The 144,179-nt window shown below is 48.1% G+C and overlaps 1 protein-coding gene and 1 long non-coding RNA gene across 2 annotated transcripts; one reads left to right on the top strand and one right to left on the bottom strand.

The window, feature by feature from the left end:
- Positions 1 to 403: 403 nt before the first annotated feature.
- On the bottom strand, positions 404 to 69,282 carry hrh1 (histamine receptor H1). The gene is made up of 2 exons (XM_072472594.1): positions 69,160 to 69,282; positions 404 to 2,715 (listed from the first exon to the last, which is right to left on the bottom strand). The coding sequence occupies exon 2, from the start codon at positions 2,630 to 2,632 to the stop codon at positions 941 to 943; it is 1,692 nt and encodes a 563-aa protein (XP_072328695.1). The 5' UTR covers positions 2,633 to 2,715; positions 69,160 to 69,282; the 3' UTR covers positions 404 to 940.
- On the top strand, positions 68,821 to 94,353 carry LOC140388443 (uncharacterized). The gene is made up of 3 exons (XR_011934190.1): positions 68,821 to 68,867; positions 88,285 to 88,428; positions 94,247 to 94,353. It is a non-coding gene; the product is annotated as an uncharacterized lncRNA (long non-coding RNA).
- Positions 94,354 to 144,179: the final 49,826 nt, after the last annotated feature.

A 144,179-nucleotide genomic window follows, 5' to 3' on the forward strand; every position in this document is an offset into this window, starting at 1 on the left:
TCCTCCCCCCCCAGCCAACAAAACCACCATCTCCTGTACTATTTCAGTGTGTTCACTCACTGAGTTCACAAACAAAGAATTGAAAAGCTAGCTGGTATAAATTAAATATTGAAAGCGAATCATGAATGATGCGAGGTCTGCAGAAATATAGAAGAAGTTACAAGGCAGATTACAAAATGGATCTCGGAGACAGCTGGGCATATTTTTTTGGGGGAAAAAATCAATTGGGTTGCAGTGAGGTGGTGTGGGATTAATCAAACAGGCAGACTTATTGAAACAGATTTTTTCAAACCAATTTCTAAATGCTCCAAAGAAATTTCTCTATTGCTGCTGAAAAGAAAAATATTTGCTGGTTATTAAAAGCTGCACCATTTAATGAATAGCAAAATCATTTTTATAATAGCCCAGCTTCAGTTAAAAACAATAAAAGACATGTATTCGTCAGCACTTTTTGGGACATAATTACAAATCGCTGTTGCCATGTCAATTTCAGAAATGTCATAAAGTGCACACAATACAATGGTAAGGTATAAACGGAATCTGTGATTTAAAAAAACATTGTCTTGTAATTATCTTTCAATTCTTCACATTGATGTTGAAAAATCGCCACCAGCAATGTTTATACCTAATGGTTCCAGCTATCATGTGAATTGATTTTGTAGATTAACAAAATGGCACTGTGACATTCCCCATACATTTCGGTCTAACAGATACTTGCTTCATCTAACACTGATGAATTGTTGAAATAGTTACAAATATTTTTAATTTACATTTAATCAACTGATTTGCTAAAATCTTTAAGAATTGCTAGATAATTGGTAAGAAGTCATAAAGTAAATTGACATTCTTCAAATCGCTATGGTTTTTATGGTTTTGAAAATGAAACCAGTGAGAGGATTTTTTTCCCTCAGCAAACATTCAATAATCCACAAAGTATAATTTAAGTTTGAATGTGAAGAATGACCTTGAAAGTTTTCTTAAAGGTCTTGTTACAAAGAGGGTAGATGAATGGGTTAAGTGTTGAATTAATGTAACCCAGCCATATTGTGAACATATGTAAATTGTGATTGACACACGTATCACAGAAAGCCATTACGGTAAATGTCACAAAGTAGGGGATCCAGCACACCATGAACCCTGTCATAATGAAACCCAATTGCTTGACAGCTTTTCTCTCGTTTACTATGAGAAAACGTTGTACGTACTGCACAGACCGCGAGAAAAACTTGTGCCATGATTGCTTAAACTGATTGACACCCTCTGTTCCTGTAGTTTCGTCAGATTCAGGAGCCCAGCACGTTGCTTCTGGATGTGCTCGCGACATCGAGCCAAACTGACACAGCACCTGATTGAGTGTTTGAATATCAGATATGTCTGACAGTTTGCATTTGTCATCAGCTGAATCCTCTGCAGCCATTTTATGTTCTTTTATCGTCATGTATGTTTGTTGAGTGTTGCTACCTCTTTGTCTGTACCGAACACTAATTGGAAAACGCTTCAGTTTTGTTGTGGGGACAGGACTATCCAGGGTAATATTTTCCCTCGACTTCACAATATAATTTGATCTGTAGTCTGGTTCCATGTGCTGATTTTGTGACTTATTGCGAGACAATGACTTATGGTAAAAGTCAGTTGAAATTTGTTGCACTGATGCTGACATAGAAAAGGCACCGATGTCTTGGTTGTTTCCAGTTGCGATACTCTCATTATCTTCAAACGTATATGACGTTTTGATTTGTTTTAAATCAGAACAATTAAAGCCGCACCTTGAAAATCTGCATGTATTTTTGACTTCCGAATCCGGGAGGTCTAGATGAGCATTTTCACCTTGCTGGTTCAGACAGGTTTCATGTTTGCGCATTGATAATTTCACACTTTCATTGCAATTCTTTCTGTCTGTACCTGAGCATATATGTCTCCTGATATTGTCTCCTTGTCGGCAGTGCTCTCTTACAGCCATGTAAATTTCTGCATAATACCACAACATTAATATAGACGGGACATAAAAGTTGAGGACTGCAGTAAGAATTTTGAACCAGGTGACATAACGAAATTCAGTGTCACAGGTATTGTCTGCCACAGTCCTGATACCTCCATTAGCAAAGATGTGCCATCCTAAGATGGGAATGATCCAAGTCAGTGATAGAAACCAGGCTCCTGCAATCATTGCAATACCTCTGGTTTTGGTCCGATGCTTCAAATATCTCAACGGCTGACGAACTGAGTGGTAACGATCCACACAGAGGATAAAAAGACTAAAAATTGAAGCCGTGCTGGCCATATAATCCATAGAAAGCCAAAATTGGCAAATCACTCTTCCTAGTTTCCATTTGTTTTCCAATAGGTACATAATATTAAGGGGCATGACTGTCATGCCAACGATCAGATCTGCAACAGATAGACTAACTATGTACATGTTTGCAACAGTTTGCAGTTTTCTCTCGCTTTTCACTGCATACAGCACCAAAACATTCATGATGACAGTGAGTAAAGATAAAATGGCTAAGGCCAGGCCAAGTATAATTTTCTTGGCAGGCCGCTGCTGGAGGAGTTCTTCTTTTGTGTAGTTTTCTGTCGTAAACACTGTATAGTTTGTGACGTGTATAATTGATGTTGCAGTAATATTCATCATGGACAAGGCCGACTAGTTTACACAGCCTGAGCACGTAATTCTGTTAGAGTCGATACTCCTGATTGGCATATTAAAAAACGAGTCTGAAAAACAAAGGTCTGTGAGTCATTACTTGGCACACAACAGCAGTCAAACTTTAAGAGTAACCTAAGTATATACACTGGTCGGAAGTTTGTAGCTCCCATGCAACCCCCCCCCCCCCCAATTGCAGGTTTTCCTATGGTGGGACTAGTGAACTACTGAAATCTCCTTTCACACCACTGGGACCAGAAGATCCCGCCGGGTGAAGGGCTGGAAAATTCCAGCCACTCTCTTTAGAAGTATTAAAAATAAGCCTGCTTCAATTAAACTTGAGGATTCATAAAATGTGAATATTCCATTAAAAGTGATTGTGGGTGAAATGTTCTTGTCGGATGGCCTGCTTTATTTTACAAGAATGTTGTAGTTAAAGCTATAAACAATTTTTAAAAAAAAAATTTTAATACACATTTTATTGAGAAATATTTGGTATAGTAACAACAACAAAATAGACAATATACATGAAACCATAAACATAGCGCAAAAGCCATTTACCTTTTGTACAGGTCCCACCCTAATTACCCCCCTACTCTAACCTAAACTACTTCCCCCCCCGCCCCCCCGTCCGTCCGTCTGTCTGCTGACGATTAATTTTTGGCGAAGAAGTCGACGAACGGTTGCCACCTCTGGGTGAACCCTAACAGTGAACCTCTGAAGGCGAACAAACTTAATTTTCGCCATACAAAGAAAGCGAGCCATGTCCAATAGCTAGGTCTCCAACTTCGGGGGCTTTGAATCCCTCCATGCCAATAGTATCTGTCTCCGGGCTACCAGGGAAGCAAAGGCCAGAACATCTGCCTCTTTCTCCTCCTGGATTCCCGGATCTATCGACACCCCGAAAATCACCCCCTCTGGACCCAGCACCATCCTTGTTTTTAAAACCTTGGATATGACATCTACAAACCCCTGCCAAAATCCCCTAAGCTTTGGACATGTGGGCATGGTTCGCTGGTCCTCCCGCGCATTTTGTGCACCTGTCCTCCACCCCAAAGAATCTGCTCATCCGGGCCACTGTCAGGTGAGCCCGGTGCACAACCTTAAATTGTATCAGGCTGAGCCTGGCACATGTTGCGGACGCATTGACTCTACTCAACGCGTCTGCCCATAAACCATCCTCTATCTCACCTCCCAACTCCTCCTCCCACTTGCGCTTCAACTCCTCGGTCTGCGTCTCCACTGACCCCATAAGCTCCTTATAGATGTCCAAGACGCTCCCCTCCCCTACCCACCATCTAGAAATCACCATGTCCTGAATCCCCCTTAGCGGTAGGAGGGGGAAGGTTGACACCTGTTTACGAAGGAAGTCCCGCACCTGCAAGTATCTGAATTTGTTTCCACTCGCCAGCCCAAACCTTTCCCCCAACGCCCTCATACTCGGAAAGCACCCCTCTATGAACACATCCCCCATCCTCTCAATCCCTGCTCTCTGCCATAACCGGAACCCCCCATCCATACTCCCCGGGGCAAACCGGTGATTATCACAGATTGGGGCCCAGACCGATGCTCCCACTGCTACCACAGGCCACCTCCACTGGCCCCAAACTCTCAGGGCCGCCACCATCACGGGGCTGTTGGAGTACCGCGCCGGCGGGAGCGGCGCAGTTACCAATGCCCCTAGGCTGGTGCCTTTACAAGAAGCCGCCTCCATACGCACCCATGCCAACCCCTACGCCACCACCCACTTCCTGATCATGGTTATATTAGCCGCCCAGTAATAGTTGCTAAAATTTGGTAGCGCCAGCCCGACCTCGCCCTGACTCCGCTCAAGCATTACCTTCCTTACCCGTGGGGTCTTGTCCGCCCAGACGAAGCCCGTGATCACTCTGTTGACCCACTTAAAAATGAAACGCGGAATAAAAATGGGGAGACATTGAAATACAAATAGGAACCTCGGGAGGACCGTCATTTTCACCGTTTGCACCCTCCCGGCCAGAGACAACAGAAGCGCGTCCCATCTCCGAAAATAGTCCTTTGTGTGGTCCACTAGCCGGGCCAGATTCATTTTATGCAGCCGGTCGCATTCCCGCGCCACCTGGATGCCCAGGTACCTAAAACTACCCCCTACTGACCGAAACGGCAGCTCTCCCAGTCGCCCCTCCTGTCCCCTTGCTTGAACCACAAACATCTCACTCTTATCCATATTTAGCTTATACCCCGAAAACCGGCCGAATTCCCCGAATATCTTCATGATTTCTTCCATCCCCTCTACTGGGTGAAAACGTACAGAAGCAGATCATCCGCATAGAGCAAAACCCTGTGCTCCACGGCCCCCCCCCCCCCCCCCCCCCCCCCCCGCCCCCGACCAGTCCCCTCCAGCCCCTTGAAGCTCTCAGAGCAATTGCCAACGGTTCTGTAGCCAGCGCAAACAACAGTGAGGAGAGGGGGCATCCCTGTCTCGTCCCCCGGTGCAGTCTAAAATAGTCCGAAGTTGTCCTGTTCGTCCGTACACTTGTCACTGGAGCCTGATACAGCAACCTGACCCAGCCAATAAAGCCCCGCCCGGATCCGAACCGTCCCAGTACCTCCCACAGATAATCCCAATCTACCCGATCAAAAGCCTATTCTGCATCCATTGCGAACACTACCTCAACCTCCCTACCTTCCGGGGGCATCATGATCACATTTAACAACCTTCTTACATTGGCTACTGTAGCGCACAATGACTTACGAGAGAGACGAGTAGTGATGAAGTCGATGAGGCTTTATTAAGCGAGACTTGTCCCCAGCAGTTCAGCAACAGAATGGAGCTGCGGGGAGAAGCTCGGGTTCTTATACTCCGCCTTCAGGGTGGAGCCAGGAGTCAACAGCCAACCAGGACCCGGGATCTGTCAGCCAATAGCATCACGGCTTCACTGTCCCACATGACCCCTAATACATACCACCACATTCACCCCTTGTTAAAAATGAACCCGGCGGGGTGGTGGTTCGCATGGTGGTAGGGGTTTACAAGGCTGGTCCTGGGAGGAGAATTTTGGGCATGTTATTACAGTTTTAGCCCTACACTGGGCTATGTACAAGGTTTGTGAAACTATTTACAATATTGGTAAGAGAAATTTTTTTTTTGTTACAGTCCAACAACATTCTTGGTGTCACGCCGATGCCACGAGTCGAGCGGGCGGTCTGGTCTTCCTCGTCGATCGCCTCAGCCCCGGTGGTGGTGCAGGTGCTTGTTCTGGCGTTGTCGTCTCCGGGAGCGTTTCGGTGTTTGTTCCTGTTTTACTCCTGTGCGGGCACGGGAGGAGGACCGATCCTCCCGGGAAGGGGGCGGTCGCGGGGTGCGCCGGTGGCAGGGAGGGGATGATCGATGTCGGGGGGGGGTGTGTGTGTTGCCGGCGGGCGCCAGGTCTCGCAGAGAGACCGTGTCCTGTCGGCCGTCGGGGTACGCCACGTAGGCGTACTGCGGGTTCGCGTGGAGGAGGTGAACCCTCTCGACCAACGGGTCCGACTTGTGCGCCCGCACATGTTTCCGGAGCAAGATGGGTCCTGGGGCGGCCAGCCAGGTCGGCAGCGACGTTCCGGAGGAGGACTTCCTGGGGAAGACAAGGAGGCGCTCATGAGGTGTTTGGTTAGTGGTGGTACACAGCAGCGACCGGATGGAGTGGAGAGTGTCCGGGAGGACCTCGTGCCACCGGGAAACTGGGAGATCCCTGGACCGTAGGGCCAGTAGGACGGTCTTCCAGACTGTGCCGTTCTCCCTCTCTACTTGCCCGTTCCCCCGGGGGTTGTAGCTGGTCGTCCTGCTCGAGGCTATGCCCTTGCTGAGCAGGAACTGGCGCAGCTCGTCACTCATGAAGGAGGACCCCCTGTCGCTATGGATATATGATGGGCAACCGAACAGTGTGAATATGGTGCCAAGTGCTTTAATGACTGTGGCCGCTGTCATGTCGGGGCAGGGGATGGCGAAGGGGAAACGGGAGTACTCGTCCACCACGTTCAGGAAGTATGTGTTGCGGTCGGTGGAGGGGAGGGGCCCTTTGAAATCCAGACTGAGGCGTTCAAAGGGGCGGGAAGCCTTGATCAGGTGCGCTCTATCCGGCCTGAAAAAGTGCGGTTTGCACTCCGCGCAGATGTGGCAGTTCCTGGTGACTGTACGGTCCTCCTCCACAGAGTAGGGGAGGTTGCGGGACTTTATAAAATGGTAGAACCGAGTGACCCCTGGGTGGCAGAGGTCCTCGTGGAGGGCTTGGAGACGGTCTATTTGTGCGTTGGCACATGTGCCGCGGGATAGGGCATCGGACGGCTCGTTCAGCTTTCCGGGACGGTACAAGATCTCGTAGTTGAAGGTGGAGAGCTCGATCCTCCACCTTAAGATCTTGTCATTTTTTATTTTGCCCCGCTGTGCATTATCGAACATGAAGGCTACCGACCGTTGGTCGGTGAGGAGAGTGAATCTCCTGCCGGCCAGGTAATGCCTCCAATGTCGCACAGCTTCCACTATGGCTTGGGCTTCCTTTTCCACTGAGGAGTGGCGGATTTCTGAGGCGTGGAGAGTTCGGGAGAAAAAGGCCACGGGTCTGCCCGTTTGGTTAAGGGTGGCCGCCATAGCTACGTCGGAGGCGTCGCTCTCGACCTGGAAGGGGAGGGACTCGTCGATGGCGCGCATCGTGGCCTTTGCGATATCCGCTTTGATGCGGCTGAAGGCCTGGCGAGCCTCTGTCGACAGGGGGAAGGTAGTGGTCTGTATTAGCGGGCGGGCCTTGTCTGCATACTGGGGGACCCACTTGGCATAATATGAAAAGAACCCCAGGCAACGTTTCAGAGCTTTGGAGCAGTGGGGGAGGGGAAATTCCATAAGGGGGCGCATGCGTTCGGGGTCGGGGCCTATTATCCCATTGCGCACTACGTATCCCAGGATGGCCAACCGGTTTGTGCTAAAGACGCACTTTTCCTCGTTGTATGTGAGGTTCAAGGCATTAGCGGTCTGGAGGAATTTTTGGAGGTTGGCGTCGTGGTCCTGCTGATCGTGGCCGCAGATGGTTACGTTGTCGAGATACGGGAACGTGGCCTGCAACCCGTGCTGGTCAACCGTTCGGTCCATCTCCCGTTGGAAGACCGAGACCCCGTTCGTGACACCAAATGGGACCCTTAGGAAGTGGTATAGATGCCCGTCTGCCTCGAAGGCTGTGTACTTGCGGTCACCTGGGCGGATGGGGAGCTGGTGGTAAGCGGACTTGAGGTCCACGGTGGAGAAAACCTTATACTGGGCAATCCGATTTACCATGTCGGATATGCGGGGGAGAGGGTACGCATCTAGCTGTGTGTACCTGTTGATGGTCTGGCTATAGTCTATGACCATCCTTTGCTTCTCCCCGGTCTTTACTACTACCACCTGGGCTCTCCAGGGACTATTGCTGGCCTGGATTATGCCTTCCTTCAGCAACCGCTGGACTTCAGACCGAATAAATATCCGGTCCTGGGCGCTGTACCGTCTGCTCCTAGTGGCGACGGGTTTGCAATCCGGGGTGAGGTTTGCAAACAAGGACGGCGGTTCAACCTTGAGAGTTGCGAGGCCGCAGATAGTGAGTGGGGGTATTGGGCCGCCGAATTGAAATGTTAGGCTCCGCAGGTTACACTGGAAATCTAATCCCAGTAATGTGGGCGCGCAGAGTTGGGGAAGGACGTAGAGCCTGTAGTTTTTAAACTCCCTCCCTTGCACCGTTAGGTTCGCGATGCAGAACCCTTTGATCTCTACGGAGTGGGATCCTGCAGCTAGGGAAATCTTTTGCGTAATTGGATGGATGGTCAGAAAACAGCGTCTTACCGTGTCTGGGTGAATGAAACTTTTGGTGCTCCCGGAGTCGATCAGGCATGATGTCGCGTGTCCGTTGATCAGCACCGTTGTTGTCGTCGTCTGGAGCGTCCGGGGCCGTGATTGATCCAGCGTCACCGAAGCCAGTCGTGGTCGTAGTGTCTCGGCGTCTTCTTCGGACCCCGTGGAGCCGTCCTTTGTTGTCATCCAAGATGGCGGCGTCCATGAATCGCACGCGGCCGGGGGTGGACAAAATGGCCGCCCCCATGGATCGCACGTGGTCGGGGGTGGACAAAATGGCCGCCCCCATGACTCGCACGTGGCTGGGGGGTCACAAGTTGGCGGCGCCCATCCTCCCCTCGTGGTGCCCGGGACGCAAAATGGCGGCGCCCGCGGGTCGCACATGGGGTGCTGGGGGGGTTGGGGAGCGTTTGGGATGCCCTGGGCTCGTTCTTCTCCGGGGATTGCGACGACCCCCCCGGGACCGGCACACAGCCGCGTAATGGCCCTTCTTGCCGCAGCTTTTGCAAATAGGCTGCGCGGGCCGGGCAGCGCTGCCGGGGTGTTTCGCTTGCCCGCAGAAATAGCAGCGGGCCCCCCCGGGATGGTCTGGCGCTTTAACCGCGCAAGCCTGTGAGGGAGGGGGGGGTTTGTTGCGACGGGGGTCCACGGAGCCCAAGGGGCTGCCGCGCGGTCGGGGCCATAGGCGCGGGCGTTTTGCGAGGCCACATCTAGGGAAGCTGCGAGGGCCCGTGCCTCTGAGAGTCCTAGCGACTCTCTTTCTAAAAGTCTTTGGTGGATTTGGGGAGAGTTCATACCTGCCACAAACGCATCGCGAATTAGCATGTCCGTGTGTTCGATCGCGTTCACCGGCGGGCAGCTGCATCCCCGTCCCAAAATTAGCAACGCGGCGTAGAATTCTTCTAACGATTCTCCGGGACTTTGCCGTCTTGTTGCGAGTTGGTAGCGTGCGTAGACCTGGTTCACGGGGCGAACGTAGATGCTCTTCAGTGCTGCGAGCGCCGTCGGGAAATCCTCTGCGTCTTCTATGAGAGGGTAAATTTCCGGGCTTACCCTCGAATGCAGGACCTGCATTTTCTGGTCTTCTGTGATCCGGCCGGGGGCCTTTCGGAGGTAGCCTTCAAAACAAGCTTGCCAGTGTTTAAAAACTGCTGCCGAGTTCGCTGCGTGGGAGCTGATCCGCAGGCATTCCGGGGCGATCCGGAGCTCCATAATCCTTTAAGCTCGCTTAATAAATTGTAGCGCACAATGACTTACGAGAGAGACGAGTAGTGATGAAGTCGATGAGGCTTTATTAAGCGAGACTTGTCCCCAGCAGTTCAGCAACAGAATGAAGCGGCGGGGAGAAGCTCGGGTTCTTATACTCCGCCTTCAGGGCGGAGCCAGGAGTCAACAGCCAACCAGGACCCGGGATCTGTCAGCCAATAGCATCACGGCTTCACAGTCCCACATGACCCCTAATACATACCACCACAGCTACCAACTGCCTGCCCTTAACAAACCCCGTCTGGTCCTCCCCAATAACATCCGGAACACAATCGTCAATCCTGGAGGACAAGATTTTTGCCAGAAACTTGGCATCTACATTCAACAGGGAGATCAGCCTGTAAGACCCACACAGCTCCGGGTTCTTGTCCCGCTTAAGAATCAGCAAAATCATTGCCTGTGACATCGTCGGGGGCAACACCCGTCTTCCCCCTGCCTCATTGAACATCCTCAACACACTGACCCCAGTATCCCCGAGAACTTTTTATAAAATTCCACTGGGTACCCGTCCGGACCCGGGGCCTTACCCGCCTGCATGGCCTTCAAGCCCTCCACTATCTCCTCCAGCCCAAATGGGGCCCCCAGCCCTTCTACCCCCTCCACGTCCACCGTTGGAAAATTCAGCCCCTCCAAGAAGCGCCTCATTCCCTCCGGCCCCCTAGGGGGTTCCGACCTGTACAGCCTGCTGTAGAAATCCCTAAATGCCTTATTCACCCCTACCGAATCACCAACTAGGTTCCCCTCACCGTCCTTTACTTTCTCTATCTCCCGAGCTGCCTCCTTCTTCCTAAGCTGCTGTGCAAGAATTCTGCTGGCTTTCTCTCCATGTTCATAAATCGCCCCCTCGTCTTTCTCAACTGCTCCACCGCCCTCCCTGTGGTCAGCAAGCTAAACTCCACCTGCAACCTCCGCCGTTCCCTCAGAAGCCCTGCCTCTGGGGTCTCCGCATACCTCCTATCGATCTGTAATATCTTTACTAACCTGCAGGTCAACGCAGTGCGGTGCATGGTCTGAGATTGTGATCGCCGAATACCCCGTGTCCACTACCCCAGCCAGAAAGGCCCAGCTCAAAATAAAAAAATCAATCCGGGAGTACACTTTATGCACGTGTGAGTAGAAGGAGAACTCCTTCACCCTCGGCTGCCCAAACATCCATGGATCCACCCCCCCCATCAGCTCCATGAACCCTCTTAGTTCCTTTGCCCTGCCCGTTTTCGAGCTTGTCCGATCTAACCCAGGATCCATAACTGTATTGAAGTCCCCTCCCATGACCAACCTGTGCGAGTCCAGGTCCGGTATCTTCCCCAGCATCCTCTTTATAAACTCCGCATCATCCCAATTTGGTGCATACAGATTTACTAATACCACCTGCACCCCCTCCAGTTTCCCACTGACAATAATGTACCGACCTCTCACGTCCGAGACTATTCTACCCGCCTCAAACACCACCCGCTTATTGATCAGGATCGCGACCCCTCTAGTCTTTGAATCTAGTCCCGAGTGAAACACCTGGCTGACCCAGCTTTTCCTCAGTCTAACCTGGTCCGTTACCTTAAGGTGCGTCTCCTGCAACATTACCACGTCCGCCTTCAATCCCCTAAGATGCGCAAACACATGTGCCCTTTTGACCGGCCCATTTAACCCTCGGACATTCCAGGTGATCAGCCTAGTTGGGGGGCTCAATGCCTCCCCCCCTCCACCGATCAGTCATCCCCTTCTTTAGGCCCGCCTCCAGCCCGTGATCCGTGCCTCCACCGGTCCATCCCCAGGCAGCCCCTGCCCCCAACCTCCTCTCTGTCCCTCAGCCCAAGTCCCTCCCTTGTCAGCAGAACATTCACCCTCCCCCTAGCAACAACACCCTGTAAGGCAATCCCTTTCCTAAACCAAACAAATGTACACCCCCCACTGCGCTTCCGAGAGCTAGCTCACCCAGCTAGTTTGGTGGCCCCCATCCCCGGTGCCAGATAGTCTCCCACCTATTGTTGCCTCCCCACCCTCCCCCCAGCTCACACCTATTGTTCCCTCCCCCCCCCCCCCCGCTCATCCACCTATTGTTCCCCCCCACCCCCGCTCATACAAACAAATTCCAACATTAAACAATCCCCACACAATTGCCCAACAGAAAAACACCAAGATCAAAACAAGCACACCTCCATCCCCCACATCAGTGCAAACGAAAACCTTAACTCACTCAGCTCTACTGCTGGTTCCAAATCAATGCAAACGGCACCACATGCATCTTCCATAAAATGCAAAACGAGAAACTTTTACAAAAACAGAGAAACAATACAGAGAAAACAAAAACATGAATGTTGCAGTCAAGTTCAAAAGTTCTCAGTCCTTCGCCAGCCCTTTCTTTCTTGCAAAGTCCAAAGCGTCCTCCGGCGACCCGAAGTAAAAGTGTTAATCCTCATGCGTGAGCCAGAGACTGGCTGGGTATAACAGTCCAAACGTCACCTTTTTCTTGAAAAGGATAGCCCTGATCTGATTGAAGCCTGCCCTCCTCCTGGCCACCTCCACACTCAGGTCCTGGTAAACCCGCAGGATGCTATTGTCCCACTTACAGCTCCGTGTCTGCTTGGCCCACTGCAGAATACGCTCCTTATCCAAGAACCTGTGGAATCTCACCACCATAGCCCTCGGGGGGGTCTCCCATCCGCAGCTTCTTCGCGAGTGCTCTGTGAGCCCTATCCACCTCCAAGGGCCGGGAGAATGCCCCATCCCCCAACAGCTTCTCAAACATGCCTGCGACATATGCCCCAGTGTCCGTTCCTTCGGACCCCTCTGGGAGCCCGGCGATTCTTAGGCTCTGCCGGTGGGACCTATTCTCTAGGTCCTCCACCTTCTCCAGAAGCTTCTTCTGCTGGTCCCTCAGCATCCCCACCTCCAGTTCCACCGCAGTCTGATGCTCCTCCTGCTCAGCCAGCGCCTTCTCCACCTTCTGGATCGTCCGATCCTGGGCACCCAATATAAACGATTTATTAACATTAACTGTGGGTCAACTATATACAAAACAACAGATGAATATCAGTATGATCATGCACAAGCAACCTCTCTCTCCAGCTCCCTCCAGCCAGTCTGCCATCACCTGCCTCTAACATTCACTTATATACTAGTGAGACACCTAGTGGTCAGTCGGTGAATTACAGCACAACCATGATATTACTACATCCCCTTTCCTTTGAAGAAATAAATGAATACATTATCATCAGTATATTTACATGTGATATCATGAGCCTGTGAGTCTAACAGTATTAATTTTGTTTTTTGAATTTTTAAAACTGGTTTAATATATACATATATGCAAGAACAGTAAGTATAGTATGTACAAATAGTCTAAATCTACAAATTGAGTTGATCAGGTTTTCTTTTGACTCTGGTTGTTCTTCTCCACGGTAGACCTTGCTGCTCAGAACTTGCAGATTCTCATGCTCAGGAACTGCTGAACTGTCTGACATTGCAGCTGGCGTTGATTTTGGCGTAGATTTGTCATCCACAGGCTGTTGTGAAAGTCTCTGGTTTTCAAGAGTGCGCGGTGATTTCTTCTTAAAACCATCCCATCCTCTGTCTGTACGTTGTAGGAATGAGGTACTACTTCTTCAAGTACAATGGCTTTTCTCGACCAATTGCTTGAATCTTCTATTCTCACAATATCATCACTGCTCAGAAGTTCTAGACACGCCATCATATAACTGCTTTTATTTTGCTTCAATGTTTTACATTTCCTGCAGTACCACTGCATTCTCCTCCTCCTTTTCCAAGTATGGAAGTGTGGTACATAACCTTCGATTCATCAGTAACTCTGCTGGTGATCTACCACGTGACAATGGTAAAGCTTTGCAATGTGATTTTGCAAAATATGGATCACATTGGCTATCCACTGCTTTCTGTAATGATTGTTTTACAATATGCACACTTTTTTCATTAAGATCTTTGGGATCTAAGCCTATACGAGCATCACCATTTTATGTTTCACACATACCATGGAATTTACCCCATTGGTAGGTTCTTCTATCTTCTTGATAACTTGTGGTTTTGTATCTGATATGGGTGGTAGGGTAGAAATGTGATTGACATGCAGATCTACATCTTCAGCAATTTCACTACTAATAGTTTGTATCGTTGCTTTAGATAATACATCTTCTTTGAGTTGTTTTGTAGGTGAATGGTAGTGTACCAAAACCTGTGAACACCTCGCTGCATTTCATAGAATTTACAGTGCAGAAGGAGGCCATTCAGCCCATTGAGTCTGCACCGGCTCTTGGAAAGAGCGCCCTACCCAAGGTCAACACCTCCACCCGATCCCCATAACCCAATAAACCCCACCCAACACTAAGGGCAATTTTGGACACTAAGGGCAATTTACCATGGCCAATCCACCTAACCTGCACATCTTTAGACTGTGGGAGGAAACCGGAGCACCCGGAGGAAACCCACGCACACATGGGGAGGATGTGCAGACTCCACACAGAGACCCAAGTCGGAATCGAACCTGGGACCCTGGCGATGTGAAGCAATTGTGCTATTCACAATGCTACCGTGCTGCCCTCATTTGCCGATAATGTTCTCAGAATCATCAGAATGTTGATCCAATCCTTTGTGGATGCTATATACCAACTGCACTAGACCTATTTCTTCACAGGACTGATCACTTAATAATGAATCCAAGCCTTTGATACAATACAGAATAGGACGGAATGAACTGTGTTGTTTACCATCACACTCAGGTCGCAAGCACCATAACATTTAATGCTTGAACCATTATAATCTCTAAGAGATAGTTTGTGATTTCTTCTAATCGGCTGAATTTTTAGATTTTTAAAATCAGTTATGCTGATTCGATTGGCTTTGGCACCAGTGTATAACTTCATTTGGACCATTGTACCGTTCACTTCAAGTGGTAGCAGCCATTTGTCCTCATCACCCGCATTTATTTTAAGTGGAATATCAGTTTGCATTTCTTTAAGTACTGGAGAAGTTTTTGATGTCTCCCAAAAAATATTCTTCCCTGTTATTAATCCAACAAACAATGATGTTTCATCACCGGAGACTGTGTCTTCCACTGTGCTGACTGATCTGGGGTTGAGCTTAGAGTAACAATTCTGAGCAAAGTGATTTTTCCCTTTGTACCTGGAACAAAACTTGCCAAACGCTGGACACTGTCTTTATGTGTGCCTTTGAACACATCTTTTACACAGAAATACTTTGTCCTGATCTTTAACCTGTTTGTTGGTGTGCGCGAGGAGCTGCAGAAACTTTCCCGCCTTTCTAGGACGTTTCCCACCTTTTTGGAAAAAGGGCGACAACCGGAGTGATTTCCTCTAAAAAGACGCCGCCATTACTGAGAAACATTTTAGAATGTTGTGCTTGTGAGCCTGACCAAAGTTGACTATTTGTTCCAAAGACAGCTCTGATTCCCTCAGCAACCATTCCCTCAGCTTATTTTCATTCACACCAAATACAATCTGGTTCCGAATCGTGGAAGATTCCACCGCAGAAAAATTACAGGTTTTAGCTTTTAACTTTAAATCAGTGATGAAATGATCTATGGACTCTCCTGTCTTCTGTAAACGTGATCTAAACACATAGCGTTCATAAATGTCACTCTTTCGGCGGGGTGCAATGTGCATTTAATCTTCAAATTACTTCATTAAAATGTTTCCTATCTTCATCGTTTGCAAATTTAAACATATTGAACACAGCAATTGCATTGGGCCCTGCCGCTTCAGCGGCATCGCTACTTTGTGTGAATCTGATTGATCTTCGAAATTTACTGCAGTAAGAAACAGATTAAATTGTTGTTTAAACACATGCCAGTGGCAGTCCACATTATCATAAAATCTGAGACTCTTTGGTGGCTTCAAAGACTCCATGTTGCTAATTCCTGCAGTGTGCAGAATCTTCAAATCTCTGTGGACCTCGTGGCAGGCTTTCTCAGTGTTTAATACCATGCAGACCTGGTACCATGTCTTGTTCTTGTCGGATGGCCTCATTTATCTTACAAGAACACCTGTAGTAAAGCTATAAATAATGTATTAACATTAACTGTGGGTAAACTATACACAAAATAGATGAATAACAGTATGATCATGCACAAGCAACCTCTCTCTCTAGCCCCCTCCAGCCAGTCTGCCCTCACCTGGCTCTAACATTCACTTTTATATTAGTGAGACTCCTAGTGGTCAGTCGGTGAATTACAACACAACTATGATATCACTACAATGGGGGATGCAGGTCCAGCATTTATTGAGAAGATGATGGTGAGTTGCCTTCTTGAACTGCTGCAGTGCATGTGATGTAGGTACAGCCGCAGTGCTGTTAAGGAGGGAGTTGCAAGATTTTGTCCCAGTGAGAGTGAAGAAATTGTGATCCAATTCCAAGAGAAGATGGCATGGAGCATTTCCAAGCAGCCAGACAACTGTAAGTTTTAAGTAACAAGTTGTGATGACTGTTTTCCAATTCTCTTCCCACATCTAGTGGTGCACTAAGGTAGACCTTCATCTGTTTCCATAGCTAGTTATTCCTGGAACAGGTCACTAGTCTGTCGCTTATAGCATGAGAGGTACCACACCTCATCAAGCATGACTGACCACGAGTCTCTCTTGCTCTTGCCACCAGCGTATTGGAAAGGTTTGCAGGTTGACACTCAACCTGTTTGGCCACGTTAAGAACGCAGCTTCCTTGGCCGTCAGGTCCTGGGGTGGATTCGAACACGGAGCTTCTGGCTCAGAGGCAGGGTCTCTATCCACTGATGACTGTATGCATATAGCTACGTCACAGCTCAACTAACAGTTGAGGTAGAATGTCAGCTACAATCTTATTGAATGGCAAAGCAAGCTCGAAGTTCAGTGATCTAGAGTTGATCTTATTTCTCATCTTCTGCTTTTATATTAAATCAACTTGAAATTACTTTGCAGCAATGTCAACTTCGCTTATCTGGTTATATTAAGGGACTTGCATTAAAAGCCTTTAGGAGGAATAATGTCACATAATTGGTGCAGAAAATGCATGCAAAGTAATTCATATTGTTTTCTGTTATGATCATCAATTAATCGATCAAGATTTTTCTCCAGCAACAATTGCTTGAAGATATCTGTTTTCATGCTTAAAATATCGGAACGTTGTAGCATGCTCATTGTGCGTGTGCCCATCCTGGTTCTACACTCCATAAAATTCACCCGATGTCTGTGCCTATGTATTTACATTGTGTATTTATGTATGTCCTTTGTTTTTCATGTATGGAGCGATCTGTCTGGACTGTACGCAGAACAGTACTTTTTTTTTGATAAACAATTTTATTAAGACATTTTGGCATAGTAAACAACAATATGAAACAGTGTGCAAAGAACAGTCAATATAGCGCAAGAAAACCAGCTCCCCTTCTAAAAGGACCAGCCTAACTACCCTCCTAATCTACGTTACCCTAACCCCCCCCCTCCCGCCCCCTCACCCCCTGCTGACGATTAATTTTCCGTGACGAAGTCGATAAATGGTTGCCACCTCCAGGCGAACCCTGACAGTGACCCTCTCAAAGCAAACTTAACTTTCTCCAGACCGAGGAAGCTTGCCATATCTGATAGCCAGGCCTCCAACTTCGGGGGCTTTGAGTCCCTCCATGCCAACAGAATTCGTCGCCGGGCTACCAGAGAAGCAAAGGCCAAAACGTCAGCCTCTCTCTCCTCCTGGACTCCCGTGTCCTCTGAAACCCCCAAAATAGCCACCTCTGGACTCATCACCACCCTTGTTTTCAGTGCCCGGGATATAACGTCCGCGAATCCCTGCCAGTACCCACTGAGTTTTGAACATGCCAGAACATGTGGACATGGTTCGCCGGTCCTACCGAACATCTGGCGCACCTGTCTTCCAACCCAAAAAATGTACTCATCCGGGCCACTGCCATGTGTGCCCGGTGGACGATTTTGAATTGAATCAGGCTGAATCTAGTGCATGTTGCGGTCGCGTTTACCCTATTCAACGCCTCCGCCCATAAGCCCTCTTCCATCTCACCTCCAAGCTCCTCTTCCCACTTAAGCTTCAGCTCCTCGATCTGCGTCTCCTCTGCTCCCACAAGCTCTTTATATATATCTGAGACCCTCCCCTCCCCCACCCATCCACTGGAAACTACCCTGTCCTGGATCCCCCTAAATGGCAGGCGTGGGAAGGATGGAATCTGTCTGCGTAGAAAGTCCCGCACCTGCAAGTACCTGAACTCGATCCCTCTCGCCAGCCCAAATTTCTCCTCTAACGCCCTCATGCTCGAGAAGCTCCCTTCCAAGAACAAATCCCCCATCCTCTCAATCCCAGCCCTCCGCCATGCTCGGAATCCACCGTTCATATTCCCCGGGGCAAACCGGTGATTGTCGCAGATTGGGGACCAAAGCGATGCCCTCACTTCCCCCACATGCCTTCTCCATTGGCCCCAGATCCGCAAAGTCGACACCACTATAGGGCTGGTGGAGTACCGTGCCGGCGGGAGCGGCAGGGGCACCATAACCAGGGCTGCCAAGCTGGTGCCCCTGCACGAAGCGGCCTCCATTCACTCCCAAACTGACCCCGCATCCACCATCCACTTCCTTATCATAGCTATGTTGGCCGCCCAGTAGTAGTTACTAAAGTTTGGCAGCCCCAGCCCCCTCTCTCCTAGATTCCTCTCGACCATCAATCTCCTCACCTGCGGGAACGTTCCCACCCACACAAATCCCATAATCATTTTATTGACCTTCTTGTAAAAAGAATGAAATGAAAATAGGGAATGGAATGAAAATAGGGAGACACTGGAAGACGAACAGGAATTTCGGGAGGATTGTCATTTTAACCATCTGCACTCTCCCCGCTAGTGTCAGTGGGAGCGCATCCCACCTCCGGAACTCAGACCTCATTTGCTCCACCAACCGAGATAAGTTCAACTTGTGCGGACGGCCCCAGTCCCGCGCCACCTGTATCCCTAAGTATCTAAAACTGTCCCCTACTAGCCTGAACGGCAGCCCCCTCAACCGACCCACCTGGCCCCTCGTCTGGACTACAAACAACTCACTCTTTGCCATGTTCAGTTTGTACCCCGAGAACCTGCCGAATTCCTTCAGGATTCCCATGATTTCATCCATCCCAGCCACTGGATCTGTGATCCGTGATGTATAAGAGCAGGTCGTTGGCGTGCAATTAAACTCTGTGTTCCACCCCCCCAACCCCCGTACAAGCCCCTTCCAACCCCTAGAAGCTCTCGGGGCAATTGCCAGCGGCTCTATTGCTAGCGCAAACAGCAGTGGGGCGAGGGCACGCACATGCCTTGTCCTTCGGTACAGTCTAAAATAGTCAGATGTCATCCTATCGTCCTCACACTCGCCTCTGGAGCCTGGTACAGCAGTCTAACCCAGTCGATAAAGCCCTCCCCCGAACCCAAATCGTCCCAACACCTCCCATAAATAGTCCCACTCAACCCGGTCGAAAGCCTTCTCAGCATCCATTGCTACAAGTACCTCTACCTCCCTACTCTCCGGGGGCATCATGATCACATTCAGCAGCCTTCTTAGGTTGGCCACCAGCTGCCTGCCCCTGACGAACCCGGTTGCAGAACAATACTTTTCACTGTACCTTGGTAGACGTGACAATAAACCCAATCCAATCCAAAACATCAGAGCTATTTCACATTTGTGATTAAATTCCTACATGGTGTAACCCTTCTCCCTCTCTGTAACCTTTTCCAGCGTTTCCCCTCCCACCATTCTGTCTATCACTTTGTCTCCTGGCAGTGGCCTCTTGTGCTAACTGAACAAAAAGACAAATCTAATTCTCCTGGTTTGTGATGTACTTTGCTATTTCAGATCTTGGTCATCTTTTACCTAAATGTATCTCTTGCAAAATGAATTCAGTTAAAGCATTAAAAATAAATTCAAAACACTATTGCTTCACCTGAATGATGGACAGCTAATAAAAGGTCCTTTTAATGTTGTGGAGTAAGCTGGTTTAAAGTGAATATATATGAGAAAAGGCACATCAGCACCATGAAATATAAAACACATGAAACCTGCACGAGCGCAAATAAAATCTAGTCACAACTTTATACAAAATATACATTAATATACAAACTGTGCAGGATTAAAAGTAAGTGTACCTATTATTCCAGAAATGATGCAGCAGCCATTTTATCATGGTGTTTAACCTAAGCTATATCTTTTCCAGTACTTTTATGTCTTGACACAGTGTCCAAGAATTTTAATGGATTTTAATTTTAATGGCGACACTGTGGCACAATGCTTAGCACTGCTGCCTCACAGCGCCAGGACCGGGGTTCAATTCCAGCCTTGTGTGACTGTGTGGAGTTTGTACGTACTCCCCGTGTCTGTGTGGGTTTCCTCCAGGGGATCCAGTTTCCTCCCACAGACCAAAGATGCGTGGGTTAGGTGGATTGGTCATGATGAATTGCCCCTGTGTCCAAAGGCTAGGTGGGTTATGGGGTTACAGGGATGGGGTGGGGAAGTGGGCCTGGGTGGTGTATTCATTCAGATGGTCCGTGTAGACACGGGCCAAAGGGCCTCCTTCTGCCGTGTAGGGATTCTATGACGTGGACCTCCACACTGCCGGAGATTCCAGGATGTGGATATTCACACTGCAGGAGATTCCAGGATGTGGATATTCACACTGCAGGAGATTCCAGGATGTGGATATTCACACTGCCGGAGATTCCAGGATGTGGATATTCACAATGGAGGAGATTCCAGGATGTGGATATTCACAATGGAGGAGATTCCAGGATGTGGATATTCAGACAGCCGGAGTTTCCAGGATGTGGATATTCACAATGCAGGAGATTCCAGGATGTGGATATTCACACTGCAGGAGTTTCCAGGATGTGGATATTCACACTGCCGGGGATTCCAGGATGTGGATATTCACACTGCCGGAGATTCCAGGATGTGGATATTCACACTGCCGGAGATTCCAGGATGTGGATATTCACACTGCAGGAGATTCCAGGATGTGGATATTCAAACAGCAGGAGATTCCAGGATGTGGATATTCACACTGCAGGATTTTTCAGGATGTGGATATTCACACTGCCGGAGATTCCAGGATGTGGATATTCACACTGCCGGAGATTCCAGGATGTGGATATTCAGACAGCTGGAGATTCCAGGATGTGGATATTCACACTGCCGGAGATTCCAGGATGTGGATATTCACACGGCCGGAGATTCCAGGATGTGGATATTAACACAGCCGGAGATTCCAGGATGTGGATATTCACACAGCCGGAGATTCCAGGATGTGGATATTCACACAGCCGGAGATTCCAGGACGTGGATATTCACACAGCCGGAGATTCCAGGACGTGGATATTCACACTGCAGGAGATTCCAGGATGTGGATATTCACACTGCAGGATATTCCAGGATATGGATCTTCACAGTGCAGGAGATTCCAGGTTGTGTATATTCACAGTGCAGGAGATTCCAGGATGTGGATATTCACAGTGCAGGAGATTCCAGGATGTGGATATTCACACATTGCCGGAGATTCCAGGATGTGGATATTCACACAGCTGGAGATTCCAGGATGTGGATATTCACACAGCTGGAGATTCCAGGATGTGGATATTCACACAGCGGGAGATTCCAGGATGTGGTTATTCACAGTGCATGAGATTCCAGGATGTGGTTATTCACACAGCGGGAGATTCCAGGATGTAGTTATTCACACTGCAGGAGATTCCAGGATGTGGATATTCACACTGCAGGAGATTCCAGGATGTGGATATTCACACTGCCGGATATTCCAGGATGTGGATATTCACACTGCCGGAGATTCCAGGATGTGGATATTCACACAGCAGGAGATTCCAGGATGTGGATATTCACAATGGAGGAGATTCCAGGATGTGGATATTCAGACAGCCGGAGTTTCCAGGATGTGGATATTCACAATGCAGGAGATTCCAGGATGTGGATATTCACACTGCAGGAGTTTCCAGGATGTGGATATTCACACTGCCGGAGATTCCAGGATGTGGATATTCACACTGCCGGAGATTCCAGGATGTGGATATTCACACTGCCGGAGATTCCAGGATGTGGATATTCACACTGCAGGAGATTCCAGGATGTGGATATTCAAACAGCAGGAGATTCCAGGATGTGGATATTCACACTGCAGGATTTTTCAGGATGTGGATATTCACACTGCCGGAGATTCCAGGATGTGGATATTCACACTGCCGGAGATTCCAGGATGTGGATATTCACACTGCCGGAGATTCCAGGATGTGGATATTCAGACAGCTGGAGATTCCAGGATGTGGATATTAACACAGCCGGAGATTCCAGGATGTGGATATTCACACAGCCGGAGATTCCAGGATGTGGATATTCACACAGCCGGAGATTCCAGGACGTGGATATTCACACTGCAGGAGATTCCAGGATGTGGATATTCACACTGCAGGATATTCCAGGATATGGATCTTCACAGTGCAGGAGATTCCAGGTTGTGTATATTCACAGTGCAGGAGATTCCAGGATGTGGATATTCACAGTGCAGGAGATTTCAGGATGTGGATATTCACACATTGCCGGAGATTCCAGGATGTGGATATTCACACAGCTGGAGATTCCAGGATGTGGATATTCACACAGCGGGAGATTCCAGGATGTGGTTATTCACAGTGCATGAGATTCCAGGATGTGGTTATTCACACAGCGGGAGATTCCAGGATGTAGTTATTCACACTGCAGGAGATTCCAGGATGTGGATATTCACACTGCAGGAGATTCCAGGATGTGGATATTCACACTGCCGGATATTCCAGGATGTGGATATTCACACTGCCGGAGATTCCAGGATGTGGATATTCACACAGCAGGAGATTCCAGGATGTGGATATTCACACACTGCCAGAGATTCCAGGATGTGGATATTCACACTGCCGGAGATTCCAGGATGTGGATCTGCACAGTGCAGGAGATTCCAGGATGTGGATATTCACACTGCCGGAGATTCCAGGACGTGGATCTTCGCAGTGCAGGAGATTCCAGGACGTGGATATTCACACTGCCGGAGATTCCAGGATGTGGATCTGCACAGTGCAGGAGATTCCAGGATGTGGATATTCACACTGCAGGAGATTCCAGGACGTGGATCTTCACAGTGCAGGAGATTCCAGGATGTGGATATTCACAGTGCAGGAGATTCCAGGATGTGGATATTGACAATGCATGAGATTCCAGGATGTGGATATTCACACTGCCGGAGATTCCAGGATGTGGATAATCACACACTGCGGGAGATTCCAGGATGTGGATCTTCACAGTGCAGGATATTCCAGGATGTGGATATTCACACTGCAGGATATTCCAGGATGTGGATAGTCACACTGCCGGAGATTCCAGGATGTGGATCTGCACAGTGCAGGAGTTTCCAGGATGTGGATATTCTCACAGCAGGAGATTCCAGGATGAGGATATTCACACTGCCGGAGATTCCAGGATGTGGATATTCACACTGCAGGAGATTCCAGGATGTGGCTATTAACACTGCCGGAGATTCCAGGATGTGGATATTCACACTGCAGGAGATTCCAGGATGTGGATATTCACAATGCAGGAGATTCCAGCATGTGGATATTCACACACTGCCAGAGATTCCAGGATGTGGATATTCACACTGCAGGAGATTCCAGGATGTGGATATTCACACAGCTGGAGATTCCAGGATGTGGATATTCACACTGCAGGAGATTCCAGGATGTGGATATTCACACAGCCGGAGATTCCAGGATGTGGCTATTCACATTGCAGGAGATTCCAGGATGTGGATATTCACACAGCCGGAGATTCCAGGATGTGGATATTCACACTGCAGGATATTCCAGGATGTGGATATTCACACTGCAGGAGATTGCAGGATGTGGATATTCACACTGCAGGATATTCCAGGATGTGGATATTCTCACAGCAGAGTTTCCAGGATGTGCATATTCAAACTGCCGGAGATTTCAGGATGTGGATATTCACACTGCAGGAGATTTCAGGATGTGGATATTCACACAGCCGGAGATTCCAGGATGTGGATATTCACAGCCGGAGATTCCAGGATGTGGATATTCACAATGCAGGAGATTCCAGGATGTGGATATTCACACAGCCGGAGATTCCAGGATGTGGATATTCACACTGCAGGAGATCCAGGATGTGGATATTCACACAGCCGGAGATTCCAGGATGTGGCTATTCACACTGCAGGAGATTCCAGGATGTGGATATTCACACTGCAGGAGATTCCAGGATGTGGATATTCACAATGCAGGAGATTCCAGGATGTGGATATTCACACTGCCGGAGATTCCAGGATGTGGTTATTCACATTGCCGGAGATTCCAGGATGTGGATATTCACACTGCCGGAGATTCCAGGATGTGGATATTTACAATGCAGAAGATTCCAGGATGTGGATATTCACACTGCCGGAGATTCCATGGTGTGGATATTCACACTTCCGGAGATTCCAGGATGTGGATATTCACACTGCAGGATATTCCAGGATGTGGATATTCACACTGCAGGATATTCCAGGATGTGGATATTCACACAGCCGGAGATTCCAGGATGTGGATATTCTCACAGCAGGGTTTCCAGGATGTGGATATTCATACTGCCGGAGATGTCAGGATGTGGATATTCACACTGCCGGAGATTCCAGGATGTGGATATTAACACAGCCGGAGATTCCAAGATGTGGATATTCACACTGCCGGAGATTTCAGGATGTGAATATTCACACTGCAGGAGATTCCAGGATGTGGATATTCACACAGCCGGAGATTCCAGGATGTGGATATTCACACAGCCGGAGATTCCAGGACGTGGATATTCACACTGCCGGAGATTCCATGATGTGGATATTCACACTGCCGGAGATTCCATGATGTGGATATTCACACTGCCGGAGATTCCAGGATGTGGATATTCACACTGCAGGATATTCCAGGATGTGGATATTCTCACAGCAGAGTTTCCAGGATGTGGATATTCACACTGCCGGAGATTCCAGGATGTGGATCTGCACAGTGCAGGAGTTTCCAGGATGTGGATATTCTCACAGCAGGAGATTCCAGGATGAGGATATTCACACTGCCGGAGATTCCAGGATGTGGATATTCACACTGCAGGAGATTCCAGGATGTGGCTATTAACACTGCCGGAGATTCCAGGATGTGGATATTCACACTGCAGGAGATTCCAGGATGTGGATATTCACAATGCAGGAGATTCCAGCATGTGGATATTCACACACTGCCAGAGATTCCAGGATGTGGATATTCACACTGCAGGAGATTCCAGGATGTGGATATTCACACAGCTGGAGATTCCAGGATGTGGATATTCACACTGCAGGAGATTCCAGGATGTGGATATTCACACAGCCGGAGATTCCAGGATGTGGCTATTCACATTGCAGGAGATTCCAGGATGTGGATATTCACACAGTCGGAGATTCCAGGATGTGGATATTCACACTGCAGGATATTCCAGGATGTGGATATTCACACTGCAGGAGATTGCAGGATGTGGATATTCACACTGCAGGATATTCCAGGATGTGGATATTCTCACAGCAGAGTTTCCAGGATGTGCATATTCAAACTGCCGGAGATTTCAGGATGTGGATATTCACACTGCAGGAGATTTCAGGATGTGGATATTCACACAGCCGGAGATTCCAGGATGTGGATATTCACAGCCGGAGATTCCAGGATGTGGATATTCACAATGCAGGAGATTCCAGGATGTGGATATTCACACAGCCGGAGATTCCAGGATGTGGATATTCACACTGCAGGAGATCCAGGATGTGGATATTCACACAGCCGGAGATTCCAGGATGTGGCTATTCACACTGCAGGAGATTCCAGGATGTGGATATTCACACTGCAGGAGATTCCAGGATGTGGATATTCACAATGCAGGAGATTCCAGGATGTGGATATTCACACTGCCGGAGATTCCAGGATGTGGTTATTCACATTGCCGGAGATTCCAGGATGTGGATATTCACACTGCCGGAGATTCCAGGATGTGGATATTTACAATGCAGAAGATTCCAGGATGTGGATATTCACACTGCCGGAGATTCCATGGTGTGGATATTCACACTTCCGGAGATTCCAGGATGTGGATATTCACACTGCAGGATATTCCAGGATGTGGATATTCACACTGCAGGATATTCCAGGATGTGGATATTCACACAGCCGGAGATTCCAGGATGTGGATATTCTCACAGCAGGGTTTCCAGGATGTGGATATTCATACTGCCGGAGATGTCAGGATGTGGATATTCACACTGCCGGAGATTCCAGGATGTGGATATTGACACAGCCGGAGATTCCAAGATGTGGATATTCACACTGCCGGAGATTTCAGGATGTGGATATTCACACAGCCGGAGATTCCAGGATGTGGATATTCACACAGCCGGAGATTCCAGGACGTGGATATTCACACTGCCGGAGATTCCATGATGTGGATATTCACACTGCCGGAGATTCCATGATGTGGATATTCACACTGCCGGAGATTCCAGGATGTGGATATTCACACTGCAGGATATTCCAGGATGTGGATATTCTCACAGCAGAGTTTCCAGGATGTGGATATTCACACTGCCGGAGATTTCAGGATGTGGATATTCACACTGCAGGAGATTCCAGGATGTGGATATTCACCCAGCCGGAGATTCCAGGATGTGGATATTCACACAGCCGGAGATTCCAGGATGTGGATATTCACACTGCCGGAGATTTCAGGATGTGGATATTCACACTGCAGGAGATTCCAGGATGTGGATATTCACACAGCCGGAGATTCCAGGATGTGGATATTAACAATGCAGGAGATTCCAGGATGTGGATATTCACACAGCCGGAGATTCCAGGATGTGGATATTCACACTGCAGGATATTCCAGGATGTGGATATTCACACTGCAGGAGATTCCAGGATGTGGATATTCACACAGCCGGAGATTCCAGGATGTGGCTATTCACACTGCAGGAGATTCCAGGACGTGGATATTCACACAGCCGGAGATTCCAGGAAGTGGATATTCACACTGCAGGAGATTCCAGGATGTGGATATTCACACTGCCGGAGATTCCAGGATGTGAATATTCACACTGCCGGAGATTCCAGGATGTGGATATTCACACTGCAGGATATTCCAGGATGCGGATATTCACACTGCAGGATATTCCAGGATGCGGATATTCACACTGCAGGATATTCCAGGATGTGGATATTCACAGTGCAGGATATTCCAGGATGTGGATATTCTCACAGCAGAGTTTCCATGATGTGGATATTCACACAGCAGGATATTCCAGGATGTGGATATTCACACTGCCGGAGATTTCAGGATGTGGATATTCACACTGCAGGAGATTCCAGGATGTCGATATTCACACAGCCGGAGATTCCAGGATGTGGATATTCACAATGCAGGAGATTCCAGGATGTGGATATTCACACAGCCGGAGATTCCAGGATGTGGATATTCACACTGCAGGAGATTCCAGGATGTGGATATTCACACAGCCGGAGATTCCAGGATGTGGCTATTCGCACTGCAGGATATTCCAGGATGTGCATATTCACACAGCCGGAGATTCCAGGATGTGGATATTCACACTGCAGGAGATTCCAGGATGTGGATATTCACACTGCCGGAGGTTCCAGGATGTGGATATTCACACTGCAGGATATTCCAGGATGCGGATATTCACACTGCAGGATATTCCAGGATGTGGATATTCACACAGCCGGAGATTCCAGGATGTGGATATTCACACTGCAGGAGATTCCAGGATGTGGATATTCACACAGCCGGAGATTCCAGGATGTGGATATTCACACTGCAGGATATTCCAGGATGTGGATATTTACAATGCCGGAGATTTCAGGATGTGGATATTCACACTGCAGGAGATTCCAGGATGTGGATATTCACACTGCCGGAGATTCCATGATGTGGATATTCACACTGCCGGAGATTCCAGGATGTGGATATTCACACTGCAGGATATTCCAGGATGTGGATATTCACACTGCAGGATATTCCAGGATGTGGATATTCTCACAGCAGAGTTTCCAGGATGTGGATATTCATACTGCAGGAGATTCCAGGATGTGGATATTCACACAGCCGGAGATTCCAGGATGTGGATATTCACACTGCCGGAGATTCCAGGATGTGGATATTCACACAGCCGGAGATTCCAGGATGTGGATATTCACACAGCCGGAGATTCCAGGATGTGGATATTCACACAGCCGGAGATTCCAGGATGTGGATATTCACACAGCCGGAGATTCCAGGATGTGAATATTCACACTGCCGGAGATTTCAGGATTTGGATATTCACACTGCAGGAGATTCCAGGATGTGGATATTCACACAGCCGGAGATTCCAGGATGTGGATATTCACACTGCCGGAGATTTCAGGATTTGGATATTCACACTGCAGGAGATTCCAGGATGTGGATATTCACACAGCCGGAGATTCCAGGATGTGGATATTCACAATGCAGGAGATTCCAGGATGTGGATATTCACACAGCTGGAGATTCCAGGATGTGGATATTCAAACTGCAGGAGATTCCAGGATGTGGATATTCACACAGCCGGAGATTCCAGGATGTGGCTATTCGCACTGCAGGAGATTCCAGGATGTGGATATTCACACAGCCGGAGATTCCAGGATGTGGATATTCACACGCCGGAGATTCCAGGATGTGGATATTCACACTGCCGGAGATTCCAGGACGTGGATATTTACAATGCAGGAGATTCCAGGATGTGGATATTCACACTGCCGGAGATTCCATGATGTGAATATTCACACTGCCGGAGATTCCAGGATGTGGATATTCACACTGCAGGATATTCCAGGATGCGGATATTCACACTGCAGGATATTCCAGGATGTGGATATTCACACTGCAGGATATTCCAGGATGTGGATATTCTCACAGCAGAGTTTCCAGGATGTGGATATTCACACTGCCGGAGATTTCAGGATGTGGATATTCACACTGCAGGAGATTCCAGGATGTGGATATTGACACAGCCGGAGATTCCAGGATGTGGATATTCACACTGCCGGAGATTTCAGGATGTGGATATTCACACTGCTGGAGATTCCAGGATGTGGATATTCACACAGCCGGAGATTCCAGGATGTGGATATTCACAATGCAGGAGATTCCAGGATGTGGATATTCACACAGCCGGAGATTCCAGGATGTGGATATTCACACAGCCGGAGATTCCAGGATGTGGCTATTCACACTGCAGGAGATTCCAGGATGTGGATATTCACAATGCCGGAGATTCCAATATGTGGATATTCACACTGCCGGAGATTCCAGGATGTGGATATTTACAATGCAGGAGATTCCAGGATGTGGATATTCACACTGCCGGAGATTCCATGATGTGAATATTCACACTGCCGGAGATTCCAGGATGTGGATATTCACACTGCTGGATATTCCAGGATGCGGATATTCACACTGCAGGATATTCCAGGATGTGGATATTCACACTGCAAGATATTCCAGGATGTGGATATTCTCACAGCAGAGTTTCCAGGATGTGGATATTCACACTGCCGGAGATTTCAGGATGTGGATATTCACACTTCCGGAGATTCCAGGATGTGGATATTCACACTGCCGGAGATTCCAGGATGTGGTTATTCACACTGCAGGAGATTCCAGGATGTGGATATTCACACAGCCGGAGATTCCAGGATGTGGATATTCACACTGCAGGAGATTCCAGGAAAAGTTCAACCTATACTGGACTGCAAATAGTGTGTGGGTCTTTTTTGTTGTGTACGGTGCTTCAGGATTTGAATCACAACTAAATTAAACAAACCAATTAAAATCACGCTGAATTGTGACTGCAGTCGGATTCTAACCAATGCAACAACTCAGACCAGGTTTTGTGTTATAACCAGACTTTTATACAATAACAATATGAATACTTCGGAATCAAGAAAAAATGGGAAACAATTTAATGAAATATTGCACCAGTTATCCATTTAGAGTCTGAAAATTGCTCACAATCAGAACCATTTTTGGAAATCAGTGGAAGAGAGTTTCATTCACCATTCTGCAATGGTCAGTTTCAATAGGTTTATGATAGGGCCTTACGGTTTGAAGGGGCTGAATTACTTTCCATAGGAAAGCGGGAAACAAAGTTCTCAACCCTTTTGTTATTGGCCATCTGATGGCTGTGCATGTGTTTCATATTTCATGATGCTGACATGCACTTTTTTCATATATATTCACATTCAAACCCAGCTGTTACTCAGCTTTCAGAAAGACCTGCAAAAATAAGGCATGATTAATATGCGCGACAGGCTGCACAGGGCTTCGTGCACTCCATCCAGGAAATCGAGATTATTAGTGTACAATTCCTTGCAGAACCTAACACTGCCGCCCCCCCCCGCCCCCTCCAACCCCCACTGACTTTAAAAGCTGTGATGAGAGCTGTAGGACACAGCTGGGAAGCAGTCGGATTGGAAAAATTAAAGAACTTATTTTCTAATTAGACTGAACTCTGGACACAGCACAGACAGTCAACTTGAACACAACAGTATGTGGCTGTGCATTATCCAAAAGCCCTACTTCAAACACAAGCGTGTAATCTTGGCTAATGTTTTAATACAGTTTTAGAGGGGGGCGTCAGATCACTATGTTAAACATCTGCCTACTAAGGTGGATGCAAAATGTCTCAAAGCATTACTTGAAGAACAGCAAAGTGTCTCAGTGTCCTGCCAGCACTTCTCCCTCAACCAACACCACCAAACTGAATATTCCAGCCATTTCTTTCCGTTTTTGTTTGTGGCACCTTGATGTATACAAATTGTGGCAAGATAGGCGTGCTGGGAAGATAGCCCACGAGGATTGGTACTGGAGGAGCTGGGATCAAAGCTGGAAGGGCAGCACCTGAAATGAGATGAATGGAAGGCACAATTCTGACATGGGGTCATATTTTGGGGAACAGACGAGGAAGTGGAGTTGAGGTGGGAGATTAGCTACGGGCTATGATTTTACAGTTCCTCCCACCTGGTGGAATATTACAGTCCTGCCCAACAGAATGGAGATTAAAATGTCTTGCCACATCTGCTGGGGAGAGATGTATCATTGCAGGGCATTAATGTCCTGGCCATGACTTACTGAATGGCAGTGTAGGCTCGAGGAGCTGTATGGTTTACTGCTCCTATTTCTTATGCTCTTATGAATGGTATATTTGCCAATGAAACAAACGAAACCTTAAAAAAATAAATTAATTGGCTGGGTAGTGTTTTATGGTATTGTGAATAAAAGCACTATACAAGTGTAGGCTCTTTCTTTGTATTGTCATGAATTTGCCTAGCAACATCAGTAAAACAAATTTAACAAAACGTAATAGGATATGAGATGTCCAGCAACAGGTAGAAATCTGCCTAGAGATAGTATTCAAAAGACTCCAATGATATGCGTCTCTCCTAATAACAGCCTTAGATCACAGTTTAGATAAAAAACAGATGTGAATAGCTTGTGAGGAAGAACTGCTGGATGTTTAGGGAGATCAATGAGGTATACATATTTTAATATATAGTCAACGAAGATGATAGGCGTGGGCAGCCAAATAGAAAGCATAATCAATGAGGAACAAAGATATAATTGGCAGGATGATCAGAAGCAAAGCAGGCAGTTAACACCTATCAGCCTTAGAAGCAGATAAGCTTGTATTTCAGCGAGCAGCCTAGAGGCCAAGCCTCTAAATCTCAGAGCCAAGGCAGTGCAGAAAACCTTTGCAACAGCAGTTTTAAACATCTTCACTGGACCAGGAAAAGATGTTTCCCAGACTTGATTATCATCCCTGTATTGTGTGGTAACTATAAGCTGGTTATTTAATTTGGCTGTTGTTTGGTGAACAGGGAAGTCTTACGGTCTTGTGGTAGATACATTTTGGAATAAGGGGTATTGTTGCTCTCTTTGGTGTTGTCTCTTAATTTGGCTTTGTTTAATTACGTTTGCTCAAGAATCGCCAGGTATCTTTCGACACCGCCAGAAGGTTCAGAACCGAATACTGCTCACAGACTCGATACACCAGTTAGTAAGTTCAAAAGCAATGCTCATTTATTTACACACAGTCAAATCTACTCATGCATAAACTCTACAAACTAAACTATCACTATTACTAAAGCCTATACTTAGCTTTGGGTGCCCACTCAGTCAGAGGAACAATGGCTGTTGCTTGGTTCTGAGGCTGCTGGGTTGAGCCGTTTACAGGATAGCAACTAGGAGCGTCTATCTCGTAGCGTACGTTGACTTGGAACTTACTTGGTCTGGTGTAGCTGCTAGACTGGTCTTTCTTCTCGCTGAGAGCCAAGGCCAAAGAAGATTCTTTCTTGGGGAATACCTTTTATACCTAAAAGGGCTTTGCGCGCTTTTGGGCAGGCCTTGAACCTGGCCTCAATTAATTGGGCCTTTCCCAATCATTCTTATCGATCATCCTCCAATAGAGGGGTGGTCCCCTGATCGCTGGGCGTGTCCTAGGTGACTGTTGGTCTGCTTTGTTCGAGTCTCCTCTGGCGCCGGGGTGTCTGCCTTAACATTGTGTATCTAAATGTTTCCCTTTTGTCCCCGAAGATGGTTCATTAGTATGTAGATGGCTTCGCAGTTTCTGTCCTGTCTGAGAGCCAAGGCTCTAATCAACAGACAGACCTTGTACCTGCTTGTTTCTCAGTATTGTCCAATTTTCCCTGCATTCTTTGCAAGTGTAATTTTGTAATCGGGACGTGGCCATCCCAGATGGCTACAGTATGTCCCACAAAAACTGTGTTTAGTAATTCATACTTCGTAATTATTTGAGTACAGAGTAGTTCCTGTGTGTTTGTCCTTTCTTTACTTGAATAAATAGTTTTTAATAATTGTTACATGACGTCTGGGCTGTTTATTCTCGCTGGGGTTTCACTCGTCTCTTCAAACCAAAACAAAATAAAACTATACACCCCCCACGTTCCAAGTCGGGATACCCTCGCAGATAACATCAGCGTGGTTTGTGACACTGTGGACATTATAATCATCAGGAATGCTTGTGGTAGAAATGGTTTGGATCAACTTGGTCCCTCTCTGATCCAAAAAAGTAGGAATGTGGTGACAAATGGGATTTGGAGAAAATGCTTTAATGTGATATAACGCAGAAAACAGGGTTGCTAAGGTCACTCAGTCGTGCTTTTTACTGAAAGGCTGGAAACAAAAACAGGAAATGTCAGCTTGAAATAGATTGAGATGTTTTCATTAGGGAAGCTAAAGTAACCAAAACATTTAAATGTATGATTGAAATACCAAATATCTAAGCCTGAGTATGTGTCATGAAAACCACGTTGAAAAAGTGTTACTCCCACATTGTTGGTGAAGCTCATCACAGAATGACAGAATGATCTTAAGAGTTTAAAAGTTCAGGATTTAAGATGCAGCACCATATTGGATGCATATGTGCCTCTCACAGAAGGTTTTATACACTGACTAGATTGTGGCTGCATTATAAAATGGCACTAACACTTGGATTTGTTTTTGCTTTTACTACCAAAAGAAAAAACTGGATGGAAGAGAGAAGTGAGAATTGGGTGGGGAAGATTACACAACAGTTACAGAACTTGCATGATTTCCATTCTGATGCGCAATCAATTACTCTCGCGACAAGGTGAGTCATAACTAATAGGCTTTAATCGGCTAGAATTGTTCCCCAGCAGCTTAGATACAGAAAGTGAAGGCTGCTGGGATGGCATTGGTTCTTAGCTCCGCCTCACATCAGCCAATGGTAGACTCCTGGGTCTAGCCAATGGTCATCCACCTCTCAGGTACCGCAATACCTGGTATTACCACATTCACCCCCTGTTAAAAAAGAGCCCGACGGGGTGATGGCCAGCGTTAATGTCGCCTTTCGCATGGTAGGACCAGGTATGGAGGTGCCGTGATGTCGAGGGTAATAGCAAAGTGTTCATGGTGCAGCAATCAGTCGATCGGATGGCCTGGTCGTCCTTCTGGAGCGTCTGGTCTTCGGCGGTGATCCTGATGGGGGTCCCAGCGGTTGCGACTCTGGGAAAGTGGTGTCATCCTCCCAGGCAGCTTCGTCACCCCTAGGCGGCGCTGTTGGGGTGAAAAGAGGGCTGGGGGGGCGCCTGTAGGGGGCGTCGGGGCTTGTTCAGGCCTAGGCAGGGGCGGCGGGAGTACGGACCCTCCGGTCAGGTGCTGCGGGGAGGGTGGGGGCACTGGTACGAGTGCGCGTGGGGCTCCGGCGGGCGCCAGGTCCCGAAGGAAGACCGTGTCTTGGTGGACGTCAGGGAATGCTACATAGGCGTATTGGGGGTTGGCGTGCAGCAGGTGGACCCTCTTGACCAACGGGTCCGACTTGTGCGCCCTCACATGTCTCCGAAGCAGGATAGGTCCGGGTGTCGCTAGCCAGGTTGGGAGCGAGGTCCCGGAGGAGGACTTCCTGAGGAAAACAAGGAGACGTTCATGAGGTGTCTGATTTGTGGTTGTACAGAGCAGCGACCGGATGGAGTGAAGGGCCACCGGGAGGACTTCCTGCCAGTGGGAGACTGGGAGATTCCTGGACCGTAAGGCCAGCAGGACGGTCTTCCAGACCGTGCCGTTCTCCCTCTCAACCTGCCCTTTTCCCCGGGGGTTGGAACTGGTCGTCCTGCTCGTGGCGATGTCTTTGCTGAGCAGGAATTGACGCAGTTCGTCACTCATAAAGGAGGACCCCCTATCACTGTGAATGTATGCGGGGAAACCAAACAGTGTAAAGATACCCTGGAGGGCCTTGATGACGGTGGTTGTGGTCATGTCTGGGCAGGGGATGGCGAATGGGAACCGGGAGTACTCGTCAATCACGTTCAGGAAGTACGTGTTGTGGTCGGTGGAGGGGAGGGGGCCTTTGAAATCCATGCTGAGACGTTCAAAGGGACGGGAAGCCTTTATCAGGTGCGCCCTCTCTGGGCAGTAGAAGTGCGGTTTGCACTCCGCGCAGATTTGGCAGTTCCTGGTGACTGTCCTGACCGCCTCGATGGAGTAGGGCAGGTTGCGGGTCTTGATAAAATGGAAGAAACGAGTGACCCCCGGGTGGCAGAGGTCCTTGTGTAGGGATCGGAGGCGGTCCACTTGTGCGGTGGCACAAGTGCTGCGGTACAGGGCATCAGGAGGCTCGTTCAGCTTCGCTGGACGGTACAATATCTCGTAATTGTAGGTGGAGAGTTCTATCCTCCACCGCAAGATCTTGTCGTTCTTAATCTTGCCCCGCTGCGCATTATCGAACATGAAGGCGACCGACCGTTGGTCCGTGAGGAGAGTGAATCTCCTGCCGGCCAGGTAATGCCTCCAGTGTCGCACAGCTTCGACTATGGCCTGGGCCTCCTTTTCGACCGAGGAATGGCGAATTTTGGAAGCATGGAGGGTGCGGGAGAAGAAAGCCACGGGCCTGCCCGCTTGGTTGAGGGTGGCCGCCAGAGCTACGTCGGACGTATCGTTCATGACCTGGAAGGGGAGGGACTCGTCGATGGCGCGCATCGTGGCTTTTGCAATGTCTGCTTTGATGCGGCAGAAGGCCTGGCGGGCCTCCGTCGACAGGGGGAAGGTTGGACTGGATCAGGGGTCGAGCCTTGTCTGCGTAGTTGGGGACCCACTGTGCATAATAGCTGAAGAACCCGAGGCAGCGCTTTAGGGCCTTGGGGCAGTGAGGGAGGGGGAATTCCATGAGGGGGCGCATGCGTTCAGGGTCGGGGCTTATGACTCCACTTCACACTACGTAGCCTAGACTGTCGGTGCTAAACATGCATTTATCCTTGTTGTAAGTCAGATTAAGGATATTCGCGGTCTGGAGAAATTTTCGGAGGTTGGTGTCGTGGTCCTGCTGGTCAAGGCCGCAGATGGTGACGTTACCAAGATACGGGAACTTTGCGCGTAAGCCGTACCGGTCAACCATTCGGTCCATCTCACGTTGGAAGACCGAGACCCCGTTCGTGACACCGAAGGGAACCTTTAAAAACTGATAGAGCCGCCCGTCTGCTTCGAAGGCAATGTACTGGCGGTCACCATTACAGAGGGGTAGCTGGTGGTAGGCAGACTTGAGATCCACCGTGGAGAAAACCTTGTATTGCGCAATCCTGTTCACCAGGTCGGCTATACGGGGAAGTGGGTACGCATCCAGCTGCGTAAACCTGTTGATGGTCTGGCTGTAGTCAATGACCATCCTATGCTTCTCCCCGGTCTTTACCACCACTACTTGAGCTCTCCAGGGGCTGTTGCTAGCTTCAATGACCCCTTCCCTCAGCAGCCTTGATAAAGGTCAGGTCCTGGGCACTGTACCGTCTGCTCCTGGTGGCGGCGGGTTTGCAATCCGGGGTGAGGTTCACAAACAGGGAAGGCGGGTCGACCTTAAGGGCCACGAGGCCGCAGACAGTAAGGGGGGGTATAGGGCCGCCAAATTTAAAAGTCAGGCTTTGCAGATGGCACTGGAAATCCAGCCCAAGGAGGGTGGCTGCGCAGAGGTGCGGCAGGACGTACAGGTGGAAATTACGGAATTCCCTGCCTTGGACAGTGAGGTTCGCGAGGCAGAACCCCTTGATCTCCACCGCGTGTGACCCGGAGGCCAGGGAGATCCTTTGGTTTACGGGATGGGTGACAAGAGAACAGCGCCTTACCGTGTCGGGGTGAACAAAGCTTTCCGTGCTCCCAGAGTCGATCAAGCATGATGTCACGTGGCCGTTGATGGAGATCGTCGTTGTAGCTTTCGCAAGCGTCCGGGGCCGACACTGGTCCAGAGTCACCGATACCAGCTGCAGTAATGGAGAGTTCTGGTCGGGCAGCGCGTAGTCGGCTGTGCTGGGGGCCTGGGGCCCCATCCAAGATGGCGTCAGCCATGGGTCGCACATGGAGTCCGGGGATGAAGAAGATGGCGGCGGCGAGGGACAAAATGGCGGCGCCCATCCGTCCAGCGTGGTGGCCGGAGGGGCAAAGTGGCCACGCCCGCGGGTCGCACGTGGCCTGAGGGTAGGGGGGTGGTGGTGGCCGCTGGACAGCCGGGGCCTGAAAAGGGGGCTGCCGATAGTCGCTGGAGACCGCGGCCACGGCGCGGGCCTGGCAGACCCCGACATAGTGGCCCTTCTTGCCGCAGCCTTTGCAGGTGGCGGTGCGGGCCGGGCAGCGCGGGCGGGGATGATTCGCCTAGCCGCAGAAGAAACAGCGTTGGTTCACAGGGTGGATATAGTGTCCTTCTAGCAGCTCGACTGCAGCAGCATAATTCTCCGCCTCCTCGATCAGAGGGTAGATCTCAGGGCTGACCCTGCGAGCATAGAAGGTGCATCTTTTATCTTTACGTGGGGGTGTCGGCGGCCGTGTCGAGGTAGCCCGTAAAACATGCCAGCCAATGTTTGAAGATAGCAGCAGCGTTGTCCGCGTGGGGGCTGAGCTGAAGGCACTCTGGTTTGATACGGAGATCCATCCTTTCAACTGAAGTTGTAGCAGATTAAATCGATGCGCAATCAATTACTCTCGAGACAAGATGAGTCATAACTCCTACTGCTAGAACTGTTCCCCAGCAGCTTCGATACAGAAAGTGAAGGCTGCTGGGACGGCATTGGTTCTTATACTCCGCCTCTCAGGGTGGAGCTATGTACATCAGCCAATGGTAGACTCCTGGGTCTAGCCAATCGTCATCCACCTCTCAGGTACCGCAATACCTAGTGTTACCACACATTCCATTAATTTAAATGGAAGAAAAGTGAGCTGTATTCTGTCCTCGTCTGTTCTCACTCCTCCTAGCTCTTCCCTCTATGCTCCATTCCAGAGACAAAGATGAATATCCAGGTAATGAAGATGAAAACCTAACTCTTAGAATCATAGAATCCCTACAGTGCAGAAGGGGACAATTCGGCCCACCCAATCTGCATCGACCCTCTGAAAGAGCACCCTACCTAGGCCCATTCCCCCCGCCCCATCCCCATAAACCCAGCCTATCCACATCTTTTGGACGCAAAGCAGCAATTTTATTATGACCAACCCACCTAACCTGCACATCTGTGGACTGTGGGAGGAAACCAAAGCACCCGAGGAAACCCACGCAGACAGGGAGAAAGTGCAAACTCCACACAGTCACCCAAGGCCGGAATTGAACCCGGGTCCCTGACGCTGTGAGGTGCAGAGCTAACCACTGAGCCACCATGCCGCTCTTAAAATATTGTGAGTTAATTTTGAATAGTCTCTGGAGATTGTACTGTTACTCAATCCTTGGCTGATGGTGAGGTCCTCTGAATCTTGTTGAAGACTCAAACTCGTCCAGTAACAACAAAGGTTTATTGAGTAACTATAACTATTAACGCGCAAGTTCTTTACCTTAACATGGGAACTAGGAATTGGATAACATGATTTAACAATTGTAACTAAATGTAACTCGACTAACACATCTATGTGATACTGATGTTTCCCTGTTCACAGCACACCCGAGAGAGAGAGACAGAGACCCCATGTGGCTGCCATTTATACCCCTGTTGGTCCAGCCCTCTGGTGATCATGTGGTGCTGCTATCTACCCATTAACCCCTTGTGTACATGCACCTACAGAGATCACCACATCTCCCCCTTTTATGGTGTAACGAAAACTAAACAAACATAATGAATTAAGTCAACTGGGAACAGATAAAACGCTATGTACAGAATGGGATGGTATTAATGACTGTACAAAGTCAATCAACGTTTAAAAGTCCAATTCTAACGAAAAACTTTGTGAGTGCAGACTGTAGGCGTTTGATCAGGTGGGTTGATCCTTTCGCCTGTCGTTGAGGTGGCAGTGTTGATGTCGCCATGTCGTTGTGGCCGTCAGTGTTTATGTCCATGAGGACATCGGAATGATCGAAGTAAGTTGACGTTAGTAGCGGACTTTCTTTTGTGCTTGCAGTGTTGACCCCGTATGTCATCTTTTTTTCTAGCTGGGTTGGGTGATTGCTGCAGTGCAGACACAAAATCACGAGATCTGTTGTTGTTGTGGTTTTGTTCACTGCTTTGGTCAACAGTGGGTAGACATTTAATGTCTGCTGCTGGCTGCTCATACAAGGCAGATAGACCGTCATAGTCGTCCTCGTTCACAGCTGTCGCTCCGGAGTCGTCGCTTGTGGCCATTCTGGAGCCTGTCAACAAGCTCTCTATGGAGGCTGGTATCACTCCCTCAGTGGAGTCAATCTGTGCTCTCTGCGTGGCGTCGCCTTCTGCTAGGATATATGACATGTGGTCGTCATCCATTTTGTCGACGAGCTGCCATGTCGTCATGGTACTGGATTCTCCCACCATGAGACTCGTATGGGACTTGGCACCCATGTTGCTGCTGCAATGACCATATGATCCGGAGAAGTGATCCATGGCTGAGTGGCATTCGTCAGCGAGCAAATCATCGCTTCTTGTCAAGTGTGTCATGGTGCTCCATTTGTCCAATGAGGAACTCATACCCTGAGTAATCATTGTCAATGAACAAATCTTTTGCTATGGATTTGTCATTGTGCTCTTCTCTTGGGTGTTGCAAATGGTATGTTTCAGGGTGCTGCGGCAGTGATATTTAACTGTAAGTGGAGGCTCGAGCTTGAATCTGTCGCTGGGGAATTTTTTTTTTTTTTTGAGACTTTATACCCCTTTTTGTTCACTTTCGGGCATTTTGGATGAGGCGTGGTGATGTAAGGTTCCTCCGCGACTGTGGCCGTGTCCACACTGTAGGAGTCATCATAGGCAAGGTCATCATTTTCGGACAGGTAATCACCGAATATTGGTTGGCGGTCCATAGATGCCACGTTCCGAACTTCGCAGGGTCTTCATTGTTGTCCCGTGGAAGTCATCTGTCGCACAGCTCGACACTGAAGGCATAGTGGTTGTACTTTCCGCACCTCAGGCACTGCTTGCCATAAGCTGGACATTGCCCTTTTAAGTGGCCGTGTTCGCAGTTATGACACATTATGACGCCGTCCTGACATATTCGTGCATGCGCAGTAGCGTTCTCAGCGGTTCCAGTCTCTGTGCGAACTGCACGTGTGTGGGCCACTTGCAGATTCGCACGCGCAGGATTGCCGGTGGAGGAGCGCCTTCGAGAAGCCTGGGCCACCATTTTGACTGCTCCAACCTCGTGGTGGAGGCCTTGGTCCCGGTAAGTAAACTGTTGACGTTGTGCTTCAGTGATTTCATGAGCAGAACACAGTTGTGTAGCCATTTCAAGATCAAGATTTTTGTGCTTAAGGAGAGATTTTCTGAATCCCTCATCAGAAATGCCACTGACAATCTGGTCTCTGATGAGGGAATCACGGAGGGTCTCATAATTACAGGGTTGGGCCAGCAGCTTTAAGTCAATGAGAAAGCTGCTGAATGATTCTCCCGGTCTTTGTACACGCCTGGTGAACTTGAAGAGTTCAAATGTTTCATTCACCTCCGATTTGCAGTGGGTATCGAATTTTTTTTATAATTGTGTCCCACTTATTCTTGTCCTCCCCTTCGGCATAGGTAAATGAGTTATATATCTCCATGGCCGGTTTTCCTGCCGCAGCTAAGAGGTATGCAATTTTTTTAAAAAAATCTGGCGTAGCGGTCATGTCCTTAATTTCCAGAAACAAATTAAATTGTTGCAGGAAAATCTTCCAATTATGCTGGAGATTACCAGAGGTTCTAAGGTGTTCTGGAAGTGATTCCATCTTACCGGTTTGTGCCCGAGAGATCAGAGTGTAGCGATGCCTTCCTTGGCCGAATATCTTATCCGACTTTTTTTCTTTTTTTGTTTTCTCTTGTCTGTCGAACCTAAGCTAGCTAGTTTCTATTTTCGTTGTTAAGGCCAACACACTCCATGGTACCATGTAGTGTTACCTGCGTGGTCGATAACACGTGTTACTCAATCTTTGGCTGATGGTGAGGTCCTCTGAATCTTGTTGAAGAAGACTCAAACTCATCCAGTAACAACAAAGGTTTATTGAGTAACTATAACTATTAATGCGCGAGTTCTTTACCTTAACATGGGAACTAGGATAACAAGATTTAACAATTGTAACTAAATGTAACTCCACTAACTATCTATGTGATTCTGATGTTTCCCTGTTCACAGCACACCCGAGAGAGAGACAGAGACAGAGACCCCGTGTGGCTGCCCTTTATACCCCTGTTGGTCCAGCCCTCTGGTGATCATGTGGTGCTGCTATCTACCCATTAACCCCTTGTGTGCATGCACCTACGGAGATCACCACAGAGATATTCTTTAAACTCAATTCAACATTTAAGCATTGTGATTTTGAAACGGTCTCTCTATTAAATACAATTTAGTGTTTACCTTTCTGAGATTCTGAGAGCTTTTTGAGTATTGCTTCTATCCTCAGCTCCTATAACTAAGATGTGCAATTATAATAATCAATTTTAATCTGGGAAACTTTGTCATGTGGGATATGAATCAAGGCAGGAAGATGGAATTAAGATAGAGTTTAGTAGTTATTTAATTGAATGATTAATTTAATTAAATTGAGATGAAATGAAATGAAAATCACTTATTGTCATGAGTAGGCTTCAATGAAGTTACTGTGAAAAGCCCCTAGTCGCCACATTCCGGAGCCTGTTCGGGGAGGCTGGTACGGGAATTGAACCATGCTGCTGGCCTGCCTTGGTCTGCTTTAAAAGCCAGCGATTTAGCCCAGTGTGCTAAACCAGCCCCTGGATGTTGTACGACTTTTCCTGTGTTCTACATGACAGCATTTTTCAATATAATTATGTCAAATCAAGGACAGAGTTGACTGGAAGAGAGTTTTACAGACAAAATCTGTTTTACAGAGATAGTACACTGTAAATGTGTTGAAAATGTGTTGTGAGCAAACTTTTTATAAGTTCATACCAGAGCCAGTGGAAAAAACTATTCAATGGCATGGTCATTCAAAGTAACTATGACAAGTGATGCTTGAAGGTGAAGCTAAAAATGATGGTCATCCCATTTGCTTAAGACCAAAGAATTAAGTACTTTTCTGATGAAGTGCTGACTGTGTGGAACCTGATCAGTCACCGTTGCATATCAGGTAACAGTGGGTGCGATGTCCACAATTTTCCAAAACTGTTAGTGAGCCTCCCCAGTCCAAGCCTGTACATGGAGCATTTAGCTTACTAGGTGACCTTGTTGGGAATTGTTTGAGAATTTGAGGTGAAGATCATGGTTTATCAGGTCGCAGTTGAACAAACCTACAGTAGGCACCGCAAAGCACTGGAGACACACCACCAGTGGTACCTTCGCAAGAATCTCCAAATCTGGTGGCAAGAAAGGCACTCTCTCTCAAGCTAACATGCACAGCATTGAGGAGTTAATCACTCAAAACAGGCTCCACACGCCAAAGCAATTGCTCTACTCAGAACTTGGTCTTGGCAGGAGACTCCCAGGACAGCATCATTTTAGCGATGTCCTCAAAGCATCCCCGAAGATGTCAAATATCCCTGCGACTCATAGCAAAGGTCCTATGGTGTGCTAGCGTTCATTAACAGAGGGATTGAATTTAAGAGCCATGAGGTGATAATGCAGCTGTACAAAACCTTGCTAAGGCCACATTTGGAGTACTGTGAGCAGTTCGGGTCGCCTCATTTTGGGAAGGATGTGGAAGCTTTGGAAAAGGTGCAAAGGTGATATACCAGGATGTTGCCTGGAATGGAGAGTAGGTCTTACAAGGAAAGGTTGTGGATGCTAGGCCTTTTCTCATTAGAACGGAGAAAGGTGAGGGGCGACTTGATAGAGGTTTGTAAGATGATCAGGGGAATAGATAGAGTAGACAGTCCGAGACTTTTTCCCCGGGTGGAACAAAACATTACAAGGGGACATAAATTTAAGGTGAATGGTGGAAGATATAGGGGGGATGTCAGAGGTAGGCTCTTTACCCATTGAGTAGTGGGGGCATGGAATGCGCTGCCTGTGGAAGTAGTTGAGTCGGAAACATTAGGGACCTTCAAGCAGCTATTGGATAGGTACATGGATTACGGTAAAATGATATAGTGTAGATTTATTTGTTCTTAAGGGCAGCACGGTAGCATTGTGGATAGCACAATTGCTTCACAGCTCCAGGGTCCCAGGTTCGATTCTGGCTTGGGTCACTGTCTGTGCGGAGTCTGCACATCCTCCCTGTGTCTGTGTGGGTTTCCTCCGGGTGCTCCGGTTTCCTCCCACAGACCAAAGATGTGCAGGTTAGGTGGATTGGCCATGATAAATTGCCCTTAGTGTCCAAAATTGCCCTTAGTGTTGGGTGGAGGTGTTGACTTTGGGTAGGGTGCTCTTTCCAAGAGCCGGTGCAGACTCAATGGGCCGAATGGCCTCCTTCTGCACTGTAAATTCAATGATAATCTATGATTAATCTAGGACAAAGGTTCGGCAGAACATCATGGGCCGAAGGGCCTGTTCTGCGCTGTATTTTTCTATGTTCTATGTCCTTCCAGCAGCCTGCAGGCTCCTGGACTACAACGGAAATGCTTTCACGGCACTGGGATCCTGCTATCTACTCGTCTCCAACCGGAACACCCATGCACGGTTACGTTTTGACATTGGCAAGCCAGACAGGGCATCCCTACTTGGTGCGCAGGCCTGCAAGCAGCTGAATCTTGTGCAGCGGGTTTACACAATGACATCCTCCAATGTGGATCTTCAGGCCGGCATTGATGACATCTTTGCTCAGTATCTGTATGTGTTTGAGGGGATGGGCATGCTGCCATATTGATACAAGATTCTGCTATGACCCGATGCCAAGCCAGTGGTCCACGCACCACGCCGGGTCCCCGCTCCGCTGAGGGAGCGCCTGAAGGCACAGCTCAAGGATCTTCAGCAACAGGGCATCATTTCCAAGGTAACCGAACCGACTGACTGGGTCAGCTCAATGGTATGTGTTAGAAAGCCTTCGGGAGACCTGCGTATCTGCATTGATCCCAAGGATCTCAATAAGAATATAATGCGTGAACACTACCCCATCCCGAAGCGGGAGGAGCTCACCAGTGAGAGGGTACACACTCGTTTTTTCACCAAGTTAGATGCGTCACATGGATTTTGGCAAATCTAGCTGGGTGAGTCCAGCAGAAGGCTCTGCACCTTCGATGCACCGTTTGGCAGATACTGCTATAATCGCAGGCCGTGTGGCATTGCCTCGGCATCGGAGATCTTCCATTGCATCATGGAGCAGATGATGGAAGGCATTGAAGGGGTTTGTGTGTACGTGGCGACATTATCATATGGTCCACGACCCCTGAAGAGCATGTTTTCCATCTCCAGCAGGTATTCCGCCGTGTCCATGCCAATGGCCTGAAGCTGAACAAATGTTGTTTTGGCATGTCGACACTCAAGTTCCTAGGTGACCAGATCTCTCAGCAGGGCGTGCGCCCGGACACAGACAAGGTCAAGGCCATCAAAGCCATGAAGGTCCCTGAAGACAAGGCGGCGGTGCTGCGCTTCCTGGGCATGATCAATTTTCTGGGCAAGTTCATCCCAAACCTGGCCTCACAACCACGGCCCTACGAAACCTGGTAAAAGAAAGTCCACTGCCTTTGAGTGGAAGGCAGCACATCAGGCAGAGTGGTTGGAGCTGAAAGCCAAGCTCACCACTGCACCCGTCTTGGCATTTTTCGACCCAGACAGGGAGACGAAGATCTCGACAGATGCGAGCCAGGATGGCATCGGTGCGGTGCTGCTTCAACGCAATGACACTTCATCCTGGGCACCGGTAGCCTACGCATCGAGGGCCATGAAGCCCACCAAAACAAGCTAAGCGCAAATAGAGAAGGAATGCCTGGGTCTTCTCACTGGCATTCTCAAGTTTCACAACTATGTCTACGGCCTGCCGACATTCACTGTCGAGACGGATCATAGGCCTCTGGTCCACATTATCCACAAGGACCTGAATGACCTGACGCCTCGGTTGCAGCGCATCCTCCTCAAACTCAGAAGGTACGACTTTGACTTAGTGTACACGCCTGGCAAGGAGCTCATCATCGCTGATGCATTGTCCCGCTCCATCGTCTTGCCTAGTGAACCGCTGGAAATCATCCGGCAAATTGAATCACAGGTACAGCTGTGTGCTAGCACCCACCCGGCGTCTAATGAGAAGGTGGTTCGTATCCGCGAGGAGACAGCCAAAGACTCCCTCTTGCAGCGTGTCATGCACCACCTCACCAATGGCTGGCAGAAAGGGCAGTGCCCTCAATTTTACACTGTATAAGAAGGACCTGACAGTGATTGATGGTATCCTCTTCAAGCTGGACCGGATTGTCATTCCACTCAGTCTTCAGAGCTTGGTGCTCCGCCAAATCCATGAGAGAAGTGCAGGCGCAGAGCCAGGCAGGCTGTCTACTGGCCCGGTATTACCCAGGACATCTTGAACATGGTCCTCAACTGGTCGACCTGTCAACGCTTCCAGCCAGCGCAGAGCAAGGAGATGCTCCAGCAGCATGAAATCGAGACCTCCCCGTGGTCCAAGGTTGGCATAGACCTCTTTCATGCGAATGGTCGTGACTACGTGTTGATTATTGACTATTTCTCCAATTACCCTGAAGTCGTGAAGCTCTCAGACCTCACATCTCGGACAGTCATCAAGGCCTGTAAGGAGACGTTCTCCAGGCATGGTATCTCACTCACTGTCATGAGTGACAATGGCCCGTGCTTCAGCAGCCACGAGTGGTCTATGTTTGCCAAGTCATACCATTTCAAACATGTCACTTCCAGCCCACACTATCCGCAGTCCAATGGGAAGGTTGAAAAAGGGGTGCACATTGTGAAACAGCTCATCTGCAAGGCCGCAGATTCTGCTTCTGACATCTACCTCGCGCTGCTTGCGTACAGGGCGACCCCACTGTCCACTGGCATGTCGCTGGCTCAACTCCTAGTGAACAGGGACCTGCGGACGACACTTCCAGCCATACACTTGCCCAACCTGGATCACCTTCCGGTGCTGCAGAAGGTGCAGCAGCTCCGAAACCAGAAAAAGTAGGGCTATGATGCTCATGCCACCGATTTGCCAGTGTTATCCCCGGCAGACACTGTCAGGATCAAGATACCGGATGGTGGCTGGTCTGTTCGACAGGCTGCGCCCCGCTTGTATGTTGTACGTATGGCTGATGGTTCTGTTGTGTGACGAAACAGACGGGCACTGCGCAAAGTTGCCTGCCCGCAACCGCTTTCTTCTCAGTTTCCGTCCGTTGTTCTCCCACCTCCTGATACCTCGAACTATGAGGCCACCAGTCAGGCTTCCATCCCGCCTGTCAAGGCGCCGTCGTCCCCACCACCACCTCTCCGGCGGTCGACAAGGATCAGACGCAAGCCCCAGAGACTGGACTTATGAACATTTGTTTTGTTTGCTATGTTATGTTATCTCACATTAGACAGCTGTCTTCACATGTAAATACGTTCACATATGCCACCGCTTGTAGATATGTTAATATATGCCACCACATGCAAGTATGTTCCCATGTGCCAACAAAACATTAAAAAAAGGGGGGAGATGTCATGATATGCAGACATGCAGATAATGATATACAGACAGGCACAGACAGGCAGTTAATGAACACAGAGAACAGGACATGACCAATGAGCAGGCAGGACACTCAGGGGTGGTATCTCACTATAAAAGGCACGAGGCACTCACACTCCGCCGCTTTCCACTGATGAACATCTACAGAGTGAGTCAGGGTGTATGTACAGTATCACACCTCCAGCACGTGGCTAAGGGCTAGTCTGGTTCAGTCAGCCAGAGTAACCACACTTAGGTTAGCAGAGAGTCCAAATCAGAGAACTGTGCTACTGGTTCAATAAATCAGATTGAACTAACTTCAAGGTCTGGAGTATCTTTTGGTTAAAGCTGCATCCAGTTGCAGCCTGTGTTGTCCCAGAGTACACAACACGACAGGTTACAGTTCGGTAGGCCTGAAGAGGCTTGTAGAGGCCTTCATAGTCAAACATAGGGTAGCTGTAAGTCTTTAATGACTCTTCGAACTATTTATAAACGTAGAGTAAAAGGTGCATGCCAGGAACTGTCTCCATGCTTGCTGGCACACATGGTTCTGTCCAACACTCAACTGACCCTGGACGCACATCGTGTGGTCAGTCACATGACTGTGTGGGTGGTGCCGTACTCAGTCCCACATTAACCCTGTATGTGCCGGACACTTACACTACAATGCTTTAATCTGCTAAGTATCCCTGGGCCTGGATAGAAACATTCAAACAGTTATCCTGCTACTCATCTCTGAAAGACATCCTTTTTCATGTTTCCACCAATGGCAGTAACTTTCCCCAGTTACAGAGAACATGGCACCATTATTTCTGTACTATAGAACACAAGGAACAGAAGTAGGACATTCACGTCCTCAAGTCGGTTTGGTTAGACTGGCTGAATTCTATATAAACAACAATAAACAAGAATGCTGCAATAAATAAGGAGTTCTGTGCCATGTTGCTACGTCCAGCTATAGAGCTGCAAACAATCACTGCAAATATTTAGATTTATAAAACTCAATGCAATTGCAACATAACCACTTCAAAAGCATACTGAAAACCATTTTATTTGGAGGTTTTATCTATAGCCAAGATGACAAACTGGACATAACTATGGAATATGATCACCAGAACATAAGGAACAATCCTGGGAAACTTAGCACTTCAAATGTAGTTAAAGTGCAATTTGGCACAGCTGCGCAAACGAATGGGTCTAATTAGAAGCAGAATGTGAACCCAAAGAAATGATGCAAACCCTGAAACCGCATTTAATAAAACATAGCGCGAATGGAGAGAACTCAAAACCAAACTGACCACGGCCCCAGTCTTAGCTTTCTTTGATCCAGCAAAAGGAGACCAAAATTTCGACCGATGCCAGCCAATCCGGCATTGGGGCAGTGCTCCTGCAACGTGATGAAGCCACATCATGGGCCCCCGTTGCATATGCGTCACGCGCCATGACCCCCACGGAGCAGCGCTACGTGCAGATAGAAAAGGAGTGCCTGGGCCTTCTGACCGGTGTGGTTAAGTTTCACGATTATGTGTACGGACTTCCTCAATTCACCGTCGAGACCGACCATCGCCCGCTGGTCAATATAATACAAAAAGACTTGAACGACATGACGCTTCGCCTCCAGCGTATTCTTCGCAAGCTCCGGCGATATGACTTCCAGCTGGTATACACCCCAGGCAAAGACCTCATCATTGCCGACCCTCTCTCCAGGGCAGTCAACACTCCATGTGACCCAGCGAGTCATGTGGCCTTCGTGGCCTCCAATCTACCTGCCTCGGATGAACGCCTCGTCCAAATTCGCCGCGAGACGGCGGCTGACCCTTTGCTACAACGTGTCATGCGCCACCTAACAGACGGGTAGCTCAAGGGCCAATGCCCTCAGTTCTAGAACGTCAGAGATGATCTGGCGGTAGTAGATGGTGTTCTCCTGAAACTGGACCACATTGTCATCCCGCGGAGCATGCGCCAGCTCGTCCTGGAACAGCGACACGAGGGCCATCTTGGCGTGGAAAAGTGCCGCCGACGGGCCCGAGAGGCAGTGTACTGGCCCGTCATCAATGACGACATAGCCAACACAGTGCTCAACTGCCCCACTTGTCAGCGCTTCCAGCCGGCCCAACCACGTGAGACCCTGCAGCCCCATGAGTTGGTCACGTCACCTTGGACCAAGGTGGGCATCGACCTGTTCCACGCGCTGGGCAGAGACTATGTCCTGATTGTGGACTACTTTTCAAATTACCCAGAGGTGATACGGTTGCACAACATCACATCGTCTGCAGTCATCCGTGCCACGTGGAACAGGTCGATGCCCACCTTGGTCCAAGGTGACGTGACCAACTCACGGGGCTGCAGGGTCTCACGTGGTTGGGCCGGCTGGAATCGCTGACAAGTGGGGCAGTTGAGCACTGTGTTGGCTATGCCGTCATTAATGTCGGGCCAATACACTGCCTCTCGGGCCCGTCGGCGGCACTTTTCCACGCCAAGATGGCCCTCGTGTAGCTGTTCCAGGACGAGCTGGCGCATGCTATGCGGGATGACAATTGCTCGACACGGCATCCCACTCACGGTGATGTCGGACAATGGCCCCTGCTTCGCAAGCCAGGAATGGTCCAACTTTGCCAGGCGGTACAATTTTTTGCACGTGACATCCAGTCCCCTGTATCCCCAATCCAACGGCAAAGCGGAGAAGAGCGTCCACATAGTCAAACGGCTCCTCTGCAAGGCTGCCGATGCTGGGTCCGATTTCTACCTCGCCCTGCTGGCCTAATCGCTCCGCCCCACTGTCCACTGGCCTGTCGCCAGCGCAGCTGTTCATGGGTCGCACCCGGAGGACGATGGTGCCGTCCATTCATGTCCCAGACCTCGACCATGTTCCGGTCCTTCAACGGATGCAGCTGTCTCGTGCACAGCACAAGGCGGCTCATGACTCCCGTGCTGCTGATCTCTGGCTCCAGATGACAACATCCGCATCCATCTTCTGGATGGTGGCTGGTCTGCAACCACTGTGGTCCTTCGGCAGGTGGCCCCCCGCTCGTTCCTGGTTCGTCTACCGGCAGGTGGCCCCCCGCTCGTTCCTGGTTCGTCTACCGGATGGCTCCATTCTGCGCCGCAATCGACGTGCCCTTCGTCTCGTTCCGCGCTCCTCCACTGTTGCCTCGCTCTCCTGCTGACCCTGCCATGGACTATGCAGAGATCCCGGTCACTCTGCATCCTCCTCACTCTGACGCAATCCAGCCCGCTCCGCAGCCGGCGGCTCCCGACCCACCCTTGAGGTGGTCAACCAGAATTCGTTGCCCACCTCAGAGACTTAATTTGTGAACTATGTGGACTGATGGACTTTCTGAATTGTTCAGTTCTTCCGTTTAATCATTTACGTGGTTTGTATATAGTGTTCATCTCGTTGTTCTTGTGACAGACTGTTTTTTTCTGCACCAGGCACCTTCCCATGTAAATAGCTTAGTTCTCATGTACATAGTCCTGTAAATATTTCGCACACACATAGTCAGGGACATTCGCACCATACACTATTTATTGCCACACAGGTACATTTTTTATAAAAGGGGGATGTCATAATATACACCAGTATATCACGGTGCAGACACACACTGATGGACACATAGTGGGACCAATCAACAGACACAACACCGCAGCCAATCACCAGTTAGAGCACACGCACTATAAAGATAGGTGGCATCAGAGTTCCCGCTCATTCGAGTTGCAGTTAGCTAGGAGGACAGAGCTCACAGCCTGTAACATTCACCATGTGCTGAGTGCATCGACTGGTTAGGACAAGGCAAAGGTCTTTAGTTAAAGCTAGTATCGTGTTAACCCACAGTCAGAATATGTTAAACAGTTAATGATTCAATAAAATAGTGTTGCACTATTTCAAGTGTTGGTGACCTGTATGTGTTCCACGGATCCAGAACACCCATCACATCAATATGTTGACTTATTCGGTCATAGTAAACTAGTGGACTTCTTTAGAGCTAAAATCCATTGACCGATCCGTTTCCTCACCCAGTGATTCTAAATCACCTGCGTCTCAGGTGCACATTCCATTTGAGATCTTGGAGCTGTCAATCCACATTGTGATTTGGGCGAGATAATTACCCGTTGTAAACCAAATCTGTTGAGGCCCACACAACAATTTGGAATTGAAAATGCAACAAAATCTTTGAAATCAGACTGCATGGCCGAATGCATTATCAAAATAGTAGTGATGATCTATGTAAGGGCTGCCATGATGTGGAGATGCTGGCGTTGGACTGGGGTGGGCACAGTAAGAAGTCTTACAACACCAGGTTAAAGTCCAACAGGTTTATTTAGAATCACTAGCTTTCAGAGCGTAGCTCACCTGATGAAGCAGCTACGCTCCGAAAGCTAGTGATTCCACCTGTTGGACTTTAACCTGGTGTTGTAAGACTTCTTACTGTATCAGGGCTGGTCTGCGACTAATATCCTACACGTTATGGTCTTACAATTTCCTCTTCAGTTTCACGTTTCAGCCTCCCATTTACGAATTCAAATTCTCTAACATCATCATTCCCTTTCTCCCTCTCAAGAGGTGAATTCCCCCCCCCCCCTCCCAGCGTGTATTCCGGTGGCTCACCATTAACCGCTGGGGGGATTTTCCAGTCCCGCCGATGTCTGTGGCATTTTGCGTGGCTCGCCTATTCCATTTCCGGGGGGGGGGGGTCACCTTCAGTAGGACCAGCTGATCCCACAGGTGGGAAGGGTCAGAAAATTCTGCCCTTCATCTGCATCCCTCTAATCTTTCTTCAATTGCCTCCTTTAACAAGTTCTCTTGCTGTAGAAACTCTTAGCATAGAAATTACAGCGTTTCAATGCTCCACCTGTATATTTGTAAGTGCACTGTTGTCGCTTTTCAATGCTAAATGTGACACAATTTAGTTGGTTAACACAGCTATGTTCTATCATATCTTAAGTGTGAACAACAAAAAACGGTCAAACCTGCATCCCACCGAGAGTCACTGTGGAGCAACCTTGGATTATAAGCCTCACATGGTTCTCTTGGATCTATTCCCATTCCACCGTAAGTCTCTTTATTCTTTCATGGGATGTAGGCATCACTGGCAAGGCCAACATTTATTGTCCATCCCTAATTGCCCTAAAATCGAGTGGCAGTTAAGAGTCAACCACATTGCTGTGGATCTGGAGTCACATTTAGGACACACTAGGAAATGACGGCAGATTTCCTCCGCTAAGGGGTATTAATAAATCAGATGGGTTTTACAGCAATCGACAATGGCCTCATGGTCATCATTAGACCTTTCATTCCAGATTGTTATTGAATTGAAATTTCACCATCTGCCATGGTCGGATTCAAAACTGGGTCCCCAAAACAGTATCCTTCACTTAGTGACAATACCATTGGCCACCGTCGCCCCAGGGTAGTCTTTCCTCAATTGTACTCAGTGCGAAAGGGGCAATCACCTGTCACCACTGCTACCCTAAGAAACTGTCCATGACAAACTCACCCATCTGATGGGCACGTTACTTAATACCTGAAATAAAAACAGAAAATTCTGGAAAAACACAGCAGGTCTGGCAGCATCTGTGGCAAGAGAAACAGAGTTAACATTTCGAGTCCAGTATGACTTTTGTTCAGATGTTCAGCAACTTGCCATGGCTTCTTCAATCTCCCGTTTTAAACTGTCACCCCTACCTGCTCAAAGAACAAGGGTGCAGAATACATGGGAATGTGTACACGGGAATGTGTACATGGGAATGTGTACATGGGAATGCCACCTTGACTTGGTAATATGTAATTGTTCCTTCATTGTGGCACTGTTGAAATCCTGGAAGTCCCTCCCTAACTGCACTGAATGAGTGTAGCTACATCTCATGGTCTGCAACAGTTCAAGAACATGGCTCATCCTACCTTGGTGTGCAGGAGCGATAAATGCTGGTCTCACCCACATCGCATGAACAAGTAAGGAAAAACCATCAACAGCAATATTTTCTACTATAATGGACTAAAACTTCCAGTCTCTGGATTGTCGGACACCATACATCGATAAATTCTGTGTGTTGGGACCCTGTGGAAATCCGGACATGTGAATTATCCAGGAGGTTTTAACTTCTAATGGGCAATCCCCTTGCTCTCCTGGGCCTTCTGTGGAAGTCTCTGGAGTCAGAGACTTTGGACAATTCTTTTTATTTTATAAATGATTTTATTGAAGTCTTTGCATTTTGTACACTGTACATTCAACAACGGTATGTGCATCGGTTAAAACATACATGACATTTCCCTTTATGCCGACCCACCTTTCTTCCATCCCTTGGCCCCCCCCCCACCCCCTCATCTTGTTGTTTCCAGATCTTCTTCTGGGTCGCTTATCATACAGTGGGCAGTTACCTTCTATTTACGTGTGTGGAGTGATTTCTCCTTCCCCCCTCCCCCTCATCGATTGGTCCTCACCCCTCCTTCCCCCCCTCCCCCCCCCCCCTTTCTTACCTTTCGGTGTTTTTTGGGGGGGGTTCTGTTTCTTGTGGCCTCTCTCTGGACCAGCTAATATTTGTTTTGGCTGTTTTCCAGCCTCTCCCTCCTCTATCTCTCCCCCCCCCCCCCCCGCCCCGCCCCACCCCCCCACCTGCCATTCCCCCCCCCTCCTCCCGATCCATTCCTTCCAGTGTTGTGGGCTCCTGAGTGCCACCTCTCCCCCTGTTGTATTGACTGTTGGCCTCAAACAAGTTGGTGAATAGCCCCCACGCTTTGTGGAAGCCATCCTCCGACCCTCGGATAGCAAACTTAATCTCCTCCAGGTGGAGACATTCTGACAGGTCTGCCAGCCAGTCTGCAGCTGTGGGTGGTGCTGCTGATTCGCAGCCGAGCAGGATTCTCTGGATTCGGGAAGCAAAGGCAAGGGCATCGGCCCTCTTAGTTCTGGCTGATCCGATACCCCAAAGACTGCCACCTTGGGCATGGCTCCACCCTCACCCCCACAACCTTGGACATTACCTCGAAGAAGGCTGTTCAGAACCCGTCAAGTCTGGAAAATATGGGCGTGGTTGGACAGGCCTCCCTGGCACCGCACAGATTTGTTCTCCGCCTCCGGGAGGAACCTGCTCATTCGGGTTCTCGCTCTGTGCACCACTTTCAGCTTGTTACACCAGCAATAATAGACGAGTGATAGACGTGACTGAGGCTTTAATACACTAAACAGCAAGCCCGAACTGGGTCCGGAGGCGGAGACTTGACACTTTTATACAGAAGCCTGAGGGGAGGAGCCACAGGCGGAGCCAGCCTGGACTAGCCCAGACATGTACAATACAGCACCATGCATATAACACAATAACGTGGTTTACCACATTCACCCCGGTTTTAAAAATGTCTGGCGGGAGTGAAGTGGTCTTAAATGTCAAGTCTGTCGGGGGCCTTGACCTTCCGCTGTGATCGCCTCAGCCCTGGCTTTGGTGTGGGCACCGGCGTCGAGACCTGCGCGTCCGGGAGCGGTGGTTTTCTTCTTCTTCGCCCAGGTGTTGAGTTGGCAAAGGGGGGGGGGGGGGGGCGGTGTACGGGCGGAGGTGGTGTTGAGTGTCGCCGGTGGGCCTGTGGGTGTCAGTTCGTGAGGGAGGTGGGCGAAGACGGTGTAGGGTGGGGGTGTGGTGGTGGTGGTGGTGGTGATGGTCGCCGGGGAGCCTGCAGGAGCCAAATCCTGAACGGAGACCGTGTCCTGCCGCCTGTCCTGGTGTGTCACGTAGGCATATGGGGGGTTTCCATGGAGCAGCAGGACCTTCTCGCCGAGGGGGTCGGTTTTATGGCTCCTCGCATGCTTGCGGAAAAGGACAGGCCCCGGGACTGTCAGCCAGGACGGAAGCGAGACCCCGGAGGAGGACTTTATGGGGAAGGCAAACATACGTTCATGGGGAGTTTCGTTAGTGGCTGTACATAGGAGCGACCGGATGGAGTGGAGCGCATCGGGGAGGACCTCCTGCCAGCGGGAGACTGGGAGAAGTTTTCGACCGTAGGGCCAGGAGGGCGACCTTCCAGACCGTCGCGTTCTCTCTCTCCACCTGTCCGTTTCCCCGGGGGTTGTAGCTGATCGTCCTGCTGGAGGCGATGCCTTTGCTGAGCAGGAACTGACGTAACTCGTCGCTCATAAAGGAGGAGCCCCGATCACTGTGGATGTAGGCGGGGAACCCGAACAGGGTGAAAAGGCTGTGCAGGGCCTTGATGACAGAGGCAGAGGTGATGTCAGAGCAGGGGATGGCGAAGGGGAATCTAGAGTACTCGTCAACGATGTTGAGGAAGTACACGCTACGGTCGGTGGAGGGGAGTGGCCCTTTGAAGTCCATGCTGAGGCGCTCAAAGGGGCGGGAGGCCTTTACCAGATGTGCTTTGTCTGTCCGATAGAAGTGCGGTTTGCACTCTGCGCAGACCTGGCAGTCCCTGGTCATGGACCTGACCTCCTCGATGGAGTAGGGCAGGTTGCGAGCCTTGATGAAATGGTGACCCCGGGTGACAGAGGTCGTTGTGGAGGGCCCGGAGTCGGTCTACTTGTGCGCTGGCACATGTACCGCGGGATAGGGCATCTGGGGGCTTATTGAGCTTCCCGGGACGATACAAGATGGCATAGCGGTAGGTGGAGAGCTCGATCCTCCACCTCAGAATCTTGTCGTTCTTGATCTTGCCCCGCTGTGTGTCATTAAACATGAAGGCAACCGACCGTTGGTCACTGAGGAGAGTGAATCGCCTGCCTGCCAGGTAATGCCTCCAATGTCTCACAGCTTCTATGATGGCTTGGGCTTCCTTTTCGACGGAGGAGTGTCGAATTTCGGAGTCATGGAGGGTACGGGAGAAGAAGCCACAGGCCTGCCCGGCTGGATGAGTGTAGCGGTCAGCCCAAAGTCCGACGCATCGCTCTCCACTAGGAAAGGGATGGACTCGTCCACAGCGTGCATCGCGGCTTCGGCAATGTCTGCTTTGATGCGACTGAAGGCCAGTCGGGCCTCAGTCATCAGGGGAAAAATGGTGGATTTGATGAGTGGGCGGACCTTGTCCGCACTAAGAGAAGAACCCCAGGCATCTCTTCAGTGCCTTGGGGCAGTGGGGGAGGGGGAGTTCCAGGAGGGGGCGCATGCGGTCGGGGGCAGGCCCTAAGACTTTGTGTTCCACGACGTAGCCGAGGATGGCTAGGTGGGTTGTGTGAAAGACGCATTTCCCTCTATTGTAAGTTAGGTTCAGGAGTTTTGCGGTATGGAGGAAGCGCCGGAGGTTCTCGTCATGGTCCTGCTGGTCACAGCCGCAGATGGTGACGTCGTCTAGGTACGGGAACGTGGCCCGCAGCCCGTACTTGTCAACCATTCGGTCCATTTCCCTTTGGACGACCGAGACCCCGTTGGTGACGCCAAAGGGAACCCTAAGTGATTGAGGCGGCCATCTACCTCGAAGGCAGTGAATTGGCGGTCCTCCGGGCGGATAGGGAGCTGGTGGTATGCAGACTTCAAGTCGACTGTAGAGAAGACTCGATACTGCGCAATCTGATTGACCATGTCAGATATGCGAGGGAGGGGGTACGCATCGAGCTGAGTGTACCGGTTAATGGTCCGACTATAGTCGATGACCATCCGGTGCTTCTCCCCAGTCTTGATGACCACCACTTGGGCTCTCCAAGGGCTGTTGCTAGCCTCAATGATCCCTTCTCACAGGAGTCGCTGGACCTCCGACCTGATGAAGGCCCTGCCCTGGGTATTGTCGCGTCTGCTCCTGGTAGCGACGGGCTTACAGTCCGGAGTGAGGTTTGCGAAGAGGGAGGGTGGGGCGACCTTAAGGGTCACAAGGCTACAGATGGTGAAGGGGGGGGTGGGGGGGGGCAGGGGTCCGTTGAACTTTAAGGTAAGGCTCTGGAGATGGCACTGGAAGTCGAGCCCCAGTAATAGGGCAATGCAGAGATGGGGGAGCAGTGAGGGTCGCGACACAGTACCCCCGGATTTCCACTGCGCGGGATCCGGAAGCCAGGGAGATTTTCTGGGTCACGGGTAGGACGGGGAGGGAGCAGCGCCTTACCGTGTCTGGGTGAATGAAGCGGTCTGTGCTCCCGGAGTCGAAGAGGCAGGCCGTCTCGTGCCCGTTGATCCGGACGGTCATCGTGGACTTCGCGAGGTGGTGCAGCCGGGGTTGGTCAAGTGTGACGGAGGCGAGAGTCGGAAGGCGATCGGTAGGCCGGTCAGAGGTCGCGGCGGCCAGCGCACGGTCGGGTGAGCAGGGCTCCCGGGAGGCTGCGGAGTGGTCCCAAGAAGGTGGCCCCCCATGAGTCGCATGTGGTGGGGGAGGTGCAAGATGGCGCCCAAGATGGCGGCCCCCATGGGTCGCACGTGGCGGGTGAGGTGTAATATGGCCTCCCCCGTGGGTCGTATGTGCCGGCCGAAATTAAAGATGACGGAGCCCATGGGTCGCACATGGCGTGTGGCACGGCAGCTGGGGGTGGCCCAGACAGGCAGCAGGCAGCTCTGCTCGGTTAGAAGATTTAAGTGGTGGTCGGGCCTGGCAGGCTTTTGCGAAGTGGCCTTTCTTCCCACAGCCATTACAGGTTGCGTTCCGTGCCGGGCAGCGTTGTCGGGGGTGATTACTCTGGCCGCAGAAGTAGCACTTCGGCCTCCGGAGTTGGCGGGCCGCACCTGGGTCGGTTGGTGGCTGCGCCCACGAGGGTGCCGCACAGTCGGAGGTGTAGGCCCCCATGTTCTGGGAGGCCACCTCCAGTGAGTTGGAGAGTTGTCCTATCGCTGGGAGGCCAAGTGTCCCCCCTTCTAATAATCGCTGGCGGATATAGTTTGAGTGGATGCTCGCGACATAGGCGTCCCTGATCAGCAGCTCCACGAGCTGGGTAGCCGATATCGCACGGCAGTCACAGTTCCGGCAGAGGATGTGCAAGGCACACAGGAATTCCGCGAGTGATTCCCCAGGGCGTTGGCATCTCGTGGCGAGGAGGTGCCTAGCATGTACCTGGTTAACGGATTTCATGTAATGTCCTTTTAGCATCGTTGTAGCCTCCGCGTACGAGGGGGCGTCCCTGATGAGGTTAAAGACTCTTGGGCTCACCCGTGCGTGGAGGACGTGCTTCTTCTGGAGGTCGGTGAAATCTTCGTTGAAGGATGCGAGGTACGCCTCGAAGCAGCTTAGCCAGTGTTAAAAGGTCTCTGTAGCGTCAGCTGCTTGTGGGTCCAGTTGTAAGCGATCAGGCTTGAGTGAGGAGTTCATCTTGAGTGAAGAGTCCATCTTTAGAAGTTTAGTCGATTAAATTGATACACCATCAATAATAGACGACGAGTGATAAATATGACTGAGGCTTTAATACACTAAACAGCAAGCCTCCTGCCTCTGGAGCCGAACTGGGTCCGGAGGCGGAGACTTGCCACTTTTATACAGAAGCCTGAGGGGAGGAGCCACAGGCGGAGCCAGCTTGGACAAGCCCAGGCATGTACAATACAGCACCATGCATATAATACAATAACGTGGTTTACTACACAGCTACATGAGGCTGAGCCTTGCCCATGAGGAGGTGGAGTTGGCTCTGTTCAATGCTTCGCTCCAGAGTTTCCACTCTATTTCCACCCCTAGCTCTTCCTCCCATTTTTCCATGTTTCATTCAGTGGGGAGCATATCCTTTTAATAGCCGTCCTTACAGGTCCCGCAGTTTTCCCTCCCCAGATTGTCCACATGCAGTAACTCCTCAAAACATTGTACATCTCGGGGTCCGTAGGTATGCGGTTGTCGATGGGAATTGATCAGTTGTTGCCAGGCCTCCCTCTCTTCCCGGTCTCTGCGTGCCTTATAGGCGATACTTTCTCCTCTCATCACAGCCTTCAGTGCCTCCCAGAAAGTGGAAGTTGAGTCTTCCCCATTCTGGTTGTTAGCAACATACTCGCCTATGGCCTGTGATGTTCTCTGGCAGAACACCCCTTAGCCAGGAGGTCGTATCCAACCTCATGTGGGGCATTGGGCAAGGCCCATCTTCAACCTCACATCCATGTAATGTGGAGCATGGTTGGAGATTACAATCATGGAGTATTCCACTCTTCTCTGGAATCACCGATTTCCCCACTACAAAGAAGTCGATGCGGATATAGACCCTGTGTACTGCCGAGAAAAATGAGAATTCCTTCTGACCTGGGTGCATGGACCGCCATGGGTCCACTGCCCCCATCTGCTCCATATATTTTCCCAGTTCTCTAGCCATGCCTGACGTTTTCCCAGTTCTGGGGTTCGAACTGTACGTCAGTGGATCCTGGACACAGCTAAAGCAACCCCCCATGATCAGTCAGTACATACCTATATCGGCGATTTCCGCCATGGTGTTGTCCCAGTTGGGAGCGTACACGTTCACCAGGACTACCGGGTGCCCCATCTCGGACACCGCTGACCATGGTGTACCATCCCCAGTAACTGCCATTGTCGCAGTAAACACTGTCCTCTTACTTATCAGTATGGCTAAATCTCGGCCTGTAGTAGGAATGGTAGGCCTGTCCCACCCGGCCCTTTCACCCAGCCCTTTCTTACCCGCAGTCAATTCTCTCTCAGGTGCATCTCTTGGAGGAAGATTATGTCAACTTTCATACTTTTCCAGGTGGGTGAAGGCTTTGGATCTTTTCCCTGGGCCAGTCCCCTGACATTCCAGGTGACTACCCTGATGAGGGTTTCTGTCCCCCAATTCCTGCGGAATCCACCATACTTACCTTGTGGATGCACCCCTGCACTCCGGGGTTTCCCTTTGTTAGGGGGTGTCCAAAATGGCCACGGTCACCGTTCTCACCATGAGGTTGGGCCCCTGCGCTCCGGGATTCCCCCCTCTCACTCATACCTCCTGACGCTAGCTTTCCTATAGTGTGGTTCCCCCCCCCCAAACCTCCCAGGTTCGGTCTGACCCCTCCTGTGCGCACTCTGCTGCTGGTCCCACTGTCTCCTCCTCGCCCTCTCCTGCACTTGCCCCAACTTCCTATGAGCTGGGTTCCCTGTTCACAGCGAGGTGATGCAGTCCCGCGCAAAGCTGTCCATTGATTTCCTCCGCCTCCTCTGTGCCTTCCTCATCGCTGCCTCCATGCGGTCTGTCCAAACCGTTCTTACGGATGAACTCGTCCACCTCTGCAGGGGCAGTAAAATAATGTTCCTTGCCCTGATATATTACCCAGAGTCTGGCTGGGTATCCTGAATTTAATTTAGTATATGGCCAACTTTGCCGGATTAAATTCTGCTCTGCGCTTTGCCAGGTCCACCCAATGCCCTGCTAGACTCTGATTTTACATCCCTCCCAGTTGCAAGCCTTTGTCTGTCTGGCCCAGTGAAGGGTCCTTTCCTAACACTGGTACTTTTGTAGCTTGGCCATTGCTGCTCTTGGCTACTCCCCCCACCTTGGGCTTTTGTCAGAACGACCCGTGAGGCCCGTTGATCTCTGGTGGCTTGGGGAAGCTGCCTCTCCCTACCAGGTTGCCCAGCATTTGGACCACATAGTCAGTCGGGTCCCTGCCCGCGATTCCCTCTGGCAGGCCCACTATTCTGATGTTCTGCTGCCTCGACTGATTTTCTTGGTCCTCGACCTTCCTTTTCAGGCCCCCCGGATCGCCACCAACCCTTGATTTTGGCCTCCGGGGTGATGATTTTGTTGCTCTGGTCCGCCAATGCCTTTTCCAGCTCCATTAAAAGGGCTTTTTGGGTCGCCGGTCCCACTCTCTCAGAGATGGCCGGCGACCCCTCGCCTTGTGGGTCCGCTGACCCGCCTGCTCGCTGCTCTCGTCACTTGCTGCAGTCTGTGGTGTCCCTGCAGCTTCTGGAGCTGCTGCTTCCTGACATTTTTGCTGTGTATCTTGTCGTTGAGGGTGAGGGGACGTTTTAGCATGATTTTGTGGGCAAAATTCACAAACTACCTATTTTTCTGTCTTACGGAGGAGAGCCACCTAATGTGTGACTACTCAGCACATCCCCATCACCGGAGGTCCAACTTTGGACAATTCTGTGGTACTTCCCCAGGAGATGTTAGAAAAACAGCCCCCTACTACCCCCACAACTGCACACCACCCAATCAAATCCATGATCCATCCCAAGCACCCCCACTACACCCCTCTACTCAATACCCGCCCCACCTGACTGCCTCCTAGCCAACCATTAACTAACATTCAAACTGGACACTTAAACTTACCATAAGGAGATATGGATATGAGCGGTGTGACGTATGGCCGGCCAATTATGTACATATGTTCTAGTCCGACCTGAAGTAGGAGAACATTGCTGTTAATTTTTGATGTAATTTTTCAGCACATGTCGGTGATCTTGCATGTGGATTTGGAGCCCAGCAAAAAAGGTGGAGTATCCCGTCTTCCTGATTGTTCTTACGCACTTCCCCGATTGGTGCCTCACTGCACATTTCTGTGACAGCTGGACTCAACAGGTTTTGGAAGAAGTACACAGCAGCATAAAGTCAGGGGCATCTTCGAGTGAAGGGGCAACCCGATTATCATTGCTACTGCTCAGCAATGTATTGTAATTTCCCCGGATATTTCTTCAACCTGGTTCATTTTACAAAGAGGATGAGCAGAACACAATCAAGTCATTGCTTACTGTTATCGTTACTGAAGATTTGTAGGTATTCTGATCTTTCATTGAAAATACCTGCATTTCATTGTGTGCTCAAGAAATAGCGGCCTGGAATTTCCTGAATATTTGCGCTCAGAGACACCTGCTGTTATCTCATCAATCAAATACGTGGCCTTGAAACTTAGGGAACATAGAACATAGAAAATACAGCACAGAACAGGCCCTTCGGCCCACGATGTTGTGCCGAACCTTTGTCCTAGATTAATCATAGATTACCATTGAATTTACAGTGCAGAAGGAGGCCATTCGGCCCCCTGAGTCTGCACCGGCTCTTGGAAAGAGCACCCTACCCAAACTCAACACCTCCACCCAACACCAAGGGCAATTTTGGACACGAAGGGCAATTTATCATGGCCAATCCACCTACCCTGCACATCTTTGGACTGTGGGAGGAAACCGGAGCACCCGGAGGAAACCCATGCAGACACGGGGAGGACGTGCAGACTCCGCACAGACAGTGACCCAAGCCGGAATCGAACCTGGGACCCTGGAGCTGTGAAGCAATTGTGCTATCCACAATGCTACCGTGCTGCCCTTAAGAACAAATAAATCTACACTATATCATTTTACCGTAATCCATGTACCTATCCAATAGCTGCTTGAAGGTCCCTAATGTTTCCGACTCAACTACTTCCACAGGCAGTGCATTCCATGCCCCCACTATTCTCTGGGTAAAGAACCTACCTCTGATATCCCTCCTATATCTTCCACCTTTCACCTTAAATTTATGTCCCCTTGTAATGGTTTGTTCCATCCGGGGAAAAAGTCTCCGACTGTCTACTCTATCTATTCCCCTGATCATCTTATAAACCTCTATCAAGTCGCCCCTCATCCTTCTCCGTTCTAATGAGAAAAGGCCTAGCACCCTCAACCTTTCCTCGTAAGACCTACTCTTCATTCCAGGTAACATCCTGGTAAATCTTCTTTGCACCTTTTCCAAAGCTTCCACATCCTTCCTAAAATGAGGTGACCAGAACTGTACACAGTACTCCAAATGTGGCCTTACCAAAGTTTTGTACAGCTGCATCATCACCTCACGGCTCTTAAATTCAATCCCTCTGTTAATGAACGCGAGCACACCATAGGCCTTCTTCACAGCTCTATCCACTTGAGTGGCAACTTTCAAAGATGTATGAACATAGACCCCAAGATCTCTCTGCTCCTCCACATTGCCAAGAACTCTACCGTTAACCCTGTATTCCGCATTCATATTTGTCCTTCCAAAATGGACAAGCTCACACTTTTCAGGGTTAAACTCCATCTGCCACTTCTCAGCCCAGCTCTGCATCCTATCTATGTCTCTTTGCAGCCGACAACAGCCCTCCTTACTATCCACAACTCCAACCAATCTTAGTATTGTCTGCAAATTTTACCGACCCACCCTTCAACTCCCTCATCCAAGTCATTAATGAAAATCACAAACAGCAGAGGACCCAGAACTGATCCCTGCGGTACGCCACTGATAACTGGGATCCAGGCTGAATATTTGCCATCCACCACCACTCTCTGACTTCTATCGGTTAGCCAGTTCGTTATCCAACTGGCCAAATTTCCCACTATCCCATGCCTCCTTACTTTCTGCAGAAGCCTACCATGGGGAACTTTATCAAATGCCTTAGTAAAATACATGTACTCTACATCCACTGCTTTACCTTCATCCACATGCTTGATCACCTCCTCAAAGAATTCATTAAGATTTGTAAGGCAAGACCTACCCCTCACAAATCCGTGCTGACTATCCCTAATCAAGCACTGTCTTTCCAGATGCTCAGAAATCCTATCCTTCAGTACCCTTTCCATTACTTTGCCTACCACCGAAGTAAGACTAACTGGCCTGTAATTCCCAGGGTTATCCCTAGTCCCTTTTTTGAACAGGGGCACGACATTCGCCCCTCTCCAATCCCCTGGTACCACCCCTGTTGACAGTGAAGATGAAAAGATCATTGCCAACGGCTCTGCAATTTCATCTCTTGCTTCCCATAGAATCCTTGGATATATCCCGTCAGGCCCGGGGGACTTGTCTATCCTCAAGTTTTTCAAAATGTGCAACACATCTTCCTTCCTAACAAGTATTTCCTCGAGTTTACCAATCTGTTTCACACTGTCCTCTCCAACAATATCGCCCCTCTCATTTGTAAATACAGAAGAAAAGTACTCGTTCAAGACCTCTCCTATCTCTTCAGACTCAATACACAATCTCCCGCTACTGTCCTTGATCGGACCTACCCTCGCTCTAGTCATTCTCATATTTCTCACATATGTGTCAAAGGCCTTGGGGTTTTCCTTGATCCTACCCGCCAAAGATTGTTCATGCCCTCTCTTAGCTCTCCTAATCCCCTTCTTCAGTTCCCTCCTAGCTATCTTGTATCCCTCCAATGCCCTGTTTCCTCAGCCTTACAGAAGTCTCGTTTTTCCTCTTAACAAGACATTCAACCTCTCGTCAACCATGGTTCCCTCACTCGACCATCTCTTCCCTGCCTGACAGGGACACGTATCAAGGACACGTAGTACCTATTCCTTGAACAAGTTCCACATTTCACTTGTGTCCTTCCCTGACAGCCTATGTTCCCAACTTATGCACTTCAATTCTTGTCTGACAACATCGTATTTACCCTTCCCCCAATTGTAAATCTTGCCCTGTTGCACGCACCTATCCCTCTCCATTACTAAAGTGAAAGTCACAGAATTGTGGTCACTATCTCCAAAATGCTCCCCAACTAACAAATCTATCACTTGCCCTGGTTCATTACCAAGTACTAAATCCAATATTGCCCCTCCTCTGGTCGGACAATCTACATACTGTGTTAGAAAAGCTTCCTGGACACACTGCACAAACACCACCCCATCCAAACTATTTGATCTAAAGAGTTTTCACTCAATATTTGGGAAGTTAAAGTCACCCATGACTACTACCCTGTGACTTCTGCACCTTTCCAAAATCTGTTTCCCAATCTGTTCCTCCACATCTCTGCTACTATTGGGGGGCCTATAGAAAACTCCTAACAAGGTGACTGCTCCTTTCCTATTTCTGACTTCAACCCATACTACCTCAGTAGGGTGATACTCCTCGAACTGCCTTTCTGCAGCTGTTATACTATCACTAATTAACAATGCCACCCCCCCCCCCCCACCTCTTTTACCACCCTCCCTAATCTTATTGAAACATCTATAACCAGGGACCTCCAACAACCATTTCTGCCCCTCTTCTATCCAAGTTTCCGTGATGGCCACCACATCGTAGTCCCAAGTACCAATCCATGCCTTAAGTTCACCCACCTTATTCCTGGTGCTTCTTGCGTTGAAGTATACACACTTCAACCCATCTCCGTGCCTGCAAGTACTCTCCTTTGTCAGTGTTCCCTTTCCCACTGCCTCATTACACGCTTTGGCGTCCTGAATATCGGCTACCTTAGTTGCTGGACTACAAATCCGGTTCCCATTCCCCTGCCAAATTAGTTTAAACCCTCCCGAAGAGTACTAGAAAACCTCCCTCCCAGGATATTGGTGCCCCTCTGGTTCAGATGCAACCCGTCCTGCTTGTACAGGTCCCACCTTCCCCAGAATGCGCTCCAATTATCCAAATATCTGAAGCCCTCCCTCCTACACCATTCCTGCAGCCACGTGTTCAACTGCACTCTCTCCCTATTCCTAGCCTCGCTATCACGTGGCACCGACAACAAACCAGAGATGACAACTCTGTCTGTCCTGGCTTTCAACTTCCAGCCTAACTCCCTAAACTTGTTTATTACCTCCACACCCCTTTTCCTACCTATGTCATTGGTACCAATGTGCACCACGACTTCTGGCTGCTCACCCTCCCCCTTAAGGATCCTGAAGACACGATCCGAGACATCCCTGACCCTGGCACTCGGGAGGCAACATACCTTCCGTGAGTCTCGCTTGCGACCACATAATCTCCTATCTATTCCCCTAACCATTGAATCTCCTGCAACTATTGCTTTTCTATTCTTCCCCCTTCCCTTTTGAGCCCCAGAGCCAGACTCAGTGCCAGAGACCTGGCCGCTAGGGCCTTCCCCCGGTAGGTCACCCCCCCCAACAGCATCCAAAACAGCATACTTGTTTTGAAGGGGAACGGCCACGAGGGATCCCTGCACTGTCTGCCTGTTTGTTTTTTTCCCCCCTGACTGTAACCCAGCTATTCTTGTCCTGTACCTTGGGTGTGGTTACCTCCCTGTAACTCTTCTCAATCACCCCCTCTGCCTCCCGGATGATCCGAAGTTCATCCATCTTCAGCTCCAGTTCCCTAACACGGTCTTTGAGGAGCTGAAGTTGGGTGCACTTCCCGCAGGTATAGTCAGTGGGGACACCGGTGGTATCCCTCACCACCCACATCCTACAGGAGGAGCATGCAACTGGCCTAGCCTCCATCCCCTCTGACCTGACAGACTATAGCTGCCCTGTGGACTAACTAGATCTCCGCCCTCCGACTCTGCTCCCAGTCAGCTACACTCTCTGTAAACTCCTGGCTCTCTTCTCACTCTTTGCGGAAATGTCGGAAACAAAATGAAAGGAGCACCTTACTCCCTCCTCACCTAACTCCCTCGGTCACCAAACTCTTAGTATAGCACTCAAAATGCACCAAATTCAGCACTCAGTGCAAACTTGAAGTTTGGGCATAAGTAAGTTCATCAAATCACAATACTTACAGCACAGAAGGAGGCCATTTGGCCTGTCCTGTCTGTGCTGACCCTCTGAAACAGCAATTCACCGAGTGCTACTGGCTCGCCTTCTTCCCGTAGCTCTGGAGATTCTCCCTTTCGGATAATAATCCAATTGCCTTTTGAAAGCCACAATAGAACCTGCCTCCATCAAATTTTCAGGCTGTGCATTCAGCATCTTAACAACTCGCTCCGTGAAAAAGCTTTTCCTGTACTTAGTATCTCTTGTGCCCTCTTGTTCTGAATCCTTTCAATAATGCGAACAGTTTCTCCCTATCTGTTCTGTCCAGACTCTTCATGATTTTGAATGCCTCTTATCAAATCTCCCATCAGCCTTTTCTTCTCCAAGCAGAACAGTCCCAACCGTTCCCATTTATGTAGTTGAGGTTCCTCATCATTGGAATCATTCCTATGAATCTTTTCTGTGCCCTCTCTCATGCCTTCACATTCTTCCTAAAGCATGGTGCCCAGAACTGGACACAATACTCCAGTTGAGGCCAAACCAATGTTTTATACAATTTGAACATAACCTCCTTGCTTTTGTACTCTGTAACCCTATTGATAAAGCCATGGACACCATGTGCGGGATTCTCCAATAATGGGGCTATGTCCCCACGCTAGCATCAAAACACGGGCGTTTCACTCTGGACTTTCCTTAAGATAGTCCAGAGTGAGTTTCCTACCTGCAGGGGGCTAGTAGTGCCCCAGAGTGCTCCTCGCATCTGGTTACGATGCGGGCCCTACACTTCCGGTCCACGCGGCCGCCCCGTGCGACATGGCAGACACACACTGCGGACCATGATGAACGAAGTAGGTCCCCCCGAGATAGTGTGCGCCCGTGGATCGGTGCCGCTTGATCACTTGCCTGGCTGTCGTGAGGCCCCCCCAGTGAAGGATCCACCAGCGCCCCAAAAGGGCAGCCGCGGACTGAGTCCGCAGCCGCCACCGGCCGTTCCCGACAGGCAAAACGTGGTTAGAACCACGCCATCAGGTTCTCGGCCAGGTTTCCTCGCAGAATCGCCATGGGGACCTCTGTTAATGGCCCCCTACCTGCATCGCGATTCTCGGTGATTATCCAGGGACCGGAGAATCGCGAGAGCGGCGTCGGACCGGATTTCGGCGTAAACGCCAATTCTCCGCCCCCACGCTGATCGCGATTTTGGCGTGGAGGCTGGGAGAATCCGACCCCATATCTTTTATTAACTGCTCTCCATGGCATGTCCTGCCATCTTCAATGATTTATGCCCATATAAACCCAAGTTTCTCTGCTCCTTCACTTCCTTCTGAATTGTACCGTTTATTTTATATTATCTCTGCATTCTTCCTATCAAAATGAAATACTTCACAATTTTCTGCATAAATTTAATCTGCCACCCATTCCACCAACCTGTTGAAGAACTTCCTTTTGAAGTTTTACACCATCCTTCTCACAGTTCATAATATTTCCAAGTTTTGTATCATCAGCAAATTTTGTAAATTGTATCCCGAACGCCAAGGTTTAGGTCATTAAGATATATATCAGGAAGGGCAGGAGGTTCCAACACTGGCCCCTGGGGAACTCCACCATATACATTTCTCCAGTCCGCAAACATCTTAACCACCTGAACGCATCTCCCCCACAATAAAAACCTGCTGCGAGCTATCGAGCCATGTGTGTAATGTGTCCGGAAGTTCACCTACACAAAGTTTACCTTCAAATTATGTCCAGATTTTCAGGTGCAGCAGGAAACAAACTCATTCCTTCCAGGTATTCACTTCTCACAATGTGGCCTCCTCGGCATTAGGGAGATGAAACGCAGACTGGGTGACCGCCTGCAGGACACCTCCATTCAGCCTGTAAGCATTACTCTCCCACCTTCCTGTGACTTGTTATTTCAGTTCACCATCTTGCTCTCTCACTCACATTTCTGTCCTTGGCTGGCTACAATGTTCAAAGGACTCCCAGTGCGAACTTAAGGAACTGAACCACATTTTCTAGTAGGCACTTTACAGCTTCTGGACTCAGCATTGATTTCAATAACTTCAGACCACAAACTCGGTCCTCCATTTTGTACTTTTCCCAAGTGCCCGTCTGTACCTTCTTCTCCTGTTTTGCTTTCAGGTAGCGTTGACCCTTTTCCTGCCTTTAAAATCTACTCTGGGCCAGTGCTTTGTTCCTTTACCACTACCATTCCCACTCTTGTCTTTTGTTTTTCTGCATGAGTTTCTTCCAGGTGCTCCGGTTTCATCCCACAGTCCAAAGATGTGCAGGTTAGGTGGATTGGCCATGCTAAATTGCCCTTAGTGTCCAAAGGTTATGTGGGGTTAAGCGGATAGGAGGGCTCTTTCATAGATTCGGTGCAGACTTGATGGGCCAAATGGCCTCCTTCTGCACTGTTGTGATTCTGTGAAGATCTGCTCCATATTTTCTATTCCTTCGGCTTTGTTATTGTGGAATGCACAAATCTCATGAAGGTTCCCTAAATTCCTGATCTGCACAACTGGTCCTTAAGCTCATTGGGACTTTATCTGCGTGTGAGTGTGGCGTTTTCCTTGGACTTTGCACTGGTTTCACACTTTCCTGCATTCTAATGAGATTTCCAGGAAATGTTATGTAAACCATCAGTGGGAATTGACGTAGATTGGGCCAACTCAGCATCATGCGCCCCCAGAGGAACTTCTAGTCTTGTGTGGGTGGGCGCGAAAAACAGAATTGACCAAAGGATTCTCAAGTGTAAAAAATGACCAAAAATAGAAGAAAGTCCATTTTAACGAGCCTTTAAGTAATAACAAACAGACTGCCTTATTACTAAAACAACACAAGACGGCGTCCACTGCCTTGGCCACTGGAGAGTTGGCATTTGATGTGTTTCAGGGAACTACGTGAGTGAGGATTAAAATTCGAACAAATGTGAAATAATCAAGTCGTCTGCAGAAATAGGTCGCTTTTGGACGCATTGAGAATCTGGAACCTCAGCCAACACTGCTTCTGACACATCTCCCCCCACAAAAAAAACTTCATCCATTACTTTATTTATTTGGCTGCTGTTCCTTGTCTGAATGTTATCCGGCAGCATTTTATCTTCAAGGCTCGCATTCGTCGTAATTACCTAACTTCGTCATTAGTCATTCATATCTGCCCCCCCCCCCCCCCCCATAACGCCAATTGCCTTCTTAATCATATTCAGATAATGCGCTTTCCACAGCACAATCCGGTATATTCGAAAGAGGCAAGTTTGTTTTTCTTCATCCAAACCTGTTTTCAACAGTCCATCATTTCAAGTAAGTGTGCAAGCTCATACAACCAATGCACTGCAAATAATTTCCATCTTTTTCAGTCTGCGAAAACTTGTTTTGACTGAATTGCAAAGCAAGTTTTAAAATAAAAATCATTGCTCTTGTTATTCGGTACTTCGCACAACGAATGTTTTAAAACTATACACCAGATTCGTAAATGATCATTGTGTCCATTGCATGCAATGATGTTCAATGTTCATTGTAATTCTGCCTCTTGCTTTCTTTTGCTGCACGTTTGTTTTACAGTTAATACATACAAATATTGTAAATTACATACCTTTGAACAATCGACTCATGTGTCCCTCCGAGATGTCTACGGATTATACTGAAGGTGCACGAATTTCTAATCACTTTTGGTAAGATTTCCCCTCAGAAATCACTTCCATCTATTCAAAGCAAGTCATTTCTGCCCAGGGGAGGCGCAGAACAGCCTTTACCGTATTTCCCGTTGTCGTACGTCCTCGAAAAACAATGTAACGCCTGTCCTGCGCCCTATTTTAACTAATTCAATGCGCACAGAAGATAACATGAATCTTACATTTCCTTGGCAATGCATGGATTTTAATATTTCACCGGGTTACTAAATTTTGTTTTGGATCGGATACCAAAAATGGGGGTGGTCAATGGGGCGGTGGGACATTAAAGCCAATTTTACAACCCCAGGCACTCTTCAGAGTGACCCGTGGCTATTTAGAAAGCGCCACAATGGAAATGTGTACATTTGATTAATTTAAGCAAATACACTGTTTACTTTCATGCAATAACAAAATCTTTGGGGTTAACGGGGATTCAATCCATCCCGTCATTGTGTTAATGAACTGTGATCATTCCCAGCTGCCTCCGTGCGGTCATGTCAAATCTTGAAATTCTTCAGATAGCTTGAGAGCTGCAGAATGATGACGTTATGAAAGAAAATACACAGGGATGAGGGTATCAGAGTTGGAAAATCAGAGTATTAACTGAAGAGTTAAGAAATTTAGACATTGGACTTTCCACGAGGCATATCACATGTAGCAGCAAATAATCTTTCAGTTATTTTTTTTAAAATTTAGAGTACCCAATTATTTTTTTTCCAATTAAGGGGCAATTTAGCGTGGCCAATCCACCTAACCTGCACATCTTTTGGTTGTGGGGGTGAAACCCACGCAGACATGGGGAGAATGTGCAAACTCCACACGGACAGTGACCCAGGGCCGGGATTCAAACCCGGGTCCTCAGCGCCGCAGTCCCAGTGCTATCCACTGCGCAACATGCTGCCCTGTAATCTTTCAGTTAGATATAATTTGTTTAACTTCAAAATACAGGGGCGGCGCAGTGGTTAGCACTGCTGCCTATGGCGCTGAGGACCCAGGTTCGATCCTGACCCCGGGTCACTATCCGTGTGGAGTTTGCACATTCTTCCCATGGCTTCAGCCCCACAACCCAAAGATGTGCAGGCTAGATGGATTGGCCACGCTAAAATGCCCCTTATTTGGAAAAAAATATATAAATAATTGGGTACTCTAAATTTTTTTTTTTAACTTTGAAATACAGAACTCATGACCATTAACATGCCAAACACAAATGACAATGGACTGGCTGGGTCGAATGCCTTATTTGTGTGATGATACATAAGGCACATTAAATTTGAATTGGATTAACGTGGTGTGAAGGTCTTGTGGTTCAGTGGATAGCGACCCTTCTGGGCCAGAAGCTCCAGGTTCGAAGGTCAGTTCAGGACTTGATGGCAAAGATCGGGGCACTCATAATGTGGACAAAGGTGTTGATTATCCAACTGTAACTCCTTCCAATACACTTAATGGCAGGTGGTAGGATGGGGAGAGTTTCCTGGTTAGTCATTACGCAGAAGGTAACGACAAACCACTGCCATACTTTGCCAAGCATGATCATGGACCAATCCAATGGAAGGCCATGGTTGCCAATGCCCTCATCGGGCTTGGCCCCTGTAGGAGGAGGATTAATTTGGTAGAAAACAGTCAGAATCGCATGATCTGATTTTAATTGCTTTGGTTTTGTTTGAAAGTTCTCACCTTCACTCAATTGTTACAATTTTAGGCTTCACTCATTTTATTTGCTCCCAGAAACAATGGGCAATGCTACAAGTAAACCAGCAGTTCCTGTAATCCAGAGAACGACGTTATACTCCATCGGCTGGATTCACCGATTCAGAGGTTAAGTACTGACGGTGGTGTGAGAACTGCGGCGTTTTACGATGCAAAAAACGGCGCCGAATCCTCACCCAACCTGCGACCGGTGAGAGGCACCTGTACCAAAAAAAAGTTAGTAGAGGAAAATATAGACTCATAACCTCCATGGAATGGCAATAAGAGTTGGATTGTCCTGTGGGGTAGTTTGGAGGGGTGATGGGAGTCCCGATGGGGAGGGTCAGGTGGGACGGGGGGAACAGTACTGTGGTAGTATGTATTGGGGGTCATGTGGGACTGGAAGCCCTAATGTCATTGGCTGACAGATCCCGGGTCCTGGTTGGCCGTTGACCTCTAGCTCCGCCCTGAAGGCGGAGTATAAGAAGCCGGAGTCCTCCCCCGCTGGCCATTCTACTATCGAGCTGCGGGGGAACAGACATGCTTAATAAAGCCTCATCGACTTCACTCTATTCGTCTCACGGAGTCTTTGTGCGCTACAATTTATTAAGCGTGCCTAAAAAGGACTATGGAGCTCAGGATCATTCCGGAATGCCTGAGGATCAGCCCCCACGCAGTGAACGCGGCAGCAGCCTTCAAGCACTGGCAGACTTGCTTCGAGGCCTACCTCAGAACGGCCACCGGCCGGGTCACAGAAGACCAAAAACTACAAGTCCTGCACTCGAGGGTGAGCACGGAGATCTTCTCCCTCATCGATGACTCGGAGGATTTCCAGACGGCGTTCGCAGCACTGAAAAGTCTCTATGTCCGCCCAGTTAACCAAATCTACGCTCGCTACCAGCTCGCGACGAGACGGCAAGGTCCCGGAGAATCGATGGACGAATTCTACGCCGCGCTGCTGATTTTGGGACGAGCCTGCAGCTGCCCTTCGGTGAACGCAAATGAACACACGGACATGTTAATGCGCGATGCTTTTGTGGCAGGTATGAATTCCTCCCAAATCCGCCAAAGACTTCTAGAAAGAGAGTCGCTAGGACTCTCAGAGGCCCGGGCCCTAGAAGCCTCCCTAGACGTGGCCGCGTGTAATACCCGCGCCTACGGCCCCGACCGCGCGGCAGCCCATTGGGCCCCATACGTACCCGTCGCGACAAACCCCCCCCCCGCACACCCCTCAGGCTTGCGCGGTCCAAACGCTAAGTCGCACCGGAGGCGCCCGCTGCTATTTCTGCGGCCAGGCGAAACACCCCCGACAGCGCTGCCCGGCCCGCGCAGCTATCTGCAAGAAAAAGGGCCATTACGCGGTTGTGTGCCGGTCCCGCGAGGTCGCCGCCGTTCCGGAAGAACAGGGAGCCCTGCAAGCGGTTTACGCTCCCCAACCCCGCAGCACGCCATGTACAACCCGCAGGCGCAGCCGCTCTGGGTCCCGACCACCGCGGTCCTGGGAGAACTGGGAGCTCTGCACGCCGCTTACGCTCCCCAACCCCCCCCCCACCGCAGCCCATATATGACCCGACGGCGCTACCGCTTTGGGTCCCGACCACCACTCTCCACGGAGAAGAGTGAGTTTTGCGCGTCCCTAACGCCCCCCTAACCCCCCCCCCGCACCCCACGTCTGACCCGCCGGCGCTACCAACTTGGGTCCCGACCACCGCTGTCCCCGGTGAGGGAGCTCCGCGCGGTCCTAGCGCTCCCCAGCGCCCCACGTGCGACCCGCAGACGGCTCCGCGCGGTCCTAGCGCTCCCCAGCGCCCCATGTGCGACCCGCAGACGGCGCCATTTTGGGTCCCGGCCACCACGAGGGGAGGAAGGGCGCTGCCATCTTGGACCACCCCAGACCTGTACGACACGTGGGGGTGGCCATTTTGTCCACCCGCGCCGCCATCTTGTGACCCCAGCCACGTGCGATGTATGGGGGCGGCCATTTTGTTCATCCCCGACACCATCTTGGACGGACACAACGGACCCCACTCCACTACTACAACCACGTCTCGCTTCAATTATGCTCGATCAAGCTCGGCCCCGGACACTCCAGACGATGACGACAACGGTGCTAATAAACGGCCACGAGACACCATGCCTAGTCGACTCCGGGAGCACGGAGAGCTTTATCCACCCCGACACGGTAAGACGCTGTTCATTGACCACCTATCCCTGAGCACAAAAGATTTCCATAGCTGCAGGATCCCACTCCGTATAGATCCAAGGATTCTGCATAGTCACCCTAACGGTGCGGGGGAGGGAGTTCAAACTACACGTCCTTCCCCAACTCTGTGCCCCCACCTTGCTGGGATTAGATTTCCAATGCAATCTACAGAGCCTTACGTTCAAATTCGGCGGCCCAATCCCCCCACTCACTATCTGTGGCCTCGCAACCCTCAAGGTGCAACCCCCGTCCTTGTTTGCGAACCTCACCCCGGATTGCAAACCCGTCGCCACGAGGAGCAGACGGTACAGCGCCCAGGACCGGACCTTCATTCGGTCCGAAGTCCAGCGGCTACTAAAGGAGGGCATAATCCAGGCCAGCAATAGTCCCTGGAGAGCGCAGGTGGTAGTAGTGAAGACAGGGGAGAAACAAAGGATGGTCATAGACTATAGCCAGACCATCAACAGGTACACACAACTAGACGCGTACCCTCTCCCCCGCATATCCGACATGGTCAATCGGATTGCCCAATATAAAGTCTTCTCCACCGTGGACCTCAAGTCCGCCTACCATCAGCTCCCCATCCGCCCAAGTGACCGCAAGTACACAGCCTTCGAGGCAGACGGGCGATTATACCATTTTCTAAGGGTCCCATTTGGCGTCACAAACGGGGTCTCGGTCTTCCAACGGGAGATGGACCGAATGGTTGATCAACATGGGTTACGGGCCACGTTCCCGTATCTCGACAATGTAACCATCTGCGGCCACGACCAGCAGGACCACGACGCCAACCTCCAAAAATTCCTCCAGACCGCCAAAGCCTTGAACCTCACGTACAACGAGGACAAGTGCGTTTTTAGCACCAATCGGCTAGCCATTCTGGGCTACGTAGTGCGCAATGGGATAATAGGCCCCGACCCCGAACGTATGCGCGCTCTCATGGAATTCCCCCTCCCGCACTGCCCAAAAGCCCTGAAACGCTGCCTGGGGTTCTTTTCATATTACGCCCAGTGGGTCCCCCAGTACGCAGACAAGGCCCGCCCCCTAATACAGACCACGACCTTCCCTCTGTCGACAGAGGCTTGCCAGGCCTTCAGCCGCATCAAAGCGGATATCGCAAAGGCCACGATGCGCGCCATCGACGAGTCCCTCCCCTTCCAGGTCGAGAGCGACGCCTCCGACGTAGCTCTAGCGGCCACCCTTAACCAAGCGGGCAGACCCGTGGCCTTTTTCTCCCGGACCCTCCACGCCTCAGAAATCCGCCACTCCTCAGTGGAAAAGGAAGCCCAAGCCATAGTGGAAGCTGTGCGACATTGGAGGCATTACCTGGCCGGCAGGAGATTCACTCTCCTCACGGACCAACGGTCGGTAGCCTTCATGTTCGATAATGCACTGCGGGGCAAAATCAAAAACGACAAGATCTTAAGGTGGAGGATCGAGCTCTCCGCCTTCAACTACGAGATTTTGTATCGTCCCGGAAAGCTGAACGAGCCGTCCGATGCCCTATCCCGCGGCACATGTGCCAACGCACAAATTAACCGCCTCCAAACCCTCCACGAGGACCTCTGCCACCCGGGGGTCACTCGGTTTTTCCACTTCATCAAGTCCCGCAATCTCCCATACTCTTTAGAGGAGGTCCGTACAGTCACAACGGACTGCCACATCTGTGCGGAATGCAAACCGCATTTTTTCAGGCCGGATGGAGCGCACCTGATTAAGGCTTCCCGCCCCTTTGAACGCCTCAGTCTCGATTTCAAAGGGCCCCTCCCCTCCACCGACCGCAACGCATATTTTCTTAATGTGGTGGACGAATACTCCCGCTTCCCTTTTGCGATGCCCTGCTCTGACATGACCGCGGCCACAGTTATTAAAGCCCTGAACAGCATCTTCACACTGTTCGGTTACCCCGCATACGTCCACAGCGACAGGGGGTCCTCTTTCATGAGTGACGAGCTGCGCCAGTTCCTGCTCAGTAAGGGCATAGCCTCAAGCAGGACGACCAGCTACAACCCCCGGGGGAACGGGCAAGTAGAGAGGGAGAACGGCACAGTCTGGAAGGCCGTCCTACTGGCCCTACGGTCCAGGGACCTCCCAGTTTCACGGTGGCAGGAGGTCCTCCCGGACGCTCTCCACTCCATCCGGTCGTTATTATGTACGAGCACTAATCAAACGCCTCATGAGCGTCTCCTTGTCTTCCCTAGGAGGTCCTCCTCTGGAACGTCGCTGCTGACCTGGCTGGCGACCCCAGGACCCATCTTGCTCCGAAAGCATGTGCGGGCACATAAGGCGGACCCGTTGGTCGAAAGGGTTCACCTTCTCCACGCGAACCCGCAGTACGCTTATGTGGAGTACCCCGACGGCCGACAGGACACGGTCTCCCTGCGGGACCTGGCACCCGCCGGCAACACACACCCCCCCCCGACACCATTCACCCAACCCCCCCCCCTTCCTGCCACCGCCGCACCCCGCGACTGCCCCCTTCCCAGGAGGCTCGGTTTCCCTTCCCTCAGGCCCGACCAAGGATAAAGCCCAAGCTGAAACCGTAAGGCTCCCGGAGACGACAACACCGGTACAAGCACCACCACCACCACTGGGGCCGAGGCGATCGACACGGACGACCAGACCGCCCGACCGACTCGTGGCATCGATCTAAACCAAAATATGGACTTTTCACAAGAACATTTTTGCTTTTCTCCCTATTCCCTCTGTAAATAGTTGAAACAGGACAAAATTGTACAATGCTGTATTGCCATGTGAATGTTTTTCCTCCCAGGACCAGCCCTGTAAACCCTTACCACCATACGAAGCATCACCCTGCCGGGTTCATTTTTGACAAGGGGTGAATGTGGTAGTATGTATTGGGGGTCATGTGGGACTGGAAGCCCTAATGTCATTGGCTGACAGATCCCGGGTCCTGGTTGGCCGTTGACCTCTAGCTCCGCCCTGAAGGCGGAGTATAAGAAGCCGGAGTCCCCCCCCTTCTGGCCATTCTACTATCGAGCTGCGGGGGAACAGACACGCTTAATAAAGCCTCATCGACTTCACTCTATTCGTCTCACAGAGTCTTTGTGCGCTACAAGTACTATAGTTAGCCAGAAGTTAAAAGCGATTTCAATTCTTCTATATTTTTCTAGGTAACAATCACCGTAAGACAGTTGGAACCATGCAAGGTTTGTGATTTATATCATACTTTCGGATGATCAATTGCCCAACAAAAGTCTGAACTTCTTGGGCTATTGCTGGGAAATCCTTATCTGGGGAAGTTGGAAGTCCCAATATATTTTTGGAACTTGAAAGTTAGGAGCCAAGTGTCATAAGACTCGTGAAATCTATGTACGTTTCCCTTTTTCACAAAAGGAAATTAAATGAATGTAAGGAAATACATACCAGTTATCTTACTGACAATGGTAGGAAGGATTCGAGAAACATACTAAAAAGTGATCTAACATAACATCTAGAGATGGAGAATATCATAAAAATAGTCAGTGTGGATTTTTAAAATGAAATCATGTTTGGCCAACCTCATTGAATTATCCAAAGAAATACCAGAAAAGCGAGACAAGGCCAATGAGCATTTGGAGATGGCCTACATCGCATGAATGAAAACCCCTCCACTGTCATTCACTATGTACATGAGTGATATGGACTAAGAAATTGGAAATTCTCTGTTGGAATTTGCAGATATCAAATTGAGGGGTATAGCTCACAAATGTGCAGAACTGCACCAAAATACAGGAATATTTCAATTGTCATTCAAATTCAGGTTGTTGTTGTGGTTGAGGTTTTATTCATATGTAACAACAAAGAGAATCGAGAGGTTTGGGGCAACAGCAGAACGTAAACTCTGGCATAGACTGGTTGGGCCAAAGGGTCAATTTTGGTGTTGCAGTTTGTGATAATATATATGATTTCAAATGAACTTTCAATGACGTTCGATAGATATCTGAATATATGTTAATACATTTACAAACAACAATTGAACTAAAGCATTTAAACTTACTTGCATTGTTTTACAATGTTGGACTGATTAGGAGAGGCAGTTGCAGAGTGGTATTGTCGCTGGACTAGTAATCCAGAGACCCAGAGTCATGCTCTGGGGACCCAGGTTTGAATCCCGCCAGGGCAGATGGTGAAATTTGAATACAATTATAAAAAAATTGAATTAAGAGTCAAACGATGGACATGAAGCCATTGTCGATTGTCATAAAAACCCATCTGGTTCACTAATGTCCAATAAGAAATTAAATCTGTCACCCTTACCTGGTCTGGCCTACAAGTGACTCCAGTCCTTCGGGATGGGCCCAGTCAGCGATGTCCACATCCCATGAATGAATAAAAGAAAACGGGAATGATGAAGTTGTAGCTTAGTGTTAGATGGCAGAACTCTTACTGAGTTGATATAGATCAAATTTACAAATCCAAATATGAGAGAGAAAGGGAAATAAAGGCACATCAGCAGGAGAGTGCCAAAGAGGCGGAACTATTTCAGTTTATCGGAGGGGAACAACCTTTTCCTTTTATAAATGTTTTCAGTCACTGAGCCATTGAAAATCTCAGAAAGTTTCAGGGCAAAAGTCAGATGCTGTTCCACCCATTTCCTGCTGGAATTCGGGTGAAGATGGGCAGGTTTTACAGGACTAAACTCCAGGCTCCAAATCCCCTTGAAATATGTCCATCCTCAGTGGAAAGCCTGGGGAACGACATCCGAGCCATGAGTGGTAGACTCCAAGGAATGGTTCAGTCTCTTTGGCGGCTATCACTGAGGGCCTCGACATCATGTCACATTCAATGAGGGCATGTCCCAGGCACAGATGGTCATTGATGAGGTACTCCAGAGCTTTGCCCAGCCACTGAGGGCTATCAGTGAGGGCGGCGACACCATGGTGCAGACAATGGGGAGCCTCGAGGACTGGGAGCGCCAGATGACTCAGCGGGCTTTGGAGCTCACTCAAGCTACCCCTCCAACCATGGAGTCACCCAGGGCCCACGAGCACCCCAAGGGAGGAGGAAGCAGTGGAGCCAACCGGAGAGCTTCCACCAAAGAGACCCAGGGAGTCACCAGTCCTGATGTCCCCCCTCCTGACACTGGTGCATCTGAAGGACGATCAGGAAAGGGGGAACTGGTTTCGGTGAAGGGGGATCTGGGTTCGGGGAAGGGGCTGTGCGATGTGGGGAGGTATTTAGCCTATGGACACAGAGCCTCCTGTCATACGAATCTGGAGGTTTTGAGGGCCTCCCTGGTTCTCCTGGCATTAACTATTATCTAATTCCTAATTCCCAACTCTAACCTGCCACCCCCCCTACCTTCTACTCACACACACAAGACAGACAAACACAGAGGTGGGGAGAGGGGTGAAAATAGAAGTAAAAGGAAAAAAGGGTCTTTGTTCCACATGGCGGTTTTTAGTACATTTCTCCTCTTCACACTTTGCTTTCAGTTTGAGGTCTTCACTATAGACTAATTCAGAAATACAGCACTCACAGCCTTACTGATAAAAAGAGGGAGCAGGTCATTGTCTTTGTTTACAGCCTGTAATGGTTTCCCTGAAGATTCATTCATTCAGGTTCTCATGGGCAGCATGGCAGCACAGTGGTTAGCACAATTGCTTCACAGCTCTAGGTTCCTAGATTCAAATCCCAGCTTGGGTCACTGTCTGTCCGGCGTCTGCACGTTCTCCCCGTGTCTGCATGGGTTTCCTCCGGGTTATCCGATTTCCTCCCACAGTACAAAGATGTGCGGGTTAGGTGGATTGGCCATGCTAAATTGCCCTTAGTGTCCAAAAAGATTAAGTGGGCGTTACTAGGTTACGGGGATATGGTATAGACGTGGGCTTGAGTAGGGTGCTCTTTGTAAGGGTCGGTGCAGACTCGATGGGCCGAATGGCCTCCTTCTGCACTGTAAATTCTATGATTCTATGATTCTGCAGCTTCAGAAATGCAGCACTCACTCAGAGAGGGAGAGTCCATCGACTTTGTGTGTCTAGGCCTCAACTGCTCCATGATGTCTCTGAGAACCATCCTACTGTGGTAGGATCCAATCACCACCTGTTACTATTAATTGGCCACCAGCCAATCAATTCAACTGAGTCCCCCCTCATCTCTCTGGTGCCGAAAAGTCTGAGGTCTCCTGTTCAAACTAGCAGAGTATTCTCTCCTGTAACTCCTCTGTGCTACTTGACTTAAAGATACATGCCATAGGTCAAAAATTATAACGACAAAATAGAAAAAAAAGGAAATAAAGAAATAAACATGAAGGACCTTTGCATACCTCCCTCCCTGAAAGAATGAAATATCAGGGCTCGGATGTTTCATTATGAGGTAAACAAGATATAAATCACAAATACATATCCATCAAATCTATCCCCATTATGTATGTTCCCTTCCCAGTCTCTACATTGGTAACTAGTCAGCCCTTAAATCTGTGACAAAACATCCGCAATCCCATTATCCTTTCTGGAAATACGTACAATTCTGACATTGAACTGTTGTAATAATAAACTCCCATGGAATAATCTTGCATTCCAGGTTTTAAACGTCTCTACAAACGGATTATGGTCTATAAAAAGTAAGCTTTGTTTACTGTCTTGTCGGACATATTCATCAAAGTGCTGAAGGACTAGTAGCACTACCCCTACCCCAGGTCATTGGGATCTGTGGCCACTTTAAATGGTCTGAAAATTCTCGGGTTGCCAGCACCGGTTCACCCACTAACATGGCCTTCAATCTCTCAAACTCTATCTGGCGTTCTGTGGACCACAGCATTTCCGCTTGTTTCCACAACAAGTCCACCATGCACTGTATTTCAGTCTCTAACTGAGCCAGTCTCTGTGGTTTTAGTCGAGACGGATGTGCCTTGATTGGTTCAGAATTCTTTATGTTTACATCATGATTGGTTAACAGAGTGCCCCCTGGTGTTTCCCTACAACTCCATCTATCTATATTATATCTTCGCTCTGTTCTTCTATTGATAGGTTTGCATCTTTTGTTTTATAACTCCCTCTAATATCTTCAAACCATGCCTCGTTTCCACTCTCTTCCTCAAAATCAAAGACAATCTGCTTCCCTTTGTCAGGTTCCTGACTGTCCAAATTGGAGAGGATCTCCTGAATGAATTTCTTCTGCATTTCTGTCCCTTTTGGTCTCTCGCGTAATGCAGCCAGTCTTTTCTGATTGTCCAATGACTGTTTATCCAAATTTTGAGGATCCTCCACAGCCAAAGTACAAGCAGTATTGTCAATGCTGAGGGAAATATTTGGTTTAAAATAAAACTGATCAAGGCTCCTGCAATTGTTTTTATGAAAGATTTCAATTGTCTGATTTGTTCTTCATGAATTCTTCCTCGTTGATGTTCCAAAAAGTAATTTGAACTAGATCGTTGTTGGATTAAGCCATAATGAATCTATTTTTGATTAGGCTAATTGAATATTCATTGCATCTTTGTTGAAGTATTATCTTATACTGTAACTATGGTGATTTTAACAATACATCGAAGAACAGTGCTTTTCTACCCTGATGAAATCACAATGAATAAGAGTTGATGGGGAATATTATACGAATACTCTCAAGTCTGAAATGTCTCTATTGTGCATTGAATTATTACTTCTGCTTCTCCCTCTTTTAATGTGGCTGGTGATTATGCAAGTTCTCACTAATGTTTTGGCGAATACTGGCATTGCGTCCTTGGCCATCACCTATTCATTCCAATATTTTCTTTACCGTTGCAAATCCTTCTCAATGCTTTGGTTAACTGTTGCATCCATTTCTGCTATCTGAGTTGATTCATCATAGAAAACTGAGCTGTTTATTTATAGTCATTATTCAGAGAAGCACATGCATGGCTTCTCACGCCATAAAGATTTCAAGGGTGGTTATCGGTGAACATATAGAAAAAAATGCAATTCTGAAATTTTTAAAGCAATAATATGTTCATTATATCAACTTTTCAAGTGGCCGGATTTCCGATGGTGGCCATGGAGTGAGCGGTCGCACATTTGGTAGCTTCCACTCAAGGTGGTATTTTTCGGTCTTTCCCCATTTGAGGGGCTGAGGTTTTTGGATGGAAATAGTTGTAGGAGTGCTACAAGAAGGTGTAACTGTTGTGTTCGGTAGATGGATCCATGAACTAGGAGTGGGTCAAGAAGAAGGGAGCGGTTGGAGCAGGAGAGTCTTTGTGGTGTGCCATAGGATAAGATGGCGGACGGCAAAGGACCTGTTCTGCCGGCCCAGTGATCAACGGAGCAGCTTGTGGATTTTTCAAATGCTAAATTCAGTCAGTGGAGGAGGGAGTCCCTGGAGCACCTGGCCAAGGTGGTGAAGTCGCTCAAAGCAGGTATTGAGAGAATGGAGCAGAGGCTGGACTCCCAGGGCCGGGAGATCCAGAAAGTGGAGGAGGCGGTGAGGGAGCATGAGGAGCAGCTGGCCTCTTTGGTGGCCAAGGTGGGGGTGATGAGGGAGACCCAGAATAGGCTGAAGGAGAAGGTGCAGGATCTGGAGAACCGCTCCAGAAGGCAAAATTTGAGGATCGTGGGGATGCCCAAAGGCATTGAAGGAGCGGAGGCCCGCACTTATGTGGTTAAAATGTTGGAGCAGTTGATGGGAGAGGGGGCCTTTGACCAGCCTCCTGGAGGTCGTCTGAGCGCACAAGAGTGCTGATGAGGAGGCCGCAGGCGGGCGAGCAGCCAAAGGGGATGGTGGTGGTGCAGTTGCACCACTTCTTGGACAAAGAGAAGATTGTTCGATGGGCGAGGCAGACGAGGAAGTGCACCTGGGAGGGGATCGAGCTGCGGGTGTATGAAGACCTGGGCGCAGAACTGGCAAAGAGGAGGGTCGGGTTTAAGTGGATCGAGGTCGCCCTCTTCAAGAAAGGGGTGTAGTTTGGAGTGCTGTACCCAGCCCACCTCTGGTACAGCACTGATGGGGTCACCCATCATACCTATTATTTAGGTACGCCAGAGGAGGCGATGGAGTTTTTGAGGGACAATGGATTGGCAGGAGAAGGAGGACATTGAACTTTGGAGGAGTTGTGAGGAGGGTTCTTTGTTCTTGGGAAACTTTTTTCCCCTTGAAATGTTCTTTTGGGTTTGGAGGCAGGGGGTTTGGGGAGCATCAGGGGTGAGTGCACTCCTTTCTATTTTTTTGTTGTTTTTTGGGGGAGTGTAGATGGGGGAGGGGAATCGGGGGGTGGGTTGGAGGTTTGGAGGCCTTGGGCAGGGGAGGCCATGTTCGCTGGCCGGGCTAGTTAATGGGAGCACAGTGGGGGTGGTCAGGAGGTAGATGTGGGGGAGGGGGGTGGGGTTGTTGTTTTGTTTGGGAAGGGGGAGAGGAGAGGGAGGGTCGCTGACAAGGGTGTGGTTGTTGTGCCGCAGTTGGAAAACGAGTGATGACGGTGGGCATCTGAGGGTAGGCCTGGAGGGTGGCGTGATACAGGCTGGGGGCTGGCCCAAAAAGGGATATGGTTGATCGGATGGGGAGGGAGGCGGGGAGCCCCCCAACTAGGCTGGTTACGTGCGACATGAGTGGGCTGAACGGGCCGGTCAAACCGTCATGTGTATTCGCGCACCTGAGGAGTCTGAAGGTGAACATGGTCTTTTTACAAGCGACGCACTTAAAGATAGGGGAGCAGACAAGGTTGAGGAAAGGATGGGTAGGGCATGGACATGAAGACAAAGGGGGCAGTGGTGCTGGTGAATAAGCGGGTGGCATTCGATGTAGTGCCATGGGTGCAATGTATGAGTATGGGGAGAACATAGAACATAGAACATTACAGCGCAGTACAGGCCCTTCGGCCCTCGATGTTGCGCCGACCTGCGAAACCACTCTAAAGCCCATTTACACTATTCCATTATTGTCCATATGTCTATCCAATGACCATTTGAATGCCCTTAGTGTTAGCGAGTCCACTACTGTTGCAGGCAGGGCATTCCACGCCCTTACTACTCTCTGAGTAAAGAACCTACCTCTGACATCTGTCTTATATCTATCTCCCCTCAATTTAAAGGTATGTCCTCTCGTGTTAGACATCACCATCCGAGGAAAAAGGCTCTCACTGTCCACCCTATCCAATCCTCTGATCATCTTGTATGCCTCAATTAAGTCACCTCTTAACCTTCTTCTCTCTAACGAAAACAGCCTCAAGTCCCTCAGCCTTTCCTCATAAGATCTTCCCTCCATACCAGGCAACATTCTGGTAAATCTCCTCTGCACCCTTTCCAATGCTTCCACATCCTTCCTATAATGCGGCGACCAGAATTGCACGCAATACTCCAAATGCGACCGCACCAGAGTGTTGTATAGCTGCAACATGACCTCATGGCTCCTAAACTCAATCCCTCTACCAATAAAAGCTAACACACCGTACGCCTTCTTAACAACCCTCTCAACCTGGGTGGCAACTTTCAGGGATCTATGTACATGGACACCGAGATCTCTCTGCTCATCCACACTGCCAAGAATCTTACCATTAGCCCAGTACTCAGTCTTCCTGTTATTCCTTCCAAAATGAATCACCTCACACTTTTCTGCATTAAACTCCATTTGCCACCTCTCAGCCCAGCGCTGCAGCTTATCTATGTCCCTCTGTAACTTGTAACATCCTTTCGCACTGTCCACAACTCCACCGACTTTAGTGTCATCTGCAAATTTACTCACCCATCCTTCTACGCCCTCCTCCAGGTCATTTATAAAAATGACAAACAGCAGTGGCCCCAAAACAAATCCTTGTGGTACACCACTAGTAACTGGATTCCAGTCTGAACATTTCCCATCAACCACCCTTTGTCTTCATCCAGCTAGCCAATTTCTGATCCAACTGCTAAATCACCCTGAATCCCATGCCTCCGTATTTTCTGCAGTAGCCTACCATGGGGAACCTTATCAAACGCTTTACTGAAATCCATATACACCACATCAACTGCTTTACCCTCATCCACCTGTTTGGTCACCTTCTCAAAGAACTCTATAAGGTTTGTGAGGCACGATCTACCCTTCACAAAACCGTGTTGACTATCTCTAATCAAATTATTCCTTTCCAGATGATTGTACATCCTATCTCTTATAAACCTTTCCAAGATTTTTCCCACAACAGAAGTAAGGCTCACTGGTCTATAGTTACCGGGGTTATCTCTACTCCCCTTCTTGAACAAGGGGACAACATTTGCTATCCTCCAGTCTTCTGGCACTATTCCTGTAGACAAAGATGACTTAAAGATCAAGGCCAAAGGCTCAGCAATCTCCTCCCTAGCTTCCCAGAGAATCCTAGGATAAATCCCATCCGGCCCAGGTGACTTATCTATTTTCACACTTTCCAGAATTGCTAACACCTCCTCCTTATGAACCTCAAGCCCTTCTAGTCTAGTAGCCTGAATCTCAGTATTCTCCTCGACAACATTGTCTTTTTCCTGTGTGAATACTGACGAAAAATATTCATTTAGCACCTCTCCTATCTCCTGGGACTCCAAGCACAACTTCCCACGACTGTCCTTGGCTGGCCTTACTCTTACCCTAGTCATTCTTTTATTCCTGACATATCTATAGAAAGCTTTAGGGTTATCCTTGATCCTACCTGCCAAAGACTTCTCATTTCCCCTCCTGGATATTCTTAGCTCTCTCTTTAGGTCCTTCCTAGCTAACTTGTAACTCTCGAGCGCCCTAACTGAACCTTCATGTCTCATCTTTACATAAGTCTCCTTCTTCCTCTTGACAAGTGTTTCGACTGCTTTAGTAAACCACGGTTCCCTCACTCGACCACTTCCTCCCTGCCTGACAGGTACATGCTTATCAAGGACACGCAGTAGCTGTTCCTTGAACAAGCTCCACATTTCCATTGTGCCCATCCCCTGCAGTTTTCTTCTCCATCCAATGTATCCTAAGTCTTGCCTCATCGCATCATAATTGCCTTTCCCCCAGATATAACTCTTGCCTAGCGGTATATACCTATCCCTTTCCATCACTAAAGTAAACATAATCGAATTGTGGTCACTATCACTGTCCCATTCATTACCCAGTACCAAATCCAATATGGCCTCGCCTCTCATTGGCCTATCTACATACTGTGTCAGGAAACCCTCCTGCACACATTGGACAAACACGGACCCATCTAATGTACTCGAACTATAGCGTTTCCAGTCAATATTTGGAAAGTTAAAGTCCCCCATAACAACTACCCTGTTGCTTTCGCTCCTAACCAGAATCATCTTTGCAATCCTCTCCTCTACATCTCTGGAACTTTTCGGAGGCCTATAGAAAACCCCTAACAGGGTGACCTCTCCTTTCCTGTTTCTAACCTCAGCCCATACTACCTCAGTAGACGAGTCCTCATCAAACGTCCTTTCTGCCACCGTAATACTGTCCCTTGACTAATAATGCCACCCCTCCCCCTCTTTTACCACCTTCCCTGAGCTTACTGAAATATCTAAATCCCGGCACCTGCAACAACCATTCCTGTCCCTGCTCTATCCATGTCTCCGAAATGGCCACAACATCGAAGTCCCAGGTACCAACCCATGCCACAAGTTCACCCACCTTATTCCGGATGCTCCTGGCATTGAAGAAGACACACTTTAAACCACCTTCCTGCCTGCCGGTACACTCCTGCAACTTTGAAACCCTACTCATGACCTCACTACTCTCAACCTCCTGTATACTGGAGCTACAATTCAGGTTCCCAAGCCCCTGCTGAGCTAGTTTAAACCCTCCCGAAGAGCATTAGCAAATTTCCCCCCCAGAATATTGGTACCCCTCTGGTCCAGATTCAGACCATCCCGTTTGTAGAGGTCCCACCGACCCCAGAATGAGCCCCAATTATCCAGAAATCTGAAACCTTCCCTCCTGCACCATCCCTGTAGCCACGTGTTCAACTCCTCTCTCTCCCTATTCCTCGTCTCGCTATCACGTGGCACGGGTAACAACCCAGAGATAATAACTCTGTTTGTCCTAGATCTAAGTTTCCACCCTAGTTCCCTGAATTCCTGCCTTACATCCCCATCCCTTTTCCTACCTATGTCGTTGGTACCTATGTGGACCACGACTTGGGGCTGCTCCCCCTCCCCCTTAAGGATCCCGAAAACACGATCCGAGACATCACGCACCCTGGCACCTGGGAGGCAACACACCAATCGTGAGTCTCTCTCGTTCCCACAGAGTCTCCTATCTATCCCCCTAACTATGGAGTCTCCAATGACTAATGCTCTATTCCTCTCCCCCCTTCCCTTCTGAGCAACAGGGACAGGCTCTGTGACAGAGACCTGTACCCCATGGCTTAACCCTGGTAAGTCCCCCCCCCCCAACAGTATCCAAAGCGGTATACTTGTTACTATGGGGAACGGCCACAGGGGATCCCTGTACTGACTGCTTCCTCCCAGCCCCTCTCACCGTCACCCATCTATCTTTATTCTTCGGAGACACTACATCCCTGAAGCTTCTATCTATGACCACCTCTGCCTCCCAAATGATCCGAAGTTCATCCAACTCCAGCTCCAGTTCCCTAACGCGGTTTCTGAGGAGCTGGAGATGGGTGCACTTCCCACAGATGAAATCAGCAGGGACACTGACGGCGTCCCTCACCTCAAACATTCTGCAGGAGGAACATTGCACTACCTTCCTTGTCATCCCCTCTAGATAAAAATAGAAAGAAAGAGCTTACCTGTTATTCACTCCCCTTCTCAGCAAGCACTCACTCAGCAACCTCTGTGCCCCGCACGATAACACCTGTGGGAAAATAAATAAAAACTATTTACCAGTCACCAGCCAATCCCTTACCTGCAGGCTGTGACGTATGCAAATTTCCCCTGCAACGGCCAATCAGCAGCTCCGCTCTACTGCCCTCTGCTGGATGCTTGCCTTCACTTGAACAGCTAGGGTCTCTTGTTCAGGTACGCCTCCAAGTTAGGGTGAGCACACGGACGTATGCAAATTTCCTCTGCAACGGCCAATCAGCAGCTCTGCTCTACTGCCCTCTGCTGGCTAAGGCACATAGGATGTTTGCCTACCAGCTGAGGAAGCAGGAGGTAGCAAGGGAGATTGGTAAAGTGAAGGATGGGATAGGAAGAATGCTGCACATCCCGGTGGGGGCAAATGGGGTGTTTGAGTCTTTTTATAGGAGATTATGCGAGTTGGGCAGGGGGGGGGGCGGGGGGGGGGGGGTGCGGGGGGGTGGAATGCAGCGTTACCTGGACGGTTTGGAGTTTCCCAGGGTGGACGAAGAGCTGGTGCAGGGACTGGGGGCCTGTATTGGGTTGAGGGAGGTGATGGAGAGTATGGGGGCAATGCACGCAGGGAAGGCCCCAGGCGCGGATGGGTACCCGGTGGAGTTTTATTGAAAGTTTGGGGGAGATCTGGGGCCGTTGCTGTTGAGGGCATACAATGAGGCTAGGGAGAGGGGAGAATTCTGTAGATGCCCGCTGTTTCCTAATACATCTAATCGGTAAAAGTGATAGTTCGAAAGATAGCTATTTAGTATTGAGGCCCTGGTCTATTGAATCACTCATGACCTCAGGTCATTTAAAAACACACATTCAGCATTTCAAGAACAGAGCAGCAAACAGAAATTCCTACTCAGCTAACAAATACATTTGCAAGATAAAGTGACCAAGGACAGGGCAATCTCCATGGCAACGCCACGGGAACCTAAAGGCGCTATGGTATTCAGTAACAAACCAGTTCAGGTCATTTGCGATAACAGCATTCCATAACTCATACAGGAGTTCATTTCATTCATTTCAGGTTCATGTTGCATATTAAAGATGGACGGCTTACCATCAAATCAAATGTATTTGAATCTAACCCAAACCAATTCTGATTATATTGGGGTGTAATTAGATGGCTAAAGACAGGTATGATAAAGTATAACTGTGAAGTTTTGGTTGACCATTTTTAGCTGGATTTCTCTCTCTTTCCAGAATCAATCTATACTTTGAACTATTCGCTGTCTCCCTGTCTTCATATTTCATTTTTCAGATTTTGACTTCGAAAGTTATTGCGAGCTGTTTGCCTAAGCAAGTAAATAATTTCTGTGATTCTTTGAAAGTTTAAATTGTCTATGAATTACCTTTTAAATGACTTTCAATTGTAATCAATAGAAGATAAATAAAACAATTCTTATTTGCATCCGAAAAGTTTTAACTAAATTTATACTGAGATTTATTTGATTCGCAACGTGCAGCTGAATCCAGATGGTAGATCTATCAACTTGGCGTAGTCGGCAGGATGGGAGGAGTTCTGAGACGAGATTGGACGACATCGGAGAGGTTCGAGATCTTCGGCAATAATCGGAGGAGCCAGCCAGGAAGAAGACGGTTAGACTGGGGTAAGGAATATCTTTTTCACCCATTCTTAAAGCCGCATCAATCAGTGCTTCGACCCCTGGAAAGGACATTTTTATAGACTGTGTTAAATCAATCAGGTGCTGGTCGTTGAGACTGACACAGCCTACACACAATCAGCGACCAAGAAAAAGTTAGATGAAAGGTTGAATTTATGGCTGATCCAGATCCTAAGATAGATTCAGAGCCTTTAGCAGGCAGAAAATTACTCCCCACAACGTCCAAGGGGGGTAGCGGGGGACCCGATTCAGTAGGTCTCTATTGAAGATATGTTGGGAGATTTGGGGTCTTTCATTCGTAGACAATTCGATCTTTGTGAAATCTCAAGAAAAATTGAATCAAAGTATGATATCCCCAGAGGACAGTGGTCCTTCGATAATATCAAGAGAGCATGGGGAAAATGCCCATGATTGCCAGTGCAGAACGTGCAAAATGGTCCCTGGCAATTATTGGACAAATACGCAGACAGCAAGAAATAACTATTAAAAATAAAAGTGATCATGAGCTTAAGTCCACTAAAGATCAACTAATTGCAGTTGTTGAGGAATTACGAGATGCAAAATCCAAACTTGAGAATTATGATGAAATTAGAACAGGATTGGAAAACGAAGCCTCTAAAGTCCAGCAGCTGTCTTTTCAAATAGCAGAATTGCAACATCAAGTTTTTGAAGTGGAGTCAAAATACCAACAATTGCAATCCAATTGCAAACAATACCAACCAATTGCGAATTGAACTTGAAAATTGCAAGTTAATCGAAGAAAAATGTGTTTTAGAAGGAGAGATGAACAATTTAACAGGACACTGCAAAATCCTGGCAGACAGTCTTGCAGCTCAGAATTTAAAGTAAAGCACAGCTCAGATTTGACCAGCAGCTGAACAAATAGCTCAAACTCAGCAAGAAGTCCCAGTGGCACAATCGGCAATAGCACAGGTGGGATCAAGTATCAGTACTACATTAAAATCTAAAATTCATTTGCCAGTTGAATCAGATGAAGATAGTGATGCAACAGATATTCCTACAATGCAAAATACTAAATTCGACTAGCCCCTTTAAAACACAAACTGCTTAGAGTTGGAAGCAAAAAAATAGAAGAAGGAGGTGAAACTATCACTAGAACCATTTTTTGTCATCATTGGATTCATGAAACAGCAGACCCTGAAAGAATTGACGAATGGTCCAAAAATCTTCCACACCCTAAAAGGGATGGCATGACCACATGGGATAGAATTCACAGATTACAATCCATTTACAGTCTGCACCCATTTGATGGAGTACAAATTCCGACTATCATGCTAGGCACTCGTGTCATTTCAACTCTTAGAACAGAGGTAGAAGTTGCCCTTGGAAATGATTTGCAAAATTTAGAAGCTGGTTGGCTAGCAGTCAAGAATTGGCTATTAAAATTTCACCCCCTGAGGACCAATTGGTCTAAGATCACATCTTGCATTCAAAAATATAATGAAGATATTCAGGATTTTGAGGAAAGATTTTTACATACTTGGATGGAATATTCAGGAATGACACTCGAACAGGAAACTGGCACGTGGGACGCAAGCACTTTAAGTCCATTAAAAACGGCTTTTAAAGGTGGTGTTAAACCTGAAGTTTCTGCTGCCTTGAATTTGTTTTTACCAGCTTGTGCCACAGCTGGCACATATCGGGACATAGTTGACCGATGCATTCAGATAGATCGTGGTTTGCACAACCAGGCAATCTTTAACACTGCAGCTGCTCAAATGCAGCCTATGGTACCTGCTCAAATGCAGCCTATGGCACCTGCTCAAATGCAGCCTATGGTACCTGCTCAAATGCAGCCTATGGCACCTGCTCAAATGCAGCCTATGGTACCTGCTCAAATGCAGCCTATGGCGCCTGCTCAAATGCAGCCTATGGTACCTGCTCAAATGCAGCCTATGGTACCTGCTCAAATGCAGCCTATGGTACCTGCTCAAATGCAGCCTATGGCACCTGCTCAAATGCAGCCTATGGCACCTGCTCAAATGCAGCCTATTGCTCAAATCTAGCCCATGTTACCCGTTGCTCAATTTCAGCCTATGTTACCTGCTGCTCCAGCAGCAGGTGCTGCTCTACCCGCTGCTCCAGTGGCGGCTGTTGCAGCGCCTGCAGGAATATCAGCAGTAACTACAATTTCACCACAAGTGTCAGGGCAACCATGTATCCTTGCTCCATTAAAATCACGGAAGGAAATACCACAATGTCTTTTCAGCGGTCGAGTAGGACACTGGATGGCAACATGCTATCATAAACAGCGGATGGATTCGAGAGATGATAATGAGGTAGACAATGTTCACTACAATACGTTTCCACCTCGTGGTCAATCACGTAACGCGCACAATCAAGACGCACCTAGGGTTACGTTCCAACAAGACACACCCAGATTTGCGTACAGGGATTCTAGATCCTCCCAGCCGTTTCCACGTAGGGACGAACCGTACCCACGTAGGGACGTACACGATGACGACAATGCTATGAATGAAATGTTAATCAGCTGTCCTCCAGCTCAAAGACGTTCTCTGTATGATAATTCAAAAAACTACTAGACCCCACTCTTGATGATTCTCTCCATTTTTCTCTATATGCACTTTTGGAACAGAAAAATGATGGACTATATATTTCACTAAGAGTGGGAGGTATTCATATCGATTTCTTATTTGACACTGGAGCTGAACTTACCTGTGTTACTGAACAGAATGCTGCTTTCTTTCCCCTAACTGCAGGAAAAATTAAAGCTTTTGCTGCAGGAGGAGACTCTATCACTCTTCGGAAGACTAAACCACTGCTTTTAGAATTTGGACCACATCAACTGATGGCATCAATATGGGTAGGTCCGGTAACACAAGCACTTCTAGGTATGGACATCTTATCTCAACTAAATTCTTCACTCAATTTCAATAATGAAAAAATCACCCGGTCCATTAGACACATCAAAAAAGGTGAAATGCAAAATCATCCAATTTGGGCATTTGACAAAAATGATTGTGGTCTTTTGAAAATGGAACCAGTCACTTTTATGGGATCCGCTCCACCTTGTACCAAACAATACCCTATTAATCAAACTTCAATTCAAGGCATTCTACCTAGAATAGAACAACCTGAAGAAAGGGGTATTTTAGTGCGCATTCACAGTTCATCAAACAGCCCTGTATGGCCTGCAAAAAAGGCTAATGTCACATGGTGCCTCACTATTGACTACAGAAAGGCAAATCAATTCATTGTCAGAAAAGTCCCTTTAGTGGCAGATCCATCTACAATCTTTAACTCTTTAACTCCTGACCTTCAATGGTTTTCAGTCATTGATATGGCAAATGGCTTCTGGTCAGTACCACTAGCTAAACAAGTACAACCATGGTTTGCTTTTACAGTTAATCAGCAACAGTACACATGGACTAGACTACCGCAAGGTTTTCACAATAGCCTAACTGTTTACCACATGGCTCTGCAGAATCATCTCAGGAAACTGCCTGATCTGCCTTCCACCATTATCCAGTATGTAGATGATGTTCTGATAGCCTCCATCAATAAAGATGATCATGAAAAAGACTTACGGGTGGCCTTGAACCACCTCAGCACTAATGGTCACAAAGCTAGCTTTGCCAAAGCACAAATTGCCCAGGAAGAAGTTGTTTACTTGGGTCAGAAAATTTCCAAAGGCAAAAGGGAACTTACTCAGAACAGAACAGCTGCCATCAAAGCAGCTAAAGAACCCTCAACAGTACAGGAAGTCAGATCTTTCTTGGGACTCTGTAATTTTAACAGAAATTGGATTGATTCTTATACTCAGTTATCCCAGCCATTAAATGATCTTTTAAAAGGAAACAGAAAATCAAGCGATCAAGTTAAACTCAATTCAGAACAAAAACAATCATTTCTGAATTTGAAAAAGGCCCTGTGTTCAGCACCAGCCTTAGGTATTCCAAACAACGGAAAACCTTTTACCATGTTTGTTCATGAAAGAGATGTTTACATGACTGCAGTACTAGCCCAAGAACATGGTGATCGGTTAAGACCGGTTGGGTACTATTCCCTTAAACTTGACAATGAGGCACTAGCATTTGGCAGTTGTTTACGAGCCATGGAAGCCCCATGTCGAGCTGTAACGACGACATCAGGCCTTGTTCTAGACCAAAAGTTAACCATTAAATGTCCACACTCAGTCCATTCTCTACTATCCATGAACAGAGTGTCTCAAGTTACATCAGCTAGATGGACAGCAGTTTTGGAAGCTCTCAACCTATATTTTCACAAAGCCAGTCCTGTAAACCCATCATCTTTGCTCCCGCTTCCCGAGGAGCAAAAATGAGGAGAAGGAGAAGAGCATGACTGTGTGAAAATAATAGAGGAAATGGAAGAAGTACGCTTAGTAGAAGAAGAGCCACTACAGAATCCCGATTTAATCTTATTCACTGATGGTTTCTCTTTTATTGACAAGGGTATCAGAAAAGCTGGGTGGGCAGTCACAAGCCCATACGAGGTATTAGCTGAAGGAAGTTTGCCCCCAGGTATATCAGCTCAGCAGGCCGAATTAAAGGCACTAACAGAAGCATATATGGCAAGAGATAGAACTGCTAACATCTATACTGACTCCAGATATGGTTTTGGAGTAGCACATGATTTTGGCCATCTGTGGAGAAAAAGAGGATTTTTCACAACAGCAGGTACAACTATCCAAAATGGAAAGGAAGTACGAGACCTTCTAGAAGCTATGACCTTGCCAAAAGAAGTATCAGTTCGAAAATGTAAAGCCCATACTCATGAGGACACTATGGAAGCAAGAGGAAATGCTCTTGCAGACCAAGCAGCAAGGGAAGCTGCCTCCTTTTGTGCCTCTCAGTGGCATCAGGAATCCAGTCACATTTACAAATTGGGAGCAACCACCTTATTACATGATTTACGTGAAATGCAGAATGATTGTACAAAGGAAGAAAAATGGACATGGTTAGAATCAGGTATTCAACTGTATGATGATGAAATTTGGAGAGAAGTTCAAGCTTGTAAACCAGTCGCACCACAATCACTAATGCCCTTTTTAGCTCAACAAATACATTCATGGGGACACATATCACCCCAACAAATGATGGATCGATTCCATAGAAGTTGGTGTGGTAAAGGATTCAAAAAACATGCACAATTGTTGTGTAACCTGTCAAAAGAATAACTTGGGTCCTATAACATCAATGCCTCAATTAAGAGCTCCTGCTCCTGCAGGTCCATTCCAGGATATACAGGTAGATTACATCAGTCTCCCTAAATGTCAACAATACAATGACGTCCTTGTAATAGTGGATACATTCTCCAGATTAGTGGAGGCTGCTCCAGCTAGAAGAGGGACAGCTGCCCATACAGCCAAAGTGAAATGCAAAGAGTTTATCCCCAGATGGGGAGTACCAGCTAGCATTGACTCCGACAATGGATCACACTTTAAAGGTGCTGTTTGTAAGGAAGTCTGTAAACTACTAAACATTAACTGGAATTTACACTGTCCTTACATCCACAATCATCAGGACAAGTGGAACGTATGAATCGAACTTTGAAAGAAAGATTGTCTAAGTACAGCCAGGAAAGCATGAATTGGGTCCAAGCTTTGCCAATAGTGTTATGCAGTATTAGAGCTACACCAAACAGAGCAACAGGCCTGAGTCCTTTTGAAATCATCTCAGGCAGATCAATGTCTCTGCCAGGAACTATTGACTTGCGGAAAGCAGACTGTCATCTAATGAGTGATGCTTTGCTGTCTTACAGTCAAAATCTAACAAATGCTGTTAGTTCTGCTTCTCAACAGGTGTTAGCTGCGTGGGGAGATCCTCCAGAAGGTGGGCACGACCTGGTGCCTGGTGAAGAAGTGTACGTCAAAAAGCTGCAAAAGGAACCCTTAGGATCAAAGTGGGAAGGTCCTTTCGTAATCCTTCTCACCATCCAATCCACTGTAACGTTAAAAGTAAAGAAAAGTTGGATTCACGCATCGCACGTGAAGCGCGCGTACAAGTAAAATGTTTACCGCAATTTTAATTTTCAGTTATTTGATTGGCTTTGTGAACGTTGTACCAGAACTGAATAAGAACACATTCCTTTACACATCTAAGATATATGCTAAAAACTTTAATATATCCAATTGTTGGGTATACATTGCAACTCCTACTAACTCAGGGGAGGGTATTCCCTTTCTAACTATTCCCTTTAATGCTTCAGAAACGGCAGAATGGTACATCTATCAAAGTGTCCCTCCCTCTGTGGTGATCTGTTCTGGAGCATATTCATGTGGAAAAGGAAGGTACCAGATTCACATCCAAAAATTTATTAACTTATGGAAATCTGCAGGCTATCCACTAAACATCTTTTCAGGATGGCACCAACTTAAATATATCCCTAACCAAAAACATCTTAACCTCCCAACTAATATTAAACAAAAAGGATCAATTTGTCTCATCAGTAAGAACCCTAAAGGGATACAAATGGGTAATAGTGTTTGTACTAATTATGTAGATGTTAACACAGCTTATAAATGTACAAACGATCACTTACAAAGAGTTAAATGGTCCTCAAGGATAACAGGCATACCTAACCTCAAAAATAATGAAACATTCTCAGACCAATGGTTCTTAGAAGATATTTACTTATATACTGCTTATAATGGAACTTATTTTATTTGTGATGATAGAGCATATCCCTGGCTCCCAAGATCCTGGTCAGGATCTTGCTATTTAGGATACATTGCACCTGCCATTCGTCATAGATAGAGTAGACAGTCAGAGACTTTTTCCCCGGGTGGAACAAACCATTACAAGGGGACATAAATTTAAGGTGAATGGTGGAAGATATAGGGGGGTGTCAGAGGTAGGTTCTTTACCCAGAGAGTAGTGGGGGCATGGAATGCACTGCCTGTGGAAGTAGTTGAGTCGGAAACATTAGGGACCTTCAAGCAGCTATTGGATAGGTACATGGATTACGGTAAAATGATATAGTGCAGATTTATTTGTTCTTAAGGGCAGCACGGTAGCATTGTAGATAGCACAATTGCTTCACAGCTCCAGGCTCCCAGGTTCTATTCCGGCTTGGGTCACTGTCTGTGCGGAGTCTGCACATCCTCCCCGTGTGTGCGTGGGTTTTCCCCGGGTGCTCCGGTTTCATCCCACAGTCCAAAGATGTGCAGGTTAGGTGGATTGGCCATGATAAATTGCCCTTAGTGTCCAAAATTGCCCTTAGTGTTGGGTGGAGGTGTTGACTTTGGGTAGGGTGCTCTTTCCAAGAGCCGGTGCGGACTCGATGGGCCGGGTGGCCTCCTTCTGCACTGTAAATTCAATGATAATCTATGATTAATCTAGGACAAAGGTTCGGCACAACATCGTGGGCCGAAGGGCCTGTTCTGTGCTTTATTTTTCTATGTTCTATGTTCTATGTGCCTAATCTCCCTCATGTTTCAGAAGCGACTGCTCGAAGAAATAAACATTCCATTACCTTAAGAGATGCAATTTATGCTAGAATCATTCCTTTCTATTGGGAAATAAGGATGGAAAATGAATTGAATAAAATAACAACCATCATACAAAACATAGCCGATAACACTGCCCTGGATAAAATTTCTAACGAAATGCGAGCAATTCGAACCGTGGCCTTACAAAATCGAATGGGACTTGACTATGTGCTAGCCGAAAAAAGTGGCACCTGCGCCCTGATTGGTGCAGAGTGTTGCACTTTCATTCCAGATAACTCAAAAGAAATTAAAGATTTGGCATTACATATCCAAAAAGAAATCAAGAAACTTGATCCACCCCAAGTTATCTCTCTCTGGGATAAAATGTGCGGGTGGCTTGGACACGCTGGAATGTCCACAATAAGAATAATCCTATTCTCCTGTGTAGCTGTATTCATCATTTACATAACATACCAATGTGCTAAGTGCATCAAAGAACTATTCGCTAAACGCAGGGGACCAACTGTCAGAATGATTCAAACTAACCCAACTGCACCCCCATTGGATGAATTTGAAATGAAATATTATTGTTGAAATGTTACTGATCAATCAATTATTTGACTGTATTATCAACATATTAATACTGAATCAGTAGTATCAAATTTGATATATTTATTAATTGTTATTCTTTAAGAATTTAAATAATTATTGCTGAAATGCTTGTAATGCAATGCTTATCCAGTCTATTGTTTAAAACTGCAATGACAATATGAATGAGTTACTCTTTGCGCTTTTACCTATCCTATCGCATTAATGATGTATTTTATCTTATTGTGATAATATCTCACTTATTCTTTCGATTTATCAAAAGGGCTGACTGTAGAAGCCCGCTGTTTCCTAATACATCTAATAGGTAAAAGTGATAGTTCGAAAGATAGCTATTTAGTATTGCGGCCCTGGTCTATTGAATCACTCATAACTTCAGGTGATTTAAAAACATACATTCAGCATTTCAAGAACAGAGCAGCAAACAGAAATTCCTACTCAGCTAACAAATACAATTGCAAGATAAAGTGACCAAGGACAGGGCAGTCTCCATGGCAACGCCACAGGAACCTAAAGGCGCTATGGTATTCAGTAACAAACCAGTTCAGGTCATTTGCGATAACAGCATTCCATAACTCATACAGGAATTCATTTCAGGTTCATGTTGCATATTAAAGATGGACGGCTTACCATCAAATCAAATGTATTTGATTCTAACCCAAACCAATTAGGGTTATATTGGGGTGTAATTAGATGGCTAAAGACAGATATGATACAGTATAACTGTGAAGTTTTTGTTGGCCATTTTTAGCTGGATTTCTCTCTCTTTCCGGAATCAATGTATACTTTGAACTATTTGCTGTCTCCCTGTCTTCATATTTCACTTTTCAAACTTTGACTTCTAAAGTTATTACGAGCTATTTGCCTAAGCAAGAAAATCATTTCTGTGATTCTTTGAAAGTTTCAATTGTCTACGAATTGCCTTTTAAATGACTTTCACTTGTAATCAATAGAAAATTCTTATTTGCACAAGAGAAGTTTTAACTTAAATTTCTACTGAGATTTATTTGATTCGCAAAGTGCAGCTGAATCCGGATGGTAGATCTATCAAACTCTTCCCCCCCCCCACTACTGTCACAGACATCCATCTCCCTGATATTGAAAAAGGACAAGAATCCGGAGAAGTGTGGATCATACCGTCCGATATCATTGTTGAATGTAGAGGCTAAGTTGTTGGCGACGGTGTTAGCTTCTCGAATTGAGGACTGTATCACGAGGGTTATAGGCAAGGATCAAATGGGGTTTGTGAAAGGGAGGCAGTTGCTGACAAATGCAAGGAGGTTGCCTAATTTGATTGCGATGCCCCCGTAGGGAAAGGAAATGGAGGTGGCAGTGGCGATGGACGCGGAGAAGGCTTTCGACTGAGTGGAGTGGGTATATCTGTGGGAGGTGCTGGGGCAGTTCGGGTTCGGACAGAGGTTTTGTGGACTGGGTCCGGTTGCTGCATAGTGCACCGGTCGCAAGTGTGAGGATGAACTGGGTGAGCTCGGGATATTTCAGGCTGTACCTTTTCTCTTTACCTTGGCACTAGGGCCTTTGGCAATGGCGCTTAGAGCGTCGAGGGATTGGAAAGGGATTGTGCGGGGGTGGTGTTAAGCATAGGGTATCGTTATACGGGGGAAACCTGTTGTTATATATTTCAAATCCATTGGGTGGCATTGGGGGCATTAATGGGGATTTTGGAGGACTTTGGCTGGTTCTCCGGGTACAAGTTGTATGTGGGAAAGAGCGAGGTGTTCCCGATTGAGAGACCAGAGGGCAGGAGAGAAGGTTGGGGGAGCTGCCGTTTCAGGTAGTGGGGGAGAGTTTTAGATACCTGGGCACTCAGGTGACACGGGATTGGGCGCTGTTGCATAAATAAAATTTGACTCGGCTGGTGGAGCAGATGAAGGGGGACTTCGATAAGTGGGATGTGCTGCCGCTGTCATTGGCGGGACCAGTGCAGACAATGAAGATGACGGTGCTGGCAAGGTTTCTGTTCATATTTCAGAGCCTTCCGATCTTCATCCCAAAGTCATTCTTTAAAAAGGTTAACATGCTGATCTCTGGTTTGTGTGGGCGGGGAAGACCCCTCGGTCAAAAAGTTTTTTTTGGAGTGTTGGAGTGGGTGTGGGGGGGGGGGGGGTGGGGGGGATGTTGGCGTTGCCAAATATAATGAATTACTACTGGGCGGTAAACATCGCTATGGTTAAGAAATGGGTGGTGGGGAGGAGTTGGTATGGGGACGGATGGGGGCAGCTTCCTATCAAAGAACGGGCTTGAGGGCATTGCTAACGGCGCCTCTGCCGTTATCGCCGGCCAAGTACTCCGTGAGCCCTGTGGTGATGTCGGCCTTGAGGGTGTGGGGACAGTGGAGGCAACATTTGAGAATGGACGGTGCCTCGGTGTGGGCACCAATCTGTGATAATCATAGGTCTGCACTGTGGGGGGCTGGATGCGAGGTTTCGGGGGTGGCAGCAGGCAGGGTTTGAGCGATTCAGGGACCTGTTCATAGAGGGCAGATTTGTGAAATTAGAGGACCTGGAGGAAGAATATGAGCTGCCCAGGGGGAATGGTTTCGGGTACTTGCAGGTCCGAGATTTTGTGAGGAGAGAGGTGCTGTCCTTTCCCCGGTTGTCGCCCTTGGGGTTGCAAGACAACGTGTTGCCGAATGAGGAGATAGGGGACTGGAAGGTGTCTGAGGTCTACAAAGAGGTGATGGATTGGGAGGGGGCCCCGCTGGGGAATGTAAAGTGGAAACGGGAGGAGTGTTTGGGTGAGGAAGTGGAGGCCGGGACGTGGGAGGAGGCCCTGCGGAGGGTGAATGTGTCCTCGTCGTGTGCGAGGCTCAGCCTTATTCAGTTTAAAGTAATCCACAGAGCGCATATGACGGCTGCACAGATGAGTAGGTTCTTTGAGGGAGTAGAGGACGGGAGTGGGCGGTGCGGGGGGAGGCCCACAAATCATGTCCACATGTTTTGGGCGTGTTCGAAGCTGAAGGGGTTCTGGAAGGGGTTTCCAGACGTAATGTCCGAGGTGTTTAGGGTAAAAATGGCCCAGGTTCCAGAGGTGGCGATATTTGGAGTGTCGGAAGCGCTGGGAGCTCAGGGGGTGAGAGAAGCTGATGTCTTGGCCTTTGCCTCCCTGATAGCCCAGAGATGGATTTTGGTTGGATGGAGGGACTCATAGAGCTGCCGAAAGCAGGTGTGTGGGTGAGCGACCTGGCGGAATTCCTTAGGCTGGAGGAGGTCACGTTCGCCCCGACGGGGTCGGTTGTTGGGTTCGCTCGGAGGTGGAAGCCATTCATTGACTTCTTTAAGGAGGATTGAGATGTGAGCAGAAGGGGAATGGCAGGGAGGGGGTGTTAAGAGGGTTAAAAAGGGGAAGGTGGGACTGGAGGAGGGGCCATGGTGTGGGGGGGGGGGGGTAGTGGGTGTTGATTATTTATTGCGTTGTATAATTTTACTTCTGCTTTTGTTTGTTTCATTTGTTGTTTGTTTATGCAAATTCTTAAATAAAATATTAAAAAAAAACTTTTCAAGTGGCTTTCAATCAGTAAAGTTTCAGGAAATCATAAGAACTGGGGTAGAACCTTTCTGCTATTCAATAATAATAATCTTTATTATTGTCACAAGGAGTCTTACATTAACACTGCAATGAAGTTACTGTGCAAAGCCCCTAGTCGCCACACTCCGGCGCCTGCTCGGGTACAGAGGGAGAATTCAGAATATCCAAATTATTTAACAGCACGCCTTTCGGGATTTGTTGGAAGAAACAGGAGCACCCGGAGGGAACCCACGCAGACATGGGGAGAACGTGCAGACACCGCACAGTGACCCTAGCTAGGAATCGAACCTGGGACCCTGGCGCTGTGAAGCAACAGTGCTAACCACTGTGCTACCGTGCCAAATTAAATCATGCCTGGTCTGAAAGTTAACTCTATCAACATGGTTCGGTTCTGTAATTTTTAATGTAATTGCCTAACAAAAAGCTATCAATCTGGATTTTGAAATTTTCAGTTGTCTGAGCCTCAGCAACATTTTAGGGGAGAGAGTTCAGACTTATACTATCTTCTGTTTGAAGAAGTGTTCTCTGACATCATCTTTGAATGGCCTCGCTCTAATTTTAAGGTTGTCCTCTTTTGTTCTGCTTCCCCACAGAGAAATTAGTTTCTCATCATCTTTGCTATCAAACCCCTTAATCATTCACAACAGCCTCAATTAGCCAATCTCTTAATCTTTCCACGTTTAAAGGAACACCAACCTAATATATGTAGCTTGTCCTCATAACTTAATCCTTTTAACTGTCGGATCATTTGGGTGAATCGGCTCTACATCCCCTCCAAGGCCAGTATCCTCTCCCTGAAGTATAATGCCTATTAGACCAAAGATCAAAGAACAATACAGCACAAGAACAGGCCCTTCGGCCCTCCAAACCTGTATCGGTCATGATACCAACCTTGGACAAAACCCTCAGCACTTCCTAGTGCCATATCCCTCTATACCCATCCTATCCATGTAGTTGTCAAGATGCCTTTTGAACGCCGTTAATGTATCTGCTTCCAAAACCTCCCTGGCAGCGCGTTCCAGGCACTCACCACCCTCTGTGTAAAAAAACCTGCCTCGCACATCACCTCCAAACTTTGCCCCACAGACCATAAATCTATGCCCCCTGGTGACTGGGAAAGAGTGCCTGTCCATCCACTCTATCCATGCTGCTCATAATCTTGCAGATATCTATCAGGTTGCCCCTCAATCTTCGTCGTTCTAATGAAAACAGTCTGAGTCTATCTATTCAGCTTTTCTGCATAGCTAACACCCTCCAGACCAGGCAACATCCTGGGAATCCTCCTCTGCACCCTCTCCAAAGCCTCCACATCCTTTTGGTAGTGTGGCAACCAGAATTATGCGCAATATTCCAAGGGCGGCCTTACGAAGGTTCTGTACAACTGTAGCATGACTTGCCAGTTTTTATACTCTGCCCTGTCCAATGAAGGCAAGCATTCCGTATGCTTTCTTGACTACTTTGTCCATTTGTGTTGCCACTTTCAAAGATCTGTGGACCTATACACCCAGATCTCTCTGACTTTCTATATTCCTAAGAGTTTTGCCATTTATGATATATTTCCCCTCTATGTTAGACCTACCAAAATGCATTACCTCCCATTTCTCTGCCCAAATCTCTATCTGTGTCCTGCTGTATCCTCTGACAATCCTCAACGCTATCTGCCACTCTACCAACCTTGGTGTCATACGTGAATTTACTAATCAGACCAGCTATATTTTTCTCCAAATTGTTTATATATACTACAAATAACAGAGGCCCCAGCACGGATCCCTGTGGAACACCACTCGTCACAAGCTTCCATTCATAAAAACAACCTTCTACTGCTACCCTCTGCCTTCTGTGACCAAGCTAGTTCTGTATCCATCTTACCACCTCACCTCTGATCCTGTGTGACTTCACCCTTTGTATCAGTCTGCCATGAGGCACCTTGTCAAAGGCTTTACTGAGGTCCATGCAAACAACATCCACTGCGCTCCCCTCATCAATCATCTTTGTCACCTCCTCAAAAAACTCGATCAAGTTAGTGAGGCATGACCTCCCCTTCACAAAATCATACTGTCTATCGCTAATGAGTCCATTTGTTTCTAAATGGGTATAAATCCTGTCCCCAAGAATTCTCTCAAATAATTTACCTACTACCGCCATGAGGCTCACTGGTCTATAGTTTCCTGGATTATCCCTGCTACCTTTCTTAAACAGCGGTACCACATTAGCTATTTTCCAGTCCTCTGGGACCTCACCTGTACCTAATGAGGATACAAAGATGTCATTCAAGGCCCCAGCAATTTCCTCCTTGCTTCCCTCAGTATTCTGGGGTAAATTCCATCAGGCCCAGGGACCTATCTACCTCAATGTCTTACAAAACACCCAATACTGCCTCCTTTTTGATGTCAACATGACCCAGTCTATCCACACACCCTACCCAAGAATCATCTTCCACAAAGTCCTTTTCATTGGTGAACCCTGATGCAAAGTATTCATTTAGTACCTCACCCATTTCCTCTGGCTCATCACATAGATTCTCCCCACTGTCCTTAAATGGTCCAATCCTTTCCCTGATCACGCTCTTGCCTTTTACATATGAATAAAATGTTTTGGGATTCACCTTAATCCTACTTGCCAAGGATTTTTCATGATCCCTCCTAGCCGTCCTAATTTCCCACTTGAGTACCTTCCTACTTTCTTTATACTCCTCAAGGGTTTCAACTGTCCCCACCCTTCTAGTCCGTACAAAAGCCTCCTTTTTCTTTTTGACGAGATTCACAATATCCCTCGTTATCCAAGACTCCCTAAACTTCCCACACTTATCTTTCGTTCTCTCAGGAACGTGATTTTCCTGAATCCTAATCAACTGTCACTTGAAAGACTCCCACATGTCCGATATTGATTTACCCTCCAACAGCCGCACCCAATCCAAATTCTTCAACTCCTGTCTAATGTTATCATAATTTGCCTTTCCCTAGTTTAGCACCTTAACGCGAAGGTTACCCTCATCCCTATCCAAAGGTACCCTAAAACGTACGGAATTGTGGTCACTACTCCCAAAAGGTTCCTCTACTGAAACCTCAACCATCTGCCCAGGCTCATTCCCCAATACCAGGTCCAGTACTGCCCCTTCCCGAGTTGTATTATCTCCATATTGCATCAAGAAGCCTTCCTGGATACATCTTTCAAACACCTAACATTGTAATAAATCCTCAACATTGTGATTGCTCCCTTCCTGTTCCTGAGCTCTATCCAGATTTCCTCATTGTATGAGCCCTCCAAGGTGTCCTCCCGCAGTACGGCTATAATATTCTCCTTCACCAGTAATGTTACTCCCCCACCCTTTTTACATCCCCCTCTATCTCTCCGGAAACATCTATATCCTCCAATGTTCAGCTGCCAATCCTGCCCTTCCATTAACCACGTTTCTGTGATAACCACAATATCAGGGGCGGGATTCTCCCGCACTTGGGGCGATGGCCCGACGCCATCCATTCCCCGCTGAGGCCCTCATTCTACTTGGATGGGCGTTAGATAGCGGGATGTTTCTTGGTACTCCAAGCACTGGGAAACACCCGGCTTTTTGCACGCTTTTTACGGAACTCTTACCATTCAGGTTGACTCTGTATGTTTTCAAGAAGCAGTTAGACATAGTACTTGGGGTGAAGGGGATCAAAGTTTATGGGGGAAGGTGGGATAAGGCGATTGAGTTTGATGAATAGCCATGATCGTAATGAATGGCGGTGAAGGCTCGAAGGGCCGAATGGCCTCCTCCTACTCCTATTTTCTATGTTTCTATGAGTCAGCAAGGTAAACATACAAGCAGATAAATAATCTGATTGATTCCTCCATGGGTGGAGGAGGATGTTGCTATATTTACTTGCTATAAATATGGCAGTCGATAAGGTTGCCCTTCTTTTATCTAGATATTGATATTATATTGCTTTCAGAGTCGCCAGGTATCAAATGATACCGCCACAAGGTTCAACCGGGTATCGATCAAAGAGCCAAACAACCAGTCAGTTAGTTCAAGATCAATGATACTTTATTTACACACAAGATTAACTTACACATGCAACATAAACACTACGAGCTAAACTACACCTAACAACTATAAAAACCTGTACTTAACTTCAGGCACCCGGCTTAGGTCAGAGGAACAGTGGCCTTTGTACGAATCTGGATCTGCTGGGTCTGGAGAAGTAACTGTGGTTCAGCTAGGATCATCCATCTGGTAGCGAGCGTTGAACTTGAACTTGCTTCTGGTCGTGGTGCTGCAGTTGGAGATGGACGTTGCCGGAGCGCCAGGTTCAAAAGAGATCGAACACATGGCAGTGTCTCTCTTTATCCTTGGGGAGTTTCGCGTTATTTTGGGCGGTCCTTAGGTTTGGACCCAATTAATTGGGCAGTTCCCGATCACTGCCTTCGATCTGAGCCAATAAAGGGGCGGGTGCCTTGGGCGTGTCCTAAGCGGTTATTGACCCTGCTGTTCATGCTTCCTGAGTAAAGGGAGTGGCGCCGAAATGTCTGGGCTTTTATCGGTTACCTGAGTATCAATCCTTTGTCTTACGGAGATGGGCCATTAAATGCTAATCGGTTGGGGGTTTCAATGCTGTCTGGATTCTCTGCTCACGAATATACATGCAGGCTCTGTGCCTGCCTGAATCTTACATTGTCCATATTTCCCTTTAGGCTTTGCGAACGTCCATGTTTCTTGTTGTAAGTGGCCATCCCAGATGGCTAAAGTCCGTCCTCTTGATCCTAAACGCGAAGCGTGATGGATCTCACTACCTAATCTTCTGCTGTTCTCTGGTATGCCGGGTGCCCTTAATCAAGGACAGGTTCTATCCTACTCTGTTCTTATGGATTGGAACATTTACCTTAGTTTTAATACATCACACATCTATAAAACATTCTGAGGGGGCACTATCACATTCAATCATACATTTTCAACTTCTTTACTCAAACAGGGGAACCTCTAACCGTCCTTATCTAAACTACACTTATGCTGCTAGCTAATAACCAAAAGAACCTATATTACAGTACAAAATAAACAATGGCAGCATCACATTTCTACTTAACACTTATGCCATTTACAGAGAGAGTAATTTGTCTTGAAAAACCGCGGAATTTATTAGGCAGAAAAGGGTTCAGAAAGAGTGTGGGGTCTGTTGAAGTCCGACAAAAGTGTCTCTGAGTGTGTATACTGGGGAGCGGGAGGCTTTCCGTCGCCATTTCTGAAGTCTGAGTGTCTGGACGATACTGCAAAGTATTGCTATAATCAATAGGGCTTCTCCGTGTAAGCAAGGGAATACCACTTTATGATATTATCGCACCATGAAATGAAATGAAATGAAAATCGCTTATTGTCATAAGTAGGCTTCAATGAAGTTACTGTGAAAAGCCCCTAGTCGCCACATTCCGGCACCTGTTCGGGGAGGCTGGTACATGTGGGGGTATCAGTGGCTGTTTCTATGTGTGGTGTAGTGTCCGGGCTAGGGGTATCGTGTTGGGTGGTCATGTTTCGGGCCTGTGTGGTGAAGGATATGGGGGCTGATAACGCGCACAACTGTAGTGATCCAATGATGATCATGATGCAGGTCATCAGGCCCGTCTTCATTTTGTGTTTGTCTTCCTCTGTCTCCTGGTATATTCATATTTTCCTGGGGGTACAAGCATAATATTTATTATTATCTTGTTTAATATCTCGTTTGTCTGTCTGTTTCTCCTTAACATCAATTTCCCATTCAGAATTGTCACCATATGTGACTCCCTCATTCATTTTTTAAACCAACCATTTGGGAGACAAGACATCCGAGAAAGAAACTGTGTCACAGTGCGAGCAATCTCGCAGCCTGTGGTCGATGCACCGAGTGGGCGGACAATTTCTCCATCCAGTGTTGAGGTCGTTTTTTTTCTCCAGCAGCAAATTTGTTTCAACCAAGTCTTTGGACCTGTAAATAGTAGTTGGGTGTTAGCGACCGGCGAATCGCCTGAATGCAAATAAAAACTGTGGCAAAGTGCATTCTTTAAACCACACTATGAGAAGAACAGTAAAACCACACTATGAAAAGAACAGTAAAAGAGTTTTGAAAATATCTTTCCGAATGGGGTACGTACGAGCCGCGGCAGGGAAAGAATGGGTGGAATCCCCGGGTAGGGCGGTGACCAGTGCCGTTGCTCCACTACCCGAGCTTGGCTGACCAAATACATAGGGGGTCCTCAGGCAGGGCGGGGATAAGTGCTGTTACTCCGCTGCCTGGGTGACCTTACAAGAACGGAAAGAATTTGAATATATATGGACTTCCGACAAACCTGTTCCTTCAACTACCATGTGGCGTCAAAGGGGTAGTTATGACTGCATAAAGAATTTTGGGATGAGATCGACACACAAAGTAGTACAAGAGACAAACATTCAACATTTAAAAACAAACTAACAAAAAAGCAGGCAGGCTCCATCATTTGGACTGGGGTGTAACTAGCATATGGAGTCAGTGTAGTGTGACCGAAGAAGAGAGGAAGGAGGAGAGAAACAAAAATGAAGTGGCATTGCTGAGGTGTCCCTGCCATGAGAAGTGGCGGGTAAGCGATCACAGTTTGCATGGGGCAGCTTGGACCTTGTAGCTGCTGTGGGTGGTATTCTCTTTCATATCTGGGGGCTAGTCTAGATGGTGGTGGGGGTCTCCTGCAATCTCGGGCGAAGTGTCCTGACTGCCCACAGTTGTAACGTGACCCCTGGGGCACGTAAAGTGAAGCAGGTTCTCTGGTGTATTGCTCCCTTGGGTATGGTTCCCTGGGTGGGGGGTGGTGCTGTTGGTGTCGTTGCTGGTTCGGGGGGGGCATTGCATTCTCGCGCGTAATGTCCCTTCTGTCCACAATTGTAGCATCCCTGAGTTTTAGGGTGCTGCGTGTTACTTCTACCTTAATTTACCCATGCGGAGTCTTGATGTGTCCTTACTGGATTCATGTTTGCTTCTACCTTCTCCTGCTCTGTCTATTTATTTAGGGATTGTTCCCAAGCTCTAGATAGTCTCTTCAGAACCCACACTTCATTGTGTGCCGGGTCTGAGGGGTCATAATTTGCACATGCCTTTTGTCCTGCCTCTGTGGCGTGGGAGACTAGAATACGGGTCCATTTGGCCGTATTGTCTGCAGTTAAATGGGCGCGGGCTAAATCTCCAAATACTGCTGTGAAGTGTATCCAGAGACGTCCAGCAGATGCTCTCCTTTTTTCTGCCTACATTGGTTGAGTCCTTCTACGGGATCTCCTCTATTATAGCCAATTGCATCTAGGATGGCTGTCTTCATATCCTGGAGGCTACCTCCTCCTACATTTTGTGGGTCGGGAAGGGCTGAACTAACCGACGGGTCAAGGCTCATTACTACGAGTTTCACTACTTCCTGCTTGTCCAGACCTTACATGACGGTCTGTTGTCTAACTTGTTCAAAGAAATGGTGTGGGTCTGATGTGGGGTGAAAGGTTTATATTTTATCATGGGCATCCCTTAACTGGGTTATGGTTAGTGGGGTGGTGTACACGAAATCGGGTTGGTCTTCTGTCAGTACTCTGCGCTGCGTGGTGACTGGATTCATAGGGTTGGGTGCTGCCTGTGCAGTTGGTGGTGTGGGTGCTTTCCTTTTCGGGGCCTGGGGGGCTCTATTCTGAATTTCTGCCTTGTTTACCTATCGATGGGCAGTTTCACTAGGTTCCTGCCAATCGGTGTCCTCGGTGTCCTGTTTCCTCTCTTACCGAGACCGCGTGTTGCGTGTCTTGGTAGGCCTTTTCATACTGTGACTGAAAGCTACTTAGGTGAGCGAGACAAGATTGGTGTGCCCGTTTGACATCAGCCATCTCCTTGTCCTTCGCCGCTAGCTGCTCTCGGAGTTGCTCGTTTACTTTTTTGCATTCGCTAACGTTTCCCTCATTCCTCTTCTCTTTCTCTTCAAGCTGTCTGCAGAGCGTCCTCACGACCTCCTCTGTGCCTCGCAATTGTGCCAAACAGGACACAATTGCCATCGGTTTACGGACTCTGCCAAAATTCTTTTTATGGATCTTGGTCAGGCTATCCCACCAAGTTTGTCCTATACTACCAGGACCTGTCTCTTCATTTGCACAAAACTCAGACCATCGGGGCCATCCTTTCCCCTTTAGGTACTTCCTAATTTCCTCTTCCCATATGGGACACTGTTCTGCTCTATCGGTCGCTGTGACCTCAGATTCCTGTGGGTACATAAGGCATTCCATTGCCTTCATTGCCATCTCTACCGTACTCTCTGTATCTCTACTGTGAATTTGGGACAGGGGGGAATAAAGCGGTGATGCAAACAGCGTATGGCTTAAGCTATTTTCCGGTTCACACAACTCCCGAAAGTTTCATGCAACAAAATCTATCGAGTTTACCTTGTATCCCTTGTTAGTACATATGCAAATTACTACACACTTCCGAATCTTGGAGATTTGATCGATACTGGTCTTACACTTGTGGTTTGTTTTCCTTATCCAATTGGATTTCTAATTCAAATGTTTTCTGGGTTCTCTCGGAGTGACAAAATCACTTCTGGGTCGAGTCCCGTCAAAGGTCGCTAATAAATGTTGCTATCTTTACTTGCTATAAATATGGCAGTCAATAAGTTGCCCTTCTTTTATCTAGATATTGATATAACATGCATTCAAAGTCGCCAGGTATTAAATGATACAGTCACAAGGTTCAACCAGGTATCGATCAAAGAGCCAAACAACCAGTTAGTTAGTTCAAGATCAATGGTACTTTATTTACACACAAGATTAATTTACACATGCAACATAAACATTACGGGCTAAACTACACCTAACAACTATGACAACCTGTACTTAACTTCAGGCACCCAGCTTAGGTCAGAGGAACAGTGGCCTTTGTTTGAATCTGGATCGGCTGGATCTGGAGAAGTAACTGCGGTTCGGCTAGGATCATCCATCTGGTAGCGAGCGTTGAACTTGAATTTGCTTCTGGTGGTGCTGCAGTTGACGATGGACGTTGTCGGAGCGCCAGGTTCAAAAGAGATCGAACACATGGCAGTGTCTCTCTTTATCCTTGGGGAGTTTCGCTCTCTTTTGGGCGGTCCTTAGGTTTGGACCCAATTAATTGGGCAGTTCTCGATCACTGCCTTTGATCTGAGCCAATAAAGGGGCGGGTGCCTTGATGGCTGGGCATGTCCTAAGCGGTCATTGACCCTGCTGTTTATGCTTCCTGAGTAAAGGGAGTGGCGCCGATGTGTCTGGAATTGTATCGGTTACCTGAGTATCCGTCCTTTGTCTTACGGAGATGGGCCATTAAAATGCTAATCGGTTGGGGGTTTCGATGCTGTCTGGATTCTCTGCTCATGAATATACATGCAGGCTCTGTGCCTGCGTGAATCTTACATTGTCCATATTTCCCTTTAGGCTTTGCGAACATCCATGTTTCTTGTTGTAAGTGGCCATCCCAGATGGCTACAAGGACCTCCATATAAACGCAGTCAATATTTGTACACTTTCCCACTGAATTCAATGCCTTAATCTCTTTTCTGATCTATTAAAATATTATTTTTGGATGTTTTATGGTTTTACCTATTTTGTGGAGCTCATTAACTTTAAAAAATATATATTTTTGATGGTATGTTAGGCTGGGGTTGAGAGACCATGAGGACAAAGAGTTGCTCAACCATGATTAAATGGAGGTTTCATCACATGACTTGACCCCGGGCTCCAGCCATTGGCTGGCCGACACATCCATCCTTGTGGCGCATCGCCTTCCTACGCCCACCAAAAATAAAATGCTGGGAAGTCTCAGCAGGTCTGGCAGCATCTGTAGGGAGAGAAAAGAGCTAACGTTCCGAGTCCAGATGACCCTTTATCAAAGCCAATTGGAAAGGAAAAAAATGTATTGACCAATTGAATGGTGGATGACTGTCAGCCAAATCGGCTCACCCCCCACCCTCCCCATTTAAAAAAGACCTAGTAAAGAGAAATAGGATTCGGATTACGGGTAATATCTGGTAAAGGGAAATAGGGTTAGGGCTACAGTACTATCTGGTAAAGAGGGGCAGGGTTGGCAAACCAAGAGGACAATTTTAACCTTTCCTGCCCTGTGAAAACTGGGCAGGTGATCAGTAAAAGATTCTCAGGGCACCTTCTGTCCTGGAATTGCCGGATGCTGAATTTATCCTGCTCAGCTGAGCAGGCGGCAAGGACACCTACCCAAAGCCAATCAGGGGTCCTTCTTTACAATTGCGTGACAAACACAATGAGGCCATCAGGATTGCGGCCTCAATATTAATCAGCAGCCTGAGTGAGAGGAAGTGCTGGGAGTTGCTTGGCAGACCAATGAAACAGCAATTTGTTTTTGACTTTTCTGTAAGGGGCTCCTCCAGGCGGATAACAAAATATTGGATCCTCCCCCACCCCCTGTTTTGTTACCTGTGTGGTAGGTAACATGTGCTACTCAATCCTTGGTTAGTGATGAGGTCTTCTGAATCTCGATGAAGAAGATTCGAACTCGTCCAGTAGTAACAAAAGGTTTATTGAGTAACTACAACAATATTTACATGAGTTCTTTACTTTAACTTTGATACTAGTGATAAGGTTAACAAGATCTAACTACGGTAACTAGACGTAACTCCACTAGCCATCTAAACTAGTCTGCTATTGCTTTGATCACAGTGCACCCAAGAGAGATAGAGAGACCCAATGTGGCTGCCTTTTATACCCCCGGTGGTCCGGCTCTCTAGTGATCAGGTGGTGCTAATGATTACACATTAACCCCTTGTGTACATGCACATACAGAGGTCACTGCACCCCCATTACTCTGCTGCAGACTCGCACCTCTTTCCAGATCACGAGACCTATGTGGGATTGCTCCTGGAAGCTGATCCTGCCACTTGCCCACTTCTGCCGTGTGTTTTTCCCCTGCCCAGTTCTTAGGAATTCTGATGGGGGTGGTGGTGGATTTAAATCAGCAAGGGGTGTTAAAATGGTGGCACACCTTGAGCCTCATTTCTAAAGCAGTAAGTGAATTTCTAACTCACATTGCAACTCATCCACTTAAAGCTAGCTCGGAGTTAAAATTGGGGCACTCTGACCACTCCAGGTGGGGTACACCAGAAGCAGATGAAAAGCTTCCTAACCTCAGAAAAACATGTGCTATGGTAACTGTTTAAATTACCTGATATGAAATAATAAAAATGGCTCAGAACCATTTTAAAATGTGGAAGTTTATTGCTTGAAATCAACACAACCGCTAAATAAAAACCGAGTGAGTCATGGGGGCTGTTTTTGGTAGGAGGAATGTTCCTGATTCCGTAGGGATGGGTTTTGAGTCGGGACCAGAGGATTATCAAAGTTACAGAGACAGGGTCAATGACCGAGCTATTCCCAGAGACGTGTGAATACAGCACATTCAACCCTCTCAGCGAAGGGGGGTAGCCTTTCTGTATAATTAAATGCCCAATTGTGGGATGATTGGGTACGCTGCCAGAGAGGGCATCCACTCGACGAGGGCCAATCCCAGTAAATGCCTGGAGGCAGCTTGCCAGTGACTAGCCCGGGGGAACCTGAGAGGCCTCCTCTTTTAACCACCCCACATCCCTCCCCCACAACCCAGTCTCGCAGCTGTGACCACCATTTATGTTTTTTTAAATTCATTTTGACGGTACAGGGCTTGGTTGGCTTGGCCAGCATTTGTTTCCTCTCCCTAACTTCCCTTGAGAAGGTGGTGGTGAGCTGCCTTCTTGAACTGCTGCAGTCCATGTGTTGTTGATACTGATGCGACCATCAATTCACTCGAAGACACGTGGAGAAGTAAACGGTGGTTTTAATCAGCTTAGCACTGAGCCTGCCTGTGACCGGTACAACACTGAAGGCGACCGCGCAGGTCAGCAGCTCTTATACTTCCTGTAAAGGGGGTGGAGCCATGGGCAGAGCCCATACATGCCCCAACATATCCCCTGTGGGTGAAGCCACACAATGGGCCACAGGTAGAGCCCACAGGGTTAATAACATAACACAGTGCACTGGTGAACGATCAGTAATTATACATTCACCACATTCACCCCCTGTTTAAAAATGAAGTCTGGCGGGGGTGACGGGCTCATAGATTCAGTCGGTCCGGTGCCCGGATCGTACGTTGCGACCGCCGAAGCACTGGTGTTGCAGCCGCTTCGGGTGGCTGTGGAAGTGGGTCCGGAACGAGGTCTACGCGCGACACGTCTTCACCACTCGCCGCCAGCGCCCCGGGAAGTCGCTACATGATTACTTATGTGACCTCAAAGCCCTCGCGCGCAACTGAAACTACCAGGCCGTTACGGCCACTCAGCACATGGAGCTCGCCGTCCGAGACGTTTACGTGGCAGGGGTCCGATCGAACTATGTGAGACTGCGCCTGCTCGAAAAAGGGTCCCAGGACCTGGGCAACACGGTAAAACTGGCTACCTCTCTGGAGGTCGCTTTTCAGAGCCTTACTGCGTTCCCGGCTGACCACGCGACCCCCTCGTGGGCCCCCAACCCGAGACTACCCCAGGCTTGTGCCGCGCGGCCGCCTGCCCATCATGGGGGGGCTACCTGCTACTTTTGCGGCCAGTCCCAACACCCCCGACTGCACTGCCCGGCCCGCAACGTGAACTGCAGCAGCTGCGGGCGAAAAGGACATTTCGCCATGGTCTGCCTGGCCAGGTCTAAGAACTCGAGCTCACAGACCCGATCCACAGACTCACAGGCCCGCAGACCCCGCAAGGTGGCAGCGTGTCTGCCGGCTCCGCCTCCGCATAACATGTGCGACTCATGGGGCTGCCATCTTGGCCATTCTCCCCCACGCGACCGGCCACGTGCGATCCATGGGGGCCGCCATCTTGGACGCCATCTTCCTCACCGCCTGCCACGCTCGATCAACGGGGGCCGCCATCTTGGCCGTCATCTGCTACGCCGCTCGAAGCGTACGACCTACACGGACAGCCATCGCGGGGCCGCCCCAGCACCTCCGATCACGCCGCCGGCTACCCACACCTCAGCGCGGTCACCCTGGACCAGTCGCGACCTAAGCACCTCCGGAGCTCCATGATGGCCGTCCGGGTTAACGGGTATGAGAGACCTTTGCCTTTTCGACTCCGGGAGCACAGAGAGCTTCATTCACCGGGACATGGTAAGCCGCTGCTCGCTCCCAATATTCCCGACGCAACAAACCATATCCCTCGCCTCTGGGTCGCATTCGGTGCACTACTGCAACCCTAGCGATACAGGGCGCTGAGTACGCTCATTTTCAACTATATGTGATCCCAGACCTCTGCGCTCCTCTCCTTTTGGGATTCGACTTCCAGTGCAACCTCAGGAGCCTAACTCTTAAGTTCGGGGGGCCCCTGCCCCCGCTCACCATATGCAGCCTCGCGACCCAAAAAATCGACACCCCCCCCTCCCCCCTTCGCAAACCTCACCGCCGATTGCAAGCCAGTAGCCACCAGAAGCAGACGGTATAGCATGCAGGACAGGACGTTCATTAGGTCCAAAGTCCAGCGTCTCTTGCAGGAGGGGGGTCATAGAAGCCAGCAATAGCCCCTGGAGAGCTCATGTGGTGGTCGTCAAGACTGGGGATGGTGGTTTATTACAGCCAGACCATTAACCGGTTTACGCAACTCAGTGCGTACCCCCTTCCCCGGATTGCAGACATGGTAAATCAGATCGCGCACTACCGCGTGTTCTCCACGGTGGATCTGAAGTCTGCATACCACCAGCTCCCAATCCGCCCGGAGGACCGCCACTACACGGCGTTTGAGGCAGACGGCCGCCTTTTCCATTTCCTCCGTGTCTCTTTTGGCGTCACGAACGGGGTTTCGGTGTTCCAACGAGCGATGGACCGAATGGTGGACCAGTACGGGCTGCGGGCCACGTTTCCGTACTTGGACAACGTCACCATCTGCGGCCATGATCAGCAGGACCACGACGCCAACCTCCACCGATTTCTCCAAACCGTCCAAAAACTCAACCTCACCTACAACAAGGAGAAATGCGTTTTCCGCACAACCAGGCTCGCCATCCTCGGCTACGTCGTGGAAAACAGGGTCCTAGGGCCTGATCCTGACAGTATGCGCCCCCTCCTACAACTCCCTCTCCCTCACTGCCCCAAGGCCCTGAAGAGGTGCCTTGGATTTTTCTCATATTATGCCCAGTGGGTCCCCCCGTATGCGGACAAAGCCCGCCCACTATTTAAGGCCACCCTCTTTCCACTGGCAGCTGAGGCTCGCCAGGCCTTCAACTACATCAAGGCGGTCATCGCCAAAGCTGCGATGCGCGCGGTGGACGAGTCCGTCTCCTTCCAGGTGGAGAGCGACGCCTCAGAGGTCGCTCTCGCCGCCACCCTCAACCGGTAGCGTCCACTCTATTAGGCAGACCGGTAGCGTTTTTTTCACGCACCCTCACCACCTCCGAAGTTCGACACTCCTCGGTCGAAAAAGAAGCCCAAGCCATCGTGGAAGCCGTGCGGCACTGGAGGCACTACCTCGCTGGTAGGAGGTTTACCCTCGTCACCGACCAACGATCGGTTGCCTTCATGTTTGACAATACGCAGCAGGGCAAGATCAAGAATGATAAGATCTTGAGGTGGAGAATCAAACTCTCCATCTATAACTACATATCGTCCTGGGAAACTCATCGAGCCCCCAGATACCCTGTCCCGCGGCATATGCGCCAGCGCGCAAGATGACCGACTACAGTCTATCCACGATGACCTCTGCCACCCGGGGGTCACCCGGCTCGTCCATTACATCAAGACCCGCAACCTGCCATACTCCACCGAGGAGGTCAGAGCTATAACCAGAGACTGCCAAATCTGTGGAACACCGAAACCCCGTTCGTGACGCCAAAAGAGACACGGAGGAAATGGAAAAGGCGGCCGTCTGCCTCAAACGCCGTGTTGTGGCGGTCCTCCGGGCGGATTGGGAGCTGGTGGTATGCAGACTTCAGATCCACCATGGAGACCACGCGGTAGTGCGCGATCTGATTTACCATGTCTGCAATCCGGGGAAGGGGGTACGCACTGAGTTGCGTAAACCGGTTAATGGTCTGGCTGTAATAAACCACCATCCCCAGTCTTGACGACCACCACATGAGCTCTCCAGGGGTTATTGCTGGCTTCTATGACCCCCCTCCCGCAAGAGACGCTGGGCCTCGGACCTAATGAACGTCCTGTCCTGCACGCTATACCGCCTGCTTCTGGTGGCTACTGGCTTGCAATCGGCGGTGAGGTTTGCGAAGGGGGGAGGGGGGGGGTGTCGATTTTTTGGGTCGCGAGGCTGCATATGGTGAGCGGGGGCAGGGGCCCCCCGAACTTAAGAGTTAGGCTCCTGAGGTTGCACTGGAAGTCGAATCCCAAAAGGAGAGGAGCGCAGAGGTCTGGGATCACATATAGTTGAAAATGAGCGTACTCAGCGCCCTGTATCGCTAGGGTTGCAGTAGTGCACCGAATGCGACCCAGAGGCGAGGGATATGGTTTGTTGCGTCGGGAATATTGGGAGCGAGCAGCGGCTTACCATGTCCCGGTGAATGAAGCTCTCTGTGCTCCCGGAGTCGAAAAGGCAAAGGTCTCTCATACCCGTTAACCCGGACGGCCATCATGGAGCTCCGGAGGTGCTTAGGTCGCGACTGGTCCAGGGTGACCGCGCTGAGGTGTGGGTAGCCGGCGGCGTGATCGGAGGCGCTGGGGCGGCCCCGCGATGGCTGTCCGTGTAGGTCGTACGCTTCGAGCGGCGTAGCAGATGACGGCCAAGATGGCGGCCCCCGTTGATCGAGCGTGGCAGGCGGTGAGGAAGATGGCGTCCAAGATGGCGGCCCCCATGGATCGCACGTGGCCGGTCGCGTGGGGGAGGATGGCCAAGATGGCAGCCCCATGAGTCGCACATGTTCTGCGGAGGCGGAGGCGGCAGACACGCTGCCACCTTGCGGGGTCTGGGGCCTGTGAGTCTGTGGATCGGGTCTGTGAGCTCGAGTTCTTAGACCTGGCCAGGCAGACCTTGGCGAAGTATCCTTTTCGCCCGCAGCTGCTGCAGTTCGCGTTGCGGGCCGGGCAGTGCAGTCGGGGTTGTTGGGACTGGCCGCAAGAGTAGCAGGTAGCCCCCCATGATGGGCAGGCGGCCGCGCGGCACAAGCCTGGGGTAGTCTCGGGTGGGGGCCCACGAGGGGGTCGCATGATCGGCCGGGAATGCGGTAAGGCTCTGAAACGCGACCTCCAGAGAGGTAGCCAATTTCATCGTGTCGTCCAGGTCCTGGGACCCTTTTTTGAGCAGGCGCTGTCTCACATAGTTCGATCGGACCCCTGCCACGTAAACGTCTCGGACGGCAAGCTCCATGTGCTGAGTGGCTGTAACGGCCTGGTAGTTACAGTTGCGCGCGAGGGCTTTGAGGTCACGTTGGTAATCATCTAGCGACTCCCCGGGGCGCTGCCGGCGAGTGGTGAAGACGTGTCGCGCGTAGACCTCGTTCACAGGCCGCACATAGAGGCCTTTGAGTAGTGCGAGGGCCTCTGTATAGGAAACGGCTTCGTCGAGCTGGACAGAAATGTGATGGCTCACCCGTGCGTGGAGGAGGCTCAGCTTCTGTTCGTCAGTGACGGATGGCGTAGACGACGCGGCGAGATAGGCCTTGAAGCATCGAAGCCAATGTGAAAAAAATTATTTCGCCTCCGCGGCCTGTGGATCGAGTTCCAGTCTGTCAGGTTTGAGGGCTGATTCCATAGTAGTATTTTAAGCTGATTAAATTGATGCGACCATCAATTCACTCGAAGACACGTGGAGAAGTAAACAGTGGTTTTAATCAGCTTAGAACTGAGCCTGCCTGTGACCGGTACAATACTGAATGCGGCCCTGCAGGTCAGCAGCTCTTATACTTCCTGTAAAGGGGGTGGAGCCATGGGCAGAGCCTGTACATGCCCCAACATATCCCCCTGTGGGTGAAGCCACACAATGGGCCATAGGTAGAGCCCACAGGGTTAATAACATAACACAGTGCACTGGTGAATTATCAGTAATTATACATTCACCACAGATACACCCACTGCTATTCGGTCACCCACTGCCATTTGGGAAGGAGTTCCCGGATTTTCACCCAGCGACAGTGAAAGAACTGTGATATATTTCCAAGTCAGGATTATTAAGGTTAATACCCCCTCAGAGGATTCCTCAAGATGGAGGTGCTTGCGTCTTCCCCCTCAGACCGTGGCAGCGCCGCCCCCTCTGGCAATTGGCTTCTCATTCCACTGAATGGGCTGCAGGAATCTGCCCTCTGTCCTGAATTGGACAGTGGACTTAGAGATGGCCACTTTATTCCCTAACTCTGGGAGAATCTCCCAGGTGGGTACCAAGGCGCAATCTAATGGCCGTGTGTGTTGCACGGGGTGCAAAACCGAGTGAGCCGGTTAGATCGTGGGAGAAGCCAAAGTGGGAAGCTGTGCCGGGCTGCTATTGGTTCCCGATCTAACCAGCACGTTCCCGTTGGCGAGATCCAGATCACACCATGATGTGGCGCAAAACCAGTAGTCACCAATTAAGGCCAAACTCCATTTCATTACCGGGAAGGACCACTATCGAACGGCCTTCCGTGATCTAACCGGCTCCCCTGTGAGCGGTCACGCGGGCGCCCTTTAGCAGACCTACTTAAAAACATGAAGCTAACGCAAAGGCTGCTGTGGGGATCGGAGGAGGTGAGTAGCCATCTTGGAAATCAGGCAATCAGCCTGGGGGCAACTGGGCTGCTGCCCTAGTGCTCAGGGTAGATGAGGGAGCCCCCGGGGGGGACAGGACCGGTCCGGGGGGTGGGGGGGGGGGTGGGGGGTCAGCCACCATCAGTGGGTGGTCACACCTGGGCTGGGAAGGTGTGTGTAAATGGCTCAGCGCCCATGGGTCTGACATGCCAACCCTCCCTGGATCGTGTATGCCCATAACAGGGGCATCTTCAGCTGCTGTCTGCCCATCCCACAGTGTCCCATTGTGGTACCATGGTGAAGGTCACTTTAGCTCCCACTGACCATGCCAGCCTCTAGCCACACAGCTGAAGACTATCGCTAATAGGGAATTGGCAATTTTAGTAATGTGAGCACTTCACAGCTCCCAAGTGGATTCCCATGGGTAGACGTGTCATGTCACAGGCGAGTGTTACTGCCTGGCACCTCAATCAGACCGTGAGGCCTGGACACTTTGCCTGAACACTGGAGACATCAACACCACAGAGGCAGACCACAGAGTGGGTCTGCACGGTGACATGGCTGCGTGCTGTCTGGGGTTTGCTCTGCGGGATCGGTTTAAGTGCTGCTCCCCCTCATTAGCGGGGAGCTGACAGACACAGTCGAGGAGAATCAGCTGGCGGGACAGTCATTTCCTACGTGCAGATAGTGTGGCATCATTACCTGCCCTAATTGGCGTTAGATATCGGTGGCTGTCTAGCCGGGTCAGCCATTGGGAAGTGCCCGGCATTTCCCGCTCACTACCACACTTAGAAGCTTTTCCGTTAGATCACGGACACTCTGAGCAGGGAAAGGGCCTGAAAATGGTCCCAATTCATACTCATTGCCCAAGAGTAGAAGATCCAGTTGATCATCAAAAAGCATTTGAGAGGCCTGGGCTATTTGAATTAGCAGTGACCATTGTGTCATAAGGACAGACACCTAGTTGGCAGACAGGAAGCAGAGAGTGGGAATAAACGGGTTATTTTCAGAGTGGCAGGCAGTGACTAGTGGGGTACCGCCAAGTTCAGTGCTGGGGCCCCAACTGTTCACAATGTACATTAATGATTTGGACAAAGGAATTCCATGCAATATCTCCAAATTTCCAGCCGACACTAAGCTGGGTGTCAGTGTGCGCTGTGAGGAGGATGCAAAGAGGCTGCAGGGTGACTTGGACAGGCTGGCTGAGTGGGCAAATACTTGGCAAGTGCAATATAATGTGGGTAAATGTGAGGTTATCCACTTTGGTGACAAAAACAGGAAGGCAGATTATTATCTGAATGGAAAAGGGGAAGCGCAACGAGGCCTGGGTGTCATGGTGGAACAGTCACTGAAAGTCAGCATATCGGTACAACAGGCAGTGAGGCAAGCTAATGGCATGCTGGCCTACATAGTGAGAGGATTTGAGTATAGGAGTAGGAATGTCTTGCTGCAGGTATCCAGGGCCTTGATGAGGCCACACCTTGAGTATTGTGTGCAGTTTTGGTCTCCTAGTTTGAGGAAGGACATTCTTGCTATTGAGGGTGTCCAGCGAAGGTTCACCAGACTAACTCCCGGGATGGCAGGACTGACGCATGAAGAAAGACTGGATCGACTGGGCTTGTATTCACTGGAGTTTAGAAAAATGAGAGGCAATCTCATAGAAACATATAAAATCCTGATGTGACTGGATAGCCTAGATGCAGGAAGAATGTTTCTGATGTTGGGGACGTCCAGAACTAGGGGTCACAGCCTAAGAATAAGAGGTGAGCCATACAGGACTGAGATGAGGAAGAACTTCTTCTCTCGGAGAGTTGTAAACTTGTGGTATTCGCCACACAGAAAGCTGTTGGGGCCAGTTTGTTGGATATATTCAAGAGGGATTTGGACATGACCCTTGCGGCTAAAGGGATCTAGGGATATGGAGAGAAAGCGAGAGTGGGATACTGAATTTGCCTGATCAGCCATGATCATATTGAATGGTGGTGCAACCTATTTCCTATGTTTTATTAGGTTAGTGTGGAGTTTGGCTCCTTTATGGGGTGATCTGCCAAGAGGGTCACATGACCCGCGTAACCAGTCAGCGACCAGGGTGGGAGATCACCCTAGCAAGTGTGGGGTTCTGTATCAGTTCGAACCTGGGAGCTGTCTTGCAGCCATGTGGCTGCAAGCCTCTGCATTGTAGATATATTTACCAAACTGTTGAACGGAAAGCATCACATTGGCGACGAGGATAAAAAAAGCAGTGCCAAGATACTGAGTATTAAGTCACGCTGATGTTTAGTTCGAGCTGAGAAACAGAAGGTTGTTTGCAGATATTCAGACGGACAGATCCTTTTGATGCCTCTGTGGAGAATTAGACACAATGTATTGAATGTTTTTCAGGCTAATTAAATAGAAGAGGAGGGGAAGGAAGGGTAATCTTTCTGAGTGTGTCTGGGATCCAGAACTACAATTTAATATGCAGCCTCACATCTCTAAATGTGCCTGACTCCAAGACATTCACTGAGTTAGTTGGATTGGTGAAAACACGTTACCACCCTAAGCTATCGGTAATATTGCAGCAATTTAAGTTTAACCCAACCAACTTATATTCGTTAAGTTAAGACAGATCGCGGAGCGCTGCAACTGCTGAACCACTCTCAACGTTATGCTGCATTTGGTCTGCAGGGTAAATAATGAGGCCATCCAAAGGAACTTATTTGCAGAGGCAGATATAAATTTTAAGAAGCTGCTGGAGATAGCTTTGGCGATGGAGAGCATTGAGTAGGGAAGACAGGAGCTTCAGAGTGTACAAAATGGCCCGGTCCACCAGTTAGGGTGGAAAGCTGCAGTCAGCAGTGAGACCAAAAACTAAGATGTAACTTTAAAACGAGAAGCAAATTCAGCAATGAATGGAGCAAGGAGATTTAAAAGAGCCTGGGATTAAAGTAGAGTGTCACCGGTGCAGGGGTAATCACTCCCTTGAATCTTGTTGGTGTAAAGAGGCTGAATGTTTTTACTGCCACAGGAAAGGACACTTCAGGCACCGATGTAAAAGTAAGTCAAGTCTACCCAGTAACAGAGTTGGTAATACATCACAAATGCATAATGTGGGAGAGTCCAGCACCACGGATTTAAATGTTCACTCATTCTTCAATGTGAAAGCGGGCAAAGTAACCCTTATCATACTTCTGGTAAGCAATAGGCCCTTAAAGATGAAAGTCGACACAAGAGTCTCTGCCATGGTGATAGAAGAACACACATTTCAATATTTACAAGAATGAGTCCAGCCATTGTGTTTGAGGGGTACTTCAGCAAAACTAACAACGAACACAGGAGAAACCATCAAAATAAGGGGACCAGCACAGTACCTGCAAACTAGTAGCAGCAGTCCACTCAGCTCCCAATAATAATAGTGCCAGGCCAAGGGACAAGTTTGTTGGTCCATGATTGGCTCAAGGTAATAGAGTTTAACTGGAAGGAGACCTTTCACATATGGGAAGAGGGACTGCCTGAGTTAGTTAAGCAGTATGAGAATATTTTTCATGATGGGTTAAGTAAAATACAGGGTTTCCAGGCGAAGTTCTAAGTAGATCCAGAGGCAACCCAAATTTTTTTAGAGCGAGACCAAAATCATACACCTTGCGGGAATGTTTGTACATGGAATAGTAGAGATTGGAAGAACTGGGTATTATCTAGCCAGATCAATTTGAGTTTATTGGTGCATTTCAATCTATCTAAGGAATTGGTGTTTAGCTGTGATGCCTCTCTATATGGCATCGATGTAGTATTGTCCCGTAAGCAAAGAGTGGGGATTAATGGGTGTTTCTCTGGTTGGCAATCAGTAGCTAGTGGTGTCCCTCAGGGATCAGTGTTGGGCCCACAACTGTTCACAATTTACATAGAAGATTTGGAGTTGGGGAAGGGCAATGTGTCCAAGTTTGCAGACGACACTAAGATAAGTGGTAAAGCAAAAAGTGCAGAGGATACTGGAAGTCTGCAGAGGGATTTGGATAGGCTAAGTGAATGGGCTAGGGTCTGGCAGATGGAATACAATGTTGACAAATGTGAGATTATCCATTTTGGTAGGAATAACAGCAAAAGGGATTATTATTTAAATGATAAAATATTAAAACATGCTGCTGTGCAGAGAGACCTGGGTGTGCTAGTGCATGAGTTGCAAAAAGTTGGTTTACAGGTGCAACAGGTGATTAAGAAGGCAAATGGAATTTTGTCCTTCATTACTAGAGGGATGGAGTTTAAGACTAGGGAGGTTATGCTGCAATTGTATAAGGTGTTAGTGAGGCCACACCTGGAGTATTTTGTTCAGTTTTGGTCTCCTTACTTGAGAAAGGGTGTACTGGCACTGGAGGGTGTGCAGAGGAGATTCACTAGGTTAATCCCAGAGCTGAAGGGGTTGGATTACGAGGAGAGGTTGAGTAGACTGGGACTGTCCTCGTTGGAATTTAGAAGGATGAGGGGGGATCTTATAGAAACATATAAGGGACTTCCGGGTGCGGCGATGACCAGCTAAGTCACACGTTTCGGCAGCTTCCGGTGGAACGGACTTTTGGGCTCTTGATAGGAGCCCCAACGGCAATTTTAACGGCAAAAAACACTGTGCGGTAATCCAGAAGGGAATCCCCCCTGGACACGGATGGAAAAAAGGGAGGAAAGTGGCCGGATTGCGGTGGATCCTCTAGAGCAGCGGCCAGGAAGGCAGGCACAAAGCAAGATGGCGTCGGAAGGAGGCAGTTTAATATGGGGCCCTGACCAACAAGAGTTCCTATGGCGTTGCGTGGAAGAACTCAAAAAGGAGATGAAGAAGGAGCTGTTGGCCCCGATATTACAAGCGATTGAGAGGCTAAAGGAGGAGCAAAAGACCCAGGAACAGGAGCTTCAGGTCGTGAAGGCAAAGGCTGCTGAGAATGAGGACGGCATACAGGGCCTGATGGTGAAAACGGAGATGCACGAGGCACAACACAAAAGGTGTGTGGAAAGGCTGGAGGTGCTGGACAATAATGTGAGGAGGAAGAATTTAAGGATTCTTGGTCTTCCCGAAGGTGTAGAAGGGGCGGACGTCGGGGCATATGTGAGCACGATGCTGCACTCGTTAATGGGATCGGAGGCCTCAACGGGTCCGCTGGAGGTGGAGGGAGCCAATCGAGTTATGGCGCGAAGACCGAGGGCTGGAGAAATTCCTCGAGCCATAGTGGTGAGATTTCTCCGATATAAGGACAGAGAGATGGTCCTCAGATGGGCAAAGAAAACTCGGAGCAGTAGGCGGGAGAACGCGGTGATCCACGTATATCAAGATTGGAGTCCGGAGGTGGCGAGAAGGAGGGCAAGCTTTAATCGGGCCAAGGCGGTGCTGCACAAACGGAAGATTAAATTTGGAATGCTGCAACCGGCAAGACTGTGGGTCACACATCAAGGGAAACACCACTACTTTGAAACGGCAGATGAGGCGTGAACATTTATTGTCGAGGTGAAACTGGAGTGAGCGGGCCAGAAAAAGAACGTTTGGGACAAAGTGGGGGGGGGTGAATATGTGGGATGAAGGGGGGGAAAAGAGGGAAGAGATGACTTCCCAAGTTGTTAATCCTGCGACCCTGTAACTTTTCTCTCTTCCCCATGTCGTGGGGGAGGGGGGGAGGGAGGATGAGGAGCTGAGGGCGCCGGCCAATGGGGGCGGGGCCAAAAGGGAAGCGCGGGCTTTGTTCCCGCGCTATGGTAATCACGGCGGGAACAGGGAAGCAGGAAGGAGGGGGCCTCGCACAGTGTGAGCCGAGGTCACGGGGGGAAGCCGAGGTCGGCCAGAGTTTGCTGACTTCTGGGAGCAACATGGGGGGTGCAATTACGCTAGTTTGGGATCTAGCGGGGGGGGGGGTTAACTGGGTTGCTGCTGCTGGGGAGAAGGGGGAGCTGGTATGGGGGGGGGGGTGGTCGGGGCGGGGGGGCGCCGCTTGGGGGAGATACGGCTACGTGGGAACCGGGTGAGGAGCTGGATTGAAAAAGGAGATGGCTAGTCGTCAAGGGGGGGGGGGGGGGGGGTAAAGAGCCCCCCAACCCGGTTGATCACGTGGAATGTGAGAGGGCTGAATGGGCCGATTAAGAGGGCATGGGTACTCGCACACCTAAAGAAACTTAAGGCAGATGTGGTTATGCTTCAGGAGACGCATCTGAAGCTGATAGACCAGGTCAGACTACACAAAGGATGGGTGGGGCAGGTGTTTCATTCGGGGCTAGACGCAAAAAACAGGGGGGTGGCCATACTAGTGGGGAAGCGGGTAATGTTTGAGGCAAAGACTATAGTGGCGGATAGTGGGGGCAGATACGTGATGGTGAGTGGCAAATTGCAAGGGGAGGCGGTGGTATTAGTGAACGTGTATGCCCCGAACTGGGATGATGCCAACTTTATGAGGCGTATGTTAGGACGAATCCCGGACCTCGAAGTGGGGAAGTTGGTAATGGGTGGAGATTTTAATACGGTACTGGACCCAGGGCTGGACAGATCGAGGTCCAGGACCGGAAGGAGGCCGGCTGCAGCTAGGGTGCTTAAGGACTTTATGGAGCAGATGGGAGGAGTAGACCCCTGGAGATTTAGTAGACCGAGGAGTAAGGAGTTTTCGTTTTCTCCTATGTCCACAAAGTTTATTCACAAATAGATTTTTTTGTTTTGGGAAGGGCACTGATCCCAAAGGTGACGGGGATGGAGTACACGGCTATAGCCATTTCGGATTATGCTCCACATTGGGTGGACCTGGAGATAGGGGAAGAAAAGAACAGCGTCCAACCTGGAGAATGCACATGGGATTATTGGCAGATGAGGGGGTGTGTTTAAGGGTGAGGGGGTGTATTGAAAGGTACTTGGAACTCAATGAGAATGGGGAGGTACAGGTGGGAGTGGTCTGGGAGGCGCTGAAGGCAGTGGTTAGAGGGGAGCTGATATCTATTAGGGCACATAAAGGAAAGCAGGAGGGTAGGGAAATGGAGCGGTTGTTGAAAGAACTTCTGAGGGTGGACAGACAATACGCGGAGGCACCGGAGGAGGGACTGTACAGGGAAAGGCAAAGGCTACATGTAGAATTTGACTTGTTGACTACGGGTAATGCAGAGGCACAATGGAGGAAGGCACAGGGTGTACAGTACGAATACGGGGAGAAGGCGAGCAGGTTGCTGGCCCACCAACTGAGGAAAAGGGGAGCAGCGAGGGAGGTAGGGTGGGTGAGAGATGAGGAGGGAGAGATGGAGCGGGGAGCGGAGAGAGTGAATGGAGTGTTCAAGGCATTTTACAAAAGATTATATGACGTTCAGCCCCCGGATGGGAAGGAGAGAATGATGTGCTTTCTGGATCAGCTGGAATTTCCTAAGGTGGAGGAGCAGGAGAGGGTGGGACTGGGAGCACAGATTGAGATGGAGGAAGTAGTGAAAGGGATTGGGAGCATGCAGGCGGGGAAGGCCCCGGGACCAGACGGATTCCCAGTTGAATTCTATAGGAAATATATGGACTTGCTGGCCCCGCTACTGATGAGAACCTTTAATGAGGCGAGGGAAAGGGGGACTATGTCAGAGGCAACGATATCGCTCCTCCTAAAGAAGGAAAAAGACCCGCTGCAATGCGGGTCCTACAGGCCCATTTCCCTCCTGAATGTGGACGCTAAGATTCTGGCCAAGGTAATGGCAATGAGGATAGAGGATTGTGTCCCGGGGGTGGTTCATGAGGACCAAACTGGGTTTGTGAAGGGGAGACAGCTGAATACAAATATACGGAGGCTGCTAGGGGTAATGATGATGCCCCCACCAGAGGGGGAAGCGGAGATAGTGGTGGCGATGGATGCCGAGAAAGCATTTGATAGAGTGGAGTGGGATTATTTGTGGGAGGTGCTGAGGAGATTTGGCTTTGGGGATGGGTATATCAGGTGGGTACAGTTGCTGTATAGGGCCCCGATGGCGAGCGTGGTCACGAATGGACGGGGGTCTGACTATTTTCGGCTCCATAGAGGGACGAGGCAGGGATGTCCTCTGTCCCCGTTATTGTTTGCACTGGCGATTGAACCTCTGGCCATAGCATTGAGGGGTTCCAGGAAGTGGAGGGGAGTACTCAGGGGGGGGAGAAGAACACCGGGTATCTCTGTATGCGGATGATTTGTTGCTATATGTGGCGGACCCGGCGGAGGGGATGCCAGAGATAATGCGGATACTTGGGGAGTTTGGGGATTTTTCAGGGTATAAACTGAACATGGGGAAAAGTGAGTTGTTTGTGGTGCATCCAGGGGAGCAGAGCAGAGAGATAGAGGATTTACCATTGAGGAAGGTAACAAGGGACTTTCGTTACTTGGGGATCCAGATAGCCAAGAATTGGGGTATATTACACAGGCTTAATTTAACGCGGTTGGTGGAACAGATGGAGGAGGACTTTAAGAGATGGGACATGGTGTCCCTGTCATTGGCAGGTAGGGTGTAGGCGGTTAAAATGGTCCTCCCGAGATTCCTTTTTGTGTTTCAGTGCCTCCCGGTGGTGATCACGAAGGCTTTTTTCAAAAGAATCGAGAAGAGTATTATGAGTTTTGTGTGGGCTGGGAAGACCCCGAGAGTGAGGAGGGGATTCTTGCAGCGTAGTAGGGACAGGGGGGGGCTGGCACTACCGAGCCTAAGTGAGTACTACTGGGCCGCCAATGTTTCAATGGTGTGTAAGTGGATGGGAGAAGGGGAGGGAGCGGCGTGGAAGAGATTGGAGAGGGCGTCCTGCAGGGGGACTAGCCTACAAGCAATGGTGACGGCACCGTTGCCGTTCTCACCAAAGAAATACACCACAAGCCCGGTGGTGGTGGCTACATTGAAAATTTTGGGGCAGTGGAGACGGCATAGGGGAAGGACGGGAGCTTCGGTGCGGTCCCCGATAAGAAACAATCATAGGTTCGTTCCGGGGAGAATGGATGGGGGATTTGGAGCATGGCAAAGAGCTGGGGTAGTACAACTGAGAGATCTGTTTGTAGATGGGACGTTTGCGAGTCTGGGAGCGCTGACGGAAAAATATGGGTTGCCCCAAGGGAATGCATTTCGGTACATGCAATTGAGGGCTTTTGCGAGGCAACAGGTGAGGGAATTCCCGCAGCTCCCGACGCAGGAGGTGCAGGATAGAGTGATCTCAGAGACATGGGTGGGGGATGGTAAGGTGTCGGACATATACAGGGAAATGAGGGACGAGGGGGAGATCATGGTAGATGAGCTGAAAGGGAAATGGGAAGAAGAACTGGGGGAGGAGATTGAGGAGGGGCTGTGGGCTGATGCCCTACGTAGGGTAAACTCATCGTCCTCTTGTGCCAGGCTAAGCCTGATACAATTTAAGGTATTACACAGGGCGCAGATGACTGGAGCACGGCTTAGTAAATTTTTGGGGGTAGAGGATAGGTGTGAGAGATGCTCGAGAGGCCCAGCGAATCACACCCACATGTCCTGGTCATGCCCGGCACTACAGGGGTTCTGGGTGGGGGTGGCAAAGGTGCTTTCGAAGGTGGTGGGAGTCCGGGTCGAACCAAGCTGGGGGTTGGCTATATTTGGGGTTGCAGAAGAGCCGGGAGTGCAGGAGGCGAGAGAGGCTGACATGTTGGCCTTTGCGTCCCTAGTAGCCCGGCGCAGGATATTGTTAATGTGGAAGGAAGCCAAACCCCCGGGTGTGGAGACCTGGATAAACGACATGGCAAGGTTTATAAAGTTGTAACGGATTAAGTTTGTGTTAAGGGGTTCGGCTCAGGGGTTCACCAGGCGGTGGCAACCGCTCGTCGATTACCTCACAGAAAGATAGAGGGAATGGAGAAGAAGTAGACAACAGCAGCAACCCGGGGGGGAGGAGGAATCGGACGGACTCTCAGGGATGTTATTGTATATGTATAGGTATTTGTTATAGGTAATTATATATTGGATTGTTGGATTGTATTTTTGGAGAGTATTTATTTTGGATAAGGCAGTTGCCATTCAGTTTTGTTTTTGTTTTTGTTTATATATTATTTATTTATTTGTTTAAAACTGGCCACTGTTATTTATATTGCTTTATTGTTGTGTAAAAGAAACACTACGTACTGTTATGTTTGGCCAAAAATCTTGAATAAAATATATATTTTTTAAAAATAGAAACATATAAGATTATGAAGGGAATAGATAGGATAGATGCGGGCAGGTTGTTTCCACTGGCGGGTGAAAGCAGAACTAGGGGGCACAGCCTCAAAATAAGGGGAAGTAGATTTAGGACTGAGGTTAGGAGGAACTTCCACCCTTTGGCCTAGATTTTCTGATCCTGCCCACGGTTGGAATTGTGGCAGGTGGGACGGATAGTTTTGACGGACCAGCAAAAGCTTCATTGACCTTGTCCCGGGGTAGGTGGGACCGGAAAATTCAACACTTAATGTCTAATTCTGGACAGCACTTTAGGAAGACTGTGATGCACGATCAATTAAACTCAAAGACGAGGTTGTAACATAACTGAAGGCTTTAATCTACTAGAACTGTTCCCCAGCAGCTTCGGTACAGAAAGTGAAGGCTGCTGGGACGGCATTGGTTCTTATACCCCGCCCGTCAAGGCGGAGCTACGTACCACAGCCAATGGTAAACTCCTAGGTTTAACCAATGGTCTTCAGCCTCTTGGGTACTGTAATACCTGATAATACCACAGACTGAAAGCTTTAAAGTGTATCACAATGTGCACAAGTGTGAGGTTGTGCACTTTGGTAGGAAGAATGGAGGCATAGACTATTTTCTAAATGGAAAAAGGCTTAGGAAATCAGAAGCACAAATGAACTTAGGAGTCCTAGTTCAAGATTCTCTTAAGGTCAGTCGGCAGTTCGGAAGGCAAATGCAATGTTAGCATTCATGTTGCGTGGGCCAGAATACAAGATCAGGGATGTATTTCTGAGTATAAGGCTCTGGTCAGACCCCATTTGGAGTATTGTGAGCAGTTGTGGGCCCCGTATCTGAGGAAGAATGTGCTGACCTTGGAAAGGGTCCAGAGGGGGTTCATAAGAATGATTCCTGGAATTAAGAGCTCGTCATATGAGGAGCGGTTGAGGACACATTTGTTTAGCACACTGGGCTAAATCGCTGGCTTTTAAAGCAGACCAAGGCAGGCCAGCAGCACGGTTCAATTCCCGTACCAGCCTCCCCGAACAGGTGCCGGAATGTGGCGACTAGGGGCTTTTCACAGTAACTTCATTTGAAGCCTACTTGTGACAATCAGCGATTTTCATTTCATTGTACTTCTTGGAGTTCAGAAGGATGAGGGGGATCTTATTGAAACTTATAGTGTACTGCGAGGCCTGGATAGAGTGGACGCGGAGAGGATTTTCCACTAGTTGGAAAAGTTAGGACCCGAGGGGACGGCCTCAGAGTGAAGGCATGATCCTTTAAAGCAGAGATGAGGAGGAATTCATTCAGCCAGAGGATGGTGAATCTGAGGAACTCTTTGCCGCAGAAAGTTGTGGTGGCCAAATCATGGAGTATCTCTAAGACAGACATGGATAGGTTCTTGATTAGTAGAGAAATCAGGGGTTATGAAGAGAATGGGGATGAGAAACATATCATCCATGATTGAATGGCAGAGCAGACCCGATGGGCTGAATGGCCTAATTATGCTCCTTTGTCGTATGGTCTTATGGTCTTAAGGTATGAGAATGGTTCCAGGGAGGAGGGAGGAGGGGCTCCGTTTATGTTGGTAAATTGTGGAAGTTGCGTTGTTCTCCTTAGAGAAGGGAAGCTTGCGCGGAGGTTTGGTAGAGGTATTTAAAATCGTGAGCGGTTTTGACAATGGTTTGTTCCCATTGGTGGTAGGATCTGGAGGACACCAATTTAAGGCAAAAGAAACACGATGACATGAGGAATAAGTGCTTCACGCTGCACATGGTCAGGATCTGAAATACACTACCTGAGGGTGAGGTGAAGGAAGTTGCAATCAGAGCTTACAAAAGTGAGTTGGATAAGCACTTGGAGAGAAAGAATGTTGCAGGGCTATGGGGAAAGGATAGGAAAACGAGACTAGCTGCATTGCTCATGCAGAGAGCTGACATGGCCATGACGAGCCAACCTCCCTCTCTCTGCTGTGTTATGGGCCAGGGTTTAGAGAACCCCAAAGTGTAGCATGGAGATCACCTGACCCACAACTTTTACTAGATTGTGGTATGGGGAGCACACGGCCCACTCTACAGGTGTGGTACAGCAGAAATGGAAAAGTATTTTTTAAAGCAAAACAATGTTTATTCTATGAACTCAAGTTAACCTTTTTAAAACATACAGTGAACATCTTCGCAACCACCAATTCAAATACAATCCCCAAAGAATACAACACTAAGTAATCCTTTAAGCTTTCCTTTTAACATCCATACGGCTTAAAACACCTTTTAACAGAAGCACATTAGGTTTACATTCACTACTGAGTACATTTATAATTCTGAATTCACCAAATGATCAAGAGATAGTCTTTTGATGGCAGAGAGAACAGCAGGAGACCTGCTTGGTCTGGCTTCAGCTCCAACACTGAAACTAAAACTAAAACACACCCTGCAGCAAACAGCCTAAAACGAAAGTAAAAAGCTGACAGACAGTCCAGCTCCACCCACTCTCTGACATCACTGCAGTAATAAACACCCATTTGTTAAAGGTACTCTCACTACAGATATTTATATACACATCCATTTATAAACATCCATTTCTTAAAGGTACTCTCACTACAGATATTTACATACACACCCATTTATAAACACCCATTTCTTAAAGGTACTCTCACATGACAGCTGTAAACGTTCTATACTTCCCCAATTGGCAGCAAGGCATGCTATGATCAGTACCCACTTCCATATGATTCAAAAGTAGACACCAGATCTGATCTCTGTGCACCTCCACTCCATAAAAACAAGAAAAGACTGCTGGGTAACAGCTCTGACCCTTGGTGAATCCAACCTGCTGGATTTCCAAAATAATTAAAAAACAGAAAATGCGGAGAACTCTCAGCAGGTCTGGCAGCATCTGTGGAGAGAGAAAAACAGAGTTCAGGTTTCAAGTCTTCGATTCCTCCTCTAAAAAGAAGTTCCTCCTCAGGTGATGCCAGGTACAACGCTGTTCGTTGTGATGCCTGCCTGACAAATCTCGCTGCCTCTGCCAGGCAGTGTTGGGGCGCTTGCTCTCCAAAATGTCACGGCATTGAATTCACCACCGATTCCGCTCCCGATGTGCTGTTCTTTCTATTTCCAGCCAATCCTAGAAAAAGGCCACGGAGTCTCCACCTATTTCAGGCATTCTTTTCCTAATTAGACCATACCAATCATGTCTTACATAGGAGCCCGAACGTTAGATACCAGTGACTGGAGCAGGAATGTAAGTGCTGTGCTTATTAAAGATGTCATATGCTTGTTTTTCAGAGACTTAAGAAATGATGGTGGACGTCTAGGTAGGAAATGGTCAAGACAGCAATGATCATTTGAAGCTGTTTTCTATTACACTCTCTTAAGGTTAATGTGCAAGTTCAGTCGGCAATTCGGAGGACAAATGCAATGTTTGCATTCATTTCGAGAGGGCTAGAATACAAAAGCAGTGTTATGCCCCTGAGGCTGTATAAGGCTCTGGCCAGACCCCATTTGGTGAATTGTGACCGGTTTTGAGCCCCGTATCTAAGAAATGATGTGCTGGCCTTGGAATGGGTCCAGAGGAGGTTCACAAGAATGATCCCTGGAATGAACAGCTTGTCATCCGAGGAGCAGTTGAGGACTCTCGATCTGTACTCCTTGGAGTTTAGAAGAATGAGGGGGGATCTTATTGAAACTTACAGGATACCATGAGGCCTGGATAGAGTGGACAAGGAGAGGATGTGTCCACTTATAGGAAAAACTAGAACCAGAGGACACAATCTCAGACTAAAGGGACGATCCTTTAAAACAGAGACGACAGGGCAGCACGGTGGCCCAGTGGGTAGCACTGCAGTCTCACGGCACCGAGGTCCCAGGTTCGATCCCGGCTCTGGGTCACTGTCCGTGTGGAGTTTGCACATTCTCCCCGTGTTTGCGTGGGTTTCGCCCCCACAACCCAAAGATGTGCAAGGTAGGTAGATTGAACATGCTAAATTGCCCCTTAATTGGAAAAATGAATTGGGTACACTAAATTTATTTTTTTTTAAACAGAGACTAGGAGGAATTTGTTCAGCCAGAAGGTGGTGAATCTCTGGAACTCTTTGCCGCAGAAGGCTGTGGAGGCCAAATCACTGAGTGTCTTTAAGACAGAGATAGATAGATTCTTGATTAATAAGGGGATCAGGGGTTATGGGGAGAAGGCAGGAGAATGGGGATGAGAAACATTTCTGCCATGATTGAATGGAGGAGCAGTCACGATGGGCAAGTGGTCTAATTCTGCTCCTATGTCTTTTGGTCTTACATTTGTACTCTGATGATAATTAGCATGTATTTTAGATTGAAATTGTGCTCTCTGCTATTTGTAATGGACCTACTAGTTATTAAACATGATTAAATTAGTAGACAAAGGAATTTGATGTAAACATTAATATTTACTCTATGATTGCATTAATAAACAACATTTAAACCTACTATAACATTGTCATCCAAATTGCTCCCAATAGGCCACATGATCTAGAGGTTTTGGTATTCTGCGACATTTATACACAGAATTTCATCTGAGTTAGTCCTTAGAATATAGCCCTTTAGATTAATTTCCTAAGTAACCTAATTATTTTTATATATCTCTTGTTTTTTGAGAATTCAGACCAGATGCATGTTATTAATGCTGCACAATTGGTGTAGGACCTCAAAATCTGCAGCTTGTCCTTCATGGCTCAGTGGATACCTCTCTAAGCCAGAAAGTTGCAGGTTCAAATCCCACTCTACTACCGTGCCCGCACGGTAGGGAAAGCATTCTGGCGAAAAGCTGCAGCATTCAGGAAAACGCAATTTAAACTTTTTATCTCGTCCGTACCATGAATAAAAAGCGCTTGCCATCCCCTTCATGAGTCGTATATTACTTTAGTACATCTTGGTTAATGCTCAGACCAGTTGCTTTTCGAGAAATATAACAATATTAAAGATTAGCGAGAGCCTATGCATACCATGTGAGAAAGATACCTCATTAGGTTATTTGCAGTAAAACACAGGAGGCCCATTTTGAAATGAAGAAGTTTAATCAGATTTTACATTGATGCCGTGAATGATATCTGCGAGGGCTGCCATTTGAAAATCATTTGAATGACTACCCAGTGTAAGCAATAAAAATTAAATTAGAACCGCTTGCTAATGAATAATGCAAACATTAGTGACTGTGTTTCAAAATGTTTCCATGGCAACTTGTGCCTGCCTGCATTAATATCTGTTGCGCCATTAATTGGTAAAGCAGGGCAGTCTAACAGCATCTGCCGCCAGTTAGACTTGCCCTTGCATGTTTAAGCTGATACATTTTTCAGGATGGCACATTGCTGAAAGCATGAGCTGATGATGGCTGTAGTGAGGGAAAGCGGACACCTGAGACCAGAACAAGCAACTGCTCAGCTCCTCAATCAATCAGATTGAAACATTATGAAATTCACAGCGCAATGACTGAGAAGGAAGTTTAAATTGGAGCAGGTGAATTCACTGTCAATTCAGGTGCAGAAAGAGAATTAAAGACAAGGAAAAAAATTCAGAGAGTGATGCCACAACTTGTTCTAATGCAGTGATTTTGCGTATGCCAAGTCTTCATTGAAATTTAGAAATATTTGAGCAAGTCAAGGAAGAGGCAGATCCATGCTCAGGACAGGAGTTTGCAGAGTTCTTTTAGCAAATGGAGTGCACCCTCTTGTGGCAGAACATTGAAAAATCGAGTGGAGCTTCTCAGGAGCAAGGCAATCAGAAACCATTGATGTCGGATCATTTTATTGTTCTGCATTGATTATTGCACTATGTTGTTTTATTTATTCTTGATCATTTTCTCTCCCAATTTCCTCTCCAAAAGATGTTGAGGTTGATTTTGCCCTCAGCCACCACCTTTACCAGTGGCAAAGAGGTAGCTGCCATTTGAAGGCGCCAGGGTCATTTGAACTTGGCAGGTAACTTGTAGATATCAAACAAGCATACAGGCAAGTGTTTCAATTGGGGGGGGGGGGGGTTTGTCATGGGACATGCCAGCCTAGACCAGCAGCGACACGCAACCATACAGGAGGAATTCTCCGACTCCTGGTTTCATGAACAAACAATTGGTTGACATTTCACTGCCATTTTCTGAGCGGAAAGAGGGTGGCCCCTACAATTGCTTTCATAACTACATCATTTGGACCCTGATCCACATTTGTAAGAAGTCTACTGCTGGCATCAAGCAAGCACTTTAGACGTCCAGCAATAGTCCCCTGTGAAAAATACAATGGACCAATCATTGGTCCATTACTGACCCGATTTTTAGGCTCTTAAAATCCTGTCATCATTGAGTTATTTTCCGTGAAGTTGAATGCTATTAGCTTTTTGGCTAAAGGTACAGTTCCAACAACACTAGACATCCAATGGTACTTTCCCAAATGGCCATTACCAATGTGTGAGCCTGGTCATAGGCAGGATCATCAGAACCATATCCAATCAGAGATTACATCCTGACATCGCTGAAAACACTGCTAACAATGTCGGGTGTTGGGTACAGTTCAGTAGGTCTCAAGAAGTCTTTGTTGTCAACTGTAGATTAACTGTAAGTCTTCATTGACTCAAATCTTTACAAATATACTGTAAAAGATAAAAGCTGGGAGCTGCTTCCATGCTTGTTGGTACGCACTGTTCTGTTTGACTCTTGACTGACCGTGGGTGCAGGTCCTGTGCCCCTTACATCACTCTGTGGGCAGTACTCAGTCCCACATTAACCCCATATGCACGATACCCTTGTACTTCAAGTCTAACCCTAACCCCCACCAAAAAACTTTATCTGATGCCCTTTTAAGTGATTACAGTTTACCTTATGGCTTAAGTTCTTGTTAATATCATACATTTACAATGTCATTACTACATTATCACTTCCCAACCTCTCCCTTCAAGTCCTTGAATCCAAAGGTTCAGGTGGTCTGGAGGTCTTATAACCCTTCCATAGCTCATTCACACTGCTGTTGGAGGAGCTGTTAGCTCTGTCGCTGCTGGTTCTCTCAGTTGGTTGAGAGGTTGTTCTGGTATCTGGGTATCATTTCATCCTTTCCTTCCGTTCTTTCATATTGAATCGCTTTTGATCTGCCTGGCTATCACGCTGATTGGTGGGTGCTACTCCAATTTCTTGCGGGCTGGATGAACATTGTACCTGTCTCCTTGTCATTGCAACATATGTTAGAAGTTTATGTTTCAAAAATGGCACCCCCATTTCCACTTATTTCAAAATTTTACCCATTTTTTGGAGTGGTTTCTGCTTTGAACCTCTGAATCTTTTCATTCAGCTCAGCAATTACTCTGGTAAGTTAGATTGTCTTTCATAGAATTTACAATGCAGAAGGAGGCCATTCGGCCCATCGAGTCTGCACCGGCCCTTGGAAAGAGCACCCCACTCAAGCACACGCCTCCTCTACCCCACCCCACTCCCTTAATCCAGTAACCCCAATTAACCTTTTTGGACACGAAGGGCAATTTAGCATGGCCAATCCACCTAACCCACATACCTTTGGACTGTGGGAGGAAACCGGAGCACCCGGAGGAAACCCACGCAGACACAGGGAGAACGTGCAGACTCCGCACAGACAGTGACCCAAGCCGGCAAATGAACCAGGGACCCTGGAGCTGTGAAGCAACTGTGCTAACCACTATGCTACCGTGCTGCCCCTTCAGGTTTATCTGCGGAACTCTTATATAGGTGTGACTGCTTCACCTGATTGGAATCTTTCTCCCATGGTCACTGGCTGCACCTTGGATCCTTTCACTTCACACATTAGATTGGCAATCTGTTTTATAGATCTCCAATCTGTTTTATAGATCTCCAATCTGTTTTATAGATCTCCAATCTGTTTTGTAGATCTCCAATCTGTTTTATAGATCTCCAATCTGTTTTATAGATCTCCAATCTGTTTTATAGATCTCCAATCTGTTTTATAGATCTTCAATCTGTTTTGTAGATCTCCAATCTGTTTTATAGATCTCCAATCTGTTTTGTAGATTTCCAATCTGTTTTATAGATCTCCAATCTGCTATATGGATCTCCAATCTGTTTTGTAGATCTCCAATCTGTTTTATAGATGTCCAATCTGTTTTGTAGATCTCCAATCTGTTTTATAGATCTCCAATCTGTTTTGTAGATCTCCAATCTGTTTTGTAGATCTCCAATCTGTTTTATAGATCTCCAATCTATTTTATAGATCCCCAAACAGTTTTATAGATCTCCAACCTGTTTTGTAGATCTCCAATCTGTTTTATAGATCTCCAATCTGTTTTATAGATCTCCAATCTGTTTTGTAGATCTCCAATCTGTTTTATAGATCTCCAATCTGTTTTATAGATCTCCAATCTGTTTTGTAGATCTCCAATCTGTTTTGTAGATCTCCAATCTGTTTTGTAGATCTCCAATCTGTTTTATAGATCTCCAATCTGTTTTGTAGATCTCCAATCTGTTTTATAGATCTCCAATCTGTTTTGTAGATCTCCAATCTGTTTTATAGATCTCCAATCTGTTTTATAGATCTCCAATCTGTTTTGTAGATCTCCAAACTGTTTTATAGATCTCTAATCTGTTTTATAGATCTCCAATCTGTTTTGTAGATCTCCAATCTGTTTTATAGATCTCCAATCTGTTTTATAGATCTCCAATCTGTTTTGTAGATCTCCAATCTGTTTTATAGATCTCCAATCTGTTTTATAGATCTCCAATCTGTTTTGTAGATCTCCAATCTGTTTTGTAGATCTCCAATCTGTTTTATAGATCTCCCATCTGTTTTATAGATCTCCAAACTGTTTTATAGATCTCTAATCTGTTTTATAGATCTCCAATCTGTTTTGTAGATCTCCAATCTGTTTTATAGATCTCCAATCTGTTTTATAGATCTCCAATCTGTTTTGTAGATCTCCAATCTGTTTTATAGATCTCCAATCTGTTTTATAGATCTCCAATCTGTTTTGTAGATCTCCAATCTGTTTTGTAGATCTCCAATCTGTTTTATAGATCTCCAATCTGTTTCGTAGATCACCAATCTGTTTCGTAGATCACCAATGAAGGGAGAGTCCAGCGATGATACCTCTCACGGTAGCACAAGTGGCTAGCACTGTGGCTTCACAGCGCCAGGGTCCCAGGTTCGATTCCCCGCTGGGTCACTGTCTGTGCAGAGTCTGCACGTTCTCCCAGTGTCTGCGTGGGTTTCCTCCGGGTGCAATCCCGTTTCTCGTGGCCATTCCTCCGACAGTTAGTACATAAAATTACCCTCCCGGCGGCCCTGTTCTGACATCCCCTCGCAAAGTGCCCTTTCCTCCCTCGTAAAAAACATTCCCCTTTTGCTTTGGGTTGGAATTCCCCAGTTTGAATTATGGCTAATTTGGGGTTTTCCTGACAAAAGCTTCAGCTTTCATGGCCCAATTCATAATTTTCCTGATATATATTTCCTACCGGGAGACCCATTTCCACTATTTTAGCGAGGGCTGGACTGAACCTGTCCTTTAACATATTTAAAAATATCTCATCATCTTTCTGGGGGGTTGAGTATACTCCCCTCGTCTACATAACTTCGGAACTTCCGTTCCTCATATTCGTCTGCTGTTTCTTTGGGACCTTGTTTAACAAGTGTCACCTTTGTCCAATTCTCACTACCGTGTCCTAAGGCTCGCCCCAGGGCCCGTTTAAAATTGTCATATTTCTGCTGGTCTGTTCTGCTGAGTGCCGTTATCCAGCACCTGCTTTGTACATTGGCGGGTAACATCTGCCAGGCTGAACCAGGTAGTTTCCCCTTTGTTAACAGTCTCACATCATCCAGGGTCAGATCGTGGGTTTCCCTTAATTCATCCATGGTTTCCCAAAAGGCCGAATTAGTATGGTTTCGGCGCAATGGGCCGAGTTTGTCCATGAATATTTGTTTCTCCGCTGCAGTCAGCGGCAGTGCTTGAGTGATCCCTCTCCCATCCGCGGCGGTTTTTAATGTGATTTGAATTGGCGCATGGGAGCGGATGGGATTTTTGAAGTATACGGGGGTGGATAGTCATTATGCTGGGCTGCTTCGTCCGCTAAACTTCCCCCGTCTATTTTCCCCTGTTCTCCTTCCTCCTCACGGAGGGAGGGACATAGTGGCTCAGCCACCATCCTTCCCTGTGGTTTGATCAGTCCCTCCTCCTGCGCTTTTCTTCCAGAGGCTGCTTGTTTCTGCTCTGCCTCAGTTTTGAGGCGGTTTTTCATCAGAGCAGCGAGTATTACAGCTGCCATCTCTGCCTTATTTTTAGTCTCCCCTAGCCACCAAGCCTTTTGCTCAGCTTCGGGCGCTTCTGAATCATATCCTTTTTCAACCATTTTTTTGATCAACTTCTTATTCTCAATAACAATAGTTTGTATCATACTGCCATCATCCCCACTGGGCGCTCCCTGTTTTGGGCTCCATCGAATCGTCGCAGGGCCCTACCCTTTCCAGTCTTTTTTTTTTTTAAATCATGCGGTGGTTTATCCTGCACTGCTCCTTGGCATGGTACAAAAGTCCGTCTTTATCCACCCAATATTAGCGCGTTCTCAGTGTTGCTTGTGTCTGCCGCTACCTACTTGCAACTTTCACCCCTTGTTCGGGTCGTACAACTTATGAACATACATAGAACATACAGTGCAGAAGGAGGCCATTCGGCCCATCGATTCTGCACCATCCCACTTAAGCCCTCACTTCCACCCTATCACCGTAACCCAATAACCCATCCTAGCCTTATTTGGTCACTAAGGGTAATTTATCATGGCCAATCACCTAACCTGCATATCTTTGGACTGTGGGGGGAAACCGGAGCACCTGGAGGAAACCCACGCACACACGGGGAGAACGCGCAGACTCCGCACAGACAGTGACCCAGCGGGGAATCGAACCTGGGACCCTGGCGCTGTGAAGCCACAGTGCTAGCCACTTGTGCTACCATGCTGCCCCTAGATCCGACTGTTTGATCCTCTATCTACTGGATGGTAAATTAAAATGTACTCACCCGTTGAGGAGGCAAATCATTCTTCTCAGAATCCTGTGGACGACAATGCTCGCAGTGCCAAAACTTGTCGGAGCGGTTTCAAGACCTGTGTATTGAGTCGGCTTCCACGTGGGCTTTTCCCCTGTGGCTCAACTCAGTACAAAGAGCAACAGACACATCAACAATCTGAATAGACAGTTTGATTTCCCCAATCTTGCATTCGTGTACACGAGAGATAAGATCTGGATAGCTGCCAAGATCTTTCTGAAGATCTGGATAAATGCCAAGATCTTTCTCAAGGTCTGGATAACTGCCAAGATCTTTCTCAAGGTCTGGATAACTGCCAAGATCTTTCTGCTGAAAAAGACAAAAACGCAGTACTTGTGGTAGTCAACACTAGTAGTATATTACATGTATTATGGCACTGCCCGTATATTAGAGGTACAAGGCTAAATCCCTGCCTGCTGGCTCCGCCCAGTAGGCGGCGTATAAATGTGTGTGCTCTCCTGAGCTGCAGTCATTCTGGTTCCAGCTACAGGAGGCACAACATCTTGCTCAATAAAGCCTTGATTGTTCCACTATTCTCATCTTTGTGGTAATTGATAGTGCATCAGTACTTATACAACTTTCAAAAATCAATAGCCCATCCCAGTTGGATGCGATCCTATCCCTGAAGCTGCCATGTTTAAACTTATCCAATAGAATTGCGAGCAATGTTTAAACTTCAGCCAATTGAATTCCGAGCAGCCCATGATTGAGCCTCATCCTGTCAGCTGTGTTTACAATCTCAGCATCCTGTAATGCAGAACTGACATCCTCTTTACTCCATGGATTGTTTCAGAAAGACGGGATATCAGAAGTGATGCCTTTTTAATTCCAGAGGATGTCAGGGCCACTTGATAACAACTTGTGTTTACGAGTAAATTGCTGATCACATAACTTGTGTGTCTCACAAACATGGTCAAGTGAGCTATCCTAAATCCCATTTGATTACTTATTACTGCTATGTCCTAAAATACATGTTGGATGGTTAATAATGATTACTCAGTACACTTCCTATAATTCATCTCAATCCTGAATAAACTAACTTATGTAAAACTACTCCAGTACCATTGCTGAATTCAACCAATTTGTTTTGTAGAATTTCTCTTACCTGCTTTATAAGTCTGGATTTGCTCTTCCATATTGCGTTACATGACCTTCATATTGTTCAGATTGGTTCAAAGTTCAAGAATTTTGGTTATTAATTCTGCTTTAAAGCAATTGTTCTGATGCATCAGCAATTCAGGCATTTTGCACAATGCTCAATTCTGATACTTGAAATTCATCAAGTTTGAACTGAAGATAGATCTTTGTTGAATTTACTTCCACAAGTTCATCATTCAAACTTTTCAAATCCTCTTTCATGTGTTGTACTTCCTGTGAGTGACAGTCCAGTGTTCTCATCAGTTCTCAATTTTCCTTGACAAGATCATATTGCGTACGTGAAAGTCGGCTCTCTGTGCTGATCAGTTTTTCCTTTGCAGAGCATTATTCCTCCACGCCATCTTTCAAGTTCATATTACGTAATTCCACTTCTGCCAATTGTTTTTAAGAGTCTTCATACTCTTTTGTGCAAACCTATATTTGTTCTTGCCATTCTCGGTTCTCAATTTTCATCACTTCACATATATCTTTTGAAATGTAATGTTTTCCCAAGTTTTCTTCCAAATATCCAACCATTTTCTTCAGCTCTGTTGTCTCTTGCTGTGCAAACATTGGGCACGCAGCAGCCGATTGCTGGAGAAAAGATGCAAAATGCAAGAATTCTGGAAAAAAGGGACACAGCGTGTTGGAGAAAGGAACAAGTTTCAAACAAGAATTGTAAAAAGCAAGAACCAAATACATCAAGTGAGAAACCGAATAGAGGGAAGAGTATGTGGTAATACCAGGTATTGCGGTACCTGAGAGGTGGATGACCATTGGTTAGACACAGGAGTCTACCATTGGCTGATGTACATAGCTCCGCCCTGAGAGGCGGAGTATAAGAACCAATGCCATCCCAGCAGCCTTCACTTTCTGTATCGAAGCTGCTGGGGAACAGTTCTAGCAGATTAAAGCCTGTTAGTTATGCCTCACCTTGTCTTGAGAGTAATTGATTGCGCATCAGAGTATCAGAGTAATACAATAGGGGTGTGAAAAGGGACCAGAGACACAGTCAGGTGTTGAACTGTAGTTGGACCATTGTTGGTGCAACTAACCGTTACTGAGTCACTCCATTACTGGACAGACAACTGATGGGAATGGGGGTGGACACTGGTGCAGCCATTTCGTTGGTCAAAAAAACTGAGAAACTACGACATATCACCTTGAAACCCTCAAGGATAATGCTTAAAACATATACGAGGGAAGTTGTGCCATTGAGGAGCCGTATTGATGTAAATGTGCAGCTAAAGGGACAGACCGCAGACTTGTCCCTGCACGCCGTTGAAGTAACTATCCAGCCAAAATGGGGAAAACCAGGTAGGAGAGAATCGAGCTAAACTGGGCCGAGATGAAACTCATGCCGGAGTTTGAAGTAGGCCCAATCAAAAGCCTAAAGGAGCAGAGAGTGGCAGCTGCTGAAAAAGCTCAAAAAGCAGCTGTGGCCAAGGCTCAGGTTAGCAGTGTTGGGACAGAGACGACAAATGCTCAGCATATTGTAACAAATGTGGTTCAGTGTCAAGAAACAAAGGGTGAAGAGTTTACAGAAGATGCATATGAAGGGTTTGACAAAAATGTAGGTCAAAAGTATGCTGAAAAATTCGGCGAGGGTGACCGGGAATTCATTCATGTGCTTCCTTTGTAAATTCCAAACCACAGAGGAACAAGAAATTGAGGCGCATCCTGAAACACTTGGCCATAAGCAATCTCTCAATATCATTGGAAAGGACATTCAGTTTGGGAAAAGAGCTGCTGACTCCCTTCATGTATCAGGGTCAACAAGGATAAAAAGATTGCTGATCATAAATAACAGCAACAACTGGAGGAAAAGGAGCCAGCACAGAAACTCCTGAAGGATGTTTGGATGGGAGTTGCTCCAGATGACCAAATGGAAAGAATCGGAAGTGCTCATAGTGCAGACTGCAACACCAATGTTTCTTTTCTATTTCACTCGGTACAGTCATATCTGAAGTCCAATGAACACGCCAACAGCAAGAAGATTTACCAGGCCCCGACTTTGCTTCATGAACCAACCCTAAAAACTAAATTGGATAAGTTTTTAAGATTGACAACATTTTTGGAAATCCTCAGGAGCAACAGCTGCATCCGGAGGGGTTAGAAGGTGCAGTCCAGAAACAAGACCTAAAAGGTGAGGGTGAATGCTTCAAGATTGAAACCTCGAGGGGTGAGATGCAGGGTGTGACGGAGGCACGCCACAAACTGGAGAAGGCACTGCAGAGGCTGTGCCACGGGATTCAGGTAAAGGAGACCCTGGTATGTAGGCTGGAAGGTTAACTGTTGGCAATGAAAAAACAGATTGACAGCCTGGGGCAAGAACTAAAGAGGCGGGAAATGGAGCTTGAGTGGAGTTCGAGAGATCCAACATCTGCAGAACATCAGGTTCACCTTGGGGGAGGGAGAATGAAAGTTTGTAGCCTTTGAAGTGAAAGTTCTTAAAAAGCACCTGAAACAGGTTTTGCGACTTGAGGACAGGGCTAAGCTACATATTATTCATAAAGGTCAAGATGTATTGGTCAGGAACCATACCACCAGTGAGAAGTGGACACCTGCCATCGTCTTGGCACAGACAGGACTGGTTTAAACTTGGGTTGATGTAGCGTGGAGAAGACGGGCTGATCAATCAACCTTTTGCAACTACAACTACTTTGCCAGAGACAGAGTCAACCGAGAGTCCAGAACAAACTGTGGCAAATGACGACCTAGACATTCCAGAGAACCTGACAATACCAGAAACTACTGTGGAAGACAACACCCCAGTTGAGGACATTTCAACACCCAGTCAAACTGCAAACATGACATCGAGCCTGGTTGAGACAACTGTGGCCGTTGTCCAAACTCACCAAAAATGGCAGAAGTTACAGTCAACATAAAAAAGACAGATACTTGAGGTTCACCGACAACCACACAGGAGTCAACATCCTCCGAAGAGTCTACCTTTTGACCGTTGTGTTTGTTTCTTGTTCATATTGTAAATTTGATTGTTACTTTTATACTGTGTTTCATTGCAGGAACCTCTGATGTAAAGGGTGAGGAAAATGTTGTGTATTCATGTCTGTTCCCAGTTGGAACAATGTCACTTTTAGAAATCGTTCACGTGAGGTACTGATGACATCAATGTCAGTTTAGTCGGGCCAACAGTAAGTCTATTCTAGCAGCCTGCCACCTTTTTGTACCTTTGTCGCCTCCACACCTATCCTTTAAAAATGCCACAGCTGTAGACTGGAATTTTAAAGGGTTGAATTCACTTCTACGTGGTTTGCTGACTTTGCAATCTGGGATTTGAAGCTTGAATTTCAAAGGAGATTCAATGGAGTATTCTGCTGCAGTAAGAAATTTTAAATTTCTACCTTCAGCATCCAAGCCTTTCTTTGGACAGTTTCCTGCTAATTTTTCTTCTGCGCTTCTGCTCCTGAAGTTCTTTTCAGGTTAAAATTCTTTGTTAAAATCTTTCCCATCTTCCAGCAATTTAGTTTTTCTCTTACTTTCCTGCGAGGTCTTGGTTTCTTCCAAGCTGCCACCATGTTGTGTGGTATTGGCTGCAATTTGTTAGATCAGAAGAAGTCTTTGTAGTCATCCGTAGGTTAACTATAATTTTTTATTGTTGGTTATAAAAATTCTTATGTTCTTATGTTCTTACGTTCTTATAACTATTTAAAAATATACATTGACGAGCAACAGTCTCCATGCTTGCTGTACACACTGCTCTGTCCAACACTTCATTGACCCTGGGTTTGGATCTTGTGCCTCATTCATTACTGTGTGGATGCTACTAGACGCAGTCCCACATGAACGCTAAGTGTGTCAGACCTTTATACTACAAACCCATTTGCTATATGCATTGGTGAAAGCCTAAGTTATTAACATATCTTTCTCTTTTTTTCTTTTTCCAAGTATCAGCCTACTTTGCATTTCAACTATCTCTGTAGCTATAGGATTGTATTTTCCTCCAATCGATGACTGAAATCTCATTTAAGAAAAGTCCCTCTATTTTCTTAGGCCCTTGAATTTGCACAAAGGATCGACAATTAAATTGTTTTTCTATTCACTTAATTGTACAGGACATCTCGAACATTTTTTGTTCCCTGAGAATAACCTTCTCTGAGTCTGCTGACAGAGCAGTGCTATGACAATCTGTGTGATTTTAGCTACTGGGCTTTTGATCTATACAAGCTATTGCAGTCATTA

The sequence above is a fragment of the Scyliorhinus torazame genome, chromosome 13 (assembly GCF_047496885.1).
Source record: "Scyliorhinus torazame isolate Kashiwa2021f chromosome 13, sScyTor2.1, whole genome shotgun sequence".
Taxonomy (NCBI): Eukaryota; Metazoa; Chordata; class Chondrichthyes; order Carcharhiniformes; family Scyliorhinidae; genus Scyliorhinus; species Scyliorhinus torazame.

What these genes read in the sequence shown, in the direction of transcription:
- hrh1 (XM_072472594.1), bottom strand. Translation starts at nt 2,632, where the DNA reads ATGATGAATATTACTGCAACATCAATTATACACGTCACAAACTATACA.